Source organism: Globicephala melas, chromosome 7, assembly GCF_963455315.2.
Source record: "Globicephala melas chromosome 7, mGloMel1.2, whole genome shotgun sequence".
In the NCBI taxonomy this organism is placed as follows: Eukaryota; Metazoa; Chordata; class Mammalia; order Artiodactyla; family Delphinidae; genus Globicephala; species Globicephala melas.
Genome location: NC_083320.1, coordinates 13,697,305 through 13,841,483, shown reverse-complemented (window position 1 = coordinate 13,841,483; position 144,179 = coordinate 13,697,305). Strand labels below are relative to the sequence as shown.

Here is a 144,179-nt window from a genome sequence, read left to right as displayed (position 1 = left end):
AATACTGGCTGGGGTGTCCACGCACTGAGATCATTTCTCATGCAAGACCACCCCAGTGTGAGGCCTTCTGGTACCTGAGTAATACATCTCTTGGAAAGGATGCAACATGGGCCTGGATCCTATCAGTTTAAGTTTAGAATAAAGTAAAATGCCCCAGTGGCTCTGTAATAAAGGAGTAACAAGGGGAAAACTTTTTTTTCGGAAAACAACCAGGCCGTATATTATCAAGAGCTTTAAAAATGTGAATTTGACCCGGTAATCCTCCTTCTAAAAACCTATTCTAAGCCAATATTAGAAACTCTGACAAACATTTGTGGACAGAGATATTCACCACATTGCAAATCTATGAAAGTGGAACAAAATAGCCTATATTTTGAGTTGGATAATATAAATTGCAGTGCACCACACGATAGGAGCAAAGTGAAGTAAATCAGGGCATTATCATTTAAACAGCTTTTTTCAAAAAGTATCTACTGATGTAAAACTGCTTATGTTAATGTTAAAATTTTAAAGCCAGGGTATAATATTTCATGTATAGTATGTTTCTAATTTGGGTAAAGAAATATTCATAGAAAGAACTGGAAGAAAATGTAAGTGTGATCAATGGCGATCAGCTTTACAGATTCTTTTACATGCATTCATTCATTTGTACACACGCATGGTTCTATGCAATTTTATCCCACATGTAGATTCTAGTGAAGAATTTCAAATAAGCAATATAATCTGTTGTAGGTTTTTGGCAGTAACCGCTGAGGAGAATGGGTGGGGTCAGAAGACCAGTTAGGAGGCAGCTACAGTGCAGTGATGGAGACAGCAGAGGTGAGAAAAACCCATGGGATTATCTGAGAGGTAGAAGAGGTGGGGGCCAGCAAGGCTTGGAGTAAACTGGATAAGGAGGATGAGGGAGGGGGAATGAAACAGTCCAGGTTTCTGGCTTGAACAGCTGGGCACACAGTGATGTCATTTCCCAGGAGGACAGTGTCTGGTCAAGGAGCAGGTTGGGTCTAGGCTGTGAGTTTGAGATGCAAGTGGGAGGGGTTTGGGTGGAAGACACACATTTGAGAGTCAGCAGCATATCGATGGTATTTAAAGCCGTTAAAAGCTGTAAGTGAAATCTGACTATTTTTGACTATTTTACTTGTTCTAATAAAATAAAATAATTTTACTTAAAAGAAGCAGCCCCTCCCTGATGGCACAGTGGTTAATAACCTGCCTGCCAATGCAGGCGACACGGGCTCGCGTCCTGGTCCGGGAGATCCCACATGCCGCGGAGCAACTGAGTCTATGCACCACAACTACTGAGTCTGCGCTCTAGAGCCCGCGAGCCACAACTACTGAGCCTGTGTGCCACAGCTACTGAAACCCACGCGCCTAGAGCCCGTGTTCCACAACAAGAGAAGCCACTGCAACGAGAAGCCTGCACACCGCAATGAAGAGTAGCCCCGCTCACCGCCACTAGAGAAAGACCACGTGCAGCAATGAAGACCCAACACAGCCAAAAATAATAAATAAATAAAATAAATTTTTTTTAAAAAAAGAGGAAGCCCTGAGTGAGATCGCCAAGGGAGTGAATATAGAGAGATGGTCCAGAGCAGAGCACTAAGCAACTCGACACCATAAGTAGTTGGCACGTGTTCATTCTACTTGACCACTTCCTGGTCATTTCATTGGTAGTAATATCTCCTTAGAGAGATTGTAAACCTACAAGCGGCAGAAATGCTGCCTTACCAGCCTGCTCTACTCTGCACAATGCCTAGCATGGTGGCATGCACCTAGGAATGCTCGATAAATTTGGTTCAGTTCAAAAAACATTTACTAACACCACCGATTTGCCTGGTATTATGATAAAGCATTGGGAGACCAAGAATACTGCTTAACTGGCTAAACAGAATCACTCTCAAGTTCCACCTGTATTAAAATAATGAAATGAATGAAGTCAGAAGAGACATTTTTCCTCTCGGGTAGTAAATCCCACAAGCTCTAATGCTGACTTTCCAGCACGAAAGAAGATGCTAATTTAGAACAAGGGGTTCCTATCGTTCTAGGTGATGAGGACACAGATGTAAAAAAAAAACAAAACAAACAAAAAAACAAAAAAAACCCAAACAAAAAAACAGGCAGAAATTCTTCTCCCCTTGCCCCATTCCAGTGAGGTACTCAGAAAATAAACAAAACACATTTTATGAAAGGATGAAATCTGACTGCAGAAAAGTAACAATATAGTTACGATGGTGCTAAAGACCAGAGTGAAACCACCCCCCCGCTCTGTGGGATCCAACACTAAACCAGTTTGGTTAGGAAGCCAGAGAAAACGGGGACCACAACTTGCTGCAATGATCCTTGGTAAGTAATCTCTGATGATTTTGTTTTATGACGTTAGTTGACTGGTAATATTAGAGCAACCAAGCCTGATGTGGAAAAATAAAAAAATCAGTATGTTATTGACAGCTCAGATTAGATTTCCCATTCTCTTCTCTTTATACTTATCCTCCACTCCCATCCACACAAGTTTGGAGTGTCCTTACCATAAAAGGCATGAACTGAAATGATGACAACTTTATAGAGTAAAAGCAGAAACCAAAATCTTGAAAAGGAAGAGACATATTCCAGGAGGAAGAGCTAACATAAGAATTGGTATTGGGCAAAACTCAGGGAAACTGAAAAGTCAGTTTACCAGCCCAGAACTGATTTGGGGGCACAGGTGCTCCCCTGGTGATCTGTGCAGGTCAGCAGGGACATGGCTGCCGCTCAGCCAATCAAAACTATTCACCCCAGTCCCACCCCCCAAAAAAACGCCTGCCGTGATTATTTCCCACTTCCGTCTAACCTAGCTTCCTGTTCATTGTAAGGTATAAATAAATACTCTTCTCGTGTTAATTTTCACAAAGGAATGGAATACAGAACTACTCAAATCAGAATTTGAAAATTCTAGGTACGTTTCCAGATGCTCCAGGGCAGCTGGGAGCAAGCGTAATAAAATGCACAGCGGGCACCAAAGAAAGGCTCTTACCCAAAGATCACCACGGCCAGCTGTTGCCATGAGCCATGCGCATCTGGAATCCCAGCCACTATCTCCACACTCCTATTTCGCAGCAAGTCCATCAAACTGTCCTGATCTCAGTCAGCAGAACAGGATCAAGTCAGTGTAAGGATCTGGGGAGGGATAGGGATGGGGCACTAAAAAGAAACGCCCCGTGTGGCCACTTTGCTTAGGAGGGTAGGCCAGCTCTGACCTCAGTTTTATCCTATGGGATCCAGCCCATTCATTCATTCATACTCTCTCTCTCTCTCTCTCACACACACACACACACACACACACACACAGAGGCATATCTCTCTTTACTCTGAAGGATGAGATGGGAGCCTTTCTAAATGGTCTGCAGGTCTTAACCCAGCATCACCTTGTCCACATCCCCTTGACCACTGGGAACAGCTGGAAAAATCTGACAAAGATTCTTTAGCAAGTGTCAGGAAGTCCCATGGGAGAGGCTGGAGTCCTGCACAAGGGGAGCCCATCGCTCTGGCAAGCGTGGGCTTTGTGTCACTGTCAATCCTCTGAGTCCCAGAATTGAGAGGTGATGCCTGAGGGGGCTGTGGCCCAAAAGGAGGCTGCAAAGATGCCCTGGGCTGGTCCAGCGTCACTGGTTCCTGTTGGCCACCCTGAGGGTAGCATCAGGCTTATTGGACCACGTGCCTCCCCCAGCCTTGCTGTTCAGCTCCTGTCGGTCCAGCGCCCTTGGCCTGAACTGTGCTGGAAGCTTCCACGCTTCCTCCTATTCCACTCTCCACCCTTCTCCACCCTGTTCTGTGTCCTGAGACTGACCTCCTGTCCTTAGCATTTGGTTGTTTGGCCGATGGTGGGATTTGAAAGCTGCAGGACTGTGAGGGTAGAATATCATTCCTCCCTGCAGGGTCATCTCAGGGTCACCTTCAGGCCACCTCTGAAGGTCACAACTCCTATCCACGGCCCCTTCCAAGATCCCTCTGCTGCCCTCTCTCCTCCAGGCTTCCTGACTCCTTACCTGGAGGTCTTCCACTGTTCCTGTGGTTTCCCTAAACCCTCCCACACCTTTAAAAATAGTCCCTTTACTGGGACTTCCCTGGTGGCGCAGTGGTTAAGAATCCGCCTGCCAATGCGGGGGACACAGGTTTGAGCCCTGGTCCGGGAAGATTCCACATGCTTCGGAGCAACTAAACCCATGTGCCACAACTACTGAGCCTGCATTCTAGAGCCCGTGAGCCACAACTACTGAAGCCCGCGTGCCTAGAGCCCGTGCTCCGCAACAAGAGAAGCCACCACAATGAGAATCCTGCGCACTGCAATGAAGAGTAGCCCCCGCTCACCGCAACTAGAGAAAGCCCGCGCACAGCAAAGACCCAATACAGCCAAAAATAAACATAAATAATTGTTTTAAAGTAGTCCCTTTACTAAATTCACCCCAAATTACGCAGTTTGAAGGTACCATCTGTTTCCTGATGAAATCCTGACCCATATGCTTATAACAACAACTGCCGTCCCAAGAGGCAGACACTCGACAGGTCTTCACAGCCTTCACTACCACTTACTACTATGTGACCATAAGCAACTAATGTCACCTCTTTAAGGCTGCTTCTTAACTGGTGAAATGCAGACGATACTAGGACCCACTTCCAAGGTTGCCGTGAGGATGAATACATCCATCTGAGAGGCTTAGCATACAGTGAACGCTCAATTAACAGCAGCTATTTTTAGAAGCAGCTGCACTCCAGCCTGGATCTAGCTCCCATTCCCACCATCCACGCTATTCACATCGTCCATCTAACGCTGACCTTGCCCTTGTGCCCCTGTGCCTCAGAACACTTCTATAGGGGTTCCTCTGTGAGCTCCTCAAAACTGAATCTCATCCACAACCACCATTTCAGGGTGGCTGTTTCTTCCTTCCTCCCTCCCTGTCCCCAGGAGCCACTGCCCTCTCGGATGTGCTGGCCTCCTAATGGATCTTCCCAACACAAGTAGGACAACCTCCGACTCACTAAAACATTGTCACCATCCCAGAAAGGAAAGGTCCAGAGTCCTCCAGACCCAGATCTCCAGGGGATTCTGCTCAGATCTCTGTCCTTCCTCCCTTTCTCTCTATGAACATGTGACCTGAGCCAGCTGACCCCCATCCATGGTTTCTCCTGCCACCTATGCCGTGGTGAGTCCCAAATTCAAGTCCCTAGGCCTGATCCACATATGCGGCCAAGCATCTCCACTTCCGTGTCCCACAAACGCCTCCAGTACAACACGTCAACACCTCTCATTACTCCCTGCTCTGTCCCCATCTCCCCTTCTCAGTATGAACACCTCACTCCCCCAGCCAGGTTCCCAAGCCAGCAAGCTGGGGCATCATCCGTGATTCATACCCTCCCTCTACACATCCTATCAATTGCCAAGTCATGGAGAATTTATCTTTTAAACACCTTTTGAATCAATCTTCTGATGGATTTCACCACCAGATGAGTTTCACTCTCCTCTGGTGAGCTTCAAACACTTTCTTAGCAGCCCCTCTCTTAAACCCTTCTCTACTGTGTTACCAAAGCGAGCTTTCTGAGTTCATATTTGATCACATTGTTGACTACAATTAATAATAGCAACCGGGCTTCCCTGGTGGCGCAGTGGTTGAGAGTCCGCCTGCCGATGCAGGGGACACGGGTTCGTGCCCCGGTCCGGGAAGATCCCACATGCTGCGGAGCGGCTGGGCCCATGAGCCATGGCCGCTGAGCCATGGCTGCTGAGCCTGCGCGTCCAGAGCCTGTGCTCCGCAGCGGGAGAGGCCACAACAGCGAGAGGCCCGCCTACCGCAAAAATAAAAAATAACAGCAACCATTTACTAAGATACACTGGACACTGTTCTAAATGCTCTACATATATTAAGCATTCAAACATCCTGATAATTTTATAACGTAAGCACTATTTTTATCCTTATTTTAAGATGAGCAAATGGAAATACAGAGAGGTTAAGTAACTCATTTCAGGTGTGCACAGCTAGTAAGGCAGAGTGGCTGGAACCAGAGTGTCAACCAGCTTCTGGCTTTTGCCCACTGTGTTCTTTGCCTCTCTGTTGCTGCTTCAACCCTCTCCCTCTTCTCCCCCTCCAAGCTGCGTTCTCTCTGCCTTTTCACAGGTAATTCCATCTTAAGTGCCCTTCTCCAACCCTCGCCCCCACTTGGTACCTGGTGAATTTCTGCTCTTTCTTAGAGATTCAGCATAAGCACTTGTTTCTCCAAGAAGCCCTCCCTGACTTCCCCAGGCCTCCCCAAGTTCATATCTATGTGATAGCACTTGACATATTGCTACAACTCCCTTTCAATGTCTGTCTCCAGAGGGGAAGGACTACAGCTCCGTTCATCCTTAGATCTCCAGTGCCCAGCATACACTAGGTTTTTCAAAGCTTGGTGAATAAATAAATAAATGAACAAACATAAAGGAAATTATAAAGGGCAAACACAAAGGAAACAACGGAGACAGCTGTGGGCGATGATTTGATGTAACATCCATAATATATATACATACATATATATACATACACATATATACATACATATATATACATGCATATACATACATACACATATACATACATATATACATATGTATACATACATACACATACATATATAATACATATATAATACATATATAATACATATATATACATACATATATATACATACATATATATACACACATATTGTTTTAACTACAGAAAGAGTTCTGCTTTATAACTGCGGACTATCTCTGTTTACCACACTTCCGGATTTTACATGTAAGTTGGGAAACACATATGGAATTTCTAACCTGTAAACCATACCTGATTGGACAACTAATGTCACCGTGTTGGGAAGGGTTTCTTCGTAAAATAAAAATCAAGTAACCCTTAATCAAAGTTCAACTTTATCCAATCAGATACAAATATCACCCAGCCCTAGAACTACTTTTTTAAACGCAAATCGTATCTTTCAGAGGGCACCCCCAGTCTGACGGGGAAATGTGTGAGAGATAAAAAGTTTAACAGAAATGGAAGTTTAAAAAAGAATGTGTCTGGACAGACATATCTATGTATTGTAATAATAACCCAATAAAAGTTCATATCCCCTATTGTTCAGGCCTTCCTTTTAGGAAGAAGTGGGGTTCCGTGCTGATGTAAACCAACCCCATACTAATTACTGATTTCCTCTTGAAGAGTCAGATGAAACAAAAGTAAAATTCTCCATGATTCAATGAAAAAATAGTTTCCCTTCATTTTTTTGAAGGTATTTGTTTCCGTTGATAGTAAAATCTCCAAGTAGGTAGCATTCTTTGAAAAGAGGGGCTGCATTTAATTTTATCTGAAAGAGGAAAGTTATACTAAAACTATCGAACTTGGTCAACAAAGTCACTTTCTGGGGACTCCATATTCAGATCGGGTGCTTGGTCCTGCTACAGCTCCCTCCAAAAAAGAATGTTCATCAGCTCGACACTGAGCACAGAGGTGTTCATTCGGGAACCAAAATTCAGGTGTGTTTCATGTACTATATTTGCAAAGGCAGTCAATTCAATTGGTACATTTTCTACGATTTTCCAACAGGAGCTGAAATGGTGAGCGCTCAGTATTCAGTTAACCAGAAAAATACAAGCTCCAGGAGCCCTTCACGAAGCATGCTGATGGCTCAAGCTTTTCCAGAGAGTTTCTCAGTAAACAGTTTGTATTTTTCAAAAATGAGAAAGGTGTAATTCTATAAAATGTCTTTCTTGATAATAGTTCATGAACCGAATCCAGGTGGAAAAAGGGTAAATAGTTGGAATGAAAGAGTGAGAGATAAGAAGAAAAATAATTATTAGGTGCTGTGATGCTCACAGCATTTTATGGGAGACGGACTCACGGAGAGAGGGTATTCTAAGGGCTTTCACTGTGGATCTCTGTAGTCCCGTGACCACCCCAGGGTCGAACGATTTTATAGCAGAAAGGTGGATATGTCCTTTACCGCTGAGGTCCTCTGTCTGAATCATCATCAGCTAATCCTTGAAAAAGAAGAATAGTGCATTTTATAACAGTGGGAAGGTTTAAACAGCCTAAGCTCAGATCACTGCCCTGGAACGGGGAGCAGATTTCACCTCAACAGAAAACATTTCTAGTCAAAACAAAAGTCCAGTGCTGACTGGCCTGTTACTGGGACATCTGAGGCAGTTTCAAGCATAAACTTGAAGCTCAGTCTCAATCTTAAAGGTGGTTCTGCCATTTTCAGAGAGCTCACATCCTGCGGTAGATGCTCCTCCCATCCCCATGTGCACAAGCGGCCCCGTCTCCTCTCTCCTGGAACCCGAGCCATCTCTGTGACTTGCTTTGCCCAAGAGAGTGCAGCAGAAGTGATGCTATGTGACTTTCAGGCTTCTCCCTTAGGAGGCTTTGCAGCTTCCATGTTTGCCCTTTTGGAAGCCAACCACTCTGCGAGGAAGGTTAGGCTAGACTACTGAAGGATGAGGGACCATGGAGAAAGACAGAGGACGACCACTCAGAGGGAACCCCAAGCCCCCCAGCCAACAGCCGCCACCAGGGCCCCAGTCATATGACTGGGGCTATTTTGGATTTTCCAGCCCCAGCTTAGTGGTGGTATCATTATAAAAAGATTCCCAGGGCTTCCCTGGTGGCGCAGTGGTTGAGAGTCCGCCTGCCGATGCAGGGGACACGGGTTCGTGCCCCAGGAGGACCCCACATGCCGCGGGGCGGCTGGGCCCGTGAGCCATGGCCGCTGAGCCTGCGCGTCCGGAGCCTGTGCTCCGCAACGGGAGAGGCCACAACAGTGAGAGGCCCGCGTAACGCAAAAAAAAAAAAAAAAAAAGATTCCCAGCCAGTCTCGGCCATATCAGCCAGCCCCGCTGAGGCCCCCAACATCATAGAGCAGAGAAGTGCTGACCTGCTGATCCCTACCTGCATCTCTGCCCCCCACCCCAGACCTGAACAAATAAAACAGTGAGTAAGTCCACTAAGTCTTGGGGTGGTTTGTTCTATAGAAGGTGATTCATTGGTAAAGTGTGACCTGTTATATCAGGAGCACTTCCCTCATCACATGGAGGGGATGGAGGGAATATGTGTGATGCCTTGAGCAGGGAAAATTCCTCCTGCAGGTAGGAACTCTCCCTGAGAGCGGACTGTTGTTGTGTTGTCATTTTCCCAGACAGGCTGAATGCCCCACCAGCAATGGTGTAAAGGGTTATTGTTCTTTACGATGAGATTTTTTTCTCAAACCCTCTGAGGCCCTTTTCCTCCCCACATATCCAGTGGGTTCTGAGACTGAGGGAACCCGGGCCCATTCCCCAGCCCTCATGCTGCGGATCTGAGCACACGCTCAGAGTGGAGAGCAGGGTATTTCCTGGGGGGGCCAAGGCCCCTTCTCCGGGGGTGCCTCCCACACACCCCACGCTGAGGAGCAGCCCCAGAAGGTTCTAAAAGGCAGTCTTGCGGGGTGATTCCCTTCCCTGCAACCTCTGAGGGACAAAACAAGCCTCTCCTGGCCTCATGGAGACGAAACTGGAGCAGCTGTGGGTATGCTTTCCAGGGAGGTGTGACTGGGCAAGACGGAGACAGACAGCTGATGTCAGAGAGACCTGGGAAGAAAGACAGATCGCCTGGACGAGCAGCAGCAGTGGGAAAGGAACACAAAGACCCCAAGTCCCCCCAGAGGTAACGCAGGATTCCTGCGGGAGCCTGGGTCCTGGGTCTTTTCCTGCTCTGCCACCGACCGTGTTTCTTTTCTGGTCTCTGGGAGGGCTGCTGGGGTTTCTGTGGGAGATAACTAGGGCCCTAATTGCCTTAATATCTTTATAATAAAAACTCATTTGGGGGCAATTACCTTTTTTTTCTTTTTAAATCGAAACAATCTAAATAATAAAGCGGTGCTTGGGAGGGGCAGTGCGTTAGTTACTCCTATCTCTTTAATCTAGAGCGAGCCACTCTGAATAAAGATGTTGTCTAAGTAAAATCGTGTTTGCCCTGCAGAGAGCTTCCAAATGCTCTTAGGTGTCCCGAAGGCGGTGGCTACCCCCAGTCGCCTCCCCACCCTGGAAATTCAAAGACACACCGACTTCCTTGTGAACTCTGTCATTCTTTTTCCCGTGTGCTCCTGATCACGCTAATATTCCTGCTGTAAGGTTTATTCACAGCAGCCATGCCTTTTCCCCCCATCCCCTTTTCATTTGTGAGTGAATTCCTATGTCCTCAGCGCAATTCTCCCATCTCCCACCTCCACGCGCCAGCACTCAGGCACCAGATACAGTGACTCGTAACTGTTACCGAGTCCAAGCTCGCTCCGCTCGCCGCACGACAGGCCAATGAATCAGAGACGAGGTGTTGAGGCAGGGAAGACGATTTTATTCGGAAAGCCTGCAGACCGAGAAGATGGCAGACTAAAGTCTCAAAATAACCGTCTTATCAGGGTTTGGATGCCAGTTTCTTTTATAGCACAGAGAGGGGGAGGAGATGAGGAAGTGAAGTAAAAAAGCCATAAGTTTTGCAAATATCCCCTGGAATGGCCAGCCTCGGGGAGGGGGTGTGTTAATTTCTTCCTTGCAGCCATCCACAGGTGGACAGGGTCCGGATGTTTCCCTGAACAAAGGCACTTTGGTTTAACATTCAGGCGGAGGGGCAGGGTTCCCCAAGGCAGGCCATTATGTATAGACAGTATCCTTTTAGTGAACAAAAGCGACAGGAAGCAAACGCTAAAGTAAAAGAAACAGATCCAACCCGTAGTCAGATTTGGCTCTTCCTGTTGCATAACCAAAGGACACCCTTCTCCACGGTCACACCTCTTCTTACAGGCTTTTGTTCGTACATCCCACCCAGCTTGGCCCCCACCACTGCCATGCCCTCCCACCTTCCAAATCCTTTGAGATCTACTCCAAAAAGCATTCATCATATCACTGTTCACTTAGTTTTATTTGGAATTGGGATGCTTTATAAAGAACATTTAGTTAGTCAAGACAAGTCTTTACCAGCCTTTGCCTAAAAGGATTTAGTTATAAAACACCTAAGGTGCTTCTTTATAATGTAAATTCAACCTTTGTGATGTAAATCTCATTGTATGACCCCTGAGAGCAGAATGAGAGCAGTATTAATTTACTGACTTTTTAATTATTCTCCCCTCTCCCCAAAAGCCCCTGGGATGTAAGGATTCCAGGGGCAAGAAGAATATCTTCTACTAACATTCCAAAGTGCCTTTGAATCCTGGGAAAGCTAGAAATTGCCCTTGAGAATGACAAATTGGGAAAGCCCTGAAGTCCACATGGAATTAGGTGACAAGCTGTTACCTCCACGCAGCCCTGCGCTCCCCTTTCTCATTCTTTTGTTCTGTTTAACTGATCATACGTTTGATTACAGGGGTGTACCAGCTTCTTTATGCCACAGTCTGTAAATTTTTCTATTATTCTTAGAGCAAATCAAAACTAAGTAAATGCCAGTATTTTAGTTTGTGTAATATTGCCTTCAGGGTAAAACAGGAAGTCTGTGACTAAACATAAGACATAGAACAGTATTACTTATAAATTAGGGGCATTCGTTTATTCTTTAAAAATACGTAATGAGTGCCTATTAAAGCCATGGCATGATTTCTACCAAAATAGTTTATTATTATGAACTGTGATTTTTAGTAATGGCTATTATATTTGTTGATAGCAGCTACCAGGTGTACAGAGGCACTGTTCACTGTTTATCATCTAATGCCCACACAATCCTATTTGGCTAATGAAACAGCAGAGGCTCCGAGAGGTAACTCCTCCCACCACACACACACACACACACACACACACACACACACACACACGCGCGCACACACACACACACACACGCCCACCCCACCGGGTAACGCAGCCTGGAAGGGCCTGAGTTAGGATTCAAATTGATACATTTTGACCCTGCCATGTTCCCGTTAGGTCCTATTGCAAAGAAGAGAGGGGTGGGATTAAAATACCCTCGGTCTAGAAAATACTTTGTAGGATTCATTATTAAAACCACAAACTTTTCCCATCTTTGGCTGGCGAGCAACTATCCAATTCATTAAAGTGATAATTCTTGAACTAGTTTTACCCATAATCGCCTTTCTTCACTTCTCAGTTTAACTCTTGTGCTTTCGGTTTTTTCTCCTCGTTTTTCTTTTTCTTTTGCCCAGTCCTCTTCAGCTTAAAGCTGTGACATAAAGACTCTTGTGCATTTTGTTTGCTGGCCCATGGTCTGGTCTACGGACTGTCTGTGGCTACTTAACCCACGCATTTGAATCTTGTTGATTAGTGTCAAGATTCAAACAGGTGGGCTATTCCTACAGTTTACTTCCTATCCCTCCACACAGTTATTGAGGCTACCTGGGGGCAGGTCGCCTCTAACTTGAGCCTTTATCCTCTGAGGTATTAAATTGGCAAGCAGATGGCAAAGTCACCATCGACTTTTTCTATTCATTGGCTCGTCATTACGTAAGTAACCCATAACAAGGTAGCCCATATGGAGCAAAACATGATCACCCCAAGTTAGAAACGGCAGAGGAGAAACATCACCCAGGGTACTGCAGTTACTTGTAGCTGCACGTTCTCTTCCAGCCCAGGTGGTGCACCTGCACCGCTGGCCTTTCATTCTCATCTCTGTGGTCTCCCTCCCAGCCACCCACCCTCGCACCTCTTTTCCTTTATCAATAGCGCTGCTATCACCACTCACCTTTTAGTACAAAGGGAAGAAATAAGGAAACAGCTTTTCAGTATCCAGGAGAAAACAATCATAACCACAAGGGGAAAAAATAGGAATGGGCCAAAGGGTGGATTTCCACAAACTCCCGTCCAAAGGGGATGGATGGGGCCGGGTGATCACGGGGCCCACTTTGAGAACCCACTTAGAGGACCTGGTCTCTAACCCTGCTTCTGAATCTTTACATGATGGACTTAGAGAGGGGGTCCGGGCAGAGGCTGGGCGGGTCTTTGCTTAAGGCACTACTGTGACCTCTGTGTACTGTTAAAGATGAGGTTGGGGGTGGAGCTCAGGGGAGATGGATGTCAGGAGAATTCAAAATGCGAAGCCAAAGAAAGGGCACCAAGTCATGATTCAGGAATCAGAAATAACTGCGCAAGCAGACAAAGTCAGAGACCCCTGACCCACAGTCAGCGACCGAGAGGAAGGAAAAAGAAGCCGACGCCCCGGGCATCTCGCAGGCCGCAGTCGGAGGTGAAGCCAGGCCAGGACCCGCCCAGCCCATCTCCTGCCCGTCTCTCCCGCGGCCCGAGTCTGGGGACGCGCGTCCCATCGGTGCCCGGGCGAGTCTCACCGTAGGCGGGACAAGGACTTCGGCCTCCCGCCCGCCCAGGCTCGGGCCACGCCACTCCAGCACCCCGCCCTGTCTGTCCGCCCCGGCCACGTGGAAGCCGCCGACAAACCCCCGGGACCAGAGGGCGGCGAGAACCTCCCCTCCGCCGGATCCGGGGGGCAGCCGCCGCCGCCGTCGCTCTGCGGTCTCCTCGGTCCCCCTCAAGCCGTTCCGCCCGGTCGTCGCCGGACTAGAACCACAGCGCCCAGGTCCCTGCGCCCGTTCGTGGTCGCCGCTTGCGGCTGCCGGGACCCCCGCCCGGCCGCGGGCACGAAGCCCCCGGGCCTGCGCCCTAGCTCGGAGCGAGACCGAGAGCCTGGCCATGCCGAGCCGAGGCCGCCGGGGTCCTGATCCATCCGGGCCCTGATGGGGCCGCGGGGAGGCGGTGCTATCCCAGAAGGCTTCCCGGAGGCGAGAGTCCGAAGGATGAAACCCCTACTCCCTCTAGGCGGAACGTACTATTTTCATTTGACCCTCCTTTTTCCTTTCACAATGATTATTTTCTGACTAACCGCGTGTAGCACCCCTTTCCTTTCTCATGCCACTTTGGCTGTGACCCTCCTCTCCTCTAGAACAACATGTTTCATGGGGATAAGTCTTGGGAATCTTCCACATATAAAACCCGCGGCCAAGCTCACTGGGGGTTATTAATTTTCTTAGAGTGACATCATGCGGTAAAGGAAGGACCACCCAGTGTGTGTTTCAAAGTGCTGATACCTTTTGTTGACGAACAAGCGAGAGGCCAGGAGTGGGAAGGGAGAACCCAAAGGCATTAACTGAAGTCAGAATCATGGAATCTTAGGAGCTGAAAGGGATTTAGGAGTTTCTGACTCGACCTTCCACCCATTTCCAGAAGCCCCGGGGAAGGCTTCCAGACTCTACCTTCCACCCATTTCCAGAAGCCCCGGGGAAGGCTTCCCCCAGCGCCCCCTTCAGACCTGTGCTTACACCTGGGAGCTAGAGAATCTATGCAACCTTGACTTTAAAGAGATGAGCCCACCTACACCTGAACAGAAAGGGAAGCTTAAGATCGGGCTTTCACTGCTGAGCCTCCAAAAACGAATCAGATGTTCCATTACATGCCAAACGCTCAAAACATTCGAAAGGAAGATATTTTACAAAAGGTTGTCAGATTTCTAAGGTGCTATGAACACTGGGTCCTCTAATTCTCCCTTCAACTAAAAAGCTGAAAGCAGATTTCTTAAAGTGCACTGCGTGGGAATCAATAGGTGCTTGGTGAATAAAAGGATCCCATGTCAGATACGGATTAAACAAATACTGGACTTATAAAAAATCGCAAAAAAAACACTTATAAATAATAAAAAAAATCAAACAGTTCTTTTTTTTTTTCTTTTGCTGTACGCAAGCCTCTCAGTGTTGTGGCCTCTCCCATTGCGGACGGAGCACAGGTTCCGGACGCGCAGGCTCAGCGGCCATGGCTCACGGGCCCAGCCGCTCCGCGGCCTGTGGGATCTTCCCGGACCGGGGCACGAACTTATGTACTCTGCATGGGAAGGCGGACTCTCAACCACTGCGCCACCAGGGAAGCCCTACAGTAACACTTCTTAGACAAACTAATATGCTATGTAATTCTTCAATTTCCAAAACGGCACTTGGTTGTAGTAGCCAGTCCCAAGGTGGTCCTCAGTGTTCCTTGCTCCTGTTGTAATGCGCCCGGTGTAAGCGACTCAGGCACTGAATCAGGGCCGGTGAGCGTGACCAGGAGAACACAGTGGGGTGTGACCTCTGAGGCCGGGTCAAAAAAGGCATTCTTAAGTTTCCACTCTGGCCTCTTACATATATCTAATTCTGAATTCAATCTGCTGGTATTTTAATTAGGATTTTTGCAACTAAATCATACTTGTACTTTGCCTATGCCTTTCTTTTCTTGTACTGTTCTTGTCGTGTCTTGGTACCAAGGTTATATTAGTCTCATAAAATTAGCTAGATAATTTCCTTCTCTGTTTTTCCTCTGAAATGGTTTAAAATAGAATAAATGCTCCTTGAAAATTTAGTAAGACCACCCTCCCATCCCACCCCCAGTATAATCAGCTGGCCTGGTGGTTTTTTGAGTGGGTGGAGGAGAATGTCAGAAGAACCTTTTGATTACTAATTTAATTTCTGCCATGGCTATTGGTTTATTCAGAAGTTCTTTGTCTTCTTGGGTCAGTTTTTGACATTCATATTTTTTTTTTTAGAAAAGTAAATCTTTTATCAAAGGTTTTTTTTTAGTTCATCAAAGATTTTAATGTTCATGTGTGGTTTTGAAATTTTCCATTAAATCTATAGCTGTGTTCTTTTTTTTATTCCTAATATTGATTGTGTGTGTGTATATGTATGCATTTACTCTCTTTTATTGTTTTCCATTTTCTTAGTTTAGCCAAAAAAACTAGCTTCTGATTTTGTTGATACTCACTGTTTCTTTCTGCTCCTATTATTTAAAATTTCTTCCTTTTACTCTCTTTATATTTACTTTATTTTTCTGCTAACTAATTGAGTTAAGTGCTGTATTACTCATTTGTTTTCAAAATTTCTTTAAAACATAAAGTTAAGTCTACAAAATGTGTTTCTAATTCTTTTTGCTGCATTCAACTAATTTTGATATGTAACAAATGTATTATCACTCTGGTCTTAAATATGCTGCAATTTCCATTGTGATCTCTTTTTACATTAATTCAGAAATTATTCAGGAATGCATTGAAGAATTTCCAAAAGTGTATGTACATTATTTATTATTTTATTAGTACTTTTGTTTATTGTTTACTTATTAATTTTGCTATTATTTTATTCTTGAGTTCTCATATAATTACAGTATAGCCAGAGAATGAATGTGGTCTGTTTTCTATATATTTTTTAGTTTGTTTAGACCTTATTACCTATTATGTTGTCAATTTTTGAAGATTTTTTGAAAATAATCTATTACATCAAACTTGTTATTTTTATTTCCATACCCTCAAACTTTTTTTTATTATGTGACCAATCAGTATCTTATAGAGATGTGTTAAAATCCCCCAATATAATTATAGGTTTGTCTATTTTCTTTATGTAGGTTAATTTTGCCTTCTAGATTTTAAGATATTTTTTTTTAGGTACATAGGAGTTCATGAGGACTATATAGTCCTCTTATTACTAAGTTCTTTCCTTCTTTATCCATGTTTTTGCCATAAATTGTATTTTGTCTGAAATTGATATTGCTATGCTTAGGGTTATTATTTTTATCATTTGTATGGGACAAGTTTTCCCATCCCTTTAGCTGAAAAGCTTATACGGGTGGTTTTATTTTATTTGTGTCTTTTATAAGAAGACTATACCTAGTTTTTAAAATTTAATTTAATCATATAATCTTTTTTATATTGAGCTTATTCTATTTTCCATTTTTTGATTGATTAAAAAATTATTTCTACTTTCTTAGTTTTGATTTTCTGTTCACCTTTACTCATCTTTTTCTTTTCTTCCCCCTTTCCTGAATTTTCTTAAACTAGTAAAGTTTTCTATTTTTCCCCCCTTTATGGTTAGGAAGCTACTGATAGTGTTTTTATATTTTGACTATGTGCCTTTAGTTTTCTAACATACATATTAGACCACACAGTTTTCTAAATAATCCAAAATGCTCAGTAATTTTGTTTTTGTCCTGAACAACAATAGCCTTTAGCACACTTTATCTGCCCATTGGCATCACCTCTTCAATTTATTGTTATCTAGAGTTTTAGTTTTGTACTTCTTGAAACAAAACGAAGAAAAATTGAGATTTTTTTTACAGTTAATAGTTTATAAACATTTGCCTATATTTTATCAATTTCTGTGCTTCCCCCGTTTTTTGTATTCCATACTTTTCCTCTAGGCTCATTTTTCTTCCAATAAAGTATATACTTTGATAATTATTTTAATGAAGGTCTTTGTGTGGTATTGCATTTCTGATCCATTTTTGGTCCATGAAATAACCTGTTTTGTTTTTGATCCAGAGTCCATCTTAATGGTTTTCTCCTTTTGTGACCTATCTGTCATTGCTATGGGTTTGGAGCAAGGGGGACGAGTTGAAAGGCTAACTTACAGAGTCATCTTGACTAGAAATCATAGCTGATGGCTGTTGGGTTCCTGATCCTCAGAGGGCAGGATCAAAGCAGTACAAAGCAAGCAAGTGAGGCAACTTGCCTGAAAAGGGAAAAGAATAATTTTGGGCATATGCAAGTTTCAAAAAGTATTTGGCTTTTCTAATCTTTATAATTTTTTTCTTGGTTCAACTCACATTGACGTTGGAGTGATAATGCTTGGTGTGCTGACCCCTGGTGGATTCAGCAAGTGTTTATTTATTACAATTTTTAAGAGTTGGAATAGATCTTATCAGGAGTTACCAATTCAAATGCTTTCAGAGGCCAGACAGGTCACGTAAATGTGTCAGGTAACCCTGTATCTGACAATAGATCATGGTGCCAAGTGTGGTGAAGCTGGAAAATGCAGGTTCCACTAAAGACCTATGAACTCAAGTGTTGGCAAAATACACATACACACACACACACACACACACACACACACACGTGAAACCCAGAGTGGGAGCTTGATTGGGCCAATCAGTTTGGCCAGACCTTCCATACATAAGGCTTAACAGATAGATTACACCTCTGTCTGGCCTGAGGTCACACTGAAACATGGTTTGCAAATTAATAACTTGCTCTTTCCATAATTCACTCTTACTTTCCAAAGATGTAGCAAAAACTCAACAATGCTATAAGGAGCTATTTTTAATTAAAATTAAATATCTGTTGACAAGACTCAATGGTGGAAAATATTAATCTTCAAGTGAATTCATGTACAATTTCTGTGTTTTAAGTAGAAAGCCATTTGGGTTATATATTATTTGAGATATTGTACAGAGAAATTCATTACTTTAAAACATAAAATATTACACAAATTTAAATTTTTCCTCTACTTTTTTATACAGTTAACTTAAAGTTTAAGAGTTTAAAATCAGCAACTTGTCCTGATACGCTATATTTTTTAATGGAGAGCATAATTGGAGAGAGTAAGAGTGAATTATGTAAGAGTGGCGAGAGCTGTGATAGCCTAGAACCAAAACGCTTTGGAAAAGTCCAAATAGCATTTCTACAAAGGATATTTTGATTAATTTTAATGGTAATTGTTAAAGGGCACTTAATCTTTACTTATACAGTTTTCTTCCAGGATCTGTCTGATGTTTCACTCAGAAACGTCAGTGGCTTCTTATTATCTACCATGTTAAATCACGGGTTTTCAGTCTACCAGTCCCACCATCATTCCCTCTGTTTTAACTACCATATTTCTGGAATTCAAGAAAATCTGCCTGCTTCGCTCAAGTGAAGGGCTGCATCTTCTTGCCCCAGCCTTCCCCATATTTCACATGAATGTGAAGAAACAGAGTGTGGCATCCCCGAGGCAAATCTGCTATTCAGTCTACTATAGCAGCCAAGATGAGGTTCTTGCTTCCAACCCTTCTCTCACACTCTCTTCCCTTGATATGCTTTGTTCTCTACTAGACAGGCTCACTCGTAACCACTCAAGCTCCTAACAAAACTTTATGGCAGCGTAAGAAACTTGGTGAATATTTATTGTGTGTGTGTGTATACTTATATATACACACATATACACACACATAAATACATACACATGCACACACATATATATACACATTATTTTTGATGGCTTGAAATAATGGCCGAAGAGAAATTATTAAATGTAAAATACATTTAAAAAGTGACATGTACATACAAACTCTAATATATACAAATGCCATCTGCTCACGACATTTACATACAAACTTTAATAGCTTTCTAAGACCATATTTTCAAATGTTAGTGTGAGACAGAAAACTTTGTGGATATTGTGAAATATGAAAATTCCCAGGTCCACCCTTCAGAGATTCTGATTCAGTGATATCGGGAGAAGTGCAGACAGCAGGGCTTTTTATAGCAAACATCACAAGTATTTCTGAGAGAGGCAGCTAATAGATGACACATAGAAAACCACTACCAGAAGGAGTAATTTTTTCCCCAAATAAAGCAACCCCTTTCCTGTTTCTGTATTTATGAAATGATGCGCTTATTCCATAACTAACATTATGAACATGTAAAATGTACATTTCACAATCTTCTGTCTTTCCTATTTTTGGATAGTTAATATCATGTTTGGATTTTAATTTTGTTTATTTTAGATGTGACCTAAAATTCTCTTAAATAAGCTTTTAGTTACAATACAGCTTCATCCTTCGTTAAAATACCTAGGAGGTTTTCTTCCTCCATTACACACATTTACTTAATTCTCAGGCATATTTTAGTTTCATGTTAGAATCCCTCTTTGAAACGTGCCAGCAAGGAACACTTCTGAACGTATAAAAAGAAGTTCGCTATTCATTTTCCTCGGCATGTTTCCATTGGACTTAGGATAGGTGATCAAGTACTGAAATTGCCTTGATTCTGGAATTTTAACTGGATATGCTCCATTATTTTGAGGAGGTCAGCATCATACAGACTTTAGGGGATTCCTGGGGGGGAAAAAACTGTCTTTTTCCCCTCAAACCACGGATGTCAGAATTTTTACATAAACTTACCTTTTCACGGAGCAACTAAAATGTGAATCACTTGGACTCTACTGTACCACCTAGAGCCCGACTGACTATGAGTCAGACTAATATAAACATGGTTTCTTCACACCACAGTGATGCAAAAGTTTCATTGGTGTATAGCACCTACAAAACATACTTTAGCTATTGAAGAATATAACATTATAGGCTGGAAGGCACTTTAGAAACTGAGTCATCCGAGTCCAATGACTTCATTTTACAGATTAAGTGAAGCCAAAAATCTCAGGAACTTCATGACTTTCTTGAGGGTGAGACTGACTCTTATTCATCCTCACAAACTTGTGCATAATCCTTGCTAAAGTTTTTGTTTATTTTTTTTATATCAGGCCACTCCTAATACAATAAAAGTATAAAACACATCAGGTTTGTTGGATAAATAATGAATGAATTAAATGCTTTGATTTTCTAACTCCTATGTCCCATATCAGACCCAGAATAAGATAGCTTGACACCAGAATGACCTTCGGTACTTCCTGCAGGTAAGTGTGGACCCTGATGTATTTTAGTTATTCCAAACAACTGCACACTGATCTGTTTTCCTTCTTTTTTTTTTTTTTTTGGCTCCTCCACATGGCATGTGGGATCTTAGTTCCCTGAACCAGGGATCGAACCCATGCCCCCTGCAGTGGAAACGCAGAGTCCTAACCACTGGACCACCAGAGAAGTCCCTGTTTTCCTATATTTTTACCAACACTGAACAATATCAATATTTTTTACTTTTTCCTTTATAAACATGGAAAATAGGCATTGATGTTTTAATTTTCCTTTTTTTATTGCTGATATTGTATAGCTTTTCCACGTTCATTGGAAATTTTTCTTCTGTGAATTTGGAATACACTTCTTATTGTCTTCTAACTTCCAATGTTGCTGTCAAGAAATAGAATTCAGGGCTTCTCTGGTGGCACAGTGGTTGAGAGTCCACCTGCCGATGCAGGGGACACGGGTTCGTGCCCCGGTCCGGGAAGATCCCACGTGCCGCGGAGCAGCTGGGCCCGTGAGCCATGGCCGCTGAGCCTGCGCGTCCAGAGCCTGTGCTCCGCAACGGGAGAGGCCACAACAGTGAGAGGCCCGCGTACCGCAAAAAAAAAAAAAAAAAAAAGAAAGAAAGAAATAGAATTCATTCTGATGTTTGTGTGAAACCTTTCTCTCTTTCTCTGGAGGCTTGTGGGCTCTTTTCTTTGTTCCTAGTATTCTGCAATTTCATTTCATGATGATATACTTTGAATTTTATCTATTGCTTTTTCTGTATATATTGAGATGATCATGTGGTTTTTGTCTTTTCTTTTGTTGTGGTGGTGTATCACATTGATTGATTTGTTATGTTGAACCATCCTTGTGACTCTGCAATGAATCCCACTTGGTTGTGGTGTATGATCTTTTTTACGTGTTGTTGAGTTTGGTTTGCTAATATTTTGTTGAGAATTTTTGCATCTATATTCATCAAAGATATTGGCCTATAATTTTCTTTTTGGTGGTGTCTTTGGTTTTGGTATGAAGGTGATGTGACTTCATAGAATGTCTTTGGGAATATTCTCTCCTCTTCAATCTTCTGGAAGAGTGAACAGGACTGGTTTAAATCTTCCTTGTATGTTTGGTAGAATTCGCCTATGAAGCCATCTGGTCCTGGACTTTTGTTTGTAGGGAGGTTTTTTTTTTTATTATTATAGATTCTAGTGATAAGTCTGTTCAAACTATATGATGATATACTTTGGATTGGATCTATTCTGAGCAATTGGTAAGCCCATTCCAGGAGAGGTGTATCATCCAGTCTTAGGAAAATTTCTCTGATTTTTTCTCTGATGGTATTCCCTTCCATTTTTGTTTGTTTGTTTCTGCTCTCCCATTCTGGAGCTCCTTTCATTTTAGATACCCCACCTCCCGGACGAGTCCTCCAATCATCTTTTCTCTACTATTTTCTTCCTACTTTCCAGTAGATTTCCTCAACTGTATCTTCTAATCCTTCTCTCAAGTCTTTCACTTCTGTGATATTTTTCATTTCTAAGAGTCCTTCTTTACTCTCTCAATACTTTTATTCTTAGAGCATTCTGTTCATACTCTGTTTATACTGTATCTTCTCTTAGTCCTCTGAAGATTTGATAGTTCTTCTGAAATTTCCTTCTCCCTGGAGAGTCTCTCTGTGATTTCCAAGTAACTTTTCCCTGTTTGTCTTGGTTTCTCATATTATATACTTTTCTCTTTGGCTGTTAGAATATATAAACAAAAAGCAGATTGGAAGCTCTGAATGCAAGTGTCAGTCTTGCCGAGTTTGGGTTTCACCTTGAGAAGCTCTGACTGGGCTATTTCTTTTTTTTTTTTTTTTTTTTTTTATGCTGTATGCGGGCCTCTCACTGTTGTGGCCTCTCCCACTGCGGAGCACAGGCTCTGACGCGCAGGCTCAGCAGCCATGGCTCATGGGCCCAGCTGCTCCACGGCATGTGGGATCCTCCCGGACTGGGACACGAACCTGCGTCCCCTGCATGGGCAGGCGGACTCTCAACCACTGCGCCACCAGGGAAGCCCTGAGCTATTTCTTTAAGTCACCCCTGACATCAATATCTTGGTGTCTCTCCCTTTAGTCTGCACGTTTTTCTGCCTGGAAGAAGCCAGTCCATCCTGCCTGGAGTATATGAGTATATGGCCTGGAGTATATGGCATCCTGGCTGCCAGCATTCTGGGGGCTCTGTTGGGGAGGAAGTTTGCAAGTCTTATCTTCAGTGTGTCGACTTTCATTTACACCCCCTGTTTTCCGCAAAACATCCTCATCCTCAACTTGTTCTGGTACCTTCTGTTTTGCTCTCTCTGGGAAAACAAACAATCCCAGTCCAATTTTGGGGGCGGGAGAGAGCCAGTAAAAAGACCGTAGAGATGGTGGAGACCATACTGAAATTCTAACTTAAACAGATAAGAAACCCATTCTCTCCAGTTTTTGGCTTCACCTCTTCATCCACTTTCATAGGTTCCGGATACATCCAATTCCTGAGACTTTGAGAAGTCTGTAGTGCAAGTCAGATTGCTTCTTGATTTTTTTTCTACTGCCAGATTTAGGATTCAGCTTTCTAGGAACTGCTAAGTCAGCTGCCATTATCCATCTGCTTTGCAGAGCCTAACATTGGTTATTGCTTTCTCCTGCCTTCTCTGACCTTGAGAATCTATGCAAAAATCAGACAAAGAAAGACACCTTTATTCTCATTTTTATAGGATTTCAGGAGGGAGTGGAGGTTAAATACATGTGTTCAATCTGGCATCTTTAATTAGTGGTCTCTATTTGTTCTTTCAAATGAACTTGAGAACTCTCCAAACTCTTAGTTTTATCCATTATTTCTACTTTTGCTTGCCTATCAATTAACTTCTAGTTTTATATTTATTATATCCTTTTCCTTTCCTTAGATTTGTTGTGTGGTTATTTTTATTACGTGCTTGAATTGAATGTTCAGTCTCATTTAATAATAAAAGCACTGAATCCTGAATTTTCTTCAGTGTATGATTGTGGCCAAATTCCATAGTCATTGATATACAGTATTCCCAATGTCATTCAGTTCTAAAGAGCTTACAATTTCAATTTTGATTTCCTGACAGGAGTTATTTAGAAGAGCAGTCTGAAGTTTCCAAATGAGATTGATTTTGTTATCTTTTTGTTTATTAATGTCTAATCTTACTTCACCGGCCATCAGAAAAAGTAAAACTCTAAACATTTTACTAAAATTTTTGCTTATTTTGTATATTATGCCACTCTATTTTAAAAATTATTTTTACCACCTGTAAACTTTATAACTACCTTATGAAAACTGTGTACACTTAACCTTAAAGTTTATGTAGCATAATGGAGATAACGTTTTAAAAAATATTTATATGCATAAAAGTGCTTTTTCTACATATATAAGGCCAAGGTGTTCACCTGCTGCCAAGAGATGTTAGAAAATGAAAATTATTAAGATTCATTTGTAAAGAAGAAATGTAATGATGAACAAAGAGTTTTCAGTTTCTGATATTTACATGGCATTTTGCAGGAAGACAACAGGCAAATGTGCCTGAAAGTCAGTTGAAAACTCCTTTGCTTCTATTTAATAGATCCGGTGGTAGGCGTGAATCACAGAGCAGTATTTCTCCCAAAGTTCATAGAAAATAATTTTGTCTGCCGATAGGGATTAGCCAAGAATTTGGCATCATAAGGTAGAGGATATTAAATGGAGTAAAAGGGAGTTAGTCCCTGCTGGTCCTGGGGAGGTGTCTGGAAAGCAAGACAAAGAGGCCAGAGGAGACTGTGTCGTAGGAAGAGGGAGTCCCGTGTATGTCCTGGTTTCTCCTGGAGCCTTGGCTTGTTGAGGGAAACTTGTGCTAAGATGATGAGGAGGCTTCTTCTATTTCCACCTGGGACTGTGGAAGGAGCCTGAGGTACAGGGCAGCCCTGGTCTAACAAGGGAAGGCAGTGTAGTTACACGACGGGAGGATCTAAATCTGTGGCCCCAATTCCAGTTCACATCCTTGGAGGTAAGGGTTGCTGAGCTGACAGCCAGCAGGTAAGGACAAAGGATTGCTTAAGCTAAAGCTGCGATAGCAGATGTGTGTGAGGGTCCCAGCCTCCGTGAACATCGAAGGGAGGTTGATGAGGCAAGAGGGAGGGGCAGCTGGGTCCTGATGGATCCTAGAAAGAACACACTGTGAATTCATCACCTCCAGAGGCAGACACCAGCAGGAAGCCCAGAGGAGGAGGGGACCATTCACCTCGCAGCAGATCCAAGTGCACAACCAAGGACCAAATTGAGATCAGGGGGTTCCATTTACCCTCAAATAACACGAGACCCAGGTGACCCCCCCCCACCATGTTCCAGATACCATGTTAGAAAGAAGCAAGGGGGGGCAGTGAGAAATCGCAAGACTACCATCAGCCCCTCCCCCTCCAATAAACTGCGTTAAACCTAGAGATTGTTTAAATTATTGTTTTAAACAAATTGGAATCAAACTAAGCTGGAGTAAAATTTAAAAATTTTCCCACTGCTCAGCAGCTGGTGGTTGTAAGGGTGTTCAGAATTATTTTAAGAGCACAGCTTCTGGACTGGTGCAGTGGTTAAGAATCCTCCTGCCAATGCAGAAGACACGGGCTCGAGCCCTGGTCCGGGAAGATCCCACATGCCGCGGAGCAATTAAGCCCGTGCACCACAACTACTGAGCCCGCGCTCTAGAGCCCGTGAGCCACAACTACTGAGCCCACGTGCCACAACTACTGAAGCCCACGCGCCTAGAACCTGGGCTCCACAACAAGAGAAGACACCGCAATGAGAGGCCCGTGCAATGCAACAAAGAGTAGCCCCCGCTTGCCACAACTAGAGAAAGCCTGCGTAGCAACAAAGACCCAACGCAGCGAAAACTAAAATAAAATAAAAACAAACAAAAAAAGAGCGCAGCTTCTCACCTGGGAATCTTGCTAAACCGAAAATTCTGATTCACTAGGTCTGGTGTGGAGCCTGAGTTTCATTGCTTATCACTGTTTGTTGGATATTTTGTTTTCACTCCCCTGTGTTTTCAAATTCGAACTCAGATTCACGTTTACATTTGGCTAGAGAATTTCAAAGTAATTCTTTCTAGAAAGTTACGTGGCTGGTCTGAAAAATATCTTTCTTTTGCTTTCAGAAATGACCCATGGTTTGTCTGGTATACAGAACTCTCATAAAATGTTATTTCCTCAGAAATTGGCCATCGTTGCTCCAAGTTGTGTTGGGCATTTGGTATTGCAAATGAGAATTCTGATGTCAACAATCTCTTTCTTTTGCAGTCAAACTATATTTTGTATTTATATTAGAAAATGCTTATTTTATCCTTAGAAATCAAATGTATTTTTCAATTTGTTTCAATTTTTTCAATAATCCTGCCAAACATTTGTGAGGCATTTTGAATTGGAATTCATATGATTCTTAAACTTGGGGAAATTTCCTTTGGGTGTTTGTTCTGTTTTGCTTTTGTTTTTATTTTTTGGCTTATACTCTATCTGCTTTATTGTTTCCTAGCATTCCTATTTCATGAATATGCGGTCTCTTTGCTCTATTTTCATGTCTCACCTTTCCGTTTTTTTTGTTTTGTTTTGTTTTGGCGGTACGCGCGCCTCTCACTGTTGTGGCCTCTCCCGTTGCGGACGCTCAGGCTCAGCGGCCATGGCTCACGGACCCAGCCGCTCCGCGGCATGTGGGATCTTCCCAGACCGGGGCACGAGCCCGTATCCCCTGCATCGGCAGGCGGACTCTCAACCACTGCGCCACCAGGGAAGCCCTCATCTTTCCTTTTATAAAATCTTTTTCTTGGTCTTTTTGCTCTGTACTCTGAATGAGTTATTTACCCTTATAAATCATTATTTTCATTTTGGGGAATGTTCTTTTTAACAATGTTTTTAATAATTTAAAAATTTTTGACAGTTATGTTTTTTCATTTGAAAGAATTATTTATTTTTGTTGTTAGTCCTATTTTATGGCAAGATTTATTTATTGTTGCAATAGCCCCGAAATCAATGTGAAAATACATGTTTAAATATTGTTAAATTCTCTTCTGTTTTCTGCATTAATTCTATCTTACTGGGAGCATTTATCAACTACTCGACTTGGCATCATATGTTCAAGTGGCTGATGTTGCTCAGGATCCACGTTGCTGTCTGTCTCCATTTTCACCTGTGATAGTGGAGCCCATTGTATGGATGGAGACGTGGGCTCTGTTAGTATCCATGTCAGTTTCACTGCAGGACACCCCAGCTTAGGTGCAGGGAAGATGTTGGGGTAATTTTCTCTCTTAAAAGCTAAAGGTGATCCTCCTGAGTTTAGGAAGCCAGCAGAGGTTATTCTTTTCCCACAATGGCCAGAAAGAATTCACTTGATATGTGAGTTTCTCGCTGCAAAATAACCACTGGCAAATTCTCCAGTCTCATTTGTATTGTTTCAGTTGACACCTATGGCACCAGAATTGCAGATGGTACCCATCTCCAGCTGTCAGTGATGAGAGAGCTTTTTTTTTTCCATATTAGGTGAGACACCTGTGTGAGGAACTAGGAGGGGGATGAAGATCAAAGACAGAGAGCATGTTCTTAGGCTGCACTTTTGTCCACAAGTACCTGACAATTAACAGTTGTGGTAGGAGGGATTTGAGCATCTACCTTCAGTGTAATAATCCATTTTATGCAAACAGTCATAGTTTGGGAAGAGGAGATCCTTGTTTCCCTTACTAGGTAGTAATCATTTCCTACTCAAAGCCCATCAATACCAATCAAATTGTTCTGCATGTGAATGAGTTTGGAAAGGAAATCCCCTACAATTTGGAGCTGTAATGAAATGCAACAGGATGGTATTCACAAATATAGAAAAAAAGTTTAAATTTCCAGGAAAGAACTTCATCTAAAAAAAACATATTTCATGGAAGCATGTGAGGGCTATATTAAAAACTATACATTTTCGTTAGAGGCCTGACACTACCTGAACTTCAAGACTTACTAAAAAACTACAATAATTTAGTCAGCATGATATTGGTGAAAGAATAGACAAATAGGTCAATAGAACAGAAAGAGAGCTCATAAATAGACTCACTCAAATATACTCAACTAATTTTTGACAAAGGAGCAAAGGCAATTCAATGGAAAAATGATAGTCTTTTAAACAAATAGTGCTGGAGCCGGACATCCATGTGTAAAAAAAAAGTGAATCTAAACACGGACTTTGCACCTTTCATAAAAATTAGCTCAAATGGGTCATATACCTAAATATAAAACACAAAACTATAATACTTTTAGAGAACACCATAGGAGAAAATCTACATAACCTTGGGTTCAGCGATGAATTTTTAAATGAAAAATTCAAACAAGAACTGATGAGTTGGACTGCATTAAGATTTTACATTTCTGCTCTGCTGATGAATGGACAAAGAAGATGTGGTATATGTATGTGTATATATATATATATATATGTACACACACACACACACACACACACACACACACTATGGAATATTACTCGGCCATAAAAAAGAAGGAAATTTTTCCATTTGCAACAACATGGATGGACTTGGAGGGCATTATGCTAAGTGAAATAAGTCTGACACAGAAAGACAACTACTGTATGATATCACTTATATGTAGAATCTAAAAAATACAACAAACTAATAAATATAACAAAAAAGAAAAAGACTCACAGATATAGAGAACAAATTAGTGGTTAACAGTAAAGAAAGGGAGGGGGGAGGGGTAATATAGGGGCAGGGGATTAAGAGGTACGAGCTATTGGTTTGGCCAAAAAGTTCATTCAGTTTTAAGTAAAAATAAAAGACACATTTTTAATTTTCACCAAAAATTTTATTGAACAATGTGTTCACTAACTGAACAAACTTTTTGGCCAACCCAATATTATGTATAAAATAAGCCTACAAGGATATATTTTTACAAGACAGGGAATATAGCCAATATTTTATAATATAATAACTATAAATGGAATAAAACCTTTAAAAATTGTGAATCCCTATACCGTACACCTGTAATGTATATAATATTGTATATCAAATATACTTCAATTAAAAAAAGACAAAATTAAAAGACAAAAACAAACAACTTCAGCTCTGCAAAACACATGACTAAAATAATGAAAAAACAAGCCACAGACTAGGAGAAAGGAGTTGCAAAGCACATATCTGATAAAGAACTTATAGCCAAAATATATAAATAACTCTTAAAACTCAACAATAAGAAAACAACCCATTTTTTAAATGGGCAATATCTGAACAGACTCCTCAATAAAGAAAATACAGAGGTGGCAGATAAGCATGTGAAAAGATGCTCAACATCATATGTCATTAGGCAAGTGCAAATTTAATAACAATGAGGTACCACTACACACCTATTAGAATTGCTAAAATCCAAAGACTGACAAGAGCAAATACCAGTGAGGATGCGGAACAACAAGAACTCCCATTCATTTTTGGTGGGAATGCAAAATGGTACACTTCAGAAGACAGTTTGACAGATTCTTACAAAGCTAAACATGGTCATCACCTATGATCCAGAACCCTTGGTATTTACCCAGAGGAGCTGAAAACTATGTCCACGCAAATCTGCACACGCATATTTATAGCAGCTTTATCCATAATCGGAAAAAGTTGGAAACAACCAAGATGTCCTTTAATAGATAAACCGTACTACATCCCTACAATGGAATATTATTCTGTGATGAAAGAAATGAGTTATTAAGCTACAAAAAGACAAGGAGGAAACTTAAATACTTATTACCAAGTGAATAAAGCCAGTCTGAAAAGACTACAGGCTATATGATTCCAACTATGTGACATTTTGGAAAAGGCAGACCCATATAGAGACTAAAATGATCAGTGTCTGTCAGAGGTCTGAGAGGAGGCAGGAAGGAATGAAAAAGTGGAAAACAAGGGATTTATGAATGAATGAATGAATGAATGAATACAGAATGAAACTATTCTGTATGATACTGTAATGGTGGATACATGACATTAGGCATTTGTCAAAACCCATAGAACTGTATGGCACAAAGAGTGAAGGACATTTAGTTAATAACAGTGGGTCCCCATTGGTTCATATGTACCACAGTAACTCAAGATGTAGGGGAGGGCTTCCCTGGTGGCACAGTGGTTGGGAGTCCGCCTGCCGATGCAGGGGACGCGGGTTCGTGCCCCAGTCTGGGAGGATCCCACGTGCCGCGGAGCGGCTGGGTCCGTGAGCCATGGCCGCTGGGCCTGCGCGTCCGGAGCCTGTGCTCCGTGGCAGGAGAGGCCACAGCAGTGAGAGGCCCGCGTACCACAAAAAAAAAAAAAAAATTTAGGGGAACTGTAAGCAGGAGAGAGATGGGGTATGTGAGAACTCTCTGTACTTTCTGCTAAATATTCTGTAAACCTAAAACTGCTCTAAAAATTAGTCTATTAATTAAAAAAAACAAACAAACTATACCTCCCCAACCACTTCCTACTCCTCATAATTTCCCAAGTGAAAGCACGTTCCAATGAAATATCGAGGGCATGACGGGCAATGTGAAGTCTTTTTGGACGGGATGGTTCTTTCCTCAATAGCACCTGTGTGCCACATTGCTGAGTGTTCACGTGATGGTCTTGCCTCTCCATTTGGAAGGCATGTTCTTTAAGGTGGTCGGTTAAGTGCCTTGCATGTAGTGGACTGTTTTTCATTAACCATCTTATTTTATTTTTTTGGTCGCGAAGCAGGGCATGCAGGATCTTTAGTTCCCTGACCAGGGATCGAAGCCACACCCTCTGTGGTGGAAGCGCGGAGTCTTAACCACTGGACCCCCAGGGAAGTCCCTGTAGTGGATTCTTGATAGCTACTAGCTAAATCAACCTCATTCTGTACCCACTCTTCCAATTACTTTTGGTATTTCAAACCCAAGGATGATAAATTGTCAAATACGCTGCCACCAGCGTGAAAAGAATTAAGATGTCAAATTATACTATTGGCCCTCAACTTCACATGAGCTTTCTACTGGCAAAACACTTCCACACAGCCTTCTTCACACAAATTGTACAGCCAGATCAAAGGATGGCCTGTTAATAATTTAGGAATACTGTTCTATGTTATGAAGTCACAGAAGAAAAGAAACTGGTCAATGTGACAAAAAATTGAAGGTGATCCACCGGCTGATCTCAGATTGATGTGCCTTGATTTTGTGCCAGTCGATTCTCATCCCATGACTGTGTAGAGGTCATTAAACTCCTTGGGCTTCTATCCATAAAGAAAATAAATCTTGACCTATGGCTCATTTAACTAATTATAATTTTTATTTTGAAGAAAAAGAGAAAATAATTAGTTTACTTGGTCTGGCAGGCTGAATGATGCTCCCTTTCTCCCCAGATGTCCACACCTGAATCCCTGAGACCCGTGAATATGTTACCTTATAGGGCAAAAGGGACCCTGCAGATGTGATTAAGTTAAAACTCTTGAGAGGGAAGATTATCCTGGGTCATCAGGATGGGCCTGATGTGATTACAGTGTCCTCGTAAGAGGGAAGCAGGAGGGTCAGGGTCAGAGAGAAGGTGATGTGGCAACAGAAGCAGTGAGGGAGAAGGAGAGAAGATGCTATGCTGCTAGTTTTTTTTTTTTTTTTTTTGCGGTACACGGGCCTCTCACTGCTGTGGCCTCTCCCGTTGCGGAGCACAGGCTCCGGACGCTCCGCGGCATGTGGGCTCTTCCCGGACCGGGGCACGAACCCGTGTCCCCTGCATTGGCAGGCGGACTCTCAACTACTGCACCACCAGGGAAGCCCTACACTGCTAGCTTTGATGATGGAAGAAGAGGCCAGGAGCCCAGGAATGTAGCAGCCTCAGGGAGCTAGAGAAGGTGAAGAAATGGATCCTCCCCTAGAGCCTCCAAGGGAACCAACCCTGCTGTTACTTTGACTTTAGACCCATGAGACTGATTTTGGATGTCTGACTTCCAGAACTGTAAGATAATAAATTTAGGCCATTATGTTTGTGGTAATTTATCACAACAGCAATAGGAAACATACATTCAGGGAAAGAGAATCCACTTAGTAGTAGTTTTCATTCTGGAACAAATTGATTTGAAATTAAGAAAACAAACAATAGAAATGTAAATCAAAACTACAATAAGATATCACCTCACACTAGTCAGAATGGCCATATCGAAAAATCTACAAACAATAAGTGCTGGAGAGGGTGTGGAGAAAAGGGAACGTTCTTGCACTGTTGGTGGGAATGTAAATTGATACAGCACTATGGAGAACAGTATGGAGGTTCCCTAAAAATAGAACTACCATACGACCCAGCAATCCCACTCCTGGGTATATATCCAGAGAAAAACTTGGTTCGAAAGTATACATGCACCCCAATGTTCGATGCAGCACTGTTTACAATAGCCAAGACATGAAACAACCTAAATGTCCATCACCAGATGAATGTATAAAGATGTGGTATATATATATATACAATGAAATATTACTCAGCCACTAAAAAGAATGAAATAATGCCATTTGCAGCAACATGGATGGACCTAAATACTATTATACTAAGTGAAGTAAGTCAAAGACAAATATCATATGATATTGCTTATATGTGGAACCTAAAAAAATGAGGGCTTCCCTGGTGGTGCAGTGGTTGAGAGTCTGCCTGCCAATGCAGGGGACACGGGTTCGTGACCCGGTCCGGGAAGATCCCACATGCCGCAGAGCAGCTGTGCCCGTGAGCCATGGCTGCTGAGCCTGTGCGTCCAGAGCCTGTGCTCCGCAACGGGTGAGGCCACAACAGTGAGAGGCCCGCGTACCGCAAAAAAAAAAAAAAAAAAAAAAAAAAAAAAAAAAAATGATACAAATGAACTTATTCACCAAACAGAAACAGACTCACAGACTTAGAGTACGAACTTATGGTTACCAGGGGGGAAGGGTGGTGGGGAGGGATAGATTGGGAGTTCGGGATTGACATGTACGAAAAAAAAAGAAAACAAACAACAATAACAACAAAAGGACTTGTGTGTGTGTATGTGTATGAAAATATGTCCAGTCAATCTGGGGGCTCCAGGAAAACTGAAAGTCTACTTGGGGAGGACTGGCCGTTATCCAGGAGTCTTGGGAAGCAACACACATCTAACCAAAAGGAGTGGATTTTTAATGGTCGGACTTAGATTAAAATTAAGAAAAATGCAAATGTTCCTGACAGTGTGTAAATCAGAATTTTCAAAGGAAAATGCTAATTAGTGGATGAGTTAAATGAGACAGATCCCATGCGCTGGAGGCCAGGAGACTATATTTGGCAATTGTGCCCTTTACACTGGGGTCAAATCCCCATTTTGTTTCTGTCTGGAGAGGCTGGTCATATCCAGTGTGTTGGCACACTCTGTAAAGGAGCGCTCTCCCTTGAGAAGCATCAGCTTCACTGGAGATCAGGGAAATGTCCATAACCTCAAGCAAACAGGTAGAAGAAAGGAGAGTAGTAGCAAGTCAGAGTTCAGGTTTGGAAGTTAACTGTGTTGGGAGAGTTAAATCAGATGTGTACTAGGAGCAAAACTGGAAACCCATAGGAAGAAGGGATGCATCTGACTCAGAAAAGGAACCAAAGGATTCAAGTCAGAGCCAGTCTGGGTGAACCCCACACACTCAGTCCGTCAGGGGCCCTTTCTTCAGGTGGCTGCTACTTCCAGACACCAGCAGACTTGGAACTAATATTCTCAGTCCCACTTTGCTTCACATGTATGTGTGACCACAGCCTGAATAAAACAGGTAAAGAGGTGAACATTTTTTGTGGAGAGGGGAGCTGGGAGAAGGCTATTTAGCACACGTCATAGTATGCTAGAAAATGAAAGTGTGAATGGTAAAGTTTATCAGAATCTTTGGAGGAATAAGGCATTTGGGGAAATAGGGAAATGAAGGTGTGAAAAGGGAAGTGACTTGCTGAGAATTAAGACAGTATAATTATTTTATTTTCTCCCGTTACTGATTATTTTTGTAATGAGTGGAATTACCATTCAAAGTACCTCCTCACTGATATTTTAATTTTGCTTCAACATAATTTTAATTATCTTCTAGGAAGAGGAATTAAGCAAGTTTACATACAATGATAAACTAGATCTAAGAAAAGCATCTTTATATTTTATACAATTGTCAAATGCTTGTTTCTCATTAGAAACATTACATCATGTTAAAAGTGAACTTCATCTTATTGTCACGTAAGTAAGTCCTGAATTCAACTGTAAGCATAAAAAGATTGTGTATGTAAAACATTATGGTTCAGTTTATCTGGAATATGCATGATGAGTCAAACAAGAGTTGTTTTTTTCATTCTGGGCTTTGCCTTCCTCCCCATCTTTCCCATCCCAGTAAAGAGCACCTCTACCCACCTCTCTGCCTAAACGCTGAAGTCCTATTTGGGTCCAGCTTTAGCTTCCACATTCAATCAGCAGGATTGAAAACAAATCCCCAATCCATCTCATTTTCAATCTTTACTTTCATCATCCTTGTTCAAACGCTACCATGATCTCTTAAGGAGATTACAGGCACACCTTGGAGATATTTCAGGTTTGGTTCTAGACTACTGCAATAAGCAAGTCACATTAATTTTCAACTCTGGTATCAGTCCAGGTCCAATCAGGTGACAAGATACCACACAGTAATTTAAACAGGGTAAGTTTAAAATAAGGAATTATTAAGCTATTTGGGGAAAGTTGTGAAGATTGCAAGAGAACCCTAATGGGCACCTTAGGGTTGACGCAGAGTGCTAGAAGGACAATCGAAGAAGGCGCAGGTGCCGTCCACTGGAAGGAGGAGAATCTCCTGACCCGTCATCACCCAGCAAGCAGGAACAATCCTCTGGGACGCAGGCAAGCCAAGGTTGATGGTAGTTGTGTGGAAGGAGTTGTGCGGCTGCAGGTGCAAGGACTTTCGGAATTGACAGTGTCCATGCTGGAAAGGCCATGAGGAACAAACCCCAGGATGTAGGTGAGCAGAGGATTCAGTGGCTTAACAGAGGGAATTGGTTGTACAGAGGGGTTGGTTGTACAGAGGGGGCTGGTTGTGCAGAGGGGGCTGGTTGTGCAGAGGGGGCTGGCTGTACAGAGGTGCAGGCTGTACAGAGGGGGCTGCCTGTACAGAGGGGGCAGGCTGTGCAGAGGGGGCTGGCTGTACAGAGGAGTTGGTTGTACAGAGGGCGCTGGTTGTGCAGAGGGGGCTGGTTGTGCAGAGGGGTTGGTTGTGCAGAGGGGGCTGCCTGTACAGAGGGGGCTGGCTGTGCAGAGGGGTTGGTTGTACAGAGGGGCTGGTTGTGCAGAGGGGGCTGGCTGTACAGAGATGCAGGCTGTACAGAGGGGGCTGCCTGTACAGAGGGGGCAGGCTGTGCAGAGGGGGCTGGCTGTACAGAGGGGTTGGTTGTACAGAGGGGGCTGGTTGTGCAGAGGGGTTGGTTGTGCAGAGGGGGCTGCCTGTACAGAGGGGGCTGGCTGTGCAGAGGGGGCTGGCTGTACAGAGGGGTTGGTTGTGCAGAGGGGGCTGGTTGTGCAGAGGGGTTGGTTGTGCAGAGGGGGCTGCCTGTACAGAGGGGGCTGGCTGTGCAGAGGGGGCTGGCTGTACAGAGGGGTTGGTTGTGCAGAGGGGGCTGGTTGTGCAGAGGGGGCTGGTTGTGCAGAGGGGGCTGCCTGTACAGAGGGGGCTGGCTGTACAGAGGGGTTGGTTGTACAGAGGGGGCTGGTTGTGCAGAGGGGTTGGTTGTACAGAGGCGGCTGGTTGTGCAGAGGGGGCTGGCTGTACAGAGGGGTTGGTTGTACAGAGGTGCAGGCTGTACAGAGGGGTTGGTTGTACAGAGGAGGCTGGCTGTACAGAGGGGTTGGTTGTACAGAGGGGGTTGGTTGTACACAGGGTGCTGGCTGTACAGAGGGGTTGGCTGTACAGATGGTGCTGGTTGTACAGAGGGAATTTGGCGTGCAGAGGGGGTTGGCGCCCCACTGCAGGCACTGCTGGAACCAGGGGCTAGAGAGCCGCTGTGAACTTCTGTGCATGGCTTGGCCCAGATGGCTAGAATGCTGCGTGGGATGAAAGTCAAATGGCTGGTTTATTAAGGCCTCTTGGCATGCTTGGGGGTGGGGCCTGAGGAGAGGGTGAGGGCGCAGCGATCTTGGCTGAAGTGCAGGTCCACACTGTCTGGGGTTCCCAGCCAAGCTGCTAAGCCTGAGTCAGGGCTTAAGAAAGCCCTGAGGGTGGCGGCTAAATGCTGGAGAGAGTTACACCCTGTGGGCGCCTAGCACTGGCAAAACACTGCAAGCTGAGCAGCGGACCGAAGAAAAGGGCCCTCCCCTAGATCCTGGTGGGTGAGCCACCAGGCCCAGGACAGAAAACTCTTTCCCCTGCAACGTCCCATCAACACCTTCTACTGATAGAGTTTAACAACGTGTCAGCGGGCAAAGGAGAACTGTTTAAAGGCCGCAGGTCCATTTGCACAGATGAAGGGCGCATTTGGAGCTGAGGCATCACGTGGATAACAGACACATGTCCTTGGTATGTTCTTCCAGTCTCATGGCTTTAAATACCATCTACCTACTGACAACTGTGAAATTTATTATTTCCACCCTACAGCCCTGCCGTAAACTGCAGATGTAGTCTAACCGCTTACTCGATGTACACACTTGGTTGTCTGCTAGACACTGAAACTTAACAGGCTCTAAACTGAACTCAACTCACCCCTCCCTGAAAATAAAATGATCAGTTTTGTTGTGAACCTAAAAGTGCTCTAAAAAATAAAGGTTATTAATAAAAATAATGTCAAAAATCTAAAAAAATGAAAAAAGAGAACTACCCTATTCACCTTCTCCCCCTATTAGGTAATGGCAAATCTGTCTTTTCAGTTTCTCAGACCAAATGCCTTGGTGTCATCTCTTTCACTGCCCACATCCTATCAATCACATTCTGCTTGTAAAATATATGCGGAATCTCATCACTTTTCTGCACCCACTTCCACCACCCTGGTCCAAGCTCTCATCATCTCCCACCTCGGGGTATTGCAGTAGCCATAGAACATAGCCACTAGAGTGGTCTTTCCAAAGGATGAGTTAGAGGGTGTCATTCCTCTGTTTAGCCCGCACAATGGCTCTCCATTCCACTTGGAGTAAAAGCCAGTCTTCTCCAGGGCCTGCAGAGTCCTCCGCCATCTGGCCCCTCTTACCTCCCACTTCTCTCTCTCCCTCCCCGACTCTGCACTAGCAACGTCAGCTCCATCTCTGTTGCTTTAACACTTTAATCAGGTCTTTCAACTGTCTTATTTCTCTGCCTGGGACATGCTTTCGTGGTACTGGCACGGCTTGCTTGCTCCTTCACTTCTTCCAAATCCTACTAGCTCAAATGCGACCTTCTAAATAAGACAGACTTACGCTCATCATCCTGTTCAGAATTAGGGCCTAACCACCTTCCACCATGCCACTCCTCGTGCCCTTGAGCTGCTTTTATTTTTTTCTCACAGTTCTTATCACATTTTTCATGTTATATAATTCATTATATTTGGCAATTCTCCTCAGTGTACTCTCCCTGAGGGCAAGGTTTTTTGTCTATTTTGCTCACTGCTGAGTCGCCGGTGCCTAAATAAAACTACAGGGCACAGAGAAGATATATACCTAAATAGGTGTGAAGATACATATTAAGTATGGTTAACTATTTAAAGATACATAATATAAACAAATGAATTCTATGCAAAACTATATTAATGTAAGTTAACTAAATTTCATTACATTCATATTCTTTAAATGTAGTAGGTTACATATGATACACAAACTAGGTAACAGATTGGGAATGTTCATTTAACAGCAACACCCAAATTCCACCTGTGGATCGTGGGCGTTCCCATCGCTCATGTTGGTAGCTTCTGAAAATACGCACATCTTATAAGTTGTCTGCACATACTCTGTCTTGAGTGAATTCAGTAATGGGATTTGCTATTGTCACCCAATCCTCCACGGTCCCCTTTTAACTTCTTCACTCCTTTTTCAAGAAAGTTTGTTTCGTTTTTAGTAAATCCCGACTGACAAACTTAAAATTAACTACAAGTCAATGTAGAGGCAATTTTACATTACGCAATTACACGCCGTTATTCTGGAGGTTAGATTTCCCCTACACTTCAGAATCCAAACCCAAGTTGCCCTGCAAACTCTCACAAAGCCAGGCCCTTTATTCCTCCCCTCCTTGTGTCTTAGTCTCCTTTACTGCTGAATAGCAGTTTCACCACTGCAGTTACTTTGTTTCCATCTGTAGCACAGGAGAAGCAATGAGGCTGTTAGAGGCAAGCATACTGAACAAGAAGGCAACTTGCAGCCAGACTCCGCCAGACTTGGAGGGAGGCCACAGACAAGCCCCAGACAAAAGGCACAAAACTTGACTATAGTTGATGCCCAGAATCATGAGATCAGATTATATACCCACTCACCTCTTCTCAAAAAAGGTGCATACATGTGGAACACAGTTGCAGAAAGCTGACACCAGAAATTACAAAAAGAATATAAATCATGTAAATCTTTGGCTGTGCTAGATCAATGCAGCATTTTTGTATATATGTACACATTTTTTGTTTTTGCTTTTCTAGTATGTACATTTCTTACCAAAGGAAATTATTTACATCACAGTATCTGATAATACACACTTAACCATGTGAAGTTAACTTCATATGAATACAACTTTAATATTTATTAGTCAACAAATTTCCTAGAGTTCCTTCTATGCAGGCTTATATGTATGCATACCATTTTTTGCCTAACAGAATTTTACTGATATTTAATAATAGACTGTTTCTTAGCAAAGGTAGTAAAGTAAAATGGGTCTAAACTCACTTTATTACTATGTGGTTTGCCATTTGATAAATTATATATCTAGTAATTTATAACAGAAATTACCATCTATCCGACACCTAATTTTAAGATCTATGTCACTTATCATGCACACACAAATGTGCATACCCAAACCCATGGGCGCACACACACATACCCAAATCTATGCACACACACACACACACACATACAGTTGACCTTTGAACAACACAGGTTTAAGCTGCACAGGTCCACTTAAACACAGAATTTTCTTCAATAAATATGTACTACAGTACATGATCCGTAGTTGGTTGAATCTTCTGAGGCAGAACTGCAGATACAAGGGGTTGACTAAAGTTATACACTGATTTTCAACTGGGGGTGGGGTGCGGTAGGAGAGGGTATCAGCACCCCAAACCCCTCATTGTTCAAGGGTCTACTGTACATACATATATACATGTACAAAAACATTTATACAAAACTGGCTTTCATAATAAGAAACTACGGTATAGCACAGGGAACTCTAATGGCCTATATGGGAAAAGAATCTAAAAAAAGAAGTGGATATATGCGTAAATATAACTGATTCACTTTGCTGTACACCTGAAACTAATACGTTGTAAACCAACTATACTCCAATTAAAAAAAATGGATTTCAATAATTTGACTGTATTGTACGTAACTCTTTTAGCAACTCACTTTTTGGTCTTATTGATTGCAAAGTAGGAAATATGGGGCTTTTAAGGAAGGATTGTAGGAAGTTCATAATAGATAATTAAGCCTTTTGTTTCAAGATACACTAGTTCAAAGGCAAGGGGAGAACAGTATGAACTGGCTTAGTATATAAATCAAAGTTTCTAGGTAATGGGCTCAGTTGATTAGAGCATGATGTAATGAGGCTAATACAGCAGCCTGGGTTCATAAGCAGGGCTATTAACTATACAGAACAGGGAGGACCCTACCGATTGTCTCATAAGTGAATGTTGTTATTAAGGGGTGGAATGAAGTTAGCATTTGAAAACTAAGTGACAGGTATCGCGCTAAGAGCTATTACAGTGAAAGCATGCCAGCAGCTGCTCCTTTGATAAATTCTAGTTCCAAATTTTCTAAGTAAAGCTACAGAGGGAAAATTCTCCCTCAGGAGCAGTAACGCCATTTGTCACCTAGTTCTACCACTGGATTCCTGGTTGAGGCCAACGGAGAAGTAAACATTAGAAAGATAAGTAAACATTAATATGCTGTGTATCCATACTTGGGTTGAAGCAGCAATTACTGGCCTTAAGGGAGTCACCTCCTGTCAGAGTAAGTGGATGATCCTCAAACCAGACTAACTCTCCCTGCAAATACTTTGCACCATTTGGATTACACTGATAATGGCCAAAACTATGGTTTACACTTGTTTATGATCTTACAAGGCTGGCAACACAAACATACCGATTTTTTGGTCACCCAGATCTCATTAAATTGATTCTAAACCAATGGTTCTTTATGGGAGAAAAAAACCAAATCAGTTCAGTGGGCACTGACTTTTTTCTTAGAATCACTCTTTTATGTTGCTATCTAAACTCATACTAATGGGATGGAGGTCACTGGGCTTTGAACACTTGGTTTCTAAATTTAATTTCTCCCAGTGAAAATGCCTAATTAAAATTCTAAGACCACAGGTTCCCCTTTGACTGTGAGGACAATATTACAATATTACTGATCCAGCCACCCCCCCACCCCCGGATTTAGGAGGATCCACTAATGACAACTGATTGGTTGTGATTAATACTGTGATCTGTGACCACGAGTAGCTTGAAATTAACTGGTCCACTTGGTAATCAAACCACTTGACCTGACCAACATGTTGCCATAACCAGCTGAGGTTTAAATAAGTACATGTAAGATGTGTAAGAGCATCTCATAACTTGCATACCATATCAAATGAATGTCCTCTTCAATTAGGAAAACTGGGAACTTATATGCTTTATTATAACACATGTAGTCTAAAGCAATGGTTCCTGATTTAGCTGCACAGAAGAATCACCTCAGACCTACTAAATCATAATCTACAAGAGGCGTTATGTTTTTGTTTGGTTTTAAAGCTTCCTTAAGAAATTCCGGTGTACTTCTAGGTTTTAGAACACCAAAGCACTTGTCACTCCTCTTCTGGAGCAGCTTTTAAAAGCTACTGCAACCTGTCACTCCTTTGAGAATGGATTGCATTATTTTCTAATCAGCTCAAGTCAGGTGGATTAGATGCCTTACTACAAATTTGGATAATACTAATTTCGGTCAGAAGATAGTAACTTTGCTTTTCTTAGGAGTACTGCAAAACACCTTTGCAGCCAAGCCTAAGAGGGGGAATTTTTTTTAAAGTGATACTATAAACATAGTACTGTAACATCTTACGGAAAAATCTGAACGAACTTTTTGGCCAACCCAATATGTATAGACTTTCTTACTTTAAGGGCATTCCCCTCCCACCCCACCCCCTTCATTCCGATGTAGAAGTTGCAACAGGCTTTTGACAGAGTCTATTTCATAGTTACATACACTGGTTGCCTATTGCTAGAGCTACACACTGGAACAAAATGCAGATTTCATCCTTCTCCTCACTTGATTCCATGCCCTTTAGGTAAGTTTTGTCTCTTTCTGCTTACAACTGCATTCCATTAAAAAAAAAAAAATCAGTCTAGTGGTTATTTTTTTTTAATACAGAGGATAGCATCATGTAGGAAATAAAAGATTAATTCTATATTGTTATCTGACATCAGTTCTATAAACTTACTATAAACAAAATACATATATACCACATACAGTGATATGCACAGCTAATATTACCAATTTTTCTCTTGTGCAGGTTCTACACAGGTTTCACAGTATCAAATTCTCCAAAGAACACTTTCTAAAAAAAAATCAACACAAACTTTCACCATAATACTCACCAAGAAAATCACCTTTCAGATGCAAATTCAGTTCATAAAGTTTTGCCCACCATCTGCCAAAACAACTGGGGACACATTAACACTAATTAGAGAAGCACAGGTTTTGGAATCACACAGACCTGTGCCCAAATTCCTGTACCCCATTATCTCCAAGTGGGATCATGAATTTTTATATCACTAGTCTGAGTGAGTTTTTTCCATGGGATGTTGTGAGTCAAGAGGGCTTTAAAATCAGCATTTAATACCATCTGGAACAACCCAGCAGTTGGTCTACACTTCCCACTTTTTACCTAGTTAAAAACCAAACATCAAGTGATTTCCATTTACAAAAGTAAAAAAAATATAATCCTTACTCCATGAATACTGTCATACTCCTGATAATGCAGTACAAATTTTAATTTATGAAGTTCAATTTTTTTAAGACTTTCTTCCAAATCACTTCGTGATCGTTAAGCACATTCATCTGAGATTTACTGAGTGCCTACACCCACCACATGCCAGACATTGTGTTGAGGCATTTATTCAAGAATCACAACTGCAGAAAGAATTTTAAGACTTAGAATTTATTTTTCCCACACAGCAAAAAGTCCTAAAGTTTCGTGTATTATTTGAACTGTACTTTACCTGAATACTGAACTTCGACAATATCATTGTGACTAAAATGTTCCTAAGATTACTTTGAGCTCCTCACACACAGTTATCTTGGCATGGCTTACTGGAGGTTCACCTTAGACCCTAATACTAAGGATCAAATCACTTAAATGACCCATTTACAAATTTGCTATTTCTGAAATTATTAAATGGGCTTTCAAGTTAATTCTAGCTATTCATGTTTCCCTAAGTTAGCTTCATGACCAATCTCTGTATCATTACTTGTTAAATTCAGTCATTCTTAGGTCTTCTCTTACTTCTGGCTAAATAATGTGGTATAGAAAAGGCATGCAGTAAGTAAAATGTTTCTTAAAACCCAAGATTTGAATTTAAATAAAGCATCTCTCCATGTTACCCATTAAAGTATGTAAGACATTCACTAAGACTCCAGAATAGCGGCCTTTACCTTCCCTGTATCCCTTCCTACTAAAAACTGTGATCAGCAAGTAGTATAAAGGCAATAAAATTGTCTTAAGTTCCATACTGAGATGCTTCACGTTCCATATTGAGATGCTTTGTGTATTATCTTTAACTTTAGCTTGCCATAAGTTCTTTTTCATGTGAATGAGATAAACTAAATGATAAATTTATAAATAGAAAATGATGCCAACCTGCAATATGGAAGATAAGCTAGGAGCCAGACATATGATCAAACCTAGGTCCAGCTCCTGGCTCTGCCATTTCCTAGTAGCAACCTTGGGCAACGCTGGTATAATTAACAGTTCTCATCTCACAGAGCCCATGTGATGACTAAATGAAACACATATAAAAAGCACTCAGAAATAGTGTCTGGCACATGATAATAAGTACGTATGTTGTTACTGTTTAACATTTCTAATGTTTCTGCTTTTGGGAATATAAATGTTATTTTGCTAACCTGAAATGTTTTAACATTCTTATCAAGAGTACAAAACACTTATTGACTGACTATATGCACCATATAGAATACACGATCTACAATTTTGATAGGTGACAGCTTTCCTCCCCAGACTGAAACAATCTAATAGTATTCATCAGATACCATGTGAAAAACAAGGCTATAAAAACTGAGTCTTAAGTTACAGTAGGCAGGCAAAGATATAACCCTCTAATACTTATTCAAAATGAGTATTTAAAACTGTAAACAAAAAAACCTCAGCATTATCTGGATTTAACACACTGCAGTTATTTTCCAAAATTAGGAACTAAATATTTAGAAGCCTGAGATCATGCCAACTAGTCTCCTAGGGATGGAGGCATAATTGTAAGATCACTTAGTTGCCACCTAAGCCTTTCTTGCTACCCAACATACACACTGAGGGATGGAACATCAACAGTGCTTCACTATGACAAGTTCTTTGTCAAGAAAGTGTACTAGCATCTTGGAGTTTGGGGGTGGTACATGTCTATATTTACAGTGCTACACACGTGATTCTAACACATCCTTTAGCAAGACATGCACCCCTTCCCATCCCCTTTTAAAACTCATTGACATAAAGAACCTTGCAATCACAACCACAGTTTATTTTGTGAGGCTGTGTGTTCCCTAACTGCAATGAATTTTCAATCTTTAAATAATATAACTATATAACAATTCAAAATAAACACTGTCCTGAATTCAAAAATGACAGCAGAGAATTACAATTTAACAAGTGAACAAAGAGTACATCATTTTTGCAGTTGGAAAACTATGCATCCATCCTCCTTAAAATTCTTCAAGCAAATCACCAAAATCTATTCACATCAACAGGATTAAATGAATGGTTAGGATGCATTATTCTTTTGAGATTAAGACATTAAAAAATGAAGAAAAACGGCATGAATGATCTCTTGCTGAAAAGAAAGCAAGGTCAAAATGTATCACTACGAGCTTAACAAGCTAAAATAAAATGCACTAAATGCGCTAAAACATATAAAACATGTTAGGTGATCCAATTTTCTTTTTCAATGCAGCATCATTCTGCGACCACTCGACTCAACTGCAATTGACTGAAATGCAACTGAATGCAAATGGTTGCCTTCGCCCACCATACAACTGCAATTCAGAAATGTTTTAATACATTTACAAGCATTTAGAAGCATAAATATCAAACCTGTTCTCCAAAACTAACAAGTATGTCTCTGAATTCTAAATGTGATTTGTACATCCACACTTGAGACAATGACATAAATTTAACTTGACTGATTTTTAATAGTTCAAACCAGCACTTAAATTTTTGTTTTAATGTCTCATTTAGACTTCAAATGGAAGTTTTTACATCTTTCATATTTATTTACTTGACAATCTGAGTGTTCTATTTCCCAAAGTGTTATATATATACCAATTAAATGATATATACAACACTTTGGGAAACAGAACACTCAGATTGTCAAGTTAATAAAAAAATTATGAAACGTGAAAGAACCAGTATTTTCCTGTAGGTAAACACCCTGTCATTAAAGAAATTCCAACTGTGTAAAATCAGAAAGGGAAACCCTTCGGCTTTCCTTGTTACACCTGACCTACTATCACTCAAGTATGGAGAAAGTATCCTGAGAATAATGTTCATGATAGTTTTCATTTGTATCTTAATTGCATCATGTAAAAGTGGAAAACATAGAGATTAAGAGCGTAAGACTTATAATTCTACAGGACAGATGGAGACAAAATTAAATGTAGGAAGAGCATATTTGCAAGTTAAAGGAAAATTATAACCCAAGACGCATGGGGAAAAATATTTATGTGGAGTTTTTAATCCATATTAGAATTCAGTTGTAACTTGACCATAAATTTAAAACAGATACCATCTTCTGAGACATACATTCTAATAAATGTATCAACAGTATCATAGTCAGTTGGTTACTTGAACTCATTAGTAACATGTCATTTTTCTATCAACAGAAATCTATAGTGGTTTGCCCCAATTACATATCTGAAACATTGTCTTATGAAAACAAAATTAAATAAAACTGAAGATAAAAATACTCTGAAGTTAAAATAAAGCAAACTATAATCCTCGGCAGATCAATCAGGTAAAAAATATTGGTGAAAGTTGGAAGCACAGGATAACTGACATGAATCTTCAGCACAAAGCACATCTTTTGAAAACATGAAACGATGACTCTTTGGAGGACAACAGCTAAGAATGATCCAAGAATCATCAGGTTTGAAAAATATTGCTTAATCACTTTCCAAAACGCAGCTGCAAGAACTAAAGATCTTATTAAAAAATATTAAGGTAATCGTATTTATTGCATCTTTAGAATGCATTTTGAACCAGAAAATTAACAGTGCATCCCAGCTTCACCAAAATATATATTTAAGAGAGGGTGAACCTAAGATATTTAGAAACAAAGTGTAGACTGTATGTGCTTTTCAGAGGGGCTGAATTAAATACAACCAGCTGCCAACTTTGTGCTCTGACACACCTGAATTAGTGAGTATGTGTATACTAAATTCATTTATTTTTGTCTACAATAAAATGAAATAAAAACACTGCCCTATACAATCCACTATTAGCAGTGAGTACAACAGCAAAAAATTATTGTACAATTTATACATACTAAAATATTTTCTTTCTCTAGAGATAATGCAGAACAAAACCTAATCATTGTAAGAATTTGCGACATCTCAAATTACAGTAGGGAAAAATCAAACCAGGGTGTATACTGAGCCCAAAACAAAGGTTCCTGGTCATTAGGCTATTAGATTAGTAAGTGCAAGTGGTAGAATAAAGCATGCTCAAATTTTATGCTTGGGTCTCTGTATATTTATCAAACCTTTAAATTAAACAAGACGAGCTAAAGAAATGCCTTAAGCAGAGCGAGATGGGAATTGTGTCATTTCCTTTACCATTTTTGTTACCCAACTTATACAATGCGCAAAGTGCTAAGCAACACTACAAAAACACATTTACATGAACACTGAAGACCTGGGGAAATGAAATCCAACAATTTTATTTTAATGAGCTGTATTTTCTAAATTTTGTTTTATTTTTTCCTGTTTTCATACAGTATTGAAAACAAAACGCGGCACATTCACATTTTCCCGAGGAACTGTAAAGATGATCTCTACAGGGATAAACGTTGTAAAGCCTGAAGCTCAATCAACTGATGTTGAAAACTCTCAAAGGGAGTAAAGGCTTGATCTGAATGGTCTAAAACATGTACTGTAATTTAATAGAAGAGATGGTCGTCTTAATATTTAATGATTTAAAAGAACTTCCCAGTCCATGCGAAGAGTACAGTCCAATAATAAATCAAGTTTCTGAATGCATTTTATGCTACATATGTGTATACTTTGCGATCCTCAGGTGTTCGTGCCAAATATTCTCTCTCAATGAGTCCTTCGATACGTTTTTTAATAACAACTGGACTTGGTAAGAATCGAGCCTTCAACTGCTGAGTTACCTAAAAGAGAAGGTTAAAAAAAAACAACACTAATTCCTACCAGAAAATTAAAAAACAAAAACAAAAAACATTTCTATATAAACACACAAAAATTCTTATTTTTGAGTAGAACTGATACGTCATTTTAAGACTCAGCTCAAACTTTACTAATTTGATTATGAACATTAAAAATACAGAAAATTAAAAAGGATTCTATTTGAAAATGTAATGTATGGCTAGAACATACCTCCTCACATCAGAATGTGAATGCTAAAGTGGATTAATAGATGAATTAGTTGAAATATACTAGTATGAATTTATACCACCGTATAGTTTAACCCATTTTGAAGCTATAATCTAATGACTTCTGGGTTACTCTCCCAATTCACAGAATTTGGGTAGCATAATGTGTTTAAAAGCACAAACTCGGGACTCAGACTTGCTTGGATTCAAATCCCAACTCTACGACTTACTAGCTCTGGGCCCTTGGGAAAGTTACTTAACCTCATAAAGTTGTTGTGTATATTAAATGAGTTAACAGATGTGATGCTTTAGAATAATGCCCAGTCCACAGTTAAGTGCTACTGTTGGTATTCTTTTCTCCAACAGCTGTCGGGATTCTAGGTATTGTGACATCGGTAATAATACAACAGGAACTACAGCAGTAGCCGAAATCTGACTATGCACTATGTATCAGTCAGTTTTGTTTATATTTATTTATTTAATGCTCTTAACCCTGCAAAGTAGGTTGTCTCGTTTTACAAATGAGGAAAATAAGCCAGAAAGGAAAAATGATATGAACAAGTAGTAAATAGAGCCAGAAGAGATGAGAATCTACATCCTCCTGCCCCTGAAGCCCATGCTTTTCTCACTAATCCAGTTAGTGATCTTGCAGATCACTCATCTAGCCATAAGCCAGCTTCTCTTTTACTCGTGTTGGATCAGTTCATTTCGAAGGCTGCAATGGATTATTAACTCTTCAAAATCGGAAACGTCAGCACTTCACTCCCCAACTAAAATCCATCACTCTTCTAATATTATCACTCCAGTATCAACAAATTTGTTCTCAACCCACTTGAGACCCTCAATCAATCCTCTGGCCCTTTCTTCTAAGCTATCAATAACTTCTTTGTCTGACCTCACCTCTTTCCTTCATAAAAGATCACCTGAGCTGCACCCCCAACAGTACCTTCAACTCCCTGACTCCTTTGGTTCTGTTCCATAAGCACCCATTCTACATTTACTACATCACCCAAAATCCACTACTCGGTTCTTTGAGTAAAGTTGTCGTTTTTACACGTTTTGTGTAGACCTGGGGTCCACAGGCAAATACAGCCCGCTGCCTGTTGTAATCCCTCCTGGAACACAGCACACTCACTTGTTATCTACGGGTGCTTTCATGCTGCAACTGGCCATTTAAAAAAAGGTTGCCAATCTCTGGTTTAGGCTGATAACACAAATTTACAGCATTCAAGGTCAGCAAGTTCTCAAGCACCATAACCTCACATCCTGTTTTACATAAGAAAAGAGGCCATTTCAGTTTGAAATTCCTCAAACTCCCACAACCTTACATTTATCCATTTATCCATTTGTCCATGCTTGTTTCCATGCTTCATTCCAACCACCCCTGCACCCAGCCCTGGGTTCTCGGGAAAGGTATTTGGTAGCATCCCTGTTAACACATCTACCACCTACCTGTGTTCTCTATACAACCCTCTCGCTTTTCTTTTTCTAGACTTGAGTACATCAAGTAACCCCTCATCTCATTTTTCTTCCCTTTTGTTTTTAAGCATCTCTTCTTATCCTTAGAATATAAATATAACTCAATGTCTTCTCATCTAGAAAAACAGTACCCAGAAGCCCTCAACTAAACACTTAATCCTCTAGTATTGCTCTCTGTGCCCTTCCCACGAGCCAACACCTCAAAGGAGAAACCACTCACTTGGTGGTTTCACCTCCATTTACTTCTCAAGGAACTGCCATCAAATGTCTATTCTTACCAGTCCAATGAAAACGGGAAAACTAACCAGTCACCTAATTGCCAACATGTCTTAAAGGTTTACTTGTTTTGGTTTTTTAATGATTTTTTAAATTACTGACTGACCACTCACCTATAATTCTCTTCCTCTGCCATGTGATACGAAGTCAACTTATAAAAAGTGGTATTAGCTGACCCGTGGAACACAGCAGCACACTGCCCCTCCCTTTTCAGTTAAAGAAACCAGCCTCTACCTGGCCAAGCAAGCAAGGGCCTCAGAGTCGTCCTCCACTCCTCCCTCTCATTTCCCACGATCAGTCAATAAATGCTGTCAATTTCACTTCCTATGTGTCTTCATTCAGCTCTCTATCTTCAACCAATACTTTATTCAGCCCTAATCACCTTGTTCCTCACTATTCCAATGGCTTCACAATGGTCTTCCCCTCCTTAGTTTCCTAACTTTTACTCAATAAATAAGCCATTAATTTTTAGAAGTATAGGTAGTTTGTTTTACATCAAAGTACTAAATAGCAGTGAAAAGCTTTTTCTTTATTCTTCATGTGACAATATTCTATTATTATCTTCATTACAAACATATTAGTTCTTAAAGTGTGCACATATTTTGACGCATTGCTATGTTTAACTATCAAGCAAGTACCATGCTTTTAATAATGTGTTATTTGACTACGGTTTTCTAATTTTAAGACTGTATTTTAAATTAGCTGAATACAGTACTTTCCTAAATTTAAACAGTTAAAGTAATTTTGTCTTTTCTACATTAATCCAGTCTGGAAGTGTCCTCACCTCTGCTACTAACACATTGTGCTGCATCTTCTTCCTAGATTTCATTATCCGCACTATAGCAGCTTCTATCTCATGTTTTCTGTCGTCATCTACTTTCTGCCTTGTTTCTTTCCTTTCTGGGTCAGATTCACCTTGTTTGGCAGCAACTAAAAGAGAAATAAAGACATTTACCATGTGATTATGATGTAAATTTCAAAAGTAAGGAAAAATGTTTGTAAGCAAACTTAATATAATTTACTATTATCAAGAGAGAAATCAATGTCAACCTCTGAATATACACCACACATATACTTATTAATTAAACACTCAAAAAGTGCCTAATTCAACGTTTACTTCAATAAATATTTAAATAATTAACAAGCAGTGATATAAAAATTCTTCAATTCTATATTATTCTTTTTAAATATTAGGAGTTTAATTTTACAGAGATGATAAAACCAATTTTATTTTTATAGAATTCAATGACTCCTTTCCTAGAAGAAAAACACTAGCTGGATATATTTAGCAGTAAAATTATCAGTAAATAGTTTTCATTGCTTGTAACTTCCAGAGGTTAACTAGTATTTTACCACCATGACTCCAAGTTAAACCTCACCAAAAGTACCTCAAACAGAAGAAATGTGGGGACTTTAAGAGGAGGAAAGAACAGGTATTGCCAAGATTTAGTTAACTAAATAAAAAATTTAAAGTACCACTAGAATGTCACTTAACTCCGTAACAATTCTTTTGTACCTCTCATCAATTATTCAACAATTTCTTAACATGTATCTTGGTAATTATTAAATGTCATAATCTCAATATGACTAATGCAAACTATATTCCACTCTTTAGAAGTTTTACTGTTATTCCCTATAGTCTTCAAGGCAACTGCTAAAGAAATAAGTATAAAAGTCCCTTTCTCTTATAACTTTGCTCTAATTGAAGCAGCAGAGAAAGATTTTTTTTGTTTATTTGGTCATCAATAGGAGATAGATGTGAAGTTTCTGGAGGGAGAAATTGTAAAATTACAAAGAACCATATGCAACATTGCTGACTTAGGCCTGGGCACAACCAGGAGATAGCAGACTGTACAATTTAGAAGATCATTTTGGTGTGCATATTCATTTAGCTGTTTCTAATTAGAATCCCTTGGTAAGAATTCTGCTTCAGTATCTTCTCCCAAGTTAATCAATACCTTAATAAAAAAGAGTAAAATTAGAATAAAATGCTCAACTAAAGAAAAATGCTTTTCTTCAAAAATTCAATGTCATAAGGGGAAAAAAAAGATAGAGGCACTGGATTAGATTGAATAGAACTAAAGAAACATTAAAATCAATGTAATGTGGAACCCTTGACTGAATCCTGGATCCAAAAAATAAGATATGAAAGGCATTTTTGAGATAACTGTGGACATGTAAATATGGGTGATATATAGATGTTTGGAATTAATTTTTTGGGGTGTGATACAGTATTACAATTATGTGGTAAAATCTTAATTCTGAGATAGGTATATGCTCAAGTATTTAAGTGGGAAGTGTTATAACGCTGGCAAATTAAGTTAAAATGATGTAGGAAAGGAGGCGGAGTCAAGATGGCGGTGTGGAAAGATGTGGAGTTAGCGTCTCCCCACAACTAGGGCACCTGCCGGCTGCTGCTGGGGGACTCTCATGCCCAAGGAGACGGGAGGAACTGCAAAGTGAACCGGTAGGACACAGGGTGACTGAGGGGGGGAGGAGAAGTGGAGGCCAGACAGGATCGGCACCCCTGAGGCCGGGTAGGTCAGAAGACACGGGCAGGAGGGACTCACCAGGAAGAGTGGGAAAGGAGCCTGCTGAGTTCCCAGGCCAGTCCCCTGCCCCCCAAAGTCCCCTCCAGGCCACGTAGGTCCTTGGGGGCACAGGAGGGAAGCCCAGGAGATCAGGAGGGGCCCTCCCAGACCAGAGGCGCAGGAGAGGAGAGGAGGGCATTTGCCCCACCACTTGAGCCCAGGAAGCCTGCTGAGCCCCTAGGTGAGGTTCCCTGCCCTCTGAGACCAGGTGTGGGGGGCAAGCCTGGGCCCCTTCTGTTCCTTGAGCCTAAGCTCCACCCCCCACAGCCCCCAGGGCCTTTTCCAGCCCTGTGGGTCCTGAGCATAGGCCCTGCCCACCACCCAAACCTCGCTCTTGCTTAAGCAACCCCTCCACAGCCAAGGCCCCTATCCCTTTTCCTTTTATCTCACCACTGGACCGACAGAGAACCTCAGACCCCAGGGAATATTCATCAGAGTGAGGACCACAGAGGTCCTCAGCTCAGCATGAAGACCCAGCTCTACCCAATAAGCCTACAAACTCCAGTGCTGGAAGCCTCAGGACAAACCAGTAAGGTAGGAACACAATCCCCTCATTAAAAAAAAAAAAAAAAAAGAGACAGCAAAAAACATGTCACGGATGAAGGAGTAAGGTAAAAACCTAATGGGCCAAATAAATTAAGAGGAAATAGGCAACCTACCTGAAAAAGAATTCAGAATAATGACAGTAAAGATGATCCAGAATCTCAGAAATAGAATGAAGGTACAGATTGAGAACATACAAGAAATGTTTAACAAAGATCTAGAAGAACTAAAGAACAGAGATGAACATAATAACTGAAATGAAAATTACACTAGAAGGAAACAATTACAGAATAACTGAGGCAGAAGAACAAATCAGTGAGCTGGAAGTCAAAATGGTGGAAGTAACTGCCGAGGAGCAGAATAAAGAAAAAAGAATGAAAAGAATTGAAGACAATCTCGGAGACCTCTGGGACAACACGAAACTCACCAATATTCGAATTAGAGGGGTCCCAGAAGAAGAAAAGAAAAAGAAAGGGTCTGAGAAAATATTTGAAGAGATTATAATTGAAAACTTCCCTAACACGGGAAAGGAAATAGTCACCCAAGTCCAGGAAGCACAGAGTCCCATACAGGATAAACCGGAGGAAAAACACACTAAGACACGTAATCATCAAAGTAAAAAAAATTAAATTCAAAGAAAAACTATTAAAAGCAGCAAGGGAAAAAACAAGAAATGACATACAAAAGAATCCCCATAAGGTTATCAGCTGATTTTTCAGTGGAAACTCTGCAGGCCAGAAGGGAGTGGCAGGATACACTTAAAGTGATGAAAGAGAAAAACCTACAACCAAGATTACTCTACCCAGCAAGGAGGTCATTAAGATTCGATGGAGAGGGCTTCCCTGGTGGCACAGTGGTTGGGAGTCCGCCTGCCGATGCAGGGGACGCGGGTTTGTGTCCCAGTCCGGGAGGATCCCACATGCCGTGGAGCGGCTGGGCCTGTGGGCGATGGCCGCTGGGCCTGCGCGTCCGGAGCCTGTGCTCCACAATGGGAGAAGCCACAACAGTGAGAGGCCCGCGTACCACCAAAAAAAAAAAAAGATTCAGTGGAGAAGTCAAAAGCTTTTCAGACAAGCAAAAGCTAAGAGAATTCATCACCACCAAACCAGCTTTACAACAAACGCTCAAGAAATTTTGCTAAGGGGGAAACACAAGAGAAGAAAAAGACCCACAAAGACAAACCCAAACAATTAAGAAAATGGTAATAGGAACATACATATTGATTATTACCTTCAACGTGAATGGATTAAATGCTCCAACCAAAAGACACAGACTTGCTGAATGGATACAAAAACAAGTCTCATATATATGCTGTCTAGAAGAGACCCATTTCAGACCTACGGACACATACAGACTGAAACTGAAGGGATGGAAAAAAGATATTCCATGCAAATGGAAAGAAAGCTGAAGTAGCAATACTCGTATCAGATAAAATAGACTTTAAAATAAACACTGTTACAAGAGATAAGGAGGGACACTATATAATGATCACAGGATCAATCCAAGAAGAAGATACAACAATTATAAATGTTTAGGCACCAACACAGCAGCACCTCAATACATAAGGCAAATGCTAGCAACCATGAAAGGAGAAACTGACAGAAACACAATAATAGTAGGGGACTTTAACACCCCACTTACACCAATGGACAGATCATCCAAACAGAGAATAAATAAGGAAACACAACCTTTAAATGACACAAGAGACCAGATAGATCTAATTGATATTTATAGAACATTCTACCCAAAAGTGGCAGAATACACTTTCTTCTCAAGTGCACATGGAACACTCTCCAGGATAGATCACATCTTGGGTCACAAATCAAGCCTTGAAAAACTTAAGAATATTGAAATTGTATCAAGCATCTTTTCTGACCACAATGCTATGAGACTAGAAATCAATTACAGGAAAAAACCTGTAAAAAACAAATACATGGAGACTAAACAGTGCTCTACTATACAACCAAGAGATTGAAGAAATCAAAGAGGAGATCAAAAAATACCTAAAACAAATGACAATGAAAACACGACGACCCCAAAACCAATGGGATTCAGCAAAAGCAGTTCTAAGAGGGAAGTTTATAGCAATAGAATCTCACCTCAAGAAACAAGAAAAATCTCAAATAAACAATCTAACCCTACACTTAAAACAACTAGAGAAAGAAGAACAAAGAAAACCTAAAATCAGTAGAAGGAAAGAAATCATAAAGATCAAAGCAGAAATAAATGAAATACAAACAAAGAAAACAACAGCAAAGATCAATAAAAGTAAAAGCTGGTTCATTGAGAAGATAAACAAAATTGATAAACCTTTAGCCAAACTCATCAAAAAAAAAAGGGAGAGGACACAAATCAATAAAATTAGAAATGAAAGAGGAGAAATCACAACTGACACTGCAGAAATACAAAGAATTGTAAGAGACTACTACCAACAACTATATGCCAATAAAATGGACAACCACGAAAAAATGGTCAAATTCTTGGAAAGGTACAATTTTCCAAGACTGAACCAGAAAGAATTAGAAAATATAAACAGATGTATCACAAGTAATGAAATTGAAACCATAATTAAAAATCTTCCAACAAACAGAAGTCCAGGACCAGATGGCTTCACAGGCGAATTCTATCAAACATTTAGAGAAGAGCTAACACCCATCCTTCTCAAACTCTTCCAAAAAACTACACAGGGAGAAACACTCCCAAATTTATTCTACAAAGCCACCATCATCCTGATACCAAAACCAGAAAAAGATATCACAAAAAAAGAAAATTATAGACCAATATCACTGATGAACATAGACGGAAAAAACTTCAAGAAAATACTAGCAAACAGAATCGAAAAGCACATTAAAAGGACCATACACCATGATCAATGATTGGGAATTATCCCTGGGAATTATCCCAGGGATGCAAGGATTCTTCAATATATGCAATCTATCAATGTGATACACCACATTAGCAAATTAAGGAATAAGAACCATATGATCATCTCAATAGATGCAGAAAAAGCTTCTGACAAAATTCAACACCCATTTATGATAAAAACTCCAGAAAATGAGCATAGAGGGTACCTACCTCAACATAATCAAGGCCATATGAGACAAACCCACAGCAAGCATCATACTCAATCATGAAAAACTGAAAGCATTTCCACTAAGATCAGGAACAAGACAAGGATGTTCACTCTTGCCACTATTATTCAACATAGTTTTGGAAGTCCTAGCCATAGCAATCAGAGAAGAAAAAGAAATAAAAGGAATACAAATTGGAAAAGAAGAAGTAGAACTGTCACTGTTTGCCAATGACATGATATTGTATGTAGAAAATCCTAAAGATGCCACCAGAAAACTACTAGAACTAATCAATGAATTTGGTAAGGTTGCAGGATACAAAATTAATGCACAGAAATCTCTGGCATTCCTCTACACCAACAATGAAAAATCAGAAAGAGAAATAAAGGAAACACTCCCATTTGCCACTGCAACAAAAAGAATAAAATACCTAGGAATAAACCTGCCTAAGGAGGCAAAAGACTTGTACTCAGAAAACTATAAAACACTGATGAAAGAAATCAAAGATGACATAAACAGATGGAGAAATATATCATGTTCTTGGGTTGGAAGAATCAATACTGTGAAAATGACTATACTACCCAAAGCAATCTACAGATTCAATGCAATCCCTATCAAACTACCAATGGCATTCTTCACAGAATTAGAACAAAAAATTTTACAATTCGTATGGAAACACAGAAGACCCCGAATAGCCAAAGCATCTTGAGAAAGAAAAACAGAGTTGGAGGTATCAGGCTCCCCGACTTCAAACTACACCACAAAGCTACAGTAATCAAGACAGTACGGCAGTGGCACAAAAACAGAAATACAGAGCAATGGTACGCGACAGAATGCCCAGAGATTAACCCACGCACATATGGTCAACTAATTTACGACAAAGGAGGCAAGAACATACAATGGAGAAAAGACAGCCTCTTCAATAAGTGGTGCTGGGAAAACTGGACAGCTACATGTAAAAGAATGAAATTAGAACCCTCCCTAACACCATACACAAAAATAAACTCCAAATGGGTTAAAGAATTAAATGTAAGACCAGACACTATAAAACTCTTAGGGGAAAACATAGGAAAAACACCCTTTGACATAAACCACAGCAAGATCTTTTTTGACCTACCTTCTAGAGTAAGGGAAATAAAAGCAAAAATAAACAAATGGGACTTAATTAAACCTAAAAGCTTTTGCACAGCAAAGGAAACCATAAACAAGACAAAAAGACAACCCTCAGAATGCGAGAAAATATTTGCAAATGAAACAACAAAGGATTAATCTCCAAAATATACAAACAGCTCATGGAACTCAATATAAAAAAAACAAACAATCCAGTTTAAAAATGGGTGGAAGACCCAAATAGACATTTCACAAACGAAGACACACAGATGGCCAAGAGGCACATGAAAAGATGCTCAGTATCACTAATTATTAGGAAAATGCAAATCAAAGCTACAATGAGGTATCACCTCATGTTGGTCAGAATGGCCGTTATCAAAAAATCTAGAAATAATAAATGCTGGAAAGGGTGTGGTGAAAAGGGAACTCTCCTGCACTGTTGGTGGGAATGTAAACTGATACAACCACTATGGAAAACAGTATGGAGGTTCCTTAAAAAACTAAAACTAGAATTACCATATGACCCAACAATCCCACTACTGGGCATATACGCTGAGAAAACCATAATTCAAAAAGAGACATGTACCACAATGTTCACTGCAGCACTATTTACAATAGCCAGGACATGGAACCAACCTATATGTCCAATGACAGATGAATGGATAAAGAAGATGTGGCACTTATATACAATGGAATATTACTCAGCCATAAAAAGAAAACTGGAGTTATTTGTAGTGAGGTGGATGGACCCAGAGTCTGTCACACAGAGTGAAGTAAATCAGAAAGAGAAAAACAAATATATATTAACACATATATGTGGAATCTAAAAAAAAGAGGTAGACATAGAAAATGGACTTGAGGACATGGGGTGGGAGGGCGAAACTGGGGCGAAGTGAGAGTAGCATTGACATACATACACTACCGAATGTAAAATAGTTGGCTGATGGAAAGCAGCTGCATAGAACAGGGAGATGGGCTTGGTGCTTTGCAATGACCTAGAGACGTGGGATAGAGAGGATGGCAGGGTGGCTCAAAAGGGAGGGGATATGGGGACATGGCTAATTCACTTTCTTGTGCAACAGAAACTAACACAGTATTGTAAAGCAATTATACTCAAATAAAGAACTATTTAAAAAAATATTTTAAAAAATGCTGTAGGAAATATATACATATATGAAGGGAGAGAGGGAGAGCACAAGGGTGGAAATAAGGGTGCTTGAGCAAATGTGGCAAAGTCTTAACGATATCTATTAGAGCATTTTTCACTTTTCCTGCAGATGTGAAAATATATAAAATAAAATGGTGGAGGGAAAAAAAACTTTTTAACAATCCACTTGGTTCATCTAAATCTGGTCACCTAAATTAATATACTCCAAGATAAATGGGAAGATTGTGGTGATACACACTGAATTATGATGTTTTTAAAAATGTGAGGGCAGGAGCTCACTCCCAGAGCCTAGCACAATACTCTCTGCATTTAAGAAGAGCATAACAAGGGTATGTGCTGTGTAAGTGGGTACCTAAGTATCTAGATGTATTAGGAGGAAAGGGACAGAGAAGGTGAGTGCTGGTGGTGGGGAAGGCTGTCAACTATAGAAATCACTGTAAAATACAACGAATCTAATTCTTTTCAAAGGTTGTGTTATTTGAGTAAATGCTTTTCAGTTTTTGCTTGAATGTCTATTACTGACCACAGTAAAAAGCAGCGTAAGTAGGTAAGATCAGCCTCTCTGAATATTTGATTACGAGCCTGAGTACTTTCTCAAAAAGGCAAACATGTATTTTGACAACTTTAAAAACACTATGTGGTCACAATACTTATCACCAGAGAGAAAATTTTAACTTCTACAAAATATCAGTAAGAGCCAAGATAATCTAAGCACCATTTCAAAATGAAAAACATTTTTCTTTACAGAATTTTACAGCTGAAAAGAACTTTAAAAGGTCATCGAGTCAAATTCTTCATCATGTATAACTATATTCCTATTTTAATCAGATCTAAAATACTATACACACACACTTAACACCAAAAATTAACAATCTATGAAGAAGACTATTTTTCTGATAATCACAATAATATCTGACAATATTTGCAGGACACGATGGAATCTTGCATTACAAAGACACTTATTTATTTAGGATAAAGCAGGGTGAGGCTGGGTATTTCAGATATGTATCACCATATATCCTCCAAATCTGAAATTCAAGTAAGTCCTGATATCCAAAACCCATTTCTGCCCAAAACTATAGTCATATGTCTTGTACTGGGAGAAGAAGAAATTTTATTCCATGACCCTCCTTAGCACAGTTCTGTTTTATTTTTAATATACATGTGTCCCAAATATATGGATCAATTTTGGTGATGAAGATAAGATACAATGATAAGGTTTGCAATGATGGGACAAAGTAGTCAAGTCTGTAAAGAGAGACCACTCTGCTTTGAAAAGAATATCCAATTAGGGTCAAAAAGAAAAACAAAAGTATATTAAAATGTTCTTGAATCAATATATTCTGGCAATCAATTGTATATTTAACATTAAAATAATTTTAAAAAGACTATCTTTTATTAATATATAATGTAAAACCATTTTCAAATCAGAAAATTGTAGTCATTTAAAAAGTTAATCTTACGGTACAGACGTATTAGCTGTAATGGATAAACTAGCATTGGGAAGCTTACCTAATACTAGTTTTGAAACCAGGTAGCAAGCTACATTAGAGTTTTAAAAATCAGCAAAGGTAAAGTGCCTTTTTTCCTCCTTAAATGCATAGAAAATATACACCTTACATTGCTAAATATACAGTAAGTAGGACGTTTACCATCAACCTAAAAAAAAGCTGTACCAAAATCTGTTCACAACAGGGTCATCACTGGTTTTAAGTTAGAGAGAGAATATGGGTTTTAAAATTTTGAAACTTAGAAAGTATTTATCAAATATAAATAGTTGCATTTAAAGATTAAATTTTAAATAGGTAACTCCCAATTTTGAGAAATTTGTAAATGCTTTAAAATAGACATCAATGACTATCAGTTAACCAGTTAAAAACAATTATAAATACTAATATGTTCATAAAATTATATTTCACTTGTAGAAAACCATATGGAAATAAATACTTGTTCACATTATGAATGACTTTTTTAAATGCTTACTGTACTTGGATTCAACTGCATTTTGACAGGAATACATATCAATAAAAGTGCTTTATTTCTTAAGCCTGTATGTCATGCAGCACCAGAAAAGCATTACTTTTTAAAAAATAGAAATCCAACAATTAAGAATTTTTTTAGAAAGAAGAAATATATGTAATTTTTTTAGAGAGAAAAATATAATTCCAGATACCTGTTTGAATCTTGACTCTGTGTAGTTTGGATGTGAACTGATCATTAACTGTAAATATGTGACCATTTTCTATTTCCTTTGACTTGGGCTCCTTTGTGAGAACCCGCTGTGTTGGTTTACCACAGGCGAGGGACTGCAGGGCTCTAACAAGTTCTCTTTCAGGGATATCTGTCTCTTGTTGGATTTCCTGAAATTTCATCAGATTAACATAATTAGATTTTTTGAAAGATTAATTAGTAAGTAAAATTGACGAAGCAGTAATTAGAGAGGTAATTCCATTAAATAATTTACAACAAAGAACTTCCTGACTATTATGACTCTAAAATCTCACTTATTTGAACAAATTAGAGAAAAAGGTAGTTCAAATTACAAAATACTGAGAAGACATGTACTTTTTGTTTCAGAGATATAAAGCGTAGTCTAAGAATGTCATCCAGCAGAGATTATTAAGGGACCTGCTTTAATATTTAGGTAAAAAACAAAGTGTTAATCAACATATGATTGCTAATTTTATAAATACTCTACAATCATCCTCTCAAGTTTATCCATACTACTCTTTTGCTTAGCAACTTCTTTCCTAGAAATAATCAAAGTAAGAGTGACCTAAGGTCTTCCATCATACTACCAAAATTTACAATCCAAGTTGACCATTTTTACTGCCTGTATAATCAAATTAAGAAAAAAATTTTTTAAATACTTGGTAATTAATACTAAATATGAAAAGCAACATGAAATATGTTTTGAAGTGCAGGTGATAATTTTTGCTACATTATTATGGTATGAATAAAATGTAATACTGAAAAAAAAAGCAGTTCAGGAAAGAGTGAATCTGTAACTTTTAAATTATATTCTTTTTTTTTTTTTTTTTTTTTTTGTGGTACGCGGGCCTCTCACTGTTGTGGCCTCTCCCGTGGCGGAGCACAGGCTCCGGACATGCAGGCCCAGCGGCCATGGCTCACAGGCCCAGCTGCTCCGCGGCATGTGGGATATTCCCAGACCGGGGCACGAACCCGTGTCCCCTGCATCGGCAGGCGGACTCAACCACTGCGCCACCAGGGAAGCCCTCATTATATTCTTTTTATGTCAATGGGACAGTAAGAGAATTGTACATGTATATGATTTAGTCCCTTCACATCTACAGTACTGTATGGTGCAGCAAATCTTCGTATTAGGATACATCATTTTGATTCACATTGTATAAAGATGTTTTTTTCTCAAAAGGAGCTTAGGAAGAGTGGGTATAAAGATGGTGTTATTCAGAGTATGTAACTGATCTGGAGAGAGTTGTTCTCCCTTTCACAAGTCTCTGAAGAACAGTTTAGGCTTTTCTAAAGGACTGTCAGGTAAGTGAAACTGAAAGAAATGTGACCTTTAGTGATGACGATGCATGTTCCCTTGCTTCAAATGATCTCAGCATGTCTACATACTTTAGACATATAAATGTTAATCCCACCATATTAAATAGGTGCTACTAATAATTAGAATGTTAACTGTAATTATTATGTACATGATAAAAGTGACTTATTTACATGTATTATTGTTTAACCATAGTCAAAGAACCGGAAATACCTTCTTAGGTGGTATTTTAACAACTACAGATCATTCCTAGAGGTAGCTACAGATCTTATTCAAATTACAACGGCGTTATATCCTAATAAACTCATAGTACTGAATAAGCTGAAAATGCATTTAATGCGTGTAACCTACTGAACATCCTAGCTGAGCCTAGCCTACCTTAAACATGCTCAGAACACGTACCTTAGCCTATAGTTGGGCAAAATCATCTAACACAAAGCCTATTTTTTATAATGGTGTTGAATATCTCATGTAATTATTGAATATTGTACTGAAAGTAAAAATCAGAATGGTTGTATGGGTACAGAACGGTGATAAGTGTATCAGTTGTTTACTCTTGTGATCACCTAGCTGAGAGCTGCAGCTTGCTGATCCCAGCCTGGGAAAAGATCAAAATTCAAAGTACAGCCTCAACCGAATGCGTACTGCTTTGTGCCATCATAAAGTTGAAAAATCTTAAGTCAAACCACCATAAGTCAGGAAATGTCTGTACTGCAATTCAATGTTCATCCTTCTATACCATTTTTAAAAATACATCTACATACACACATATACACACACACACATATGAATACAAATACACATATACATGTATGTACATTAACATACTTACCTGTACACTAGTATCAGTGTTAAATATAAACAGGATCACACCATATGAATTCTTCCATTAATTTCTTGATGATTTTGCATGTTTGCATAACGACATTAAAGCTACAGGAATTCCATAGTACTGCTCTATCACAATATGGAGATTGAGATGGTATCCAATTTTGTGACGGAGCGTGCATTTCTGCCTGAGTACAAGAGCTAGGTTTCTGAAGCAGATTTCTAGAAATGTACTTGTTTCCTCAGAGTTATAAAGATTTTACAGACAGTGACAAACTGCCTTTCAAGTTTCTTAACTATTTAACTTCACAGCAGTTTCAAGTATTCATTCTCTCTACCTTCAAACAGAGAACTGGCTTTTTCTTTTGCCTATCTATTGGGCTAAAAATGTTATCTCATTATTTTAATTTGTACTTCTATAACCAATAGGAGAAAAAACCATCTTTTTATGTTTACAAGATATCTGTAACTCTTCTTCTGTGCTTTATCTATTCATATTCCTTCCACGTTTTTCTATTCAACTGTTTTTGTATTGATTTACTGGTGCTCTTTATGTATTACAGTTTTCAATACTCTTACTTGCTGTAAATAATTTCTCCTAGACTCTTTTTTTTTTTTTTTTTTTGGGGGGGGGGTATGCGGGCCTCTCACTGTTGTGGCCTCTCCCGCTGTGGAGCACAGGCTCCGGACGCGCAGGCTCAGCAGCCATGGCTCATGGGCCTAGTTGCTCCACGGCATGTGGCATTTTCCCGGACCAGGGCACGAACCCATGTCCCCTGCATTGGCAGGCGGACTCTCAACCACTGCGCCACCAGGGAGGCCCTCTCTTAGACTCTTTATCTTCTCTTTTAACTTATTTCATCATTTACATGTTTTATTACTTTTTACTTGGTTAAATCTGTCAGTCTTTTTCTTTGTGGTTTATGTAACAGGCTTGAAAAAAGGCCTTACTTATATCACGCTTATCAAAATATTGTTTTTTTCTATTACATTTATAGATTTGTACTTACATCTACCTGGAATTTGATTTTACATTTGATATGACATATGGAACTAAGTTCGCCATACTATTCTCCTTCCATTCCCACAAATGAAGTAGCAGTTATTTTAATTTAGTTTATTAGAAATAGTAAATATATCGCATTCCAAAAACCTCTCTATATACTCATCTGTTTCTGGACTATTTTGTTCAAATGACCTATTTGTCTACACATGTTAAAAACCATTTTAACTTTGAGGTATGTCTGGGTATTAAGACATACTCCTTTCCCTCTTACTGGGCCTTCCCATCTCCCAAATCCCTGCCCCTCTTTGCCTATTCTTGTGCATTTTCTTGCCCAGATGAACTCTGGGATCAGCCTGTCAAGTTTCACAGAAAAGAAATCTTCCGCAGATTTGGACTGACATTTCACTGAATTTATAGGTGACTTAAAAAAAAAAAAAAGTCTTTTATAACACATAGCTTTCCCTTTCAGGTACATTTACCCTTCCATATTCTTTTCTTTTATTGCCTTTTTCGATTAAGTCTTCTACTTTTTGGGTTAGAATGATTCCTAGAAAGATTATGATTCTTATTAAAACATCCTTTTTCTCATGTCATTTTCAGATTAATTCTGATGTAGAGAAAAGTTGACTTACAGTAAGTATGATTTATAGAAAAACTTTTCAACCAAACTCTCATTTCTCAGTTGATTATTACAGCTGACAATCATACTGTCGACAAACTTTGTCAACTCCTGATATTTATAAATTTCATTCCTTTTTCTTTCCTAGTGTGTTAATTAGGACCTGCAGAACAAGGCTGGATAGCAGTAGTAAAGGCAGGTATCCTAAATTTTTCCTAACCTTAATGGGAAGGTGTCTAACATTTTACTACTAATTACTGTTTGCTTAGGTCTCTCATTTAAAGCTTAGGTCTCTCATTAGATACACCCATATGCCATTAGGCATTTCATTCTATTCTTAGGTGGCTAAGAGTCTCCCATCTGGAAATAAGAAGTGGGGACTGACTCTTCTCATGTGCTTTTTGCACATTTGTGGAAATCATTGATTTTCTCCTTGAAATGATGTCTGGTAATATAGCAGGTGATCAGTTAATTTTATTATTATTATAAAATCTCAGTAACTATCTGTTAACAAATTCCTTCTTTGTATTCCAGGAATAAACCCTGTTTGGACAGACTGAATTATTATTTCAATAGACTGCTGAATATAACTTGCTAATAATATTTTACTTAAGATTTGTGTATTTATTTTGAATAACCTATAGCTTCCCTTTCTTTTTTGTTCAGTTTTAGTAATAAGGTTATGCCAGCGTCAGATATTTCCCAAGAACAATTTGTGTATTTTGCTTTCTGAGTTTAAAGTTCCCTGTATAGCTTTCAATTTTAATTTGCTAATTGTGTTATTCAAATCTTCTATATCCCTCTTTTTTATCATATAGTCAATCAGTACACTTGTGAGGGATTTCTGTAACTGTGGAATTGTCTATTTCTCCTTGTACTTCCAACCATTTTCCTTCATATATTGTTATGCCACATTACTGACATAAGTTCTCAATGAAATATCAATTACCACTGCTGTTTAATGGTTTTCTATTCAAATTCTGTCTGACATTAATTTTGCTACTGTCTACAATTAGCTTTTATATTTCAGACTCATTCTCAGAAATTTTTGAAAAGTATAATAAAGAACATTCAGAAAAATGTATTAATATCCATACCTCTTTCAAAAATTAAATGCTATTACTAAAAATCTAAGGTACAGATTACCACTATATGTATTTCCGTATTTTAGCTGTTCTAAATCACAATATGGACTTCATTCCAAAAACTATATAAAAAGAGGAAAAAGCCTGAGTAGCCTGACTACTATGGATTAAATGTGACACTACAATAAATGTCACCTTTCGTAGGCAGTTTCCAAGATGGCCCACAATGATCCTGGTATGTTTTAACCTTGTGTGGTCCCCTCACTGCACCAGGGCTGACTTGAGTGACCAACAAAATAAGGAAGTGACGATACGTGACTTCCAAGGCTGGGTCATAAAGGCACTGCAGGTTCTTCCTGGGTCTCTTGGATCGCTTGCTCTAGGGAAAGTTAGCCACCAGGAGGCAAGGACAATCAAACAGCCATGTTTGGTAAAGCCCATGTGGAGAAAAACTAAGACCTCTTACCAACAGCCAAAACAAACTTGCCAGCCACGTGGAAGAAGGCGCATACCGATAGCATTTTCCAGCCCTAGACAAACATTAGACAACTGAAGCCCCAGCTGACATCTTAAACTCACGAACGAGTCCAAGCCAGAACCACCCAGAAAGCCCCTCCTGAATCCCCAACCCACAGATACCACGAAAGATAATAAACTGTTAGTGGTTGTTTTAAAACATGAATTTGAGACCTGTTGTGTAGCATTAAATAATGAATACACCATCTTACTGAACTTATAAAGAAAGAATATTCAAAGATAAGAGATCAGCTTCCTTTAGTAGTTACTATATAGTTAAATACTTTTAACTGTCTCCTCTAATTTGTGGCAATTTCTGTAAAAGAGATGTCTAACAAAACTTATGCGGCAGACTGACTATAAGCACATAGTGTGAGTAAAGACAAAAAACTTCATGTGCCTTTTCACTATTCCCTGGTTTGAGATGCAAGCAGCCAGAAGGTTTTGGAGCCATAGGAATGGCATTTTACATACGCCACTTATGCTCAGGCTTCTGGTTTGTGACTTAGCTAAAATTTAAAATATTACAGGAATTTTCTACTTAATTTTACCTTCTACCTAAATCACTGCTCACTAGCCTCACTGATCGCAAGCTGACTGGGACGAGAAAAGGAAGCTAGCAATTCCAATAATGGCTTAAGAAAATCAATTTATGTTTTTGTTTATCCCACTATTTTTGCCAGCTCTTTATAAAGCAGGACTCTGAAAACCAACTGCAGCATTTATCAAGTAGCTTATTTTGTTTAAAATGTATTATCCGTGAGAACAGCAGATTAAAACATCCAAGCTGTTAAAGATAATTCAATTCCACCTGTCTGACAAGGCTTACAATATTTGGGTAAGGTACTCAATACTTACTTAATCAATATTCTTTAGAACTCAATCACATTTAACTTGTGCTTGAAACTTAAAGTTATTCCCTAGGTAAAACATGCCTGGAAATTTATAAGAGCAAAACCTCTTGGCTTAGCCACTGACGTAAAAATAAAACACTTACGTTTCAAAATATTTCCTTGAGGTATATCACATAAAAACAGTCATCTCTTAACTATTTATCATCATCACAAAAAGGGAATATGGAGATGAGTATTAAAATAGGCCTAGAATTTAATCTTGCTCTTCATTTCAAACTTAAACTTATTTCTTCCTATATTCATTCACCTATGTCTGAAAATTGATTTTCAGTTAAGTATAAATATGGCTATAATTCTACAGCTTTTTAAAATATTCATTCCTTATCTTTAAACTTACTAAAAATCACATGATCTTCATTTCAACTCCAACCTACTCATCAAAGGTATGGGAAAAGACTAAATGAATTTAATTCAATCAAATCATGACTTAATGGGAGAAATAAAAAGTATATTATAATATATATACTCTAAGAAAAAAAAAGAAAGTTGACACTATCAAAATAGTGTAAAATTAGCATAAGGATAGACATAGAAATTAATGAAATAGATCAGAGTGTGCAGAAATAGACCCACATACATATGGTCAACTGAATTTTTTTTTTTTTTAAATAAAGGGCTCAAAGTAATTCAAAGGGAAAAGACTAGTGTTTTGGACAAATGATGCTGAAATGAACAACTGAATACCTATGTGTGGGGAGGAAATAATTCTTAATCCTTACCTCTAACCATACCAAAAAAATTAACTTGAAATTGATCACAGGCCTAAATGTAAAAGCTAAAGCTATAAATCACTTAGAAGAAAATCTTTGCAAACTTGGGATAGCCAATAATTTCTTAGATAGGATATCAAAAGCATGAACCATAAACATAAAAAAGTGGCCACTGGACTTCGTCAATATTAAAAAGTTCTGCTCTTTAGAACATAACATTAAGAAAATGAAAAGTCAAGTGACAGACTGTGAGAAAATATTCACAGAACATAGATTTGATTTGATGAAGGATTTGTATCCAGAATTTGTAAAGAACTTTTAAAAAACCCGATAAAGATATGAACAAAGAATTCACCAAACAAGACATATAAGTGGCATATGAACAAATAAAAAATGCTCAATGTCATTATTAGTCAAGGAAAGAAATTAAATCCACAATGTATACGTACAATTACACACCAGCTAAAATGGCTAAAATTTAAAAGACAATACTAAATTTTGGAGAGGATGTGGGGCAACTAGAACTCTCCTACACTTGCTGGCAGTAATGTAAAATGGTAAAAATCACTTCGGGATGCAGTTTGGCAACTTCTTTAAAAAGTTAAACATATAGCTCTATTCACTACAGTCTAGATCTGAGAACAACCCAAATGCCGGGTGAGGATCAGAAACAATTGGTTAAAATTCACATAACCAGTCCATACCTCAAATGTGTATTTTTCTCTATTATTGAAGAGCATTAATATGGTCATCTGGAAAGTGGAGACTTGCAATATATGCTTCCGCGTATTAGAGCCAGTTACTTGTGCCCCTCCAACACCAACTTCAGATCCATCTTCCTGTTTAATTTTTTAAATATAAAAATAGAAACAAGATATAATTATCTCCTAGTAACTTTAACAGTATATTTGAAAAATAAGTTCTGTAATGCCCAACCTCCCCTTAACAAAATGATATAAACTCATTCCTATATAAAAAGGAAATGTTATTTTAAAAGTGTACGTGTAAATATGTGTGTATACATACATACAAAGTCTTTATTTAGGACTGTCCCATTTTTTCCATTATGAACATTTTAATGTATCTGAGCAAGTAATGAGTAATTCCTTATATTTATAACTAAAATTATGTTAACAGTACACAATGGGATAATAATGGACTTATAAGATGCTACTGCCATTATACTACTACCCTGAAGTAGTATTAGGTTTCTTTCTGTGTGGTCTGATCATGGTAAGAGTTCAAATAATAGCATAGGATGGGAAGAAAAAACCTCTGCCATCCTTAAAGCCTATTCCTGCTCTATGATTTAGAAGTACAAAGTAGAAATTCAGTCCTCAATAATTAACATATGAATTATGTTTTTAAAACCTACTGATCAGTTTAATAAAACCTCAAAAGATAACATGATTATTTAGGAAAAAACCCTCTCCTTTAAAACAGAAACAAGAAAGCAATAATTAAAAGCTGAGTTCTTTAGTATGTATCCTTGACCTTCCCACTTACAGTTAAATATATAATAGTGTCAAACATTATTCAACTAACTGAACTCTAAGGACTATTTCCCACTTCATTAAATATAAAAATTAGAACATGTATATAGGCATCTTCAACAATATTAAAAAAAAAACTTTGGTATTGCAGTGACAAGTAAGATTTTAATTAAAATATTTAATGAAACTGTTACTTGCTGCCAAGATGACAACTTAGGTATTTTAATGTTTTTTAGAAGCTTTTTATTATTTTGCCATTTTAAGCCAAATGACCCTGATTTGATTTATACCAAGCAATGAAGTATATTATTACTCTAAACCTCACAATTTTACATATAAAAAAGCAATTACTTCTTTAAATAAAGGCACTTCTCTAATGTTTTTTTTTTTTTTTTTTGCAGTACGCGGGCCTCTCACTGTTGCGGCCTCTCCCGCTGCAGAGCACAGGCTCCGGACGTGCAGGCCCAGCGGCCACGGTTCACGGGCCCAGCCGCTCCGCGGCACGTGGGATCCTCCCGGACCGGGGCACGAACCCGCGTCCCCCGCATTGGCAGGCGGACCCCCAACCACCGCGCCACCAGGGAAGCCCCTCTATTGTTAATTTTTAAATAATCACTTTAGCAACATTTTGTACATTTCACAAATCTTACGTGTTAGCTTTCCCGGTTTCAATTTATTGGAAATAAGGATTATAGGAGACTGAGAATTTTGAAAAGGAACTCATGGCTTTGTATGCCCTCAAATCCATTATTTTATGCAATATTATCTCAAATCTAATCTTATAAATAAAACATGTAATTATATTATTTATTCCATAAGGAAGGCTACTGGTATAGTCTTCATATTGTCAAATGAAGTTAGCAACTAAGGGAACAGAAATCAATAAATCAAAGCCGAAGTTTCCCTCTTTTTAATATTTGAAACAGGTAAGGAAATAAAAGAAATAAATAATTTATCTAAGTCAACAAAAATCACAAATCACTTCTGCAGACTAATTTTAAGTTACTTAATAAAAATACCTTCAAACTATTAATATTTACCTTTTTAACTGGTCCATAAAAGGTGGCATTGAGATCTGCAGAACCCATATGATGTTGGAGTGTGAGCTGTCGACCACTGTGTTTGGCTAAGTAAAACCTTCAGCAAATCAAACCATGTTTTTGAGAATCATGTAATTTATATATGTGAAATTATAAACTACCAACCCTTAACAAACATATATGCAAGGGAGACTTTAAAAGCTAAACAAAACCTTAGGAATCAAGTTCAGTTCCAATTTTTTTTTACAGAAAAGAAGCCCTAAATAAGGGGTGGGGGTGGCTGGGTGGGAAACAGACCTAAGAAACTTAGCTAGATATTAAGTGATAAAGGTAGCACACTAAGTACTTTCCACCAGTACATTTATTTGCCCCTGGCTGCTGCTCAGCCACCGCTGTTTATATGACCTCCTTTCTCCACAGTTAACCCAATAAGCAAGTCACCCCAAGCTAGTGTCAGACATCAACAATACAAAATATACTCCTAACCATGCACTAATGCTGAAGAAAGCAGATTGATATTCCTCTGAAAAGTTTATGCAATTCACCCTTACATATTAAATGCATAAAGGATAACATGAGATTTAAAAAATGGAGTATATACCCCTTCAATTGGGGACACTACTGAATGCTCAAATTTATCTAAATTCTGGACAATCTGTACTTAGAAATACAAAGTCTGATCTACATTTACCTTCTGAATATCTCAAAAGCATGTCTTGGTGCTGGTGGGATGTTGCACTTTGGTGTGGCTGACTGAGTGGGCCAATAACCTGTTGTGAGCACCCGAACTGTGAGATCAACACCACCTAAAGATACCTGTGGAAAAGAGAAGAAAATGTTCCCCCCTAATTAGCTAGGATGTGTTATCTGTTCCATACAGACACTGTGTTAGAGTTATCAAAGTAGTTATCTCCATATCCAACATTCAGCAAATAAAACACATCTTCTTAAAAGTTACACTCATCCAATGTTTTCCTAATTTTAACTATCCTGGCACATTTATAATTATTGCTTCAGATGCTGAATTTACAATACTGATCAAAGTTCCTAGCATATGAACAAAGTCTTACTGGTGTCATTGAAAAGTACAGAGATTTTGGTCCTCAAGATTTTTTTCAGATAAAATATCAAGGGGCCATTATCAGTATCATTTTAGGGAAAATTCTAGAATAATACCTTTCATCTCAGCTTTTAAACATTTTTACCATCTTAACACAGAAACAACACATTTCTAATATCCCAGTCACATTTCAACTATATTGACCATAACCTCCATGCTTTCACATGCAGCTCACATTCTATCCTCTGTCCTCTGCATAGGACACTAGATCCAGTTCTACACAGCAGGTGCTCTATAAGCATTTGCATAATGTTTGACTACCTCTACAAAATATATGCTAGCATTACCATCACAATTAGATATTTTTTCTTTTTAAATAAATTACAATTTTAAGAAAACAAAAATAAAACACATCAGCAGAAATTCTAAAGGGGGAAATATCTTTATTTTTAATATTCACAGCTTGTTTTAAACCATTATTCCATTTTTATGTAACCTGGATGATTTAGTGATAGAAATTCTTTAAAGAGAAAAATGAGTTTATAAATATCAAGAAGTATTCCACACTCAGATTTCTTCATAAATATCTAATAAATGATTTACTCTATTTTAAAGAAACTGAATCCAGAAATCTTACGTGACACATAGGAGAGATGATCACAGCAGACTCTTAGATGATGAATGGAGAAGGGGCTGAGAACTGTTTGTACACTTGTAATTGGGAAGGGGGTCACAACTTGGTTCAATCCACCCAAGACAATGAAGTCTTTCATCTCTTTTCCCGTATCTCCACGTCTTGCTCCCTAATCTTCAAGTCTTTCCTCAAAATGTCGTTTTTTAAAGGAGGCCTTCCTCGGCCACTCTTCCTTGCTACAGATTTCCTCTATATCTCCTATCACCAGCTAAGGTGCTATGTAATTACTTATCTTGTTGATCATCCGTCTCCCAGATTGGAAAGTAAGCTCCAACATGGCAGGGATTTTTGTCTATTCTCTGCTGTATAACCAGTGCCTAGAAAAACGCTTGGCACAGAAACAATGAGTTATTTGTTAAATTAAAAAAAGAAGAAGAGGGCTTTCCTGGTGTCGCAGTGGTTAAGAATCCGCCTGCCAATGCAGGGGGCATGGGTTCGAGTCCTGAGCCGGGAAGATCCCACATGCCAAGGAGCAACTAAGCCCGTGCGCCCCAACTACTGAGCCTGCGCTCTAGAGCCTGTGCTCCACAACAAGAGAAGCCACCGCAATGAGAAGCCCGCACACTGCAACGAAGAGTAGCCCCCCGCTCACCATAACTAGAGAAAGCCCGTGCACAGCAACGAAGACCCAATACAGCCAAAAATAAATAAATAAATAAATAAATAAAATTTATTAAAAAAGAAAAAGAAAGAACCTCAAGGAACTATTACTCTAATGGTTTGGACCTTTTCTTTCTACCTCTCTTAGTAATATATATATATATATTTTGCGGTATGCGGGCCTCTCACTGTTGTGGCCTCTCCTGTTGCGGAGCACAGGCTCTGGACGCGCAGGCTCAGCGGCCATGGCTCACGGGCCCAGCGGCTCCGCGGCATGTGGGATCTTCCCGAACCAGGGCACGAACCCGTGTCCCCTGCATTGGCAGGCAGACTCTCAACCACTGTGTCACCAGGGAAGCCCCTCTTAGTAATATTTTTAAACCATTCAGCTTATTTTCCAAGATAGCACATGCCAGGGACAAGTACACAGAAACAGAGGTACCAGAAAAGTCTGTCTGGATGTGATATGATTTGCTGATATAAATAAACAGAAATACGATAGCAAGGTGGTTTTCCTGTTCCTATCCCCATTAAAGTAAAACACAGGAAAGAAATGCACACTTAAATTTCCCTCAGCATAATAAATATGACTTATCTAATAAAATATACAAGTATTTAGCATTTTAAGAAAAGTACTTGTTAATATGACTTCTGAAAGTAAACAGAAGAGTCATTCTCTTGGTATATTTAAACAGGCCAAGAACCTTCAAGAAAGTTACAGAGAATTATCTGAGGATTGATGATGTTTTAAAAGGGTTCCAAGATTTCAGAAAGTTCAAGATTTGTTTTGATTCCTCTGTCACTTTTCATCAAATCTTTCTAATGAAGATTAAGGCTTAGGAGACATAAAGCTTAAGATCCTTAGTTTAAACAATTACAAAATAGCCAATAATTGCATGCGAATAATGGCCTTACAAAGTGAAAGCTGCAACCAGATTAGCAGATATACAACTTTGAACATCTTGATAAGTACTCTACTTACTGGGATAACAAATTATGAAACAAATATTCCACCATAAAGTGCAGGATATATCTGAATAATCAAAATGAAAGAATAGAAAATGCACAACTTCATAACAATAGAAAATAACAAAAGCAAACAATCTGATGAAATGATCACGTTGAACAATCATTCCCTCTTTTTTAAAAAGTGCAAGAGAGTGGTCGAGAGTAAATAAAGACCGTAATTTTCTTATCAAAATGCCTTCAACTACCACAGATAAGGTAATCAGACAGCTAAAAAAATAGTAACGGTTCTGGACACATCCGGGAACATTCCTTTACATGGTTTCAATACAGCATTTATTCAGACCAGGTTATCTCCTTATAGCTCTTAAATATGTGTAACATTAGTGGAAGAAAAACAAAAAAAACAAAAAATGTACCATATGAAAATATGATTTTATCAATGCATTAGACAGAATGAAGCACAAATCCCTGAACAATCTAAAAGAGAAAAACATCTAGGATAATCACATTATTCAGTCCCTGCCCACTCAAATTTCTATTTATCACAGAGTCTATCTTTCCTGCTCTCAGCCTTTCTCCACTGTAAACATCCGAGGCAAATCACACAACTATTTATAACAAAGAGGAAACAGAAGTCCCTCTGAGTCAGAATGTCTTAATATATATAAATGTCCATTTCTACAGAATTAGGTATTTTCACATATTTTGTTTGTGATGAGACCTATGGGACCAGTAGAAGTGATGATCTTATATTTAAATATCAAAGAAAAGACCTCCAATTTTTTTTTAAATGGTTGTGACATGTCTTAATTATGAAGTAGTATACTGTCAGTTGAGAAAGAAAACATTAAAGAAAAAATGTGGAGTTCTCTAAACTTAAAGTTACAGTTGAAAAACAGTTTAAAAAAAAAAGAAGAGAGAAGGGAAAATTCTGAACTTAATTAAACCCCACTGAATCTTCACAAAACCCCACTGGACTCCAAGGCCATATAAGTTGCAGCTTACTGCCTTCTGGGAATCACAATACAAAACCACATTTATAACACACTAGCATCAGTGTTTTTATACTCAGTTCACCCTCCACCGACCCTGAGGATGTCAGGCCCATTTATCCTGACATTTCAGATGAATAAGAATACTGACGTACAGGAAAATCAGGTAACAATTCTAAGATAGCACCATCCTGGGGTAAAGTAAAAGGAAGAGCATTAAAACTCAGTAAGCTTGCATAAGCCTGGTCTTCTTTCCCTAACCTAAAAATGGTTATAACAGCAGAATCACTATTTATTAAATTTTCAGTATATTCCTTCAAGTGGGGAAGATAAACTAAGTTTTATAAGAATAAGAAAAAATATTTTAAGATTAATAGTTAGAAAAAGCAGTTATATGGGAGAAATAATTTTTAAAGCACTCACAGACAATACATATGTTGTCACTAATGGCATTTAAAGAAATGACATGGGGTGGGGGGAAGGATAAATTGGGAGACTGAGATTGACATATACACACTACTATATATAAAATAGATAACTAATAAGAATCTGCTGCATAGCACAGGGAACTCTACTCAATACTCTGTAATGGCCTATATGGAAAATGAATCTAAAAAAAAAAAGAGTGGATATATGGTATGTACAACTGATTCACTTTGCTGTACACCTGAAACTAATATAACATTGTAAATCAACTATACTCCATAAAAGTTTTTTAAAAAATAAATAACACCAGCAATTCAGTTATCTGATTGGATGAAAATGCCCATTACAGAAGACTTTACATAAACACATTTACATAAGTAGAAATTAATGAAGAATCTTACCCCAGTGGCCTGTAGATGTTGCCTGAACTCATCCATAGTTGTGTTTGAGATGCTCATATCCCTAAACATTCCTTCCAGTTTTGATGTGAATTGACATCCACATTCAGTCTGTGGAAGAAAAACAAATATACACAAATAAATGATGGATTTTACTATTAGAAAATGTACAAAGAAACTCTTCCATCTTACTGTCATCCTTCCTAAATCTTTCCAATAGTTGTTCTATGTCTGTGGATACCAACTTCAGTGTGATTAAGATTAATCCAAGAATTTTATTTTAAAATGCAAATTCCCAGACTCTCTGAGATTCCCATAAACCTCACTGAAGGCAGTGCTCAGAACTCTTATGTTTTCAGCAAGAAACACTCATATCAGGTGATATGGGTACAAGTAGTCTGTGGACCACACTCTGTGAAACAGAACTATATGGTGATATTCCCTTTATTGTTTCCCTTGTACTAATCCTCCCCCAGATCTCCATGAATGAATGTATCTGCCACACCAAGAGAAATTCCAGCACACTGTGAATGTCCCAGAACTTGAACAAATCTAAGTACAGCCTGCTCAAAAAAATCTAGTTTTATTAATTTAGAGAAATAAGTATTTTAAATCAATTAAGTATTTCCCAGTCACATGTTGCTGGTGCTCAATTATGTGATAATCATTAGTGACGTGCACTCCAATCCATCTTTTTTTTTTTCCATTCCATCTTAAATACACCTTACCTTTAACTTAGAAATCATATTTTTTTCAGAGTCATCAGAAACACTTTTATTTGTGAGAAGTCTCCTTGCCAAGTGTTGTTTATAGTAACGTTCAAATACATCTTTTTCTTGCATAAACCTAAAAAGGACCATTGCCTTATCCAATATTGTTTCTACTTCTTGTTCTGTTAGCTGCAAACCATTGAAAAGACAATTTAACAATTACACAATTTTAGTTCTACAAAAACAGCATCACAGTTCATCAATAGTTTAAAAACACTGTTTGATAACAAACATAAACATCTGGTTGAGATATGTCAGAAGGAGGGATCTAGTGCGAGAAAGTGCCTCCTACTTTATCTAGTAGCACGACTCTTAAATCCTCATCTAGTGCAGCATTAATCAGGGGCTGGAATGGAGCTCCACTCCCTAGTGGGCTACCTCTGAAAGGGAGGCATGAAGTGATACATGGCTGGATTAAAGGATGACTGAGAACAGAAGAAATGAAATTTTAATCACATAAAAGAATTTTACCATGCCCTTGCATAGTATGTAGGCAGAAACTTACATGGCCATAAGACAGATATTTTTATATAAGCTCATTCAAAATCTAAATTGTGCAACCAGAACGGTAATAATGTTATAATTCCAAAAGTAAAAAGGACTCTTGCCCCTAATCTTTTAAATAAGGGCAAGATGATACTGTGGCAGGTTGTATTAAGCTTATATTAAAAATATGGTAGACTACTCAGCTGTGTATTTTCTATTTGGTGTCCTTAGTAATCTTCCTCTTATTTGTTTCTTTGTTATAGCTACCTATTTGTTGCTTTGCCCTTCTGTCTCACAAATCCCAAGATGAAGTCAAGAAGACCAATTCACGTGTGATCACAATCTGCTTATTTTGATTTTCTGTGCTGGAGTGAGCTTCCAAGATCCCAGATATATTATAAAGGCTTGAAACTGAGCTTCCATACATGCTTTCGAACTATTTTCTGATACCTATTCTAGTCTGTGCCTTCAAATTTTTGGCACTCAAGTATTGTTTGATACGTAACCCCCAGAACCAGGTGACAGCAAGCAACATTCTATGTGCCACATGGATAGCTGTATTCTAGTTCCTTATTATCTCTATAGCATATCTAACCCTCACAATCTCAAGTCTATGGATGTGTAGTTGTTTTTGATGCCAGTTACACATTCAATGAAATGTCAAAGTACTTCTGACCATTTCAAATACTTGAAACAATCCTTTCAAATATCACAGTGCACATTTAAGCACAGCAAAGGAGGACTGTTTAATTTTATATCTACAAAATTCCCTAATTTTATATTTCCTAATTTTATATCTACAAATAAAACTTAATGTATTTTCAAATGCATTAATACTTACCCCTTTGACTCCCTTTTTCAGCTTATCATCAATAAATAATGAGAGGTATTCAGGGGACCTGGAGTTGAGGTTGAGAAAATACTCAAAGTCACCCGCAATAGTTTGTTTAAAGAGCCGGTCGTTATTAAACGATTCCTGGAGGAAGCGATCAAACCTACTCTTCAGATCCAATAAGCCCTTCCAAATAAAAACAAAGAAACTTAGGATACATTATAATAACTTTTCTATAAACAATACATGTGTAACTACACACGTTTAACTTTGCTGGTAATAAATGTGTGCATTCAGTGTTAAACTTACAGATTCTATATTGCTATTTTCAAGCCTGTTTCTAAGCCTGTTAAAAATGTCAGTGGTGAGAGAAGTATTCTATCTTCCATTTATGTATTATTCTATTAAAGATGAACCAAAGATTCTCCTCACTTTTTCTCCCCACCTTCCTCTATCTTGACTGAATGGGTGAGCCTGAGAGAAAATTAGCTTTAAAAATACATAGAGAAAGCTTATTCATATTAAAATATGAAAAACTTGAGAGCGTAATATATTTGTTGTACTGCTTGAAAGCAAAATATCTTGAACCAAAAAGTCACTAAAACAGTTATTTTTTCTTGAACACACTAAGGTAGTATATGAACTCTAAAGCATACAAAAAAGTAGAAAGAACTTTCATTCTTGAGACTATTTAAATAGACTTCTTCATCAGACAAGCTCATAAATGAAAAGAAGTGGGTGAGTTTGTATCCCTGATATAAATATACATGCTTTCCAAAATTCTAAAATATTTAGGATAATTACATATTAATTTACCACTGGAAAAATTAAGTCAGAAATACATACTACATAGCTTTGTAAAAGTGACCTTTTTAGCACTTGTCAAAATTACTTTATGATAAAGAGAATCTTCTGTATTTACTCACCTGGATATAGTCAACGGGATTCTTTCCTTCTCCTTCCTCAGAAACAAGGGCTTTACCTTGTTCCCTCAAGTAGGAACTCATACACTCACACATTGTTTTCAAACCATTTGGCACACGACTAAATAACTTGTACATGCAAGCAAGGTCTGCAATCAGAACACACACACAAATTGGCTACATTAAAAATTAAGAAAAGAAATTTGAATCCCTGTTCATGCTAATTTGCGATACTTAAAGAAGCTTATTTCTCCATTATGATCATTTGCTGACCACATGAAAAACTATTAAAAAAAAAAACCCCAGGAAAACAGGGAAAAAAAGCTAGTTAATGGTTATTACTGCAATTTACAAAATACGTCTTACAGATGAGATACTTTAAAAGCATCAATAAAATGTCATAGCAAATTTTAGTTTACATGGAAGAGATGTCCAAACAGCATAATAGTCACAAAAAATGAAAACTGAAGTTTTGCGTTCCTACATAATTTAGCCTATATAATTCTAATCTAGAATCTAGTTAATACTGCAAAACAACTGTCAAAAGGATAACTTTAACTGTGGTATACCTGGCAGTTAATGTAATAAAGAAGAAATTTAAAAACGAATTAAAGTCTTACAGATAATTTTTAAGTATATCTGTCTCAAGAGTTCAAATGACAACCATGACAACAAATAAAATTAAATATACTAGGATTTATTTCATTACACATCATGGTAAAATTCATGTGAAATTTACAGCGCAAATTCCTGTTCTTTAATATTTTCCTCAGAGCAATCCCTAATATTTCCCAGGTGTTGACCTAAGCCAATATGTATATTTTAAAAATTGGTTTATCTCACTACATTGTTTTTATTTAGAAGGAAAACTCTGGACTCTATTTTTTACAAGATTAAAATGTGGAGTTAAAATACTGCTTTCCATATGTCTAATGTATCTATGAAATAAGAATTTACTGGGAGGCTATAGTGTCAAAACTTTACAATGATATAAAAAGGCTTTATGATTGAGAACTTTTAAATATGGAGTTAGTACAGCAGTTTCTAGATCAGTGGCTGGAAAACTGTTTTCTGTAAAGCACCAGAGTAAATATTTTAAACTTGTGGACCATATGGTCTCTTTTACAACTACTCGATTTTGCCATTGTAGCCATAAAGAAGCTGCAGATAATACATAAATGAATGGGCATGACTGTGTTCCAATAAAACTTGATTTATGGACACTGAGATCTAAAACTTATATAATTTTCATGTGTAATGAAATATTATTTTTTTTTTTTTTTCAAGCAAACTGATAGTGGGCCAGATTTGGCAGACAGGCTATAATTTGCCCACCCTGGTCTACATTTATAAGAGCAACTTAGATCTTAAAACTGAAGTTGTATGTATTTTAAAGATACCTGGACACAAGTTTTACAAAAAGGGCTTCAAAATTTGTTTCAATGACTTTCAAAAGCAAATTTCATTAAAAAGTGCTTTCATCAATAATATATGTCCAAAATAATCTACACACAGCAAATCTGACAGTTTTTCACATTTGTTATAAATTACAACCAAGTTTCCCATGTTAAAAACAAATATTACAAACAATAATTTATGAACATATATACTACAGTAAACTTGGCATATCAAATACCTCATGACAAAATAGTTCCCAACTTTGTCTACTTTGTTCCTATGTTGTTACAGTTTTGCTTAGTCACGTGTATATTTAACAGTATGTAAATTAATACAATTTCATTATATGTAATTCACTGTATATAAATAAATGTATGGCTTAGTGGAGAATGTGAAAGAGAAAATGAAAAATATGCATCATTCAAAAATTAAATATCATTATTTCTGTATACACTTCATAAAACAATAAAATGATACCATTCAAACTTAATTTCATAATGTTATCTGCATTTAATTATCAATCCAACTCATCCTCCGTTCATGGTGGGAAAAAACTTTTTCACTTTCTGATTTATGAGATACTTGGCTTCATAATGGTGAAGCTGTGTCTCTGACATATTCTTGACATACTGCTCACGAGCAGGGCCTAGCATAATTAAAGATACTCTGCAATTAGGTTTCTAGTGGAAAGCCAGGAAAACTGAAGCCATGATTTTAAAATTTAATTTAGAATCACAGAAAGCTGCTTATTTGTGGAGAACATTAAGTACTAAATAGAAACTATGGTAAGTGGCTATTCTGACACTCCATTATTTATGCACTTATTAAGCACTTGCCATGTGTTAGGTATACTTAATGCCTTTAACACAAGTCTCCATGCAGGTTACAGTTACTATAATTCAGGTATGCTCAACAACCTCCCCATCAAACATTTCCTAGCCTCTAATCTCCAAGCCCATTTCATCTCCCCTCCTCAATAATCCCCACCCAAGGTGACTAAGAAAGCATTAACTCAATAACTAAACAGTACATTAGAAAATTGAGGGCTTCCCTGGTGGCGCAGTGGTTAAGAATCCGCCTGCCAGTAGTGCAGGGGACACCCTGGAGCCCTGGTTCGGGAAGATCCCACATGCCATGGAGCAACTAAGGCCACGCGCCACAACTACTGAGCCCGCGCGCCTAGTGCCCGTGCTCCGCAACAAGAGAAGCCACCGTAATGAGAACCCCGCGCACCGCAACGAAGAGTAGCCCCCGCTCACCGCAACTAGAGAAAGCCTGCGCACAGCAACAAAGACCCAATGCAGACAAAAATAAATAATTTTTTTTTTAAAAAAAGGATAGATTCTCATTTTAAGTAAAGGAAAATGCTTTTCATAAAGTCCTATCTGCCAGGGACCAATGATCAGGGTCATCAAACTATGGTCCATGGACCAACTACAGCCCGCTGCTTGTTTTTGTACACCTCACAAAGAATGGTTTTCACATTTTTAAATGTTTGAAAAATAAAAATCAAAGTTTTATAGGAACACAGTCAAGTTTAATTCGTTTGTGTTATTGCCTATGCCTACTTTCTCACTATTACAGCAGAGATGAGTAGTTTACTGTCTGGTCCAAGCATCTAAAATATTTATTATCTGGCCTTTTACAAAAAAAGCTTGCCAATCCCTGACAGACCATAGGCATCCAGGAGTAGCTTATTTTAGAAAACATGACAAACATTTTTAAAAATCATTTTTGTTTTGCTTTTATAAAAAAGGTTTACCAGAAGGGTCTTTTAAAAAGTAACTTTCTCTAGTTTAATAAAAACAATAAATTTACATACAACTTTTTAGGAACTTAGCACATATATAGAAATATAACCATTTGAAAACACAAGGCAAAGATTCCACTAGAGAAAGAATGGAACAACCTCTCTGCTTACCATCTTTGTTTTCCCTCCTCTTACATCCTCCTCTTTTAAATTATTAACTTAAAAAAATTTTTTCCCATTCCCTACCTATGTCATGACCCAACAGGCAATATGCATTTATTTTATAAGAAATACATGGCTAAAATATTGCTAAGACTTCATCTAAGAGCACCAAATTTTTTTATTTTTAAGTACCATATCAGTGACTTATCCAGTCATAGTTTTAAAGAAAATCTTCAGAAACTGAAGAGGACAACATGACCATTCTTTACAATTTCTCCTTGGGTACTTGTTACAAAATAACATTTTAGGAAAATCAGGTAAATAGCCAAGAAGAGTAAATGTTACAGTTACCTCCAAAATGTTTACTTTTAAGCAATTCTCCTTTCTCCTCTTTCATTCTATAACAAGATATCCAATCTACTAATTTATCTAAATATGTCAACATGGAAGACACATATTTTTGCATTTTTGGTACCCTTACCACAACTAACTCCCAAAGAAATGCTTACAAAAATTTTAAGATTGGAACTTCAGGTTGTAAAAGAATCACAAAAACTACAGGAGAGTGTGTGGGAAAGAAGAGTCTAAACACCCTGGTATAGAAATATAAAGTACAGGAATAGGTGAGGATCATTGACCTTATAAATAATATTAATCTTCTTCTTTTTTTTTAAGCTCTTTTATTTTCTCCTCTATTTTTTTTTCTCCCCTTTGGTGCACCGTGTGGCTTGTGGGATCTTAGTTCCCCAACCAGGGATCGAACCTGTGCCCCCTGCAGTAGAAGCACGGGGTCTTAACCACTGGACCGCCAGGGAAGTCCCTAAACTTACCTTTTGGGTTAAGAAAAACAAAAAGTGAGGAGACTTAAGATGAAAGAAGAAAAAAAGCCGCTTGATTCACTAGGAATATCTAAAATCCTCATTAATACGTGTAAAGTAACAACAGTGATAAATTAATGACAAACACCACAACTTCTTGAAAATTGACATTCATAAACTACAATAGGAAAAAAAAATACTGAGAACCTGGTAGAACTATAAGAATTTAATTATTTTTCAACTGCTAACACTTACCTTCTGTCTTTCCGTTTTTCAACATATGTACTAGCCCCGAATTCTCCATTTCTACTATAGTTTTCATGTGCTTGGAAATGAGTTCCCTCTCAACCACCTTTACAATTGGCTCTTCAGTTGATTTGTCAAGGCAGTGCATCACTCGTTCTATTTCTTCATTAATTCTAGCTTCTACTTTCTTTATATATACTGAAGCACTGTTTTCTGCTAAAAATTTCTGGCTTTCCATCTGCAAATAAGAAGCATGATTTTTTTTTTTTAAAACACAGAAGCAAAATGTGCTTCTGCTTTTAACTGGGTTTCTACAGTTTCTCATAAACCAAACTAAATATCCCAAGCACTATTAACATTTTATATACTGTCTTATTATATATATTCATATAGTCCGAATTATACCCTTTAAAGCATTACTTACATAAGACTTAATTAATACATTATCCTTAAGCAGCGTTTTTCAGACTTTGCCAGTGTATTCCAAATAGCAGAAAAAGTAAGCACACGCCAGTGAAGATCAAAAGTATAGAATGAAGCATCTGACCCCAAGTGAGAGTGGGAAATTCTTCTTTGATTTGTTTTATTGTAAAATTATGCCTAAAAAGATTCATCATGTTTATCATACAGTTTTGCTGGCATACTGGTAGTTACTAAAGTCCTCCTGCCACCCCACTCCCGCTCTCAAAGGAATATATATAAAGTTTGGGAAATAGAGCTTTTGAGTTACTATTAATCTTGTCTTCTAACACCAGCCTTAGAGAAATTCCAGTAAATTTTAAATGTTGGCTCAACTGACTTCAATCTCATAGTAAAATTAACAAATATACCTAAGAATTACATAAAAGATGTATTAATATAAATTATGTACAAAATGTAATAACATTTCCCATTCTCTTAATAAAAAGTAGTTTATACCAAATGTACAATGGATGGCTAGTGGGAAGCTGCCGCATAGCACAGGGAGCTCAGCTCGATGCTCTGTGACCACCTAGAGGGGTGGGATAGGGAGGGTGGGAGGGAGGCTCAAGAGGGAGGGGATATGGGGATATATGTATACATATAGCTGATTCACTTTGTTATACAACAGAAACTAACACAACATTGTAAAGCAATTATACTCCAATAAAGATGTTAAAAAAAGAAAGCAGTTTAAAATAATCAAGTTTCTAAGAATAAACATTAACACACCAAACAAAAATCTTGGTGAGACCGTCACTTCACTGTCAAAACTGTATTTTATATATACACACAGATATATCCATATGCCACTGTAACACACTTTGGGATCCTGACAATTAATCACCTACTGGTATTTCTATACTGTAATGAAGGTAATCAAAACAAATGCAAACGTCAAAAACGTTGCCAGAAATATCTAGAAGTAGTTGCTGTGTTACCAGAAAATAAAGCCTGTTTCCTACATTATAAAATTAATAGTTCATGAAGTATGGTCCAGGCTCACCAGTACAGGCCACACAAAGCTTCCTGAAGGCTACTGGCTGATTTCTGAAAAGCGGCCTGGGGGTTACGCCAGTCCAAAGGACACCAAAACCCACCAAGTCTACTTCTATACTCATCCGATGGCTTCTACGAATGACGCACTGTAGAGTTATTGTATCGTTCTATTCATTTAGTTCTTTAAAAGGTTATTACTAAAGTTGACCAGTAAAGTCTACTTTAGCAACACTACAAAGCTCCTACTATAAATTGCTCAGATAGTTGAGGCTTTCAGGAAGAACGCCTGATTATCATGACCTTATAAATATTGTCTTATCATTTGTCGTAGTACTCAGTAATTGTTATTATCATTTCATTACAAAATAGTACCGGTTTAGCTTTACTTTCAGCAACGTAGTTGATTCGGGGTTGTACATACTGCTGCAAATTTTTATCAACTGTAATTACTGACTTTTAATTTCCTAATCAACAGCTCTTAAGACATATATATGCCTTATGGGATCATGCATATATCTATATTTATTTTACTAGTAACTTATATTACCAAAAAGCCTGAACAGTGAAACTTCATTGGTGATGTACTGCCTGTGAATCTATGGTAAATAATTAGTAACATATAAATATAATAAAATTTAAGGTTATTTCTAAGTTTATATGTTTTATACATATAATTTTAAAAAAATCACGTTAAGTCCAACCTCTTCGACTTATTTTCAGACAGTTCCTTCACTGGAATGTGAGACTGTGGGGTAGGTGTGCTGAAGGGTGTAATTTGCACCCTCTTCCCCAAAGGGCCTCAGTACGAAAAGGTCAAAATGCTTAAATTACTAACTATATTCGGTAATTTTAAGAACATCTTAAAAGAGTATTTATTTATATCTCACTGATTACCTGAAAAAACTCTGCAGACATTTCCAAAAAAGGAGCCTCAAAATCTTCTTCATAGACTGATCGTCCTTCGAGACCTAAAATCATTAACATCTGGCAAGCATTTCTTATTGCGCCTCTGTCAAAAGAAGTTAAAACCACTTGATAATAAAAACACATTAAAGATTCATGTAAAAGATGCAGCAGAAGTAGCTAGAAAAACTTTCAGAGCAAGTTTTTTTTAACCAAAGTGACCAATCTCCCATAAGCAACTAATTTATAACATAAGGATTTAGAGTAATTTTAATTGGAAAGCCTATCTTGACTGCACAGCTATTTATCTCAAGTTGTTCTCATGCTGTTGTAACTTAGCATTTTTGAAGAAAATATGTTTAAAATGACTAAATATTCCTGTGTATTTAAAAGTGCAAAAAGAATAAACAGCCTATCAGGAAGCAGGGAGGAGAGAGGGAGTCTACAGCACTTGACATGGGTACAACGCACAGTTACTCCTAGGCAATATAATTTTTTTGCACCAAATGGCTTTTGGGCAATCGTGACCAAGCACCAAAGCTGAAATAAAAAGAACTTTACAAGTCTTCCTCTAACAGCTGCTTTGAATACAAAGAAGCAAAGAAAGCAGGCTTGCATGTTTCAAGCCACTCTGGCTGCAGTGTCACAAAAATGGCACTGCAACAATGTTTGGGGGGGTGGAATATGACTTAACAAAAGGGGTACAAGAGTTCTTAGTCATTTTAGACTATGTTCAACATTTTTTTCTTCAAAGACCTTAAAAATAAATGCTAGCCAAAAGCCCTTTTAAAGAAGAAAAAAATATTATCAAATAGCAAACAAACAAACAAAAAAACAGCATAAAAAATACATTAAAAATCAAAAAGACTAATGGCTGATTTGCTTTTTAAAAGTATATTCAACAAAAGCTTAGGATAGTTTCTTCTAAAAATAAATGTGTGCTTTTTAGTTACAATCTAGCTAACTTTGTTAACTGTGATATAAGGTTTTTGAGTATTTTCGTAAGATGCTGGACAATCAAACTTTAATTTACTTTAATAAAATTAAGACAGTGAATCGATTCTCAAGATATAACCACTAAAAACCAAAACCCAAAGAGTAAAAAGATTATTATACCGGTCTACAACTTCTCCTTTCCGCTCTCTGGCAATCATATCCAACAGCGTTTGTCGTAGGTGATCCCTAATACACCCGTAACGTACAACTTGATCTCGAAAAATAATTAATCCCAAATTGTACACATTCTCCACATTATTTTGTTGTACGTACACACGGTCCTGCAGTTAAAACAAAATCATAATATAAACATTAGTACAACTCTTGCGAACATAAAAATAATCCTTTTGAGTTACAATAATAAAGGAAATAAAATTCCAAAAGTGGTCAATTTTGCAGGTGAGAAACACTTCAAGCAACATGGAATTTTCTAGTACCTCCTAAGTTATATAAAAGTTATATATAGTAAGTCCTTACAATTTACAATTGCTACTGAAACAATGGCTATAGGCGGTTGCCCATTTGCCCTAAGAAAAAGGGAGGAAAAAGGCAAGCACCCCACCCAGGGAGAGAGGCAAGTCAGCAGAAAGTAGAGGAGAAAGGTAGACAGCAAGGCAGGCAGAACTTCCTTTCTCCCAAAGTCATACCATGCACAAATATGGTTCTTATTTTCTTAAATACTGTACCTGAAGATCATATTCTTTAAGTAAAATTGAGAGCTGAATGAAATACAGATGCATGTGACTTAAGCTGATTGTTTACTGGTAAATGTTGAAAGGTTCTAATGCTTATAACAGAGTAGCATTCAGTATTACATAATTAAAACACCCCTAGCTACTGCCGTTTCAGATTATTTACTGGTAGTCATCTAACTTTCAAGTTCTTACCAACATGATTACTGGTGTCTCACTTAATAGAGTACAGATAATCCAGAATTATTGGCCATAAAAGTCCTATTTTGTGAAATATTTTAAAATCCGTATTTACACCAAAATACACTGAAATAAAACTACTGTTCTTAATTCACAAAAGGATTAGTAACAGAATTCCTTTCTGTTCTTAACCAGGATCTCTCCGGGCTTTGGCGGGTCTGTGAACTTCCTAAAATTTTAAAATTATTGTGTGTTTGTTCTTACGTAAGTATTTGGAAAGAGTCCGTCCGTAGCTTTCACCAGATTCTTAAAGGCATTTGTAATCCAAAAACAGTAAGACTCACTGCAAACTGTGATCTCTGAACTTTTAAAGGAACACTGTTAATACAAGCAACATCAAATAGAATACAAGGTAAACATGAACAGAAGTTCTACCATATTAGTATTAAATGGTCTTGATCACCTTTCTAGCCAATTTTTACTAAATTCTCCATGAGTAGCACTCTCTTCACAGACACTATCCTCCAACTTTCATTCATCTCACACAACGGTACATACCTAATGACTACAAGGAAAGCTGCTCTTTTATTAGCATTGTTGGTGCTCACTTTCTACATTTTATATCACATTTTTCAAATCCTGACAGCAACTTCAGTTAAGTTCAAAATTTTCATTGATGACTTCTTCAATAAATTCTTGAATTTCATACTTCTTTCCTCAAGATCTTAAATTCTGAGTTTTGCCCTGACCGCATCCCTCCTCCTTTCTGATGGCCTCACTGTTTTCTTTGTACTGAAGTTACTCTTTACTCTCATGACCTTCAGCTCCAACACTCCCCACCCTCCACTACCATACTGATTCTGGCTTACTTTTCAGCATAAAACAAAACACATTCAATAAAAACTGGTATAAATCTAATAATTTATAAAGCAATGAGAAAATAATCACTCCAATTATTGAGTAAATTATTTATAAATTTGATATTTACAATTTTGATTATAAATATCTATGGTACAGATTTTGTACCAAATACAGAATCACTCTTACCCAATGCAATCAAAACCAGTAACTAGCTAGCTGATGTGGTAAAAGAGGAAAAATATTAAACACACACACACACACACACACACACACACACACACACACACACACACACACACACACACACACACACACACACACACACACACACACACACACCCCACACACCACACCAGCACCTTAAACATTTTAATTTAAAACATATAAGCATTCACTGAGATAAAGACTTTTTCTCTGAACATGAGTCCTGTGATTAGAAGTCAATGCTGTCTTTCTCACATATACCCATACATCATAAATATCTAGTCTGTCTACTTTCAGTCTCATTAAGATGGCTATTGACCAGAGACAACTGTGAAGCAATGTAAATGGCCTTCTAGATTTTTACAATTTCCACTCCAGTCTAAATTACCAAATTACCCAATATTTAGTGATTTGCCTTTGTCAAGTCTTTCCAAAACATTCAATCTAGTTTGCCAAATAATAAATTTAATTGTTTTTCGCATTTTTATTGACTTACACAATATCAAATGATGTAATAACAAGAAGTACAACTAGCATAAACAGGCCTGAAAACAAATACAACTGACTCTCAGTAAGCAAAGCTCAACTGACAAGAGCAAAACAGAGAAGATACACTGAAAAGCAGTGGAACAGCACTGAGAGAACTTTGTATCCATCAGGCTGTTTCACAGCTAGAACAGAAAGTACTGTTAATTCGGGCAGGTACTGTTAAGTTTCAACTGTACGATATGCCTCTGTGACATTCAGCACATCTTGTGGGGGATATATAACATCACATACATATGATATAAGCAAACTTAACATACGTCTACTAAGACACTAACCTCTTTCTTAGGAAACCAAATGTTCTTAATTTAGGCTAAGAGAAATGTCAAAGAACCAAGTCAGATTTTATTGTTTTTGGTGAAAGGCAAATACTTTTAAGAATTACAGAACAAAAGACAGATGCTATGGAATCTTCAGAGTAAACTAAGAGTGTTAAAGTGAAAATTTTTTAACGTTTTCCCCTTTTGGCTTTATTGCAGTTATATGCCGTAAAATTCACTCATTTTAAGAGCATGGTTCAATAATTTACAGTAAATTTCTATATTGTGTAGTCATTGCCACAATCCAGTTCTAGAATATACTTCCATCACTCAAAAAAAAAAAAGAAATAGGAAAAAAGAAAAAGATCCCCCCAGCCCTTCCGCAGTCAATCTCCCCTTCCAGCACCTCTGCTTTCTCTTTCTATACATTTCCTTTCCTGGACATTTCATATAAGTGGAATCATAGAACATGTAATCTTTTGTGTCTGATTTTTCATCAAGCGTAAAGTTGCTAAGGTTCATTAATATAACATATATTAGTATTTCATTCCTTTTTTTGGGCTGAAGTATTCCATCGTATTGGATATGCCACATTTAGCTTATCCATTTATCAGCTGATGGATATTTGGGGCTGTTTCCAGTCTACTATGAGTAATGTTGCTATGAACACTTGGGTACAATCTTCTTGTTGGACGTATGCTTTCATTTCTCTTGGATGGATTTCTATGAGTAGAAGTACTATTGAGCTATATGAAAATTGCCAAATTGTTTGTTTTCTAAAGTGGACATGTCAGTTATAGAATTCTTCCTATTATCTCTGGCTCTACCATTAGCTGGTGGTGTGACCCTGAGTAAGCCATTTACCCACTCCGGTCCTGGGTAACATAAAGGGCTGGTAAAGACAGTCTCTAAAACTCTGATTTCCTTTGAAGCTTTACTCTCTGATCAAAAATTAACATATACTAGGGATCAAGACACATTTCAATATTACTCCTTCCCTTTCTGTTATCAGTCTCCCCTGGCCTGGGTACTCTCTTCTCAATCCTAAACACAGTGATGCTATCACTACCAAAGCAGGTGCGTCTATAACCGTATTGGCCTATAATATCTGCTATCTTAAGCCCTGTGGCAAAAAGACAGAAAGAGAGCCAGGTGCAGCTGATGAGTTCTTCAGGCATAATGCATACGGAAGAGAACAATGTTTCAGAGTAAAAGAAGCCAGGTATGATGGGAACACATGGTTGGAGTATTTGAGCAATGCATAGAAAATTTACATCCATGGAGGATGACTGGGGATAAGGGAAGTACAGATGTTGTAGGATAAAAACCAAACCCTTGTCTTTTAATGTGAGACTGTCAAGGTGTATAATGATTATAATTAAATGACATAATATTAAGGAAAGCCGTTAACCCTGAAATATGATTATAGATACCAGAGAGCTAATAAATAGAGAAGGGAAAACCTGCAAACATGAGTACAGCTACTTAAATGAGTAATACCAAATAGTCATTTATATTGTTTGGTACATATGATTAATTACCATCAAGTAAAATAAAAGCTATACATACATACACCTGAGTGCTTACGTGTGCGTACATTAAACTAATGCAGGCACACATCCACAATAAACTTGTGATCTGCACATGATTATTAAAATATCTGCTGAATGAACATGCTAAATCTTCTGTTTACTGTTTATCAGCACTATCAGAAGGAATTCAGCCTGTGGGTACACAACAGCCTTTCATAATAGATTCTAACAGGAATCTCTCTTTGTTAAAAAATAAGTGGTTAATTTTATGTAATACAATATCAATTTAGCTCTAATCATTTAAATCACTGGAGGACTTTTTATTTTGTATACCTTTCTATGTGAATATTTAATGTGACCACAAGGTAGTTTGTATGAGTCCAACATTAGTCATTTATCTACTGAAGAGAGCTCAGCAGAGATAGAAAGCTGGTGGTTGCTTCTATTTGCCTTTTGAAAGCCAAAATACAGGCATTTTAAGTATAAAATGTTCTGAAAAATCCACTTGAAAGCCTCACGTCTGGATCAAACATTAGATTTACTAAAGGGATGTGAGTTTCATAACTACAGAGATAAAATTACATTTAAAATCTCTGTTTATGGTTCCCTCTTGGGAGATGCTATTCGTAGACCAAGCAAATCTTTTCCCCTTAACTGATGGCTTCACCAAGACACCTAATCCACCAAGATACCTAAATATTTAACTAATATATGAGAGATCTAACTCAGCATGCAAAAGTATTCTTAGATGTGTCAAGACACACTATGCGAAAATATAGATTTTATGAAAGCTAAACCTGTGCAAAGTCAAGGAGTGACTGTGTAAGTGGGCTAAAAAGCTTCATGACTCAGGGAGTGTTATTTAAATAAAAATAAAACAACAAAAATTTGATAATGAACCTCAAAAAATAACTCTTACTACTTTATCCACAAGAAATGGTACGGGAAATCTTTTTAACCAACAGTCATTGTATCACGAAAAAGCAAACTAGGATAAATGTGTACTCGGCATAGGAATCAATGATGCACCCAAGGAAAGGACAAAATTATAAGCCCTTTCAATATCACTCATATCTAATGTCTCATTTGAACAATGTTTTCTTGTAAGATTAAACAGGTATTTGGGAAGCAAATTCTAAAACTAACCTTTGGGTTACATTCAACTCTGAACACTCAGTACTACAAATATAAATACAATAGTCCTTTGTCTCAATTATTTTTTGAGGGAGTTTGTTATAAAATTTTTGCTTCAAATACCAGCAGTTCAGTACTTTTAATACAACCACTAACGAACTAAGGGCAGTTATGGATTAGTACTCATTTATCTACACTTCCCTGCTTGATCCCACTTATGACCAATGGTAGCTATTTATTTAGGCAAAGACCACTTTTTAAATTGAAGTGAATAGCTCTGAAAGTTGTTTATCAAGCACACTGTCAGGGAGCTTAATTAAACTTAAATAATTCTTCTTTCACTTTCTTGTCCTCAAGGCAAGATCTATAACTGTTTTCGTTTATGTTTTTTTTAAAAAAAGAGTCTAGAAAAGTGGCAGGAGCCCGCATGCTGCTACTATGACCCGGCACAACCAAATAAATAAAATAATTAAATAAATTTTTAAAAAATAAAAAAATTTAAATAAAAAGGGTAAATAAATAAAAACAGAATTACCATATGATCTACCAATTCTACCATCTAGGTTTATACTCAAAAGAGTCAAAAGAAGGGTTTTAAAGAAATATTCATACACCCATGTTCATAGCAGCATTATTCAAAACAGCCAAAGGGTGGAAACAAGCCAAGTGACCACTGACAGATGAATGGATAAGCAAATGTGGTATATCCATACAACTGAATATTATTCAGCCTGAAAAAGAAAGGCAATTTTTAAAACTGATGCAACATTGGTTTATAACATTACATACATTTCACGTGTACAACATTATATTATGACTTCTGTATACACTACAATGTGCTCACCACCAAATGTTTAGTTTCTGTCATTATACAGCCAACCCCCTTTACCCATCTTGTGCTGCCCCCATCCCCCTTTCCCTCTGGTAACCACTAATCTGTTAAGGGAGGGAATTCAGACTCAGGCTACAACATGGATGAAACCTGAGTTGCAAAAGGACAGATACTCTATGATTCCACTTACATGAGGTAGCTAGAGTGGTCTAATACATACAGAAAGTACAATGGTGGTGACCAGGGGGTGGGGAATGGGGAGTTATCATTTAAAGGGTATCGGGTTTTAGTTTTGCAAGATGAAAATTCTGGAAATGAATGGAGGTGATGGCTGTGCAACAGTATGAATGTACTTAACACCACTGAACTAACTGTACACTTTAAAATGATTAAGATAATAAATTTTATGTTATGTGCGTTTTACAACAATTAAAACAAACGAACAAATACTGTTTAAAAGCATCAAAGAGCACCAAAAGCAACCTGGACTTGCGGGACCCGGATTCTGGAGAAAAGACAAGTATACTGAGAAGAGCCCTACATTCGCCTTCACTCGTTCCCTTGGGTCATTTGTTGTATTTGGAGGACTGGAAAAAGAGGCCAAGCAGAAAGTCACAGGTGGGCTGGCTATCAAGCAGTTAAGACTTATGAGGCAAAAGTCTGAAGAAGAGAGAAATGTAAAGAAGAGCCAGAAATTCTGCAAGCAATTTTCACTGAGATGTTTATTGACACATCACCTAAGCGTGGATGAGACACCAAAACACCAAACAGAAAGCAGCACTGGGAGACTAAAGAGCTGAACAGAGACTGTTGGCAGACTTGCAGTAGAGAGAGACAAAAGCTGGTATCTCAAGGCACCAGTAACTGTGAAGAGCAAACCAGTAAACAACTCAGGCTTTTAACTGAGACCCCAGAAGGGGTTATTTCCTGTGCGTAAAAACATGCCCTGGAAAAAAAGGCAAACCGAAAATAGATCAACCTTAACAAAGCCTAAAAGCCAGCTTCAACAAGATCATGGTGATCTTTGATCCTATGAAGGAAAACATCATCATCCAGGGCCTCCACAATTTTTCATACACAATGTTGGAAAAATTACCAGGCCTGTCCCCACACCAAAACAGAACAAGCACCCCAGGATCAAATGTCTAAAAACTAAGGGGGAAAAGCCCCAGGAAGTCAAAGTATTCTAAGACTCTGATACTATCCAGAAGTGGTTTAAAAAAAAAACTAATATAACGTAAACTATAAGTCAAGGATCTATGTTGTAATCTCTATGGTAATCCCTAAAATAATAATAATAAAAGTATATATAAATAACAGCTAATGGGGGAAGGGGATAGGATAATAAAGCATACTTGATTCACCTAAAAGGAGGAAAGAAAGCTGAAAAAAATCAAAAGAACAGATAAGACAAACAGGAAAAAAACAAAACAGGATGGCAAAAATAAACCCAAATACATCAGTAATCACATTAAATGTAAATGAATTATATGCTTCAATTTAAAAACAAAGGTTATCAGATAGGTTAAAAAGCATGTTGTTATATGGTACTTACAAGTGACACACCTTAAATATAAGGACACAAAAAGGTGGAAAGAAACGGATGAGATGAAGTTTGCCATGCAAACATTAATTGTAAGGAAGCTCATATAGTAACACTAGACAAAGTAGTCTTTAAGCAAGAAGTATTACTAGTGATAAAAAAAGATATTTCAGAAAAATAAAGAAGTCGATTCAATAGGAAGATAAAACCCTAAATTGATATTCACTTTGTAACAAAACCTCAAAATATATAAACTAAAAGAATAAACAAATCAAATCTGAAGATTTTAATATTTCTTGGTAGTTGATAGAACAAGCAGACAAAAAGTTTAGTAAGACGTGGAAGATCTGAACTTGATTAGTAAATCTAACTTACAACACTTTATCCAACAATTGCAGATTGAAAAACTGAAATTAACTGAAATTAAAAACTTCTCTTCAAAGACACCACTAAGAGAAAAGGCAAGCCCAGAATGGAAGACACTACCTCACAATACATATATTATTTGACAAAGAACATTTATCCAGAACATATAAAGAACTCTCAAAAATTACTAAAAAAACAAACCTCAGAAAACCCACATTTTTAAAAAAAATGGGCAAAAAAAATTTGTGTAGTTTAATTTATGTTATATATCAAGAAAAGTGTTTCTAAAAAAATTAGAAGAGGACTTTCAAATTAGTTTAAGGCTAATATCCTATCAAGTGGTTAGAATAATTGCTACCGTATCTAGTATTTGTGTTGAGTTTCTAAGTGTTCTAATAATGATGGTTTTAAATAACTTCTGATGACAATTAGGTATCTAAAGCCTTAGAAAGTCACTTCTTCAATGAGAATTTTATTATCAAATTCAAAATAAAAAATGAGAAAAGAAACAATACTAAAGATTTCTAATATGTTTGATAGCTTACACCTGGATCATTGATAAAATCACTGTTCTTAAATTAGGCTTGGGAAACCAAGATTATCTGCCCAAATGGGATGTCCACATCATAAAACTGCCCAGTGATAGAAGAAACTGGAAAAAGGAACCCAGTTGTTTAGAATATAGTGTCTGATACATAATACACAGTCATTGTATACCTGCTGAATGAATGAATTTATCCACCTAAGCACAAAGGTGAATGAATGTTAGCTCAACTCTGTGTAAATAAATTATCATATATATATATGATATTACATAAAATTATCATACACACACACACACGTGTATATATATGGGGAGCAGCCCCTTTATGGACAAAAGTTTCATTTCCTTTCCTACAGCAAGATATGACTGCACCACCACAGGGCCTACCTCTGGCTGAATTAATACTTGCCTCCCTAAACTCAGTCATAGATTGCTACATAATCAGTGCACACACACAAAAACAGTTCACAGGGCATAGTAATCAAGGTGTTTATGGCTCTATTAATTTGTTTGAAAGAGGAGCTAAAATGGACGGCAAGGAAGAAATCCTAATTATCAAGCACAATACTCTTAACCTTTACAGTATTTACGATGTTGCCCTAGTTTTATTTTACATAAAGGCCTAGTACCTGGCTTTTGACCTAACCATAAAAAGATGCCAAGGTATTATACTGTCAGTCACAAACGCAAACACTAGAGCACATATGGGGAATCTGTCTTGCACAGACCTTTCTTGCAAAAGCAGTAAGTAAATATATTGAACAAGCGTGAAGCTTAACAGTCCCAAAGCCACTTGATCCTATTTTCTTCTAAGATGTTATTTTGAAAACAGAGAAAGTACCAAGAAGACTCATAAGCAACCTACCTATGTTCTTCCAGAATACAGCTATTTTCAAACTTTTCTCAATGTGCAATCTAGAATACAGTAAAGACGCATTTTTTTGGAACTAAAAGTATCAAAATCTACGAGAGAAAAAACAGACTCACAAATTCTGTGATCTCCATGTTCTCATCCTGTCTTCTGATCTCCAAGGACATACAAATCCTTGGTAGCTTCAGCAAACAGCTTACATTATTTCTCTCAACTCTACTCCTTGACATCTATCACCTTTGGTAACTGCAACTTTCATAATAATGACCAATCTGACACACTCCTTACAGATGCCTAAATTTTCATCTCCCATCTTATCAGGATTCCCTTCACCCACATATTGATATGGACAAATCTTGAGACTCTTCATAGAAGACATCAGGTGTCCCTGGTATTACAGACCCTCTTTCCTCCTGCCTCTCCTCGGTTACACTTCAACTGCTCCGCATTCTAACTGGAGCTCCAGGTCTACTGATCCCTTACACCTAATACTTCTGTTTCCTGGGACCTTGTGATTCACTTGCCTGCTTATTAAACAGCACAGATCCACGATCAACAATTTTAACAATGCTACTATCTTAGAATTCTTCCCCATACCGAATAAGCCAAATTATATCAGTAGGTTTTCCTTAGTTTTTGAATATTCTTCTCTGAGACTGCTTAAGTACCTCCGAAAAAAGTATAAATGCTGCTGACTGCCTCCACTATACAAAATTTGTGCCAGCTTACCCTAAATTATCTCCTCACAATTACAGATGATCCACTTAGTTATTTATAGATAGTTGACCCCAGCACAGGGGATATTCCAAACTTCCTCCATGTGTTAGTTTCCTATCATTGCTGAAGAAATTACCACAACTTTAGTACCTTACTTATTCTCTAACAGTTCTACAGTTGAGAAGACTGAAAACAGTTTCACTAGGATAATCAAGATGTCGACAGGGCTGGTTCTTTCTGGAGGCTCTGAGGGGGAAATCCACTTCCTTGTCTTTTTCAGCTTCCAGTAGCCACCTGTATTCCCTGGCTATAGCCCCTTTTCCATCTTCAAAGCATTATCACTCCAATCTGTCTCTGTCATCATACTGACTTCTCTTACTCTGACCCTCCTGCAACCCTCTTATAAAGACCCTGCACTTCTACTGGGCCCACCAGGATAACCTAGGAAAACATCATCTCATGATCCTCAACCTAATCACACCTGCAAAGTTCCTTCTGCCATATAAGGTAACAATCCCTAGGTTCCAGAGGTTAGTCATGGGCATATCTGGGGGTCCATTACCCAGTCTACCACACTCCTCAACACCTGACATGCTTCTGTCACCCGTAACTGATGGTCCCACCTTCTACTTTATTAAGGAGACCAAGAGCATCAGAAGAGTTCCTCAGCTTCTTTCCTCTTCACAAAGTTGTTGCTACATTCCACTTCACCTCTTCACCCACCATCCTTGATGACTTCCCATATAGCTCAAAGAAGCAGTGACCCTTCTTTCCTGGGTCAACTCTCCACCCCAGGACTTTGAATTTATAGCCTCTAGTCTTTAAGGATAACCTGCAATAGTACTATACCTTTGTTATTTGTGAAAATGACTGGGAATATAGATAAATTCAAGTAAAAACATGAAAATATCTTTGACAATAACCAGAGTTTTATGCAGAAAATTCCTCTATTAACCTTCTATTAGCCTACATATCACAATAGTAAATGCTTTCCTATATCTTTTGACATTAATTCTAATTGCTCAAAAGTAACCTACAGAATACCATCCATAAATTTAACTCTCCCTTGTTATTGTATTCATTTTATAGTTTAAGCGGGGGAGGGAAATGAACTGAATATAAATATACCTGTGGATTATTTTGATAATTAAAGCGATTATATAACCTATAACACATTTTCTCCATAAAATAATCAGATCTTTCCCCAATCATTAATCTTTTAAACAATTAAAAAATTGAAAAGGAAACTTATACTAAGTAGGCTCAAACCAATCTTATAAGTTTAACATGTTAACTTTTCTTAAAGAAGAGAATGAATTAAAAATAAGAAACAAAGCAGAGATTACAAACTCCAGCGCCTTCACGGGCAAAATACATAATGCAAGTCTCAAATGTTAGAAAGGGGTATAGATCACATGTTCCATCTAGAGACATGTACACTTTTCTTTCTGGAACGCTGAACCTGCCAACAACAAAGTGAGTGCGGACAAATTGTGACCAACGGCTGCCTCCACATAACCTGTGATTGATTCCATTTCCACTTTCAAGAGTCAGTGTGTCCCATGCTATCTATATACACTGAGGCTCACACAGGGCATTTTAGATACAGACACCTCCTTGTCAGAGAAAAAGTCAGCTAGCTGAGTAGGAGGGAGGTGGGAAGACAGTGTAGCATCTTCTCTCCTCCCTCTGAGCCTGAGATCTAAAGTTCCAACAGTTAGAGCCAGAATTCATAGTAAAGAGAAATCTGTCTAGAAACCTGCACACCTCAGGTGTATGTCTTATCTAGCAGGTAAAGTGATCTGATAAGTCTGACTGAGGGTAAAAATCTTCACAGAAAATAACAGATGTCAACAGAAAATTTTTTTTGATCTTTGGAAAATTAAAAGCATTTATTTATCTTGACTGAAGTACTGGTTACAATGGAGCATACATGTGTCAAAAATAACTTTATATACTTCAGTTTTGCACGTTTCAATGTATATAAATTTTACCTTAATTTTTAAAAGCACTTATTTAACTAAGCCCAGAATACTACACATAAAAAGGAAAAATAAAGAGAATGAAGGATGAAAGAAGTCTACCTTATAGAACATGAACCTTATAGAACCTTATCAACACTTAAATTTCTTTCTGCATCTATAATTGCATATTTTAATGAGCATTTTGAAAAAAAGCATGATATATTTAAAAATGTGTATATTAATTCAAAGATGTATGTGAGTGCCTTGTTTGTGCAGGGAGTTGTGCTAGGTGTTGGAGGCACAGTGGTGACACAGACATTCCCCCCCAATAAAGTTCAGTCTAGTGAGGAAACGAGGCACTAAACAGTTGTTAATAATGATAAATGCTACAAAAGGAGTACCGAGTACAGTGAGAGCAGCTGGTGCCAGTGTGCAGTACACAGCATGAGTCAGGGAAAGCTTACCAGAAATTTAAGCTAAGACTTGAAGGATAAGTAGGCAAAAAAATCACATAAAAATCACATAAACATTCTGGAAACATATCCAGACAGCAGACGTGTGAAAATCCCGAGATGAGAGAGAAGGACTTCAGCAGGGCAGTAACATAATTATGTGCTTTAAAGTAATAATTCTAGAGCAGTATGAAAAAGAGAATAGAGGGGAGCATAGTGAATACTATATGACTAGTTACTAAGAAATGAAGGTGCTTTGGTCTTAGGTACTAGATATGAAAACAGAGAAATTTCAGGTTCTAGAAATACATGATGTAGGGAGAGAGGGAGAAGAAACTAACAAGAATAATTCCCAGGTTTCTGTCACGATCAGATGGAATGACACTGATTATGAGCTCATTTGGAAACGCCAAGTTTGAAGTACCTCTCAGACAATGAAGGAAGCCACCAACTAGATAAATGAATTTACGAGTCTGAAGCTCAGAGAATGAGGCTGGAGACATAATGTGGGAATCACCTGAACAGAGGCACAACAGAGAGCTAAGGTAAGCAAATAACAGGTACCAGGAGAAGGAAGCCTAGGACTAAGCCCCAAGAATGCCTCTCTTTTAAAGGGCAGAGGAGAAGGAAGAGTGACTGAGAAGAAACAGAAAGGCAGGAGGCATACCAAGGGAGTGTTTGGTCACAGAAATTAAGAACCCAACGTGTTAGAAGACGAAAAGGTAGTCAACTGTGCCAATGCTGCTGGAAAAGTCAAGGAGCATGAGGATTAGCAGTAAGCTTTGCTGTCAGAGATGCGCAGGCGCGGTGATCCTAGTTAAGAGCGAGAATGAATAGAAGAGTTGAGATAGAAGCGTGACTAAAACATATTCAAAATGAATAAAAGATGAGAAAAAAGAGATAGCAAGTGTCAACATTTCCTATGAGACATTTAGCTGTGCATGGCAATGAGAGACCCTGGGAAGCAGTGCAGGGGTCCAACTGAAAATGTAGTGGGATTTTATTTTGAGGATGCCAGTGACCTGAATGTGTCTAATGCTGATGAGTAAGACCAGTAAAAAGGCAGAACCTGAAAATAATTCTGTTTTTTGACAAAGCAGAAAGAAATGAGATTCTTAGCACAAGTGAAGAAATGGCATTTGATAGGTGAGGAAACACTGCCCTCCATTAAAATGGGAGGGAAAAAGAGAAACACAAAAGGGGAGAAAATATAGGGAAACCTGTAGATTCAGAGGCAAGAGATGAACCCAGCTTCCACCTGATGCTTTCTCCTTCTCTCTGAGAGGCAGAGGGCAAGACTGTTTATTAAGAGTAAGGGGACCAGCAGGATAGCTGGAGGTTTGAAGAGAAATAACTCTTTCAAAGTGGCGGAATGAGCTGAATAGAGAAGAGTGAGACTACTGAGCAGTGTGGAGGGCTGACTAGAGGTTTGTGAAAATGCCACAAATAGTGGCACTGAGCTACCCTGTGTGAGGTTTCCCAAGTGGGGTTTCTACCAGCAGAAGCCCAGGAAAGGCAAGTTGCTGGGTTTATCTAGGGTTGTGGTACTACCAGCTGGGTTTGATGAAAAGATGATGGAAAATATTAATACTAGTTAATTTTTACTGAGCACATTACTATAGTCCAGGCCATACAGGTGCTTCATATGAAAGGCTCCTTTAAGCCTCATGGCCACTCTACCCAATTAGCACAATATTATTTTCATTTTATAAATGAAGAAGCTGAGGAATGATATGGTCACGTAACAGCCAGGATTCAAGGTCTGAGATTTCATTTGCCCCCCAACCAACAAAAAAAGTGGTATGTGTGTGTGCTGAAATAAAACAGAAATTTAAAAAATCGCATGGTATAAAAAGTATATAAATAATTTTAAAATACTCCTTTTATCAACAGAGTGATGGACCATGAAATCACAAGTAATTTTCTATCTCAGTGTTTGTATTTAAAGACTCACCAAATCCAAAACTTAAGGAGGACAGCAGTAAGTTAACTTATTTCACATTTAAATCCCAGACAATATGTTTTCACATGCTATCACATTTACCTCAAAATGTCAACATAAAATGAATCTATACCCTGAAGAGGAAAATGAGGTTCAGAAAGGCTAAATAACTTGTTAAGTGTTTTATCAAAACCCTGAAAAATGAAGTAGCTTCTCCTTGACCCTCTTGCCACTAAGCCCTATAAAACCTGGGGTAATAGGCCTGATTGAATTCACTCAGCAGAACAAAAAACTTTACAGCTGTTTGCTCTCATTGGAAATTCTTTCCAAACACTGCTTTATTCTACCAAGTAAAAGAAACCAGGACACGCTCTCACCATTACACTAATAATCAAAACTAAAGAAACTGAAAATAAAAATTCGAAAAGCAGAGAGTAAAATCTTAGAAGAAGATCATTACGTCCAATTCTCAAACATAAACAATGAAGTACGTTACTGGGCTTGATGATTTTGCAGACACAATAATTAAGCTTGACGAATCTTAATAATCATTCTAAAGTTAAAAAAACCTGAGAGTTTAATCTCCTTGAAAGCTATTAAACAGCCTACCTCAGGTCCATGTTTTCCAAATTGTTTTAATGAACAAGATATTTTTCTTGAATGATAATAAAACAGTAATACTAGGTGAAAAAGGCAATACATATCTGAAGAATTTATATATACACTGCAAGGACTTACAGTCCTTGTAAGACTGGGAGAGATTTATCATTAGGAGTGGTAGATGGCAGCTATTACAAAAATATTTGTATTAATATGACATCCCCTGTAACTGAGGATATAAGGACATTAGGGTTTAAAAACTTGCAAGAGAATGAATATTTCATCTCTCATGTTGTCACTCAATCACCCTTACTCAAGAAGAGACAGACTTTTCAGTATTTCACATATTGAAGCATAAGTGCTAGATATTTAGAAAAATATTAAATCTTTCCCTTTCAGTTTTCCATTCTAATCATTAAGTATAGGAGCAACTAAGATTTTACTCATATAAGCTAAGGTTGGTCCTTATGAAGGAAATAGTATTTTTAAAAAAAAGAAAAGAAAAAGCTTTCCACACTGAGTTGTACCATCCAAATAAATGTGACAGAAAAAAGACAGTGTTTTGAAATGCTTAACTTAAAGGAAAAACAACAAAGCTCTACTTACCATATACATTAGTATGTCTCTAATCATCACCATAGCTGTCTGATGATCGTTCCAAGCTTGATTTAGTGTTTGAAGAAAGTTGTTATTCAATGAATTTAGTACATCTTCTCGCACCTATTAACAGAAAACTTCATTAGTTTCTTTATACACAAGCACGCGCGCACTCATATGTATACATGCACATATCTGTTCAACAAAATAATGAAGTGGAATCTTCGATTTTAGAACAAAGAAACATGTTACAGACCAGTAGAAATATTTTAAGCTATAATACAACCTATATACAGATAACTAACAAATGTGTTTTGTATAGTCCAGACCCTTCTCTTGACCTCCAGAATCATAAAGCAACCTCTTGGGCATTTCTCAACCCGCCAATGACTTAACCTCACTGTCAGCATAAAATCCTAAATACTTTATAAAGGAACCACAAAGGCCCCACAGAACTGGCCCCAGGCTATTGCTCCAATTAAATTTCCTACTACACTTCCCCTCCCCCATCTTTGAAGAATGGTCGAAAACACTGATTTTGGAGTCAAACTACCTGGGCTTGAATCCCAGCTCGCTGCCTAGCTGTGCAACCTTGGGTAAAGTATTTAATCTCTGTGCTTCAGTTTCCTCAAATCTGAAATAGTATCCATTTTATAGGATGGTTTTAAGGACTGAATTACCACTAGTAATACAGGTAGAACAGTGTCTGGCACTCAGTAAACACTCAGTGAGCATAAACCATTAACTTAATGCACTACAGCTACCATGGAGCTGCATACAGCAAATGTGCTCTGCCATCTCCTCTGTGCTGGTTCACATACCTCACTCTCTGCCTTTTTTTCTGCACAAGTTTCACCTCCACAAAAAGGTCTTCCCTGACATCCTATTTCAATAACGTCTATCTCTATTCCTTTACCCTACACTTTATTTTTCCTCAAGTACTCATCACTAATTACTAGTATATTACATATTTATGTTTATTATTTCTCCTACTAAAATGTAAGCTCCACGGTAGCAGGGGGTCTGTCTTTCCCATGTGTACCTTCCACATCTAGAACAGTGCCTGGCATATAAAAGACCCTTTATTTCATCCCCACCCTCCAATACCATGATCCACGTCCAACAAGGTAAGCTCTTTCAGGATATCTGCCTTTGCACATAAAGTTCCTTTCAGTCTGAAATGCCTTCCTAATGCAATCCTGATAAGAATTCAGGAATTTCACAGTCCACAAGCATACTGACACCTTCTCCAATATGAGCTTACTGACCACTACTTCTTCCTGCTATGCTATCAGTCCAACTGAAAGGTTATTTGACTAGGAAATAGAATCTAGACTCTGGTTCTAGCTTTGTCATGAAAAAGTAGTGTGTCTGTCCTCCAAGTTCCTACAACACTTTGGGACTATACTGCCAACCTATGCAGTTATTCAAATCCAACCAATCCTCCATGGTCTAGCTCAACTCTCAATAACTCCAGCTTAAAGTGCCATCTTCTATCTCTAAACATTCTTTACCACAGAAAATCTGCAGTAGTGGTTCAACTTTTTCAGGTTGGGGAGAATCTGAAGTCATCATGTTCTCTGAGAAACAAATTATTTAATATGTGTGTTGAGATATATAGACACCTGTAAACCCATATTATAGATACATGTAAATAAAATGTCACTGTGTATTAGAACTAGAATAAAGTGGTTCGAAGTGCCAAAGATTAAAAAAAAAATACACGAAACACATTACTCTCAACCCACAGGAGAGTAAGCTGAAGTTGTGAAAACTATATATTTTCTTATTTATAGAGGAAAAGAAGTCAGTGAGAGATTTTAGTGATGGGACAATAAATCTATTCTACTAAGCATACGGTATGAAAACCACTAGCCTATACCACATAATTCAGAATGTTATTACATAATCTTTGGTTCACAGACTCAGCTCCTTGACTTCAAATATATCACCCAGAGATTACTCCATAAATATGCTGACTACATCAAAAGTGATAAACATCCGCGTCAGTTGACAGTACTGTGTTAAACAAACACTTTCATGCAAAGTGGTAATATACCAATTATTTCAACTCATTCAGTCTACCACTCATCATACGCAAGTTCCAAAGGTAGCTAACGCTAAAAACAAAAACACAGCAAGTTGCAAATGTACCTATTTACAAAATTCTTCAACCTTCATATTCTCTCACTGAACCACTAAACTTTGAGTAGCAATTAAATCAAAACAATGACAATACTAGAGAAACTGTACTACATAACAAAAATTAAATTATATCTTCCAAACACCATAATATCTAGGAATTAATTATTTGTAAGGACTTAAGTGAACTTCTATATACCCTCTTTGTTATAAAATCAAGTTATATGTTAACTGTATTAAAGTCACCCTGATTTTGGAATGCAAGAATATGCTTGGTATATTTGTTGGATAAATGAAAAATTTACCAATTAAATTTTAAAAGTTATAAAATAAGGCATATTTTCTAAAATCAATGATTTATACACTAAAACATAGCAACAAGTGTAAGATACCTGCCTTTCAACAAAATTAAAATGCGATCAACTAGCACAATGTGTCATAAATGATAAAATTGCTTTATTTGCATTATACTTCAAAAAATCATGCTGACAAATCAGTAACAGTGAATTTTACTTAGCAGAAAATAAGCTGTTATAAACTGTTAATTTTGTTATATTTATTTTTGAAAGATTACACACACGGACAGGACTGAAAGATGAAAGATAAATACCCTTAGGCACACTTGCTGCAACTATCTCTTAATTATTCAGATCACTTTATGAGCAAAAAACTATTCCTCTAAAACTGCCCCAGAAAAATATCTTCATACTCTGATACATGAAAAGTGAATGCATATTTGTTCAAACATATACAACAAAATGGTAGGAATGAGGTGAAAATTCAATCTTTATGAAGATCAAAACAGGCTTTTCAAAAGAAGATTAAGTTGGCATATAAAGCAAAATACACATAAAGTGAAAAAAAGATTTAACCTTTATTTTACAAATTATTAACATAACAATACAGAAAACTTGAAATAGAAAGTGGGAACTGTGTGTTGTAACATGATTAATCTTTGCACCAGCAAAGGCAACCCTGATGTAGAGGTGGTACCAGAACCAAATGGACCTGCAGATCAAGTACGACCAGCATCATTACTTGAGAAAATCTACATGAAGATTACCCAGATAAAGAACTGGAATTTGAAGAGTGAAACGATGAAGAACCATGGAAGTTGAGAGCAGGATGGACCAGCTGTGACAAAGAGGATAAACGAGTAGCTGAAAACTGATGGCTATGCAAGACATCTAGCCTTGCAAAGGATAAAGCAAGACACGGTAATTTAAAACAGTAGATCACAAACTTGGCAAAGAAATAGAATCCCATGGAGACTAATAGATTTCAATCAAGAGAATGAGAAGACACAGAATGGGAGAAAATATTAACAAAAGACACACACATCTGAAAAAGGACTGTAATCCAAAATACACAAAGAATTCATAAAACTCGACAATAAGAAAACAAACAACCCAATTTTAAAAACTGGCAAAAGACCTGGACACCTCACCAAAACGATATCCAGATGGCAAATAAGCATATAAAAAGATGTTCAACATCTGACCGGTAAGGAACTGCAAATTAAAATAACAATGGGATACCACTACACATCTATTAGAATGGCCAAAACCCAAAACGACATCACCAAATCTGGTGAGGATGCAGAGCGAGAGGCACTCTCAATCAGTGTTGGTAGGAATGCAAAATGGTAACAGTCACTTTGGAAGAGAGTTTGGCAGCTTCTTACAAAACCAGACATACTCTTACTATATGATACAGAAAATTATGCACCCTGGAATAAATACCAAAGGAGTTGACGATTTATGTCCACATAAAACCCCCCACACTGATGTTTACAGCAGCTTTATTCATAACTGCCAAAACTTAGAAGCAACCAAGATGTCCCTCAGTAGCTGAATAAATAAACTGTGGTACATCCAGACAGTGGAGTATCATTCAGCACTAGAAAGAAATAAGCTATCAAGCCATGAAAAGACACACAGGAACCTTAAGTACATAGTACGAAATGAAAGAAGACAATCTGAAAAGGCTACGTACCATATGATTCCAACCATATGACATTCTTGAAAAGGAAAAACTAAAGAAACTGTAAAAAAGATCAGTGGTTGCTAGGGATTAGGGTGGAACAGAAATGAACAGGCAGAGCACAGGATTTTTACGGCAGTGAAAATATTCTGTATGGTACTATAATAGTATTTCATTACACATTTGTCAAAATGCATAGAATAAACACCACCAAGAATGACCCTCTAGGGCTTCCCTGGTGGCACAGTGGTTGAGAGTCCGCCTGCCGATGCAGGGGACACGGGTTCGTGCCCTGGTCCGGGAAGATCCCACATCCCGCGGAGCGGCTGGGCCCGTGAGCCATGGCCGCTGAGCCTGCACGTCCGGAGCCTGTGCTCCACAATGGGAGAGGCCACAACAATGAGAGGCCCGTGTACCACGCAAAAAAAAAAAAAAAGAAAGAATTACCCTCTAATGTAAACTATGGACTTTGGGTGATAATGGTATGTCAGTGTAGGTTCATTATTTTAACAAATGTGCCACTCTGGTATGGGATGCTTATAGTAGGGGAGGCTGTACATGTGTCAGGGGGCATATAGGAAATCTCTGTACCTTCTGCTCAATTTTGCTGTGAATCAAAAACTGCTCTAAAAATAAAGTCTATTAAAAAAAACTGGGGGGGCCCACCAATTTACTGATCTAAAAATCACTGATCAAAAGAAAGAGAATCTGGGTATTTTTCTTTTTAAAGCTACCCCAATGATTCTGATACAATAGCCAGGATTAGGAAACCACTGACTTAAAAGAGCCACACTAGCCATTTCTGTTCCTTCCCTTTGCAGAATTTCCTCAATATGAATATTTTTTATATAGTTATAATAATAATCATACTGATGTGGTTCTGAGTCCTGATATTTTTAAGCCATCCATTAACATTCAACATTAAACTTTACTTTAGGAGAAAAGTTTCTAGCTATATCATTTCATTTCCAAAGCACTGTAATAATTCCAAGAAAAAGGGTATAGCAGAATGAAATGTAAGAAAAATACAATGTCATCTGAGATTTAAGCAATTTCCAACCTAACACCAAAAGCATGAGCTACAAAAGAAAAAAATGATAAACTGGACTCCATCAAAATTAAAAGTTTTTGTTCTGCAGGTACTGTTAAAACAATAAAAAGACAAACTAAAGACTGAGAGAAAATATTAAATGACTTGTACCCAGAATAAAAACAAACAAACAAACAAAAACCTCTCACAACTCAGTAAAGAAAGCAAACAACAGAATTTTAAAATGGGCAAAAGACTCGAACAAATTCTACACATGAAAAGATGTTCACCAACATCAGCCATTAAGGAAATGCAAATTAAAACCTTGATGAGACACCACTACACACGCCCATTAGAATGGCTAAAATAAAATATACTGACAATACCAAGTGCTGGCAAAGATTCTGAACAACTAGAACTCTCATACATTGCTGGTGGGAATGCAAAATGGTACAGCCCTACCAGAAAACAGTTTGGCAGTATGTTATGAAGTAAAACATACACTTACACGTGACCCAGCAATCTCACTCCTAGGAATTTATCCTAGAGAAATGAAAACTTATATTCACACAAAAAGCTGTACACAAATGTTCATAGTAACTCTATTCATAATCAGAAGAAACTGTATACAACCCAAATGTCTTGCAACAAGTAAACAGGTAAATGGATAAGCAAACTGATACATTTATATAGAAGAATATCACTCAGCAATAACAAGGAACAAACTATTGATATATACAACAGATTGGCTCAATTGCAAAATAATTATGGGAATGAAAGAAGTTAGTCTCAAAGGCTACAAACTGTATGATTCCACTTATAGGACATTCTTGAGAAAACAAAACTATAGTGACAGAAGAGATCAGTGATTGCCAGGTATTAGGGGTGGGAGAAGGATGTCACTATAAAGGGAAAACAAATTTTCTGGGGTGAAGGATGTTCTATATTGACTGTGATAGCAGTTACATAAATCTATAAATGGGCTAAAATTCACAGAACTGTACATGAAAATAAAAGGCTAATTTTATTGTATATTGACTTTTTAAAACTTGCAGTAATTATGATTCTCAAAATTGGGTCCTGTTTTATTATCATATTATAAATGTAAGCTATGATGCCACAATCTTTATTCATAAAAGCAACTTGAATGCCAAACAATGAAGAACTGTTAATTATTTTGAGTATACCAACGTTACAAAGGCCTCTGCTATAGTTCAAATTGACATACCACATCCTCCATTTCTGTGAATAGAGCTTTCCCTGTCCTTTTTATTACACACTTAGCAAAGATTAAAGGAGATTACTAAATAAAAAAAAAACCCCACTTTTATTTTTCAATGTTGTATCAATAACAACACCTGTTCACTGATAAATTAACATCCAAGTTGCAAGAAATACATCCTCAAATCAATCAAATTACTGGCAAAGGGAGGGGGAGAAGGATGGAAAAGGGGATGACAGGAAGGCCAGCAGGCATGAGCATGACTGGGAGCTACAAGGATTGACAAGGAGGCTGACCTTGGGGCAGCAGCTCCTGGCTGGATGGAGAGTTGAAGGATATTAATAATCTACACAGTATCCCCCCACCCTCTAACATACACACATTTATTTTTAATCATTAATTAAAATTTTTTCACCTAAATTTAAATGCCTGGGGCAAAGTCCCAGCAAGCCAATCCTAATATCTAGGTAACACAAAGAAATTTATCAGCTAAAACTAATTATAAAGATTTTAATTCTAAAGTTTACTGAAACCAGAACTGAGCCATATAATTAATGATGGTATGGACTACTGAAAAGGACTTCCTTCTTAGAAAGTCTTAAAACTCAGCACAATACTTAATTCCAACACAGATAAATCTCTGTAAATACAGATATTTGTATTTAGCATTATTTTGCACTGAAATATATATACCATGTATTAAAAACATAAAATGGTGCATAATGCTAAAAAAAGAACATTTAAAAGTATCACAGAGATACTACTGATATAATGTTAAGAGGTGCAACCTCTTAGAAATCTGTAGTATTGTAATGTTCACTCACGAGCTAAAACAATCAAATTACTATTTGCAAATGGACTTGAGGACACGAGAGGGGGAAGGGTAAGCTGGGACGAAGTGCGAGAGTGGCATGGACATATACACACTACCAAATGTAAAATAGATAGCTAGTGGGAAGCAGCCGCATAGCACAGGGAGATCAGCTCGGTGCTTTGTGACCACCTAGAGGGGTGGGATAGGGAGGGTGGGAGGGAGACACAAGAGGGAGGAGATATGGGGATATATGTATATGTATAGCTGATTCACTTTGTTATAAAGCAGAAACTAACATACCATTGTAAAGCAATTATACTCCAATAAAGATGTTAAAAAAAATTAGTATTTGCAGACAGTTACCAAGGGCAGTTACTAATTAGGACTTTTGACTTTGACTTTGACCTATACAGTCTGCAGCTCCTCTTCCCTGTAATATGGCTGGGGTTGATTAGATCAATGGCACTCATGCAATGCTCCACTAAGATGTCTCAGTACCACTCCAGGGTGGGCACTGTTTCCCCTGATTAAATATGATTTATATTGGTTTTGTGTGATTTTAAAAGTGGGGTTTTCCACTATTTTAAAAATACAGGCACACCTCGAAGACGTTGTGGGTTTGGTTCCAAACCACTGCAATAACGTGAATATCACAATAAAGCAAGTCACATGAATTTTTCGGTTTCCTAGTGCATATAAAAGTTATGTTTACATTATACAGTAGTCTATTAAGTGTGCAACAGACTAAATAAATGTCTAAATAAATAATGTGCATATCTTAATTTAAAAATACTTCGTTGCTAAGAAATGCTAACCATCGCCTGAGCCTTCAGGGAGTCGTAATCTTTTGCTGGTGGAAGATCTCGCCTTGGTATTGACGGCTGCTGACTGATCAGGGTGGTGGTTTTGCTGAAGGCTGGCGGGGGCGGCCGTGGCAATTTCTTGAAATAAGATGACAATGAAGCTGCTGCATCAATCGACTCTTCCTTGTTTCAAGAATGATTTCTCTGTAGCATGCAATGCTTTTTCACAGCATTTTACCAACAGTAGAACTTCTTTCAAAAGTGGAGTCAGGGGCTTCCCTGGTGGCGTAGTGGTTGAGAGTCCGCCTGCCGATGCAGGGGACACGGGTTCGTGCCCCAGTCCGGGAAGATCCCACATGCCGCGGAGCGGCTGGGCCCGTGAGCCATGGCCGCTGAGCCTGCACATCCGGAGCCTGTGCTCCGCAGTGGGAGAGGCCACAACAGTGAGAGGCCCGCGTACCGCAAAAAAAAAAAAAAAAAGTGGAGTCAGTCCTTTCAAACCCTGCTACTACTTTATCAACTAAGTTTACATAATAGTCTAAATCCTTTGTTATCACATTAACAACCTTCACAGCATCTTTACCAGGAGTACATTCCATCTTAAGAAACCACTTTTCAGGTTCCACTTCTAATTTTAGTTCTTCTGCAACTTCCACCACATCTGAAGTTACCTCTTCCACCCTTTGAGCCCCTCAAAGTCATCCGTGAGGGCTGGAATCAACTTCTTCCAAAGTCCTGTTAGTATTGATATTTTGACTTCTTTCCACAAATCATGAATGCTCTTAATGACATCTAGAATGGTGAATCCTTTGCAGGAGGTTTTCATTTGACTTTGCCCAGATCCATCAGAAAAATCACTATCCATGACAGCTATAGCCTTATGAAATGTATTTCTTAAATAAACAGACTTGAAAGTTGAAACTACTCCTTGGATCCATGGACTGTAGAATGGATGTTGTGTTAGCAGGCATGAAAACAACATTAATCGTCTATAGATCACCATCAGAGCTCTTGGGTGACCAGGTGCACTGTCAAAGAACAATAATACTTTGAAAGGAATCTTTCTTTTCTGAGCAGTAGGTCTCAACAGTGGGTTTAAAATATTCAGTAAACCATGTTGTAAACAGACATGCTGACATCCAAGCTGTGTTGTTCCATTTATAGAGCACCGGCAGAGTAGGTTTAGCATAGTTCTTAAGGGGCTTAGGGTTTTCAGAATGGTAAATGAGTGCTGGCTTCAACTTAAAGTCACCAGCTGCATTAACCCCTAACAAGAGTCAGCCTATCTTTTGAAACTTTGAAGATAGGCACTGACTTCTCCTCTCTAGCTATGGAAGTCCTAGATGACATGTTCTTCAAATAGAAAGCTGTTTTGTCTACACTGAAAATCTTCTGGATTACTTGATAGTCTGTACATCAGCACTTGCTGCTTCACCTTGCACTTGTATGTTACGGAGACAGCTCCCTTCTGTAAACCTCCAAACCCATCTCTGCTGGCCTTCAACTTTTCTTCTGCAGCTTCCTCACCTCTCGCAGCCTTCACAGAACTGAAGAGAGTTAGAGCCTTGCTCAGGATTAGGCTTTGGTTTAGAGGAATACTATTGTTCCTGGTGTGATCTTCGATCCAGACCACTCAAACATTCTCCGTATCAGCAATAAGGCTATTTCACTTTCTTATCATTCGTGTGTTCACTGGAGAAGCACTTTTAATTTCCTTCAAGAACTTTTCCTTTGCATCTACAACTTGGCTGTTTGGTACAAGAGGTCTAGCTTTCAGCCTATTTCAACTTTCAACATGCCTTCATCACTAAAGCTTAATCACTTCTAGCTTTTGATTTAAAGTGAGACGCGCCATTCTTCCTTTCACTTGAATACTTGAGGCCATTATTAGGGTTATTAATTTGCCTAATTTCAATATTGTTACGTCTCAGGGAATAGAGGCCCAAGGAGAGGGAAAGAGACAGGGGAGCAGCTGGTCAGTGGAGCAGTCAGAACACACACAACATTTATTAAGTAAGTTCGCCATATTATTTGGGCACAGTTTGTGCCTCCCACCCCAAAACTATAACAGCAACATCAAAGATCACGGATCACAGATCACCATGACAAATATAATAATAATGAAAAGTTTGAAATACTGCAAGAATTACCAAAATGTGACAGACACGTGAAGTGAGCAAATGCTGTTGAAAAAGTGGTGCCTGACCTACTTGCTCAACAGGGGGTTACCACAAACCTTCAATTTGTGGGAAAAAAAAAAAGGATGAAGTTATCTGCTAAGTGCAGTAAAGCTAAACACAACAAGGTGTGCCTGTAACTGAGACAGCCACTGGATACTTGCTAGGTATCGTTCTTGGCTCTAAATTCTAAAACATACTGCTTGTCGCACCTGATGAAACCAGAGTATTTACATAAATATGCAACATTTACCATGATCAAAAATAGCATATAAGTTCTCACAACATTTGAATTTTTCAGAGCCCTGCGTATGTGATCTGGGGGCTTGTCACTTTACAAATTTTACCAGTTATATAAACCCTGTTTTTCCTAGAAATGCCATTAAAGAATAATTCCTGAAGATCTCAAAATATTTTTCACTTCATCACGCCAAAGTGATGTGACATAAACCTATCAATAAAAGTGGCTTACTGTATAAGTAAATCTCAATGGAAGCCAAGCCATGGAGTGTAGACGGTATGTCTCCTAATCTGACACATTCTTTGAAAAAAGCTCCACAGCTCTTCCCGTTATGCCGAGAATTCTTGATTTAAAAGATTACATGGTGAACAGTGGCAGCACAGGAATACAGATGCTAAAAAGCCCATCTGCCTGATTCAATTCACAGACACACATTTAGTAGATGTGTGACCCTGAGCAACTTACTTAATTTCTTTATGTATCAGTTTTTATAAAAACAGAAATAGCACCTACTTCAAGGAGCTGCTGTGTGGATAAAATCAGTATACACAAAATACTTAGAACAGTGCCTAGCGCACAGTAAATGCTATATAAGCATTTGCTTCTATTATAATATTACTTGTATTACATATTCTTAAAATTATTCATATACGTATTTGAATCTTGCTACTCAGAGTGTGGTATGCACAGAGCAGAATCATGGTCAATATCATCATCATCATCACTGGTGAGCTGGACCCACTGAATCATAATCTGCATTTTAACAAGATACTCAGAAAATTCATAAGTGCCTTAAATTTTCTGAAAGAATAACATAAATAAAACACGTATACCTATATATTCACATATTTTATACAGTATTTTCTAAACTCTCAATTTCCACTTGATTCTTGCTTTCCTTCCTCTAAAGAACAGAAATTTCTCCACAACTAGAAGGAATTCTTTTACTTCATACTTTGAGAAGTTCGTAATGGAGCCAACCTCCATTAAGTTTGGTGAATAGATGTTGCTATCTCGTAATACATGTAACAACCTTAAGATTTTTGTACAACCTTAAGATTTTTGTATTTCAAAGCAAACTCCTACTAAAGATGAGGAGAGCTAACCTTAACTTTTGTAGATATTTTAAACTTTCTAAGAATTCACTAATGACAAGAGATTCCTGAATGGAATAAAATTCACTGCCCTCTTGATATTTTCTACACTGACAGTACTGTTTTCATTATTTTCACTAATTTTTAGAATAAAGGTGGCCACCTTGATCAAAGGAATCATACCAGTATCATTAACAAAACTAAAGATAGCCACTACAGGGAAAACGTTTTTCTTGACTGCTGTCAGAAGATTCTTCTATAAATAAGTTTACTAATGTATACATAGTTAGTGACATAAGTTTAAGAATTTCACAAAGTGTCCAAAACGAAGCTCTTAATTCAAAAGGATACATAAACATCTTTCCCTGAACTGACAATTCAAATATTTAATGATTACTTCCAAAAAGTGAAGCAGGGTGCTAGGCACCATGGAGAATACAAAATGCAGTCACTTTACAATCTCTATAAATACAGGAGGGTAGGAAACAGGAGCCTAATATTAGCATTCATATGGCCTCAATACAAAGTGAAATCCAATGAATAGTACTAAAGAAGTTGTGAGGTCCAAAGCAAGGGCCCATGATGGCAATTAGAACAATGGATTTTCATAGTTTCACAAAGAAAATTTGCTACATGTTGAAGAAAATAAAAAAATCCAAATTTGGGATTTTAAAAAATACATTCTTAGTTCAAATATTCTTTTGAACTTCTTAAAAAAGTAACACAACTTGGAAAATCGGGATTTAAGGACAAAGTAGTATCATGAAAAATGGTAGCTTTTTACCTAATGGTTGGAAAGGAAAACAGAAATAAAAAAGCAGTATACCATAGAAGGACAATATGCTTATCATTTGTAAAGTACTTCATTCCCAATGGTTAAGACAATAAGATATACATTAAAAGCATCAAGTACATTATAGCATTAATACCATAGTTAAACTCTGAACAACAGGGACACTGAAATAATAAACAGTAAAATATATACAAAGCACGGCAATATGGCAACTAGTCTTTTTGTTCTCCTGAATACCATGGAGGAAAAAAACACAGTTCCACAAGATCACACAATCTGGTTCCCAGCAGACAGACAGACTCCAGCCTCAAGAAATCAGAGGTATACAGCCCCAAAACTACACTGTGCTTTTAAATGGTGAAACACACTCTGCTTAAAGTGGTTAGATTCAGGAGTAATTAACTTGGGTAGGTAGAAGTATTACCCCACATACAGAAGACAAAACAGATCTCTGCAGTTCATGGATACAAACCATGATGGTTTCCATTTGACTGTTAGTATTATTCTTAGAGATTCATTTCAATAGACAATTACGGAGAGCAAATATGAAGAGCAGGAGACACAAAAAATGAATGAAACAGGTCTTAGCTTAATAAATATTAAAAGAACATCACTAGAAACTACAATAGAGAGCAGTACCTGCCCTCACAGTGCTTACTGTCTATTCCACAATTTAAGTGGGAATAGCTGGTATTTAACATGGGTGAACTTGCTAAATAACATTCTAAACTTGGCTCTTCCCCAACATCATTTCTCTTTCAATCTTTTCAAAGTAGAAACTACTCAATTTCCTATGCCCCTCATATTCTATGATTGGTATCTTTCTGACTCTCTAACAGCCCATTTTCCTCACCTTATCCCTAATAATCTTTCTCTTTTGCGATTATCCTATTTATATTCAAGTCACTCTTCCAAATCATATTTCTTAAGGGTTTGTATACCTAGCTGAGAGCCTTCGTCTTCTTTCTGACTCCTGTCATCACCCTAAGCTGATCCAATATTCAATGTAATGGGTTCTTAGTTTCTTCCAACAACTTTAAATGAGGAAAAAGGACAAGACAAGATGGGAGGAGAATGAAAGATAGGTAGCAAAGAAGCACTGAAAATGGCACTCCTACTAAACCTTTTACTCCATCTTTTCTATTTCAATCTGTCTATTTTTAAAAATTAAAACCCAACAGCTCCTACCACCCACAGAATAAAAGCCTAATGCCCTACAATGTTAGTCCAACTAACTTTACCATTCTCGTTTCCTACAAATGCATGTGAAGTCCTTTATGTTCCATTTACACTTATACTGGTCCACCAGACAATGCTCAAACCTAGCTGCCTTTTTTACTCATGCCATTTTCCTTACTGAGACTATCTTTTGCCTTTGTTTACATGATGAATCTTTCATAATCCTTTAAGGCTCATCAAGTGACCTCCTCTTTCTACTTTGTCCTGAATTCTGCAGGCAAAGTAATTCCCCTTCAAATCTGCTTCCCTCACTAAAATTGGGAGGTTTCTTGCTGATAGGCATGGTGTCTTAATTATTTTTTGGTGGATAAAACACAGGAGAGACTCAGTATCTGTGGGCCTCTAAAGTGAATCTGTCTTTGCTAATGAAAATCTTAGTCCTTAGTGTTTCTATCAATGTCCTTCGTAATTAACTGCAATCACTGTATTTACGTTGTGTTGTACATAAATGCCATTTTAAAAGTCTCTACATTCATTCACATTTGCCTAGAAATAAAGGAAAAGCACTAAAAAAGCTAAAGCTAAATCTGTTTAAATAACTGGCCTACAAAATAGTCCAGCGCTTACCATAAAATTACCAACTTCATTCCCTCAGGCAATTAGTACTACTACATAAACATCTAAATATAACTATGAATAAACATAATACTTAAAACTCTGGTTCTTCCCATTCTCCCTCTAAAAATGGGGAGAAAAATTAATATACTGTAAACAAGTAGTTTACATAGAAACATCATTTTCAGCAAATGTGACCCTACATACAAAATACAAATGGTAGGATGTTATTCTACAAGGAGACTTTACAAAAAATTACTCAACAAGAAAGTCACTTAAAAATTGAAATTCCCCTTCAAGGCTTCATTTTTCCTACCTGGAAAGCAAAGTGCTGAGAACTGATCAGGATTACAAGGCACAGATTCAAGTATGTAAGTCCGTAATATAAGTTCCAGAAAGACAGGGATCTTTGATATAACACAAATGCTTATTAGCCTAGTGCCTGGCACGTAACAGGTCCTCAATAGGCAGTTTTCTGAATGAACGTAAAGCGAGGAGGATGAAGCTCCTCTTATTCTGCCTTCCTCACATTTAAAGTAAGCTGTTATTTGAAGAACAAGATGGAAAGAAAGACTTTGAAAACCACTGGAATAAATATTCTTTTTAGCAATAATAAACTACTAGAGTACTACTAGAGTTAAGAAGTCAACTAGAGTTGACTCTAGTACTACTAGAGTTAAGGAGTACTACTAGAATTAAGAAGTCAACATCTTTTTTGTCCAGCTATTTTTCTAAGAGGAGAACAAACTTTCAAAGTACAGGAATTAGCTTTTATAAGCTCACTTACGAGACTCCACATTATTTAGTTATTACTATAGACTAATAATTTGAAAGAAAAGGGGAAATTAAGCACCAGTCAAATCTAAGAAAACTGTTAATCATCACAAAATTGGGAAAATAAAGTTCTTGCCACATTAAAACCAAAGAAAGTTTCTCCCCTGACTTTAAGAAACAATTAAAAATGAAAAAACTTCTAAACACATATTATGGCACATGAAAGGACAATGGTAAACTGCAAAAACCATGATTTTCCTAAGTCTTAGTCATTATATAATTTTAAGCCCACTGAGGCTAACAAAACCAATCCCAATCTCCTTTTATACATTAATAAACTGAAGTCCAGAAAAATCTAGTAGTTTGTTCAAGATTGTTAGTGGTAGAATCAGGCCTAAAGCCTACCTTTCCCTACTTTCTATCCGGTACTTCTTCCACTGCATCTACTTCTAACTTCTTTATCATTAAACTCCTATTATTACTTCTATTGATATTATTATTTCTTATTATTATGGAGTACTTAGCGGTGTGTAGAAAAAAAAGACAAGTCCTCCATTACTTTACTATGAGCTTAGAGAATTTCTATTAAGTTTGAATCCCAAATAGGAATCTTCTAAAAGGAAATGACTCCAAAAAAACAAACAAAACACTTTAAATATCTGACAATTTGGTCAGTTATATCTCAATAAAGCTGGGGGGAAAAAAACATAAAAAAATATGGCTCCACCCTAACCTAACCCTGCCCTCAAGTAATAGAACTGATCAGCACTATTTTTGAAGATTTTTTTTTTTTAATGTGGACCATTTTTAAAGTCTTTACTGAATTTGTTACAATACTGCTTCTGTTTTATGTTTTTTTGGGTTTTGGCCACAAGGTATGTGAGAGCTTAGCTCCCCAACCAGGGATCGAACCCACAACCCTGCACTGGAAGACCAAGTCTTAATCACCAGACTGCCAGCGAAGTCCCTGATTAGCACTATTTTTGAATTTAAAATTGTCTTTTCACACACACACACGCACGCGCGCGCGCACGCACACACTGTGAAAACCACAACGCTGCTAAATAAAGGTCAAAATTAAATTATTTTATAATTTAAGGTTAGAGCTGAGTCTTAAAGTACCACTAACTCTGGCCATTTTTCTGTCTCCACTGCAATCCTCAATCTACCTGAAATGTTTAAGTTCCTCAGGGTTCAACCTGGGGCCCTCTTCTTTTTTTTTTCCTGTGTGATTTCATCTACTTCCAGGGCTTTAAGTATCATCTATATGCTCACAATTCCCAAATTTACACTTCCAGTCCAAACTTCTCAAGAGAACTAGATTTACATATCTCATTTCATTGGCATCTTAAAATTAACCTGCCAAATGGAGTTTCTTTTTCTACCCCAAATCTATACCAAAAAATGGAAACTCCTAGTTGTTCAAAAGCCAAAATCCTAGAAGTCATCTTGGATTCTTCCCTCTTCCTCATTCCATACAATCAACCTAACCACAGTTAACAAGCTTTCTACATCCAAAATAAATCCTGAATCTGAAAACTTTTCTCTATCCCCAGTGTCACTAGACTGGTATAAATCGCCACTATCATTCATCTGAATTACTGGATTCTTCTATCCTATTGCCCCCACTTCAACTCTTGGGCCCTGTAGCTTATTCACCACATAGCGACCAGAGTAATATTTAAAAAATCTACATCAGATCATATCACTGTCTTGCTTAAAATCTTGAATGGCTACCTACAGTACATACAATAAGTATGACCCCCTTACAGCATGGCTTCAAGGCCTGGCATGATGCAGCTTCTGCTTTTCTCTCCAAACTCATCTTGTTCCATTCTTCCCCGCCAACTCTTAATTCCCTGTTCACGACATGCCCCCGCCCCTCCAAATTTCTCTAGTCCAGGTATTGGCAAAGGAAGTCCTTCTGTCTTTTAAAAATAAAGCTGTATCGAAATACAGCTGTGCCTGTTCATTGTGTGTAGTCTATTGCTGCTCTCGTGCTACAACAGAGGGGTTGAGGAGCTGCGACAGAGAACATATGGCTCAGAAATCTGGAAATATTGGCTATCTGGCACTTTATAGAAAAAATGTTCCATAACCATTCCCTTTTGCCTACAATGCTCTTCAACCCACTTTTCTCATGAGCACCTTCTCATCCTTCAAGTCCCAGTTTAAACACCACCACTTTCTCAAACAACCCTACCCTGGCCTAGGTAGTTGCGCTCATCATTTTTCCCTATCACTGTACCCTGTTTTCTTCATTACTTTTTATAACTAAACACTTGTTTATCTGTTCCATGAATGCAGGGATCAGATGCAACCCATTTACCAATACATTTCTTACACCCGAGCCACAGCCTAGCAAATAATAAATACTTTTGAATGTTAAATTCTGTGATGATAAATCTTATAGGGATACTTTTGAGGCTCTGACAAAATGACCTGTAATTTAAAAATCCTTAAAACTGGAAAGTAGCACAACTTTTCTTCTCCAACATAACCATACTTTTAAAGCTATTTTACTTAGAAGAAAATAATCCCTGTGAATTCTGAAATGTCTTCATATTTGCTAAATAAGACAAGAATTTTTTTTTAATGACAAGGCACAAAGGCCACATCACACCCTAAGTTTTGCTTTGCGGTCTTGAGAAATTTACTGAATTCCTTTGGGTCTCAGTTTCTTGGGGAAACATTCTTCTAGAGATAGGAAGAATATACTACTAAGAAAGAGAAACAGCATCTAGCTTTTCTATGCCTGCTTCAATTCTGTAAACTTATTTCCAAAGCCCATTATCAGCTACTTTCATTGCAAAGAACTATCCTCCCATCAGCTGCCCTCTTGTAGTTTATACCACTCTGCTTTACCAAAAATGTTCCTCAAAATGTTCACTATTCTCATCTTGAAATCGGAGTACCAACGAACTCTGATGCCATGAAAAAATTGTATTTCCTCTGAATTCTTCAATGTGAAAAGATAGGTCCTGGCTGTCTATACCACAGCACTAAAAGGTTCACTTCAGTCGAAAATAACTTTGCTTTAAAAAATATATTATTATTACTTAGGCAGTTCAGCTAACTGCTAAAAGCATAGTAAACGAAAAAATGAGGAGTGGACCACATAGGAATGCTTTCAGAACCATAAAAAGGGATATATTCTGTGAGACTGAGACAGTTACTTTGATACCACAGAACCCTAAACCACTCTCTTACCTTCCAGTCAGAAGGTGCAATGTAGAGACAGGCAATATTGATTTCCATGCAAACTATATTTCTGCACATTAGATCAAAAACATCCCTAAGTCCCATCTAGTAAACAAATGGAGACTTCCGACATCAGGGGACAAACATTTTGGTCTACTGTATGATGGCCCTATCAGTTAACAGACTTCCTTTAACAGTGTCCCCTTCAGACAGTACCGTATTTGTATGACTTTTTAAAGTGTCTTATAAGAGTAAAAGTGAAATAAGATCAATGGAAAACACAAAAATGAAAGCATAGATACTAACAGAGGTTCAAAAACTTAATTCAATTTAAATAAAGAAATCAATCATTAGATATGCTGACAATGGTACATCCCCTAGTCAGAAATTGACTAGCTTAAGGTGATCAAATGAGTATTTGTGAAAGAAATAAAAACTAAAGAATATTTTCAGATGCTGTTGATATATCATTAACATCTGTAAGAGAAATAAAAGTTTAGCATATACACTTTGTAATTCTTTAGCATAATCAACTTGAATACATGTTCTCTGGAATATATTATAGGGAAATGCCTATATTTTGAAATGATAGTTAATCTTAGATATGGGACCACTTTAAGAGACTTAACAATATGCTGAAGCTCTTACAGTTACCATGGAGTTATCGTTCACATGACTTCGATTTCTACCTAACCATGTTTCAGAGTCCAAATATCAATCACATCAACACTGACCTCACACTCTGGCTTCCCCTCCACTCTTCACTTTTTGAAAGAGCCGATTCTCAACCAAACCAAATAACTACAAATGTTTTTTCTGCATCTGTGCCCAAGCTGCAAAGCACTGCTTAAAAAAAAAAAAAAAAACACACGATAGATCACACATTCAGGACAACTCCTACTGAGCTATCTCTTTCCTCACTTGCCAGTTCCCTTAGTATATTCCCCACAGGAGCTACTCCAAGTCTCTTCATCTCATTTTCAGAACTTGCACTGCTTAATTATTAGATTCATGATAGTCTTAGAACTAAAGCATCTCAAAGATATTACTGCCAACTCCTTCATTTTAATTATAAATAAACCAAGAACTAAAGTTTAAAGGACTATAGCTTTACAAAAACTGAACCGATTTTCCTAAAACCCCACATGCACCCTCAATTTCAGCATATATTTACTGCATCTTGATCAATTCATTATGCCTCAGGAGCAGATTTATAGAAAAATTAAGGACTCGGCCTGAAGCCGCACTACTTCAATACTGTTCCAGCTAGGCCACTTACTAGCTACATGCATCTGGACAAATCACCAATTCTGTGCCCTCTGTTTCTTCACTTTTAAATAGAGATAATAGTAGTATCTGGCTCATTGGGTTGTGACCATTACATAAGTGAATACATCTAAAAGCACTAGAAGTGGACCTAGCACGTAGTAAATGCTAAATAAGAGTTAGCTGGGGATATTATTATCATACCCTATAGAACCTCTGGCAAATGAGATCATGCCCCTCTTCTACCTTCACTTCTCCACTGTTCAATTCCACACTCTCTCCATACCCAAAAATTCAGTTGCTCCAATCTTCTCCTCTTCAACCGCTTTAGGCAAAACTCCCCCACTCTACTTTTCTTCCTTCTTTTGATGTCAAGTTTCTTAAATCAGTCTTCATTTCCCACACCTATTTACCACAGTTTGCTTTTGAAGATGACATCCCTTGGCTCTGGGATTTTCATTTTCTGCACTCCAACATATATTCCTCAGTACATGCTACCAAGTGTCAGATCTTGATCTCCAGTTTTGAGTTCCTGCCCAAGCTCTGAACCTGTATATCTCCAAACACATCATATTTTTACTTGGACATCTTATTACAATCTCACACTCAAATTTTATCACATGTAAAATGATTTTTAAGGTGCTAACTATAAAAATTTCCAATATAACCTAAAACAGAATCTGTCATCTCCTCTACGCATTCCAAATAAGTTTTCCACTATAAGTTCACAATAATTCTATTGGTGGCACCATAATTCTCCCAGTAACCAAATTCTACCTGGTCTTCAGAATTTCTGACATCATCCACTCATTTCTAGCCTATCACCTTAACGTAGATTTTTCAAGGTCTTCTGTTTATAGCACACATTCCCCCCATTCTACATTTATATCATTCTCATCTTAATCTTCTTAAAATATTTTGTCACAATATCATCCACTTAAAAACCTCCAATAAACCTCCACTGTAAAGTCCAAATTCCTTAGCTTGGCATTGAAGTTCTCCAATCTGTGCCCAAACCAACTTTGCAACACTATACCCCACTAATCCCCATAAATTATTATACACCTCAGTCAAACTCTACTTATCATCCAAGTTTATTTCTGTATAATCATGTGACATCTGCCATCCTGGAACACCTTCCACACTGTTCACTTATATCCCAAATTTTTCATGGCTCAGTTCAATTTCATCCTTTCCCATGAAATCTTACAGCCCAAGGTAATCTCTCCCTCATTTGAATTCCTAAGCCATTTATTGCCCATACAACTCATTTGCCATTGAATTATATAATGCCTCACACTGTTACCTAAATGTGTGTATCATCTCTCCATCAGAATAAAAGCAAAAACAAACCTAGGAAGGGACAGCATCATATCTCTTTGCATCTACTAGATTTTCTTAGAAAGCTGTACATGGCAGGCACTTAACAAAAAACTGTTGAATGCATGAAGAACATAATCACCTTGCTTCATGAGATACTAGCTACCTGCTCATGTAATCCCATTTAAGAGAAAAGAATTACAGAAGGAAGAGTAGAAATAGAAAGTGACTATATTGTAACCATCGTAGCAATAATGATTCATGCAAGAATCATCAATGGATGCTAAAACCATCACATGAAAGTTTCTTGGGGAACAGGATATTTATACAGTCTCAAAATATATCTGAACAAATTACTTATGAATTACAAAGGGAAAAAAGGTACCTTCACAGTGGAGAAATCTGGCGGACACCAAGTGATCAAAGTTAACATCACCAATAATGGGATAAACTGACATCATGTGCCTCCTGATGTGATGCACTGAGGACACAACATCACTTATGTATTATTCCTGCCAAAAATGCATAACCTGAAACTAGTCATGAGGAAACAATCAGACAAACCAAAAACTGAGGGACAATCTACAAAACAACTGACCTATACTCTTCAAAAATGTCAATGTGCTGAAAGACAAAGAAAGGCTGAGGAATTGTGTGTGATCCTGGATTAGATCCTGGATCCGAAAACGAACTGCTATAAATGACATCACCTCCACACAGGACAACTGGTGAATTTGAATGTGGACCATATTAGATAACAGTTTTATATTAATGTTAAACTGCCTGATTTTGAACATTGTTCTTTGGTTAAGTGAGAGAATTTCCTTGTTCTTAGGAGAAACATTCCAAAGTATTTAAGAGTAAATGAATCTAAAACTTATTCTCTTAACTGTCCAGCAATAATAATAATACCAGTAACAGTAATAACAAGTACCAATAGAAAGACTGGCTAAAATGTGGCAAAATGTTGACAACTGGTAAATCATTGTACTACTGATGCAACTTTCCTTTTTTTTAAAATAAAGTTTAAAAAACAAATACCTTAATACCACACAAAAACTTTGAGAAGTTTTTATTTATCTGTGGTATTTTACATCTTATCTGACAATCTTAAAGCAAGACATACTTTCAGTGAAGAGTCTGCTTTATAAAAACATTTGCTCTAAAAAAACAAATACATCTTTTTGGAACCAAAGAACCATTTTATAATGTTAACAGTCCAACACTAATTTATCTTAAAAAATTTATATAAAGTTAATTTCATCTGGTGAAAAGACTTAGACAATATTTTTTAAACAATGTAGTCTTATTATTTTCAAATATATAGAGAAAGAAGAGAAAGCTAAAATGGGCTGATTAAGCATTTTAAAGAAAGAAATAATGATCTGTAATTAACATATTAATAAACAAGCATATGTAAATTAAAAGTCTGCTTCCGAGATTATATCTATCAAAGATCACAAACTTCACCTTCTCTCAATTATCAAAAATTCTGGTTTAGCTGATTGTAAGTTTTAAGTGAGGTTTTACAATATAGCTACTAATTATTATTTCTATAGGCTTCCTGGAACCTTTAAAAATAATACTTCTAGATTCAATATAGTTAGCAACAGTCCTTTAAAGTTGGATACCTTATTTATGAGATGTTCGGTAACAACTTCTCTTAGTCCAGTGTAGAGCTTTTCTCCATGTTTATGCAAAACCATTGTATATGCATTTCTATAGAGCTCCTCAAAACTAAGACCACTGTTATTCTTACGCTGGATTTCTTGAATTGCATTTTTCAGAAGGTCCCAAATGCTGTTTACATATTTTTCATCCATGGTCATCTGTAATATCCAAAAGAGAGAAAGAGACAAAAAAAAAAAAAAAAAACCAATGGTTGAAAATCTTTCTGTATTTGTCCATATAGTAAATATTTTATTATATGGCTATGATTATAAATCTGCATGACTTACAAGGATGTTAACAATCTATTTTAACAGAAATAAAGGGATACATTTTAAAATAAGTTTTTAGAGCTGATAGAAGAAATTTTTAACAAATCCTTTTAACACCTCCCTTCTTTCTTATCTGCAGCACAACCCTCCACTTTAAATAAAATCATAATCCCTGATGTTAATACTTGCTTTAGCCAAAAAGTGTAAGACATATTTTCCCTAAATTTATTTAGTAGAATATGAGCTCAGAGAGACAGAAAGGTTCCTTGATGAAAAAAATTGGGGACATGAACACTATTTTCCTCTCCTGAAGATCTGCAGAGCTCCTTAGCAAATTAAAGATGAGGAGATCTGTAATTAAAAAACAAAAAAAACAATAAAACCACACATTTTCTTTGTTAAACCTAGCATTCTCTCATTTTCCTCCTTTCCCACTTTAGATTCCATGGTCCGTCATTTCTAAGCACCTTGTATACACCCATAAATAACTTGCCCCCTTCCCCCCCTCCAAAATACTTGCCATTCTAAACACCAACTGCCCACCTACGCCTCACATGCACCCACACAGCTGAAAGCAACTACAGAATAACATACATACAACCATATTCAATCCATCTGAATTTAAATTCATAACCACTAACCACAAGTCGGCCCTTAGTACAACCCCACAATCCTACTTTTCTAGACGGACTCTACTTTCCTGGATGATTTTACACCATCTCCTCCATCCACTCCAGGATAATGAATTGCTTCCTGTTCCACTGAAAAAAACAGAAGTAACCTGAAGAGACACTGCACAAACTCTGGCCATATCCACTAACCTACCTGATTGTATACCAATATAACCTGCTAGTTCTTGTGCTCAAAGTGCCAAGTTCTTATACTCAAATTATAGCACAGACATCATCTAGGGACTTGTTAGAAATGCAGAATTTCAGGCCCCATCCCAGACCTACAGAACCGTATCTGCATTTTAACAAGAACCCCAGGTGATACCTATACAAAATGAAGTTTAACAAGTATTGCTCTAGTTCCATCCCAACTCACCTACTCAAGGACCTCCCTTTAGCAATCTCCCTTCCCAGCATCATCAAAATTTTCCTTCCTGCTAGGTAATTTCCACCTGCATTTAATACCCTCAGTTTCCCATCTTGAAAACAAACAAACAAACAAATCCTCACAACCCCACGTATTACTCCAGCACCACCTAATTTTTCTCTTTTTCATTTACAACAAAATCACAGGGCTACGGAGAAGACTTCTATATTCACTGTCTCCAAGTCACATTTTTCCCGTTGTATCTTGAATCCACTCCAATAAGTCTTTCATCTCTACCATTTCACAGAAACTACTCTTGAGAAGGTCACCAGTGACTTCCTCGCTGCTAAATCTAACAGTCAAAGTCTCACTTCTCATCGTACTCGACCTTTCTGGCAGTAATTCAAAGAGCTGATCACTCCTACCACTTGACACAGATTCCTCACCTGCCTTCCAAGCACTACAATCTCATTTCTCCTCCTATTCCACTTGCTCCTATTTGTCAGCGTGCTTACTGCTTCTTACTCATCACTACAACCTCCAACCTCTTGTCTGAACCTCTTACCTATCCACGCTAGGCTTTTAGGTGAAGTTAACTCATCTGGTCTCATGGCTTTAAGTTAACCTCAAAATTTATATAACCTGTTTGGAGCCCTCACCACCAGAGTCTTATGTTCAGCTACCTACTCAATATTTCTACTTGAAAATCTACTAGGCATCTCAATCAAGTCTAGAACAGAAAGCCTAATCTTTTCCCCTAAGTTGGCTTCCCCTGCAGTCTTCTCCAACTGAGCAGATATCCACTCCATCCTTCCAGTTGCTAAGGCCAAAAAGTCTGTAATCAAGTCCTCTTTAGTCTCTCACCTCACTTGTAAAACAAAAGGCAATTCTGTTGTCTCTACCTTCAAAATGTACCCAGAACCTAATTCCTCATTTCTTCCACTGCTCCTAAACCACCATTATCTCTCAGATTATTACAACAGCCTCCTAACTGGTCTTTGTTTCTGCTCTTTGCCCAATATCATAGAGCAATCAGAGTGACCTTCTGAAAACAAACCAAATCATGTCACTCGGCAGCTCACAACCCTCGGTGACTTCTCATTTCTCTTGTAGTTAAAGTCAGAGTCCTTACGCTATTCTACAAAGCCTTATTCGACCTGATAATCTCTCTGACTTCATCTATTCTTCCTCCTTGCTCTCTCTGCTCCAGCCCCACCAGCCTCCTTGTTACTCCTTGGAATATGGCAAACAAGTTCACTTCAAGTTGGTATTTGCTACTCTCTCTGTCTGGAATGCTCTTCCCCAAGATACCTAAGTGGCTCATTCACTGATCAACCTCAAAACTCTGCTCAACTGTCGCCTTAAAATAAAGCTTTAACTAGCTACTCTATTTACAACAGCAGCCTCCTCCTACTAGTGACCCTCAAATTCCAACCTCACATTACTTCTTTTCCTGGCCTCTCTCCTCCCAGTCAAATGTCAGCTCCATGAAGGCAGGGATTTTCGTCACTGCTGAATAACCTCAGCCACTAAAATAATAGCTGGCATATAACAAGCACTTACACCTGCTGATTGATTTTTTACTAATCTCTGACTAAGCGGCCCTCTTCATGCTCAGAAAACCTACAAGTTCCACGTTCACAACCAGGGAAACACTGCATCAACTACTTATCAGATTCATGTACACTTCTGACCTGAAATGGATAAAAGATACCGAGCTAAAAAAATCCTCTCAAGCTAGAAAGTTTTGGAGGTGATGGATATGTTTATTGCATAGATTGTGATGGCTTCACAAATGAATACTTACCTCCAAACTCATCAAGTTGCATACATTAAATATGTACAGCTTACCTCAATAAAGTGGTTAAAAAAAAAGAATCCTCTCCAAGTCCTGTACAATGAGTATGAATGTGAAAGAGGAAGAAGTAGGTAGGCAAAACAGTTCATTCAGTCAAACAAGCTCAACTCCCAATCAAGAGGATTCTTAAGCAGATGACTCAAACTGAGTCTTATTATTCTGCTCTTTTCTGGAGAGCTTAAAAAGGAACTCTTTAGAAAACAAATTCTTTCCTGTTACTCAAATATTATTCAAATCCAGGTCTATCAGAGACTTCTCTGAAATGGCCTTAAGAGAATTTACCCTTACATCTAAACTACTACCTATTTTTATCAGATATTCTCATACAGAGGATGCCATCCACATAAAATATAAATAGATGTTGCTATTTGCAACTTTTCACAAATAAAGCCCACAAGACAACGTGATAATGATGGCCTCAAATACTCCATGTATGTGCAACGTGGTTTTAGTTTGCTGACAGCATATGTAGAGGTTACAATAAAGCAGGCTAAGACACCATCCCTGCGGTTAAACAACGAACATATAAAGCAGAACGTTCAAAGCAATTTCAAAAAAGAGTAAAGTTAATGCGGACTAAAAACTCCAGAGATAACTATACTGCTAATAGTTGAGCAAAAACTTCAAATGATCTTTTCAGGCTCTGTAACATAAGATCCCATGAAAGCTAGAAAACATACAAAAACGTCTCTACTCAGCATGAATTACTAAATTTTCTATTAGAAACTAAAGTATTTTAAAGATATAAACTAAGAGGCTTCAAATATTGTACAAATACTCTTACATTGTAATAAAAGAATCATTTCTCACATATATAAATCAAGCATTATTTTGAAATCCAAGATGGTATGTACTATTTTCCTCAGTATTTGTGCTTCATAGATAGAAATGAAGACAGAGAGCAAAAATGTTTCTTCTGGTGATTGCTCAGGTATAAAAATGTTCAAACAAAGGAGAACAAAATAGACCGAGAGAGATTAAATGACTTACCCAAAATCACAGAGCTGGAATCGGAATTCATATTCTCAAATCCAGTACAAACCACTGAACTCACCTCCCATCCCACTGTGCTAATAGGGTAAAGTAATATTACAGTATAATCACTGATTATCTTGGTAAACACAGTACCGTGTATTAGTAGAGAGTATAGATTTTGCTGTCTGACAGGCCTGGATTTGCGTCATGGCTCTGCTAAATTCATAAGCCACGCAACCTTGGGCAAATTACTTAATTCTTCTAAACCTTTATCTCCTCACTTGTAAAAAAGTAGGTTTAATAACAATACCTATCTCAAAAAGACTATCAAGAGGATTAAATGCAAATGTCAGTAGAATTCAGCCCAGCCTAGGGCACAGTACAGTCAGCCTTCCATATCCATGGAACTCGCAGATACAGGGTTGACTGTACTATGCCATTTTATGTAAGGGACTTGAGCATCCTCAGATTTTGGTATCTGAAGAGGTCCTATAACCAATCCCCCATGGATACCGAGGGACTACGGTATAATCCCTCACATGCTGAATAACTGACAGAATCTCTTGAACTCTCATCTATGGGCATCAAATGTCAGGAAAAAAAATAGTTTTTAGGCTTAGCAAATAAACAGCTAAAACAAAAGTACCTTAAGAGGACAACTATGCTAAATGAAAGTCAGTAAAATGTAGCCTTCTTTCAGAAACAATATTCCCCTACTTCATATCTCCTATTCTTCCAGTGTCATTTAAATCATTTTAATCCCCAGAGCTCTGTCCTTGGTTCTTCTTTTCACTCTACACTGGCTGCACTTCCATTCATTATCATAGTTACAACTACTATATATATATACTTCTAGGGTTCTAAAATTTACAAGGCTCTAGATTGGCAAGGGATTCTGGAGCCTCCTAAAACTGCATATAAAATTTTGCAAATATAATGTGTGTGCACTTCTTTTCTGGATGGTGGGTCACTAGCTCTTATCAGATTTCCCAAGAAGTTTGGTCCTCATCTCAAAGAAGATAAATTACTGGCTTACATGTTAATTGCTCCCAAATCTATATTGCCAGCCCAGAAGTTCCCCCAAAGCCTTAACTACTGTATTCAACCACCTGCTGGATATGCCCAACCAAATTTTCCAGACACATATCAAACTTATCATGTCCAAAATTTCTGGTAAACTCACTCTCCAAACACACCCAAATCTTCTTTCTGTATTCTCTAATTCAGTAGCGGCAACACAAACCACCTAGTTATACAAGCTAGAAGCGTAAGCCTTAACTTTTCTTCTTTCCTCTCTCTCATCCCTTTCTCATCCAATCATCAAGTGCTACCAACATCAGGCCCAAGAGATTTCTCAAATATGCTCCCAATCTTTCATCCTGAATACTGTTGCCCTAAAACTTTCATCTAGATTACTGCAACAGCCTTCCAGCCACCATGAACTCTAATAACCTCTTGGAATCCATCTTCCTCAAAATCATTAAAATAACCACATCAGCATCACACTCCTGTTCAAAACTCACCTCTCATTAGCAACTGGGGGGGGGGTGTGCTTTAAAAGGGAACATAACACTTCATGATCTAGTCAGTCTATGCCTACTTCTCTAACTTCATCTTTCACTAACTACTACCTATCTTACATTCACTTCCTGGCAACATTAAACCAGTGGTTATTCCTGTCCACTGTCACACCTCCCCTCCACACACCACCCTCTCATGTCTTCTTTATACACCCCTCTTCTGCCTCTTTGATTCTTTACATAGCTTCTGAACACAGCTCAGGTGTCACATCCTCCAAAAATCCTTCCCTGACCTCCTCAAGCAAAGTTAACAACTCTTTCTCAGCTCTTTCATAATACTCGGGTTATATCTATCACTACCCTACCATACTGCTGCATAATTATCTGTTTGTGAATCTTTTTCCTCCATTAGACTATGAGATAGTTGAGGGATTGTGCATTTTTCTTCAATGTTACTTAGAAGGCCATAAACAAATGTCTGGGGAATGTTGTTTTACCTATGTTATACCAATGTAATTTTGAAAACATGAACATTTGAATTACTAAGCACAATGATACTGAAAAATAATTTAACGTGTTTATGTAACGATTAATGTAATTTTAAAATAATATATTTTCCAAACAGAAATAAAGTACAATAATGTACAAGCAAAAGACTCTCAAATTTCATATATCAAGTAGTATTTTCACAGTCACCTAACTAAATGCTTCAAAAGGCTGCTTAATCATTAACTTTATTAATAAATGTTAACTAGGAAGAAAATAGTGGATTAAAAAAAGGCTATTCAGGAGGAGATCTACAAGTTACAGTCTTTCCCCAAATCAAATAAGTCCAAAAACAATACACCCAAGGAAACAGGCTTCAAGTACATATTGCTACACACCCGCTTTGGTCCTGGCATCAAATAAGCAGTGGCAAAATAATTACATTACTGATTAATTGATGGGTGAATTTCTCACCTATCCTTGATAGAGAATACAACATTAACTGTCAATGAAAGTTAAAAGGACTAGATGATAAACTCTAAGTCATCAATGTTAACCATTAAAAACATCACTCTAGACTTCACTCAGAGTCATTTAAAAGCCCTAACACTTTAAAGTAATATTCCAAAGTATTTGAGCAGGATTTTAATCCCATTGATGAAACTGACTTACTCAGGTTGCAATAACTACAAATACACTCAGGAAGGGATCTGGTAACAATGCTTCAGCAAAACAATAAAATGATAAAATGCACACATACGTATATACACAAACATTTAATGTCTGCTTATTTTAGATATATACTGCATCTTTCCCCAACAAGCTCAAGTTACAAAGTGTTCAGCAAAGTAAATTCATTTAGCAAGAAAAGAAACAAAAGCTCTTTTTCAAACGAAAGATATAATTGAGTATTCTTAAATGTCCATGGTTTAGTGAGACCTCTTAGAAACCAAACAAGACTTTATTTTTTAAAAGTGACTTCTGCCCACTTCCCTGTCCCCAATCCAGGATTATAATCCCCTCACTAGTAAGTATCAATAACAAAAATAACACTAACAATCTTTATTTTCTTTCACAAACATCTCTGGTTTTTCATCTACATTACTTAAAAGATATAAAAACATAAACCTTCAAAATGCTGCATTTAAAAGGATGTCAGTCTATTACACACTTACACATCTTGAAGGTTCTGTAATTACTGAGAGAGCTGGAGAACTACAGCATTAGCCAATTAAAACTAAAAGGAAGAGAACTGTACTCTTCACATCCACTACATACAAAGGACAAAAAGTCTTTAGTCCCCTGTGAATAATTTTCTACAAGAAATTTAGAACAGGGTGGGTGGGGGAAAAGGGTGAGAATTTGAAATTCCAGGCAATTCAGAATGACACAGCTAGAAAAAAAATAAACAAGGAAAAATGCTTGATCTTAATTTTGAGCTTCAGCCTCAAAACAGCTGCTTTGGTACAAATATCTGAGGAATGGCAATGTTCTAGATAAATACAACTAAGCCATAAATTTTGTAAGGAAGTTCCCTCCCAGATTATAAGCACCTTAGACTAATATCAAGTCTCTGTTCCCTTATTTTATTGTATCCTTTTTAATACATGTTATGATTCTTAGTTGATTTGAATGCAGTCCCGTTAGAGTTAGTAATGATGATGAACCTACTTGATGACCAATGGCTACACAATGACTTATGACATCTCCAATAATCCCATTTATTCATCAGTTAATTTTTAAACATCCTCAACCATCAAAAGATAGCCAAAGATCCAAGCTTTGAGGAAACAGCCCAGTGGGACACATTCAGATTTTGGGCAAGTTCTTCAACCTTCCAAACTTCACTTTCCTCATCTGCTTGTAACAAGAGAAATGGGAGAAAATGGTGTATTGTATGGCAATTAAGAAAGTTTGTGAAAGCATCCGACACACATCACTTGCTCAATAAATTTCTTTTTCTTTACTACAAGGAAGAAACATACAGCCTTCTGTGCTGGAATTGTGCTGCCGAAAGTAACGACTGATAATGACAATTATCAATTAGAAAAGCACAGTAGTCCGGGAAAATGCTATGAAATCACAAATTAAGGCTGAGCTACACTCAACTGGCCTCTAATATCACTAAATTACAGAACAGTAACATTTACAATGAGACACTTAAATCATCAACAGACGGTTCAATTATTATAATCTGCATTTCAGTTCTCAACATGAGTAGGCTGTTCAAAAATCAATTTAAAAATTTGGAACATTTCTTTCAAAGACTAAGTTCAAGCTTTCACATTAGCCTGTTAAAGTTCAGTTAAGTCACAAGTGACTTAAGAGTACTAACAATATTCTTTCAACGATATCTCTGTGAATGATCTTTGCATATGTGAAAAAATGTATATGTAACATTTCATAGTCTGATGATGACCACAAAAAATAATATGCAATCATAAGTATTCTCCCTGAGTCAAGAAGTTTGTCACTCTGCTATTGGTGCTATTTTCGCTGATATAAAGAGATGTTATTGGCACCCTGAAACACGTTTTATCCAGAGAATACAATATTCATCTTGACTAGAACTCTTCAAACATAGAGACTCTCCCTATTAAGAAGATTAGTTATTACATCTGTAAGATCAACACTTTAAAATTATAAAAACATTTGCTGTATTTCTCAATATACTATTAAATCTCAATAATAGTAAGGGCTCGTGTATAAACTAGCTCTTAAACATTCATCTGGAAAACAAAAATAATAGAAAAGCAAGAATCATATATTTCTGGATGGAATCTCAAAGTAGTAGTAGTAATGCTACAGACAAAAAATACTTCATATCTAAGTGCATGTTTGAGTTCCATATTTCTATCCTACAATCTAAAACTATGAATTTTAATAAAAAATGACAATACTTTGTTCTCTTTAGCTTACATCGCTATGTTTTTTTTTTGAAATGGATAAACCCAGTTTTTCTAAAACTATGATAAAGTGTAAAGATGTATAAAACTGTTGGACAATAACAAAGTAGTTTATACCAGAATCAGCTACACACACTCCAAAGAGAAAAAAACATGTAAAACAATACAAACTGCCACAGTTAGCTCTGTCTTTGAATGAACCTAACCATAAACTAAATGTGATATGACAACAAAAGGCCTATAACATAAAATTATTACAAAAATCTGATATCAAATCTCAAAATTTCTCTAAAACTACCAACTTACACAAAAAGAAGTATGTAAGAACATAGCTAACTTTTCCACTGCTTCATATTAGCATTTAATCATCACCACTGAAATATACCATTCTTATTCTAAGGCTGAAAAGATAGGTGACATTTGCAACATCACAAAATGTTTTAGAGCAAAGGAGAACACACCAGCATTCGCTTTCTAGACTGAAATTTTAAGAGTGGAAATAAGCCTAAGAAAACCCCAAATTAAAATCTCTTCATTTTACAAATGAAGAAACTGAAGCTAAGTAGCTTATCCACGATCACTCAGCTAGTTAGAGCAATGAAGGAATCCATGTGTCCTGAGCTAAGGACCCTTCCATTACACCATGTCAACTCAAATCACCTGAGTGTCTGATATTACAAAATCAATTTATAATTAACAGGCTAATATTAACACTGAATTATTAAGGCTATATGCTTATTTCAGTTTGGTCTAGAGAAAAGAGCTTTTAACCAGAAATAAGGCTTTTAGTCATGGTTCTTCCATAAATTCAAGCTGTAAGTATCCTTTGGGTAAAATCACCCTCTCCAGTTCTCCACTTCCCCATGTATTAAATAAGATTAGAACATATTCTCTCTAAAGTCCTTTCTGGCTCTTAAAAATTAAACTATGAAAACAAATAGGACCAAATAAATTACTTGTTTTTTTGGCTAATGGTAACGTTCATCAAAATAATACACTTCTTTCATGTCTCATTTGCTTATTCTAAACTACCTGATCTTCGTACTTCAAAATTCATTTCATTGTTTAACCTACTACTTCTTAATACATTCTGAAAGACATAAAATCACTTTTTTCTAAACATATATATATATATTTTTGGCGCTATGCGGGCCTCTCACTGTTGTGGCCTCTCCCATTGGCTCTGGACGTGCAGGCTCCGTGGCATGTGGGATCTTCCCGGACCGGAGCATGAACCCGTGTCCCCTGCATCGGCAGGCGGACTCTCAACCACTGCGCCACCAGGGAAGCCCTAAACATATATTTACAAGATAAATTTCTAATTGAAAAAAGTTTAAAAATGTGTACTATCAGTCTTTAACTTAAAAAGGAAAGTGTTAACTAAGAAATACGTCAACTAATATATCCTTCCTATTGGTTATGATTTTGACTGCTTTATTCAATACACACTATGACCCCCTTAAGCAATTTATATATTAAAATTTTACTGAACAACATAGGCACCCATCGATTCAAAGTTTTTATAACATGTATTCAAAGTTTTTATAACATGTATTCTCTTATGAGAGGTGCATATACTTTGAATCTAGTGAGGTTTAAAGCTTGCAAAAGCTCCTTCCAAGATCTGGAAACTAATTTTGAATCCTTTTTATAAAGAGAGTACTGCAGTGTATAAGCTTCAGGGGCCCTAGATCTGTCCCTGGGTAATCATTTAAACGGCAAGCTTAGAATTAACTTTCCAATATATTCCTATTATGAAAGTAAATATTTCAGAATCTAGCAAATTCTTAACGGAATATAATTAAGGCAGTGTGGTGTAATGAAAAGAACATGAATTTTTGAGACAGATACACCTGGGATCTGAATTCCAGCTCTGCCCTTCCATAGGTATATATGTAATACACATATTTTACTATGTCTCTCTGAGCCCCAGGATAGATTTAAAACAGAAGTAACATCTAAAGATTGTTCTGAGAATTTGAGATAATTATAGTTCAAAGAGCCTAACACAAGGTAGACACTGAACAAATTGTAGTTACTCATCTTATAAAGCAACTTCTCATACTATTAAATAAATTGAAAAGGGAAGGAGAAAAAGAATTCTTCATGATTACTTTCAAGAGGACAGGGCAAATAGAAGAGGCTAAGTGTTGCTCAGTTAAGAGCTGCTTTAGATAAGGATGACTTGCAATCAGTACGTTAAAGCATTCCTCTTAGCAATGACGGCTTGCTTTTATAGAAAACCGTCTCTAAGGAATCTTGTATTTTCTTAAAGTAGGTAAAAGATATCCCTTTGAAGTCTTTATTCATTTGCTTAGCAGTAACCTTTCTCATTTAAAGAGCAAATTCAGGTCCATTCCTTTCTCAATGATCACTAGATAAATGAAGTCAAATTAAGAAATTTTACTTAATTTTCAACTTTAAAATTGACTTAAAAAAATAAAGAGCAAAAGCTCTTCTAGCAGCAAAAGCTCTGGATTAGTGGTTACAACAACTACAGGATCAGTTCTCAATTTCTCAGTTGGTTAATGTTACCAACTTGGGAAAGTAGGACTCTCCTCAACTTTGAAAAGGCTTGATTAATGACAGTGATTTTAAAGCAATAGTTAGAGAACTTTTTAAAAAGAAATCTTCTACACATAGAGCAATGTACAAACTGCTCTAAATGACTAGAGAGGGAAACTTCTGAAGATACCTACTCCACTCCTCCTAGGTCCTGGAGACCCTATAAGAGTTTGAAAATAAATGTCCTACATGAAACATATTACTTTTACTTGAAAATACTAACTTTATGATTAGAAAATCATTTTAACTGTCTCAATGATGCCACTGTTTATTAGCAAGCACTTTCTGACATTATTTCTTTTAACCCTCACAATTAACCTGTGAGAAAGATTGCCATAGTTCCCATCTTAAAGATGAGAAAACAAACCAGAGTCTTGTCAGTTTATTCATTCAACATCGTCGGCTACTACTGTGCAGCACTGACAAAGATCAATACAAAAAGACCTGCCGCCTCCTCTAAAGAAAATCATGTTCTAATAAAGGAGATACTGACTATTTGAAGAATTTTGGCTATGAACGGAGATGGTATGGTAGTTACCATGGTAGGGAAGACAGAAAAAGGAACACCTTCCTTCTCTGAGACCCAAGGGAAGGAGCTGAGAATGAGTAAAGATACAGGTTAATGAATATAACTGAAAGAGAAGCTTACACAAGATAACTTTAGTAGTTAAGTTTCCTGAAAAAGAGAGATAAGAGAACTCTCAATAAAGAGCTTAAGGACAGTGATTAAAGTCTGAAATAGCTCATGCAGGAAAGGGGAGAGGGAGTTTACCAGGGACACAAAAATATCGCCCAGAGGCACTGAGAGTCCAACTAGCTTAGAGACCACAGTCTTGGAATTTTCTCCAGGAGTGCACAATAGTCTAAAAAATATGAGCAGTGAAGGCAGATGAATAGAATGGTTCAAGATGCTTTTTGCTGATATTTCTGGCCTCGCTCTGGGAGGCAGGAAAGAAGGGGCAACTAGCAACAGGCGCCACAGCCTGGGAGAATGCAAGGGGTCTTCTTGAAATCCAAGAGCACATTTAATGTGAGAAAGAAATAAGCAGCAAGTAGGATAGAATAATGAAATAATAACAGTCTGTATTTATTTATAATGCTTACTATGTGCCAGACACTAAGAGCTTTATATGTATTAACTCTATCCTTACAACCATCTTATGAGGTAGGTACTATATTGTTTTCTCCCTTTTACAAAAGAGAGAACAAAACAGGCAGAAGTTAAGTGACTTGCTCAAGTCCTACATCTAATAAATGAAGGAGCTAGGATACAATGTAATATTGAAGTTTAAGATTTCTAAAGTAGCGGGATGACGAGCTCCAAGACAAAGTGAAGATCACTGTAATACAGAAGAGGCCAGATCTGTTTGATCATCACTGTATATTTAGTGCCAGACCTCTAGTAGGAACACACAATAAACATACTTTAGAATGAATAGAATGACTCTGCCCACATGCACTGGATAAAGTTACAATTTAAGCTACAGAGAATGTCTGTGAATAAGGTATTGAAGTCTTCAGTGACTGAGGGAGCATATGTACGAAGTTAGGAGATGGTCACAAGAAGCACTCAAAAAAATAGTTCACGAGGGCCCAAGACACAAGAGGATCACAGATGTGGCAATGAATGGCATCTGGGCCCAGTGATTCAAGGATTATAAGGAAAAAAGACACCTCAATTCAAGAATATAAGCCTGTATCCTCAGGGCAAAGGTAAATTTCAGATGAAAAGAATTCACAGAACAGGCTGATGATACAAGGTAGTCAACCTGCAATGGAAGTAGGGGATCACCATGTATCGTTAACAGGCTGGGAGGAAGGTGTCATGGTGGAAGGAAAAAATGTAGAGTACAGCTAGTAAACAGAAAAGACTAGGCCAGAGATTAAGTCTTCTGACACGCCAATCCAAGGTTACTGCCAGTACATACTACCTTTACTTTCAAGTCATTACAGTTTCAAGAGATTAGACTGACTAACCTTTAAGGGAAGTGCCACATGATCATTAATGACCTACAAATTAAGACTTAACTTACAGCTGAAAAGAGTTCAAACATTTTGGAGTACTACCTGCATCGATTTACCTAAGTAATGAATTTCTATGGTTTGTCTTAAAGGACTAGTTTCTCATTTAATCGATCATTCACTAACCACCCACACTGTGTCTAACACTATGCTAAGTACTTCCAGGTTCAAAAGGGTGTCTGGTATAAGCTTTGGGCAGGGACCGCAGCCTAGTTCATGAGTGAAACAAAAAAGAGGGTGGAAGAAAAAAAGGAAGGAAATAAAAACAAAATGTATTTTTAGATAAACAATGTACATATTAGAATGTACACACCAAATGAGTGTTTACTCCTTCAATAAAGTTACCCCAGAAAGATTACATACTTATTCCGATGATTATGTGATAATCACTATTGGATCTCTTCTCTTTTGAATCTACCCCTCACCCAAGAGCCAGTGGCATTCTTTCGAAGCACCCCAGTGGTACCAAACCTATATCCTGACACTGAGTTCTTAATGTGGTTCACAGATTGATTCTGTAAGCTTTTCAAAATGTAAGTTCTAAAAATGTAAGCACCAAAAAATGGCGGCATCACTAAAATAACTGTACAGTAAATAAAATTACTTGCAAAAATAACATTCAATTTTAATATATAAACTGTGGCATAATCATGGCTAAATGTTGGTATAACAATAGTTAATTGTGTGCTAGGTCCTGTTCTAATACCTTTTTTTTTTAATCTCACAACAGCCCTGTAAAATAGGTCTTATAAATATTCTAATTTTACAGAGGAGAAAACTGAGGCTAGAAGTGTTAAGTAACTTGTTAAAGATAACACAACTAGAAAGAGGTGGAGCTGACATTCAAACTCTGACAGTCCAGAGCCCACCCTCTTAACTATTATGCTCTCAGCCTCTTTACTTTTTAGTCATACTTCTAAAACATATGTTGAATACTCTAATGTAAAACTAAATGAAAATTCCCTAGACTATCCATAGTTTTACTCTTACAAGTAGGCAAAGAAATGCAAAATAAAGCATTGAAGTACTATTTTTTTCACCTACAAAATTAAAGATATGTTAGCTAAGACACTGCTACATGGTAGACATTACTGATACAAGCTTGAGAGATGTAATTAATTCTTAAAGCATTCACTTTAGAGCCAGACTACCTAGGTTAGAAAGAACCCTAGTTCTTCCACTTACAAGCAAAGTGATCTTAAGCAAACTACTTAAGCTCTCAAGGCCTCTTAGGTAAAAAAAGATGATAATAGTAGTATTCTATTGTGCAAATGAAATTAGTTTACACATGCGAAGTACAGAGAACAACTGTATGGCATATGATAAGCATTCGGTGAGTGGTACTATTATTACTCCTACCCTTCTGGAGGTCCATTTGGTAATATGTATCAATTATGTCGAGCCCAGTAATTCCATAATCATGGATGGGCTCAAATATTTATGTGCCTAAATAGTCTCAGTTGCATTCTTTATAACAGAGAAAATACGAATTCACTGGAATCAATCAAAATACCTGTCAGTAGGGAAATGTATAAGCCAAGGTACTGGAGAGTATTACCCAGTCATCCAAAATCATGTTTTCTATATATTTAACATGGAAATAAATGTACAGTGAGATACTATATATTTTTTAAAAGGCAGCATATGAAAAGGTCGTACCTCAGTTTTACTGTGTGCTTATACATTTATGAAAGATTAAAAGGAAACACATCAAAATGTTAATATGGCTTATTTCCAAGTGGCAGGGTTACAGGTGATATTTATTTCCTTACTTATAAGTTTAGATATTTATTAAATTTTCTATCATGAATATGCATCACTTTTCTAATTAGAAAAGCTACTAAAATGAATTCATAGCTTTGACAGACTACTACTGAATAGTTTTCACAATAGAAAGACACTAAATGTACTTCATGTTTTATCTCAGTGATTTCTTACTAGTAGCACTTTTACTTTTTTGCTGACTTTACAATGGACAAACAAGAACTATTTTCAAAGTTCCATTATTTAAAACTACAAATTGTCCAATAACTTTTATAAAAAGCTAACAAAACTGTTAACACCCAGATACTCTTGAATAAAGATAACAGCAAAAAATTATCTCTAAGGTCTCCCAATTTATAACACAAAGGGAAGACATACTACTTTTTCTAGTCTTAATTATATATTCTTGTTGAAATAGAGAAATGCTATTATTACTTAGCTACATTTAATGAATGAATGATGTACAAACAAATGACACTTTCTCTATTTTGTTTGAAAGAACTTTGTGACTAGTGTATTATTTAAAAGGCCAAATTCTCACATTATATTCTATACTACTAAAATTGTTTCAAATTCAGTAACTTTAGTATTAATAATTTGGCAATAATAATTTTCTTGGCTCCTGTGAACTTTCTAGGGAGATAACGCAAAATATACACTTTTATAGATAACTACTTTATCTTTTTATTTTTAAACTTCTAAAGCCTGAGAGGTACTAACAGCTACAACACAGCTGACTGTCCTAAAACCATTAAATAGAACAAAATCAGTCTAAGTGAAAGCAACACTTTAATGAATGTTATATCTTACTCCATAACATCTCTGTAACAAAACACTAGAGAATGCAAAACAAACTTATAGTTAATTCCCCGCCCTGTGTGATTTCCAAAACTATTATTCAGCCTTTCTCTATGTACAGTCCAGCTAGTTCTAGGCAACAACTACTTTCCCTAAGAGAAACCTATTTTGAAGATCAAAGCTGTTCCTCCATATCTAGCAAATATCACTATAGCCAGGAAAAAAAAAAAAACATTAACTGTCCCCATTTGTCATTAAATTCTTGTCCTCTTAAGTATTTAAGTACATCACAAATGATCTTAAAATTCATCTCTTTCTAATCTCAGTCATTTTGCGGGTTCCATCTAACAATAACTTCTACATCAGTAACTGTTCACGCCACACAGGTGGTGCTCTGTGAAGCCCATCTAGAACTATGGAGTGGACACTACAACCAGAGATTCATTATCATGATTTAGCATGCTTCTATAAACCAAAAACTGAAACCATTTCCAGATCACACTCTAAAGACAATCACTTTCATAACACGTCTCCTAAACTCTGAAGGCTCAGACAAGAAGGCAAATCAGAGGAGAGACCAGTATTTCCATTCAACCATATCCCCTCCAAACCAATCAAGCTTTTCAAGCCCACGTGGACAGTGGACAGTACAGATGGTGAGTAATGGCTTTTCAAAGATAAGGACAAAAGGTTCACCTGACAGCAACTAATCCTACATAGTGGAATAAAAGCTCAGGAGTGAGACACATGGCAACAGCAAGGAAAGAGGACCAGGAACTTCTGGGGGCAGCATTCTTTGGTCCAAATCCATATCGTTTCCAGAAGTTTCCCAACTACAGACTTCTTCCTTAAAAAAGTTTTGTGGCCCTTGCTGTTACTTTGGGTACCAAAAAACCCCAAAAGATGTGAAATGATATGTATTTTGTCCACTGCAGGAAAGTTTACAAACTGGAATAAATATTTCCTCCATCACCAATCTATAAGTGCAGAAAGCTCTTCATTGTTTCCCACCTTAAAAAGAACCAGTTTCTCAGAAACTGATTTTACTGATGGGACTATAGCTGGAGTAGGTTTACACATTTACAAAATATCCTGTACCTTCACTGACTATTTTGCAATGAAAACAAAACAATCCTGAAACATATTTTTATACTTTTTACACATCAATTTTATAAAACACTCTGAAAAGAGCACTTGAGGCTTTCGATTACACTGCAATTTCCCTTAGAGTAACTGTCTATCTCAGATGGTAATGTAAAATACAACAGTTTTAAGTATGCACACACGAGTACATATGAACATAATATTTTCTTTATGGAATAATATGCATTTACTACTTCTGACTAGCAATCCATGGAGACTATAATTCTGTAAAAGACTGCTAACCTGGAATAAAAAAAAAATTCTGAAGGTCTAGAAGCACTCAGTTACCAAATTAATCAGTGAAATACCACACCACTGAGGTATGTATCCATCCTGAATGAAGGTTCAAAGAACTATGACTTTAAAAGTTATACATTAAAAAATATAATGGTTCTTTTCAGTAGGAACTACTTATGAGTGATGTTAATACTTATGAAATAAAAAAAATCTTAATGCTTTTAAAAATTAGCAGATATTAAGTACTGAATATCAAACACTAGCCACTTACAAACTTCATTTAAGGATTTTAGAAAAACTTTGAGGGCAACAAGTTTTAGACAGAAAGGGTCTAAACTAGCTCATGACCATAATGCTGCTTAAAAAAAAAATCAGTTTCAGTAGTATGTGGTAACTTGTCACATACTATTATACTCTTCAGCTAAAGGAATAATGAAATTCTCTCCCACCACTTCCTCCCAACAATACAAGATCCAGAAGGGAGGGATACTCATCTTTCAAGCTATACCGATATATCCCAAGACCCTAGGACAGTGCCTGGCACACAGTCGTCAGTAATATTTGTTGAATGAATGAAGGAATGGAAGAACAGGTAGGAACAGGCAAAACCAAGAGATCAAAGAGTTGACTACACATAAAGGTACAACTGGTTAATCAGAATATCCACATAAGTAAGCTGATGTCAGATGTGAACTACTCCACATTTTAGTAATAATCTGAATTAGAAGAACTCAGACTTTAAGAATAGCTTATTTTTTCTTAAAAAATTCTTGTACTAAACTATTTAAAATTCTGAGTAATTCTAGATTCTGCTAAAAATATTCAGAACTGGTTTAGCAGGAGAACTAACATTACTCACAAAATCATAAACCCAGTTCATTGTTTCATTATAAGGAAAAACGTGCACATGAAGTTCATCAGTTCTCTTCTGTCAACATTTCTCACTTTCTTTGTACTTTCTCATGATTACTTAGAAAAAAAACTTCAAAGATATAAAATCCCTTTAATGAGCATCAAAACATTTAATTCTCCTGAGTATATCCTACATTTATTTACATAAACCCTGAAGACTCTTCACATTGATATTAATATTTGTTATTACAACTTCAGAGTTCTGCATAAGGTGTATTTCCTTCTTCTAAATTTTAAGAATTCAGAGAGGTCCTCAAGTTCTCTGGGTCGCTTTCTTACTCAACTAGGACAATTATATTAATAAGTCTTCCCTCTAAAGTGCAAACTACACTTTAGAAAAAGCATGCTTCATGAAGTGAATACAAACCCTCTTTTCCCTCCTTGCATGATATACTGTGTTTGTGATTCTAAGAAAGGAAACCCAAGTTCTTTCTCTAGTTTTACTGTTTTAAAATCTTCTTTTCCATTGCTAGTTTGTCTATCTTGACATATACCTGTTACTGTAGCGACATGAGCAAGTATGTCCAGCTCCTCTGTTCCAATAGTACACTTTAATTGCTTGCCATTGGCTATCTGAATCAGATATGACATCCAAAGTTATACCCCATATACTAAACACTGCAAGGGTATGACTCAACGTAATGCTAAAAAAGAATAAGTTTCTAAACAGACTACGTTTGCTGTCCCTAAGAGTAAAGCAACTCAGGGTGGTGACTACTCATTCTTTTGGGATTCCATGGCTAAGAAATGGAGAACCAACCGGCCAATTTGTTTTCTCTTATTTCCCTTTGATTGGCAAGGCAATTCCTGCACAAGAGAGTTTGTCAAGTGCTTTGGAAGCTTGTGGATAAAAAATGCTGTAAACACACAGAACGTTGTTGGTATGTTACTATGGAGCATTACGTGGAACCATTGTCACTGCGTGGGGGGCAGGTGGATGGCATAGCCCTTCCTGAACAGGGGAAGAGCGGGAGAGGACAGTCCCCCTCATCGTTGGGCTGGCCATCTTTTAGGCTGGGTGATTTTTTCAACCGCAGCGAAACCCCACGTGAAAAGTTACACACACACCCCAAACAAGAAGGACTTGGACAGTCCCCATACCTGCAGGGCTGGGAGTCCCGGGAACCGAGCGGGCGCGGAGTACTAGGGGTTGGGCCTACACCCCAGGAGCGTGGGGAGAATCTGGGACCGGCGAAGGGGCCCCAGCCGCAGCCCGCAGGGCGACCGGAGGCGCAGCTCCGGGGCGGGGGAGCGGCGCCAGACTCGGGCGACGGGCGCGGGGAACGGCCCGGGAGGGCGGCCGCGCCGGGGCCCCGCGCCGCCCAGTTGCCGGGAAGGCTAGCGCCCCGCGGCCGGCGGCGTGGGGGAGGGGAGGCCGGGCCTGCGGCCTGTTGGGGGAGTTCAGCCCGGGCCTCGCGTGCGGCTCTTGACCGGGCCCCCAACCCGGGGTCCCAGGCTCCGAGAAGAGACTCACCGGAAAGGCCCGGATCCGCATCTTGGTGTCCTTCCGGCTGCCCGTGCCTTTGCTCAGATTCGACATGGTGCTCGTCCCCTCCCCGGCGGCGGCTTCGGGTCGCACTCCGAGGCGCCGGTGTCACATTTAAGGCGGGCGGGCAGGCGAGGGGCGACGCTGGGGGCGGCGGCGCGGCCCACGGGCTGGGCTGGGGAGCTGGCCGGCCCCTGGGCGGCCGCGGCGGTGGCGGCGGCGGCTCGGGTTCCGGCGTCTCGGGCTTGGCTGGGGGGCTGCGCTGGCGCGGCGGCTCCACGGGGTGCCCCTCACGCCCGGCTCGGCTCCCTTTATCGCGCTCCTCCGCGATGGCGGCGGCGGCGGCGACGGACAAACATCTCACTGCGCAGGCCGAACGTCCTCCTCCTCCTCCTTCTCCTCCTCCGCCTCAGCGAGACGAGATCCGGCCCAGAGGGTGGAGGGGGGAGGAGGGAGGGAAGAGAGCCGGAGAGTGGAGAGATTGGGAGGAGGGGGGTGGGAGGACGAGAAGGGGAAGCGGACGGCCGCTGCGGGGGACGCTCAGATCTCGCGAGAAGAGGGCGAGTGCTCTGTCCTGGGTTGGGCGGGGCGAAGCCTGGGAGCGGGAGGGGGCAACGGGAGGAGAGGAGGGGAACCGGTAGTTGGGGAGGTGGGAGGGACCAGAGGGGCGGGGAGGTAGGAAAGGGGCGGGACTGAGGCGGGAGGTGTAAGCTGACTTTTTGAAAGGGGATCGTTGGAGACCGGATCCTGGGCGAGGTGGCTGCTGATTGGTGGACCGCGGCGCGGTCCCCGTTCACGTGGACGGAGTGGGCGGGGGAAGTTCAGAGAGCCGGAGCAGTAGGACCGTAGTAGGCTGGGTCCGGCTCCGCCGGGTTGGGCTGGCCGGGGTGGGCTGAGCTAGGGCGGGAGGCGAGTAGTCTCGGGGTGGAGCGCGGGGTGCTAGGTGGATAACCACGTCCTAGAACTGGTTCCTGTGTTTTTCTAGGGCATGTGGACTAGGGATGGGTACTTGACCAGATGCCAGAAAGTTGAAAGAAGAGTTTGTGCAGGAGTTACCTGCAGTGTCAGAAATTCGGTTCCTGTATGCCTAACAAAGTATTCAGATCGGATGTGCACACCCCAGCTGTCAGGATTGAGGGGTGGAAATCCACAAAATTTCCTTAAACAGCATAAGCTCTAGATTCACTGATATTTTCTGAGGGACCCAGAACTTACTAGTGTTAAGATCTCTTTTTCGTTGCCATTGAGATAACTCCCTTAACGCAGTGCAGTATTTTGGTAAATGGTGTTAAGTAGAAGATAGGATGATTAGAAACCTATCCTTAACCTGCCAAATCATTTTTACCATTACAAGAGTATGATAGACTTTGAAAGCCAAAATTTTTGTCTTTGATTCCAGTTTGCGGATAACTTGGGAAAAAAAATTTTTGGCATTGTGATCAAAAAGTCTAGTTTTGCTTTTCATTTATTATGGATTATACTTACTAATTTACCTCTTTGCCCAATTGATGTTATATTTGGATTTCTGACTCTGCAGAGGAATATGTGAGTTCCCACTAAAGTTTGTGATCTCATTTTAAATAAGACCCTACATTTGGAAGCTAGGGTAGTAATACTTTTTAAATTTATTTTTTAAAGCCTTTTAAAAAAAATCTGGAGTGTAATACTTTTGTAGCATTTGGAAACTGGGTTTTTTATACTTTTTTTTTAAATAAGTGGACTGAAATATACCTTTTGATTTGTTCGCTATAAGGTTGAATTTTCCCTAAATTAGCTT

At 38.0% G+C, this 144,179-nt stretch overlaps 1 protein-coding gene across 2 annotated transcripts; it reads right to left on the bottom strand.

The window, feature by feature from the left end:
• Positions 1 to 44,501: 44,501 nt before the first annotated feature.
• On the bottom strand, positions 44,502 to 142,590 carry CUL3 (cullin 3). 2 transcript variants are annotated; one of them, XM_030833807.3, is made up of 16 exons: positions 142,391 to 142,590; positions 122,384 to 122,581; positions 100,108 to 100,221; positions 84,382 to 84,542; positions 83,257 to 83,371; positions 80,914 to 81,142; positions 76,534 to 76,679; positions 75,617 to 75,793; positions 74,248 to 74,418; positions 73,523 to 73,630; positions 69,072 to 69,196; positions 68,381 to 68,477; positions 66,552 to 66,686; positions 58,814 to 59,000; positions 48,942 to 49,087; positions 44,502 to 46,180 (listed from the first exon to the last, which is right to left on the bottom strand). In XM_030833807.3, the coding sequence occupies exons 1-16, from the start codon at positions 142,454 to 142,456 to the stop codon at positions 46,049 to 46,051; spliced, it is 2,307 nt and encodes a 768-aa protein (XP_030689667.1). In that variant the 5' UTR covers positions 142,457 to 142,590; the 3' UTR covers positions 44,502 to 46,048. The 2 variants fall into 2 exon arrangements, with proteins under 2 accessions (XP_030689667.1, XP_030689847.1); XM_030833987.3 differs by lacking the exon at positions 142,391 to 142,590 and adding an exon at positions 121,138 to 121,264 and having other exon boundaries at positions 122,384 to 122,501.
• Between the last annotated feature and the right edge of the window lie 1,589 nt (positions 142,591 to 144,179).

Bases quoted from the DNA above. Each gene is read 5' to 3' on its own strand.
- CUL3 (XM_030833807.3), bottom strand. From the start codon at position 142,456: ATGTCGAATCTGAGCAAAGGCACGGGCAGCCGGAAGGACACCAAGATG. The intron at 75,794-76,533 runs GTGAGTAAATAC...TTTATTTGGAAG, and splicing joins ATCCCGTTGACTATATCCAG to GGCTTATTGGATCTGAAGAG. The intron at 59,001-66,551 runs GTATGGACTGGT...ATGAAATTTCAG, and splicing joins GAGAAAAATACACATTTGAG to GAAATCCAACAAGAGACAGA.